At 40.8% G+C, this 110,650-nt stretch overlaps 2 protein-coding genes and 2 long non-coding RNA genes across 5 annotated transcripts in view; 2 read left to right on the top strand and 2 right to left on the bottom strand.

The window, feature by feature from the left end:
• Positions 1–236: 236 nt before the first annotated feature.
• On the bottom strand, positions 237–68,881 carry LOC138966242 (uncharacterized). Of its 2 annotated transcripts, XM_070338385.1 has the most exons (9): positions 68,328–68,881; positions 65,665–65,776; positions 62,011–62,172; positions 40,858–41,031; positions 29,395–29,468; positions 9,301–9,498; positions 6,090–6,317; positions 3,265–3,408; positions 237–1,923 (listed from the first exon to the last, which is right to left on the bottom strand). In XM_070338385.1, exons 1-9 carry the CDS (start codon positions 68,742–68,744, stop codon positions 1,798–1,800), a joined length of 1,635 nt encoding a protein of 544 aa, XP_070194486.1. In that variant the 5' UTR covers positions 68,745–68,881; the 3' UTR covers positions 237–1,797. The 2 variants fall into 2 exon arrangements, with proteins under 2 accessions (XP_070194486.1, XP_070194487.1); XM_070338386.1 differs by lacking the exon at positions 40,858–41,031.
• Positions 68,882–79,265: 10,384 nt separating this feature from the next.
• Positions 79,266–83,418, top strand: LOC138966235 (uncharacterized). Its single transcript, XR_011455646.1, has 3 exons — positions 79,266–79,894; positions 80,494–80,657; positions 83,279–83,418. It is a non-coding gene; the product is annotated as an uncharacterized lncRNA (long non-coding RNA).
• Positions 83,419–83,512: 94 nt separating this feature from the next.
• Positions 83,513–85,772, bottom strand: LOC138966234 (uncharacterized). The gene is made up of 3 exons (XR_011455645.1): positions 85,419–85,772; positions 84,100–84,274; positions 83,513–83,661 (listed from the first exon to the last, which is right to left on the bottom strand). It is a non-coding gene; the product is annotated as an uncharacterized lncRNA (long non-coding RNA).
• A 15,662-nt stretch (positions 85,773–101,434) lies between these two features.
• Positions 101,435–110,650, top strand: part of LOC138966233 (uncharacterized) — a 19,728-nt gene continuing 10,512 nt past the window's right edge. Inside the window, exon 1 of the mRNA XM_070338375.1 lies at positions 101,435–101,636. The gene's annotated coding sequence lies outside the window, so the exon portion shown is untranslated. The remainder of the gene's footprint in view (positions 101,637–110,650) is intronic.

The raw sequence follows: 110,650 nt of genomic DNA, 5'->3' as shown, positions 1-110,650 counted from the left end.
CTATGGGGCGGTCTCTTTGATGTCTTGAGAGGAAACTTGGCCAGGGTAGTACCTACTAGCTGAAACATGCATTATCACAAGTTGTTTGACTGGTACTCAGGCGGTCTCTTTGATTTTTTTCGTATTTCATGTCAAACTCGAGGAAAAAAGTCGCGCCTTATGACCCGGAAAGTACGGTACTGCTTTACACTGGACTTCTCTATTTACACATGCACCCACACACATTGAAGGAAACGTTATGGATAGTGCAATCCATTTTACTGTTCAAATGTAAAAGAAAAAATACTCATTATATAATAAATTATAAACATTAAATAACCAAAATATATCTATACATATATAATCGTATAAATTATATAAATGGAAAATACACCAATAGACAAACATACAAGAACAAAAAAAGCTCAATGGTCTCCCCTGCACTGTAGGAAGATACAGCCGCTTAGTGCACCAATATATGGCCTTGACAGGTGGAAATCTGAGCTATACCTTTGGGGGTTAATTATCACAGGCAATTACCTAGCAAAGTTGCAAAGCTCTAGTCTAATTTTTTTCTCAATAAAATGATATTGATTTTTCCCACAAACCTCACCTTTTTCATTTTGTGACCTAATGACTTTTTACAAGGATCAACCAAAACTTTCATCACATCTGGAGGTCATCAAAACCTTGATGCGTGTGACGCTTGAAAACTCTAACTTCAAAAACATTCAAGGAACTGATCATTGTCTTTTTTTTTACCCAAAATTGTCCCTGTTCTTGACCTTGAAATGTGACACTGATCAACCAGACTTTTACTGTGCCTGTAGGTAATTTAACCCTGCAATAGTTTTAAGTTTAACTCATTCGCGTTGTGTCGGAATTGGCAGTCCGACAGCTGTGCTTTGCGTTGCCGACACATTGGAAGTTACGAGACGGATATCACGAATTTTTAACGGTGTGAACGGCACCACTGACCAAGGGAAACAACCCCCGCAATAAACTTCTGCCTGTGGAACCATTCACTGTAAACAGTTCCTTCCCTTCAATTGTTGGGAATAATTTTTTTTTTTTTTTGACGGTGTGACCCACGTGTTTTGACTTTTCCAAGATGGCGGATCGTTCTGCTACAAGACGTATTAACTTGAAAAGAGTGCAAGAACTTGTTATTCGGGACGTTTCTGATCTTGACCTTTGTGATGATGATAGTGGAGATAATATTTTAGATTCTGGTGACGAGTTTGTGCCAATGGACGATGATATGGGTGATGATTCGGACAATGAAAGTGTCGATCATGACATTGTGTATGATGAACCCATGACATAGAAATTGTTTTTGTTTTTTTGCTTCAAAGAGGTAGTTTGACTGGATGTGAAGACAACAAAAGGTATGTTCTTTCAAATGTTTCATATATTTTCTAAAAGAGCAAGTTTCAAACTTTGCAAAAAAGTAAGGTATGTAAGGTTATTTTGTCTTGTTGATTTTTTTTGTTGATTTTGTTAAATGGGTCAAAATCGTGCGCCGGGAGGGAACACGAGGGACAATTTAGACGCGCCCCGAATGAGTTAAAGGTTCAAGTTTCAAGAACATTCAAGAAAATTATGATTTTCCTTTCTTTGATCCAAAATTGACCCCACCAAGATCTTGACATTTGATTAGTTTCAACCAGACTTTCATCATAATACCTCTTCAGGTCACAACATCCAAAAACTGTATGCAGTTTCAAAGCACTAGCTTTATAAACACATACAGCAAAAGTTTTTAAACAAACTTAGCAGCACTTCCCATCGCTGGAAAATGCAATAAGTTGTCTTATCTTACTTGGCATTGACAGACCAGTCATACTTCAAATATTTCACTTTGTACTTCTTTTTGTCAATCAACTGACGTAGCTTTTTTTTCTTTTCCCCATCCTCCAAGCGTTGAAACACCCAAAGGACTGTCTGTAAAAAAAACCAAAAAAACACATAAATTATTTATATCTATATCTCAAATGATTGTTGAATATCATAGCTTGAATTGATAGAGAAACAAGTTACAAGTAAGTTTGATCCACTTGCTAAATTTCAAAAAGACTCATATATCTAAAGCAAAACAGGACTAGTCATAGATCATGAAGCCTAGCTAGCTAGGCCAGTGATCGAGTCCATGGAAATGGGTCATATGAAGGAAACACACATCAATGTGAATCTCTCACTGCAGAACATGTATGTCAATCTGTACCTCATCCTTGTGTGTGTGCAGGTATGTATGTGTTGTTCTTTTGTGTTCAGAGTTGTACACTAGCCAAACCTCTACCACCATTCCAACATTGACATGACATTGCTGTCTCACCACAATTTTCACCAGCTGACCGGAATAGTGGACCTTGAATCCTTAATAATTCCGGCCAAAGCGGAATGGTAAACAGGTCTGGTTATCCAATCCTGAGAATATCCCACAGACACAAACTTGTCCAATCCCAAGTCATCACCATCACTAGCTTAATACTGAACACCCTCCAAATTTTGAAAAGTGAGAGAGAAGAAAAATACACAACCATAGCTGTGACTTTAAATTAAACAATGACATCATACTCAGAGTAATATTTTCTCCAGCAAACACGCAGCGGCCATGACATTTGACGAAAACAAGCCAAAATGATTGTCTTGTCTGCAGATCATCAAAACCTACAAATGTGTGAAATTTGGAGGCTCTGCTTCAAAACCTCAACGTTTAGTGTTTTTTTTTGTTTTTTGTTTTTTAACAAACATGACCCTGCTTTGACCTTGAAATTTGACGATGGTAAACCATATTGGGAGATCATCAAACCCTGAAAGTGTGCCAAGTTTTAACGTTCTAGCTTCTAAACACATTCCGGATAACCTTGACATTAAGCTGTTTAAGGAAGGCAAGCTGGCCGGCCTCCCATACGGAGGAACACGTTCATTACTAAGACTCAGGTGAGTCAAAAGCAGGAAGTACAATAAATTCAGCATGAGAGCATCCTTCCTTGGATGCATACCAAAATCATCTCCAGCCTCATTATTTTCTGTGCATAGTGAGATCGTTTTTGCTAATTTTTTTGTAACAGACACCTGACTTGACTAAATCTAAAAACAGGTGGGGATATCATTTGGAACAATTTATATGTAAAGTTTCATGAAGATCTATCCAGTATTGTTTTGAGAATCTCTCTACATACAGACACACACACACACCCTCGTCTCCACTCCCAGCCTATCTGAATGCATTTAGTCAATACATGACAAAATGTAAAACTACTAAAACAGGGTTGAATGTACCGCTTCATCATTGCCCCCAAAGTCCTCCTGGTACCACTTGAAGATCATAGACAGGAGGATTGTATTCTTGCCAACATCAATATCACAGCCATCTGGGCCATCCAGAAATGCTTCCGCTGCAAGTTTCAGCTGTTCAATCACTTCCTGAAAATACAAGACACTTCTAGGTTTTAGTATCCTGCACCATCAACAATAAATCAAAAATCCACAAACAAATAGACTGTCAACGTTCCAAAATTCAGAATAAAAAAAACAAGAAAGGTATGCAATCAGAATGTTATATTTATAACAGAACAAACATTTCATTCACTGAGCAAGCTTCTCGACAGTTTATTTTCTGTATTATAAGTTTCTCTGTCTGTCCAGGTGGGCCACTCAGTGCACTATGTTTTTTTTTATTTGAATGTTTTATTTTGTTTGAATGTTATTTTATGAAAGAAATGAATAAAACAATGACAAATAGTAGTCACTTTTTGTATTTTGGGTTGCTGGTTTTTGTTTTACGCGACAAAAACAGTCAAATACAGACAAACTGGGTGGCCGAGTGGTAACGCACTTGCGCTCGGAAGCGAGAGGTTGCGAGTTCGACCCTGGGTCAGGGCGTTAGCAATTTTCTCCCCCTTTCCTAACCTAGGTGGTGGGTTCAAGTGCTAGTCTTTCGGATGAGACGGAAAACTGAGGTCCCTTCGTGTACACTACATTGGGGTGTGCACGTTAAAGATCCCACGATTAACAAAAGGGTCTTTCCTGGCAAAATTGTATAGGCATAGATAAAAAAAATGTCCACCAAAATACCCGTGTGACTTGGAATAATAGGCCGTAAAAAATAGGATATGCGCCAAAATGGCTGCGATCTGCTGGCCGATGTGAATGCGTGATGTATTGTGTAAAAAAAAAATCCATCTCACACGGCATAAATAAATCCCTGCACCTTGAATATGTGCGCAATATAAATTGCATAAAATAAAAATAAAAATTAAAAAAAAAATAAATCCCTGCGCTTAGAACTGTACCCACGGAATACGCGCGATATAAGCCTCATATTGATTGATTGATTGAAACGTGGAGTACAGGGGGGATATGATATTTCAGCAGATATGATTGTCACACTTCTAATCATTATTATATTTTATCTTTCTGGGTATGCTCTAGGGCATTACGAAGCAGATTTTGATTATTATATTTATATTTGGAGTTGGGTAGGGACATTTCTTTGTTACAACTGTCAACCCTGCAAAATTATTTTTTGAAATAATCTGGTTATGACTGTAATACAATGACAACAAAATCCTTTCATAATCCATCAGAATGTTATATTCTGCACAAACTGCACAAAAAATTATTGTTCTAGCTGCATTACAGCCAGAGAAATCGTAACTGCCGCAAAAATGGCTGAAATGAGAAAAACGACGTTGAAGATAGAACTATTCAAATATTGTCTTCATTGACACATAAATATGACACTTTAGACAAAAACACAGACACACATGCATTTTAGGTATGTTATGGAACCATTATCTGCAAAAATATAAAAAAAAGTTTTTTGAACAATTTGATCAATTTTGCACTGGCCCACCTGCCCTTAAAAGACCGCTGGGTCAAAGATCAGTGAATGTAAAGTTTGGTTTTTATATAAACATAACGTTCCAATAACATACCTCTTGTTTTTAACAACGAATCAAAAGAAGAATTTGAAGTGCAAATGTTTGGTAAGGGCGCATGAAACCAATTAAACAGAATTAAGGCAATGTGAGGCACTAAAATTATCAAAATTAAACTTGGAGAATATATGGAATAACTTAGTTTTCTGGGTAGTAATTGAAGAGACTTATAAAAAGAAATGAAAAATGTGTGAATACTAAAGGACATAGACTGCCGTTGCTAAATGGAAACTGGCATAAACAGCGCCATATTGGATTTCTAGGAAACGGTTTTACAGCAACATCATACATCAGAAATGCATAATATTTGGAACAAAGATACACATGACTTATATCTACAATCATATAGAACGATATTTTGACAAAAGACTACAGTTGAATTTAAAGAATTTTTTTAAATAAGGATTAATGAATATGCGGTTAGAAATTCATTAATCCTTATTTCAAAATTTATTTTAAATTCAACTGTAGTCGTTAGTCAAAAAATCATTTAATATGCATGTAGATTGTAGATTGTAGAATCCATGTGCCAAATATTATGCATTTCTGATGTATGATGTTGCTGTAAAACCGTTTCCAAGAAATCCAATATGGTGGCTGTTTCCATAGCAACGGCAGTCTGTGTCCATTAGTAATTCACAATTTTTTAATCCATTTTTATAACTAAGTCTCTTTAATAACTACCAAGAAAACTAGGTTATTCCATGTATTCTCCAAGTTTCATTTTAGTGCCACAGTACATTGCAATAATTCTCACATAACTGAAACAATTATACCAACCCGGGTTACCTGATTATTTTTAAGGTTTGATTACACATGTCTGGACTCTCCAGACATGTTATAATGCTACAAAGTATGCCTCCTCAGCTGAGCAGAAGCAAGAAGCTTAAAAAATACTTGCCATGGACATACACATAAACAGGCCATGTGCGCAGCATGCGCGGACTGTTTCCATACACATTGCTAACCCTTATCAATCTTTAGTTACAGTCAGCACTCTCAGGGATCAAGATCTCATCTGCATACAGTCGTATGTTCGATTCATTACATTCAGAATCCCCATATAATAACCTTTACTCATTTAATCTGAATCATATGTTATCATTATTTTCTCATTAGACAGCTGCTCATTTTTTTCATATTTAGTTGAGAACTACAACTTACATCTGAAGTGTAGGTCTTGATTGGGGGGCAGCTCTTGGCACCACAGACCAGTCCAAAGTGAATGAGGGGCTCTGCGGTCTCCAAGGTAATGTTAAGACGAGGGTCATTCTTTGAGAAAGGCTTGGTCAGCATGCCAACCCCCTTCCTGTTGGCTCGTAGTACACCATTCTCTATGTCTTGGAGTGAATATTCATAGCCGCCAATGATGTACTTCATTGTGTTGAAAAACTGAAACAAAAGTCTTCCTCTGTTCAGAGTTCTGTGCGTGTTATGAAAAAGGTCAGAGCAAGAATAGAACTTCATACTAAAGAACACACTGTCTTTATCCAAGCAGTATTGCGCAAATGAGCTAGGTACGCTGGGGGGGGGGGGGGGGGGGGGGGGAATTCAATTCAAGGCAACTGTCCACTTTACAATTGGGCATACCGTATTTCCGGGACTATAAGGCGCAACTTCTTTCCTCAACTTTGACCCCTGCGCCCTATTGACCAGTATCGCCTTGTGTATGGCTAAAGAAGAATAAAGTTTTCAAAATGCTGTAAAATCTGAGCCAGAGGAGGTCAAAAAGAACATGAACACTGAAGCATGATTATATAACCATTCAGTCAATTGAATACACTAAAATACGTCTGCTTTCCTTTCACCTTCTGATTTTACACAAACACACACGCGCTGTCCACACACACACACACACACTGTCCACAAGCACATAACTAAAGAATAAGGACAGCACTTTTACTCAAACAAAAACAAAATAAATCTGAATCCATACAACTGTTTCAATAAGGCCAATGACACTTTCTCATATTCAGACATGGGATTCAGAAAAAGTGATAATTAAGGAAAAAGAAGGTGGGGGTCTGGGGGCCGCAGAAGGCCCCCAGTAGGGTCCAGGGGCAATGCCCCTGGTCGGGGTATAGGGGCGAAGCCCCCAGAAGCTGAAGGTTTTTAGTGTTTTAGACACACAAAAATGGCCCTGAAATGCATATTTCAGCTTAATCATAGCCCCCCCCCCCCCCCCCCCCCCCCCCCCCCCCCTTTCTCTTCCTTCCCATGTTTCTCAAATTAATTTTACGCTAAGACTCAAAATAAGGAGGAGAAAGAGAGAGAGAAAGAGAGAGAGAGAGAGAGAGAGGCGGGGGGTGGGGGGTGGGGGTGGCGTGTGACGGTGTGGTTTCAATGTTCTTACCTTGTCGGTGCCAAACGACCCCAGTGACTGATTACCCGACTGGGTTTTCAGGATAGTCGGGTGCTTGTTGCTTTTCAAGTGGCTTTTGAGGGCAGTCTTTCCATTGGAGCCGTAGTTGATAACATTAACATCGTTGCACAAAGTGCACTGAGCTTTTCCCGGCAAGTTGATTTTAGCAAAAGCATCGCCAACTTTCAGTTTCACGTCTTGTGTCTTTCTCGTATTTCCAGCTCAATGATACAACTTCATCGAGCCAGTCGAATCTCCAGAGATTTTTCTTGTACTTCTGCTGGTCAATTTCCCGGGCTAGAACGGTTTCGTCTCGCTTTAGCTTCCTCATCATTTGGTGGCTCGAAGCGATGTAAAAATGGCGCCGAATCATTCTCATACGGTATGCTTATAGTGAAGGCTGAATCCCCGATAGCTACGTTGAAACGGTGACTGTAGGAGACAAAGAGCGCGTTCCCATACGGATCGACCAGCAACAGTCTGACCGTTTTAGGAACCAACCGTTCAAGAATAGTGTGGAATGGAGCGTCGCGATCAGCGGACCGGCCGAAAAACTTAGGTCTATACCTACATATACCCCAAAATTTTCTCAGCGGATTTGCACGAATCTCAAGAATGATCCCTGGAGCCTAAAAATTTACGGAATTCCGTAAATTTACGGAAGAATCCCATGTCTGCATATTATTTCATATTATTCGTCTATTATCTTTATTATATTCATGCGCACTAAAACCTTTAAACATACAAATGAAGAGAAATTCATTACCAGGGGAGAGAGAGAAAGATCAAATCAAATCAAATCAAATCAAATTTTATTTTTCGAGGGTTGTGGCATAAGCAATACAACGAGCTTTTTTTCAACCAGCCCTCGCCCAGAGAGGGGACTAATCTTATCACATATTTACACGGATATTAACGTAGAAAAAAAGGTAGAGAAAAACAACAACATATGAATATTTACACATTACATATTATACACAAATATAAAGCGTCGTATATGTAACGTAGTGAAAACAATGCTGAATACACATGCATGAGTAAATGTGTTATTAAAGCTTTGAGTGTTTTTGTGTGGATATAATGAACACTGATGCTTTGGACAAATGAAAATATAACCAAACGAAGTCTTCCATCACTGTGATTTTTCGTAATTTAACATTAAATACAGTGAAAGGTGTTTTTTGAAAGTATTGAGACTCATTGGGAGAGAATGCCACAGGACGCTACCAGAATAGGCTAAGCTTGATTTGAAGAGATCTATCCTTGGAATTGGGACGTTAAACTTTCGGTTTGGTTTGACTTTAAAGTTTGCAACGAAAGTTCGTGGTGCACAGCCGGAAAGTAAGAGAGAGAGAGAGAGAGAGAGAGAGAGAGAGAGAGAGAGAGCTCTATCGGTTGCAGTTTGGTCTTGGTTATTCTGTGTTCATCAGTCATTCAAGACCATTTATTTTGAATCAAGGAAACCACTTTTTAAGAGTTCGTGCATTTTGTAAGAGCACCTTCAAAAATAGCTGTGTTCACACACACACACAACTGTATAAACAACCACACACACACATCATTCACTCTGCTAGAGAGAGAAGAAGAAGAACAAGGAGAAGAGAGAAAGAGAGAGTATAAGATAAAGAGAGAAAGACCTGGGATAGTTTTGAGAAGAAATAATAAGCTTGATGCTAAATTTTTACTGTGTTTGGGGGAATGAACGTCGCAAGGTGATGACTGATCATAATCTCTTGTCTTTCAATATGACGTCATGTTCCAGACTCGTAATGACGTTCTTTTATCTTGAACCGCTGAAAAAAGTGTAAAGCCAAGCTTGAAGCATCATTGCCTTTTAAGGAGTTTCTTCATTTAAAGTATTTTTTAAGTGATAAAGACCATAAAACTACATGGAAAGCGCCAATTGTGTGAATTTTTCTCATTTCAAAAGTGAGGGTTGCGCCTTTTACAACAAAGTGCCTTAATAGTCCTGAAAATACGCTACTTAAATTTTTCCCAATTAAAAATGCTAACCTTATATCGTTGCCAAAGATTGACAGGTGGTCCTCGCGCAACGTTTGCATGGATAACAAGAGCATTATAGATGTTGACGAAGAATGCAAGCTTCTCATTCCTGCTGCAGTCCTCAAGGTCGACTCTCTGCAGTTCTTGAGCAAGCCGAATATAGGCCTGAAACTCGCCACTGTTGGCAATTCCCTTGTAGTCTACTTTCTGCAAAAACCAACAAACAGCCAGGCTACAAAAAAATGTTAACATGTAGGAACAAAAAAGAAACAGAGAGTGGAAGAGAAAATGGCACTAGCAGTCCCATGTTGAGCAGAGGTTGAGTAGCTTTAGGCAGCATGCTGTCTTCACGCCTTTTCTTCGGTAAACCGTATCAGGACAATTTCCCCCCGGAGATACCATTTATTTCGAATCAAGGGAAACCACTTTTCAAGAGTTTGTGCATTTTGTAAGAGCACCTTCAAAAATAGCTTGACTTTTCCCCACAGACAATCCCCCCCCTGGACAACTCCCCCCTAGGACAACCCCCCCCCCCCCCCTAGTATAACTCCCCCCGGGTCAATTTCCCCCCTAGACAATACCCCCCTAGGACAACCCCCCCCCACACACACACACCTATACCCCCCCCCCCAAAAAAAAAAAATAAAATCAATTTCACAAGTGATTATTATCGTTAACTTTCTTCCCTTTCTGCAGATCATAGAAATCATCAGTGAGCATTCATCAGTATGTTAGAACTCAGATTGCTGCCCTGGGTTTTGTTCATCAGTGAGTATAAATCAGTATTTTAAAGCTCAGAGGTGTTATATAAAAGGGATTATTTTACTTTGACCTTGCTTCAGAATAGTACACAATGGAGTTTAGTTTGACAACAAGAGGTGCTCACTGCATTTTGTTTGAAAATCATGTCTATGTAAAACAAAAAGACTTGACTAAAGGCAAGGCATCGCACACAACGTGTTTTTCTGAACAACTTTTCTGAAAGCTGCACTGTCTGCATCTGCACAAAACACAATACGGACCAGAAGACAAAGAAACAGTCCTTATGTGTTCTGTATCAATCTATTCAACCCTAAGAATATTTCACATATATTCAAACCAACATATTTTCCACCACCATCACATCAACCAAACTATTTTTGATAAGAGATTTTTTTTGTTTTAACAAGAATCATAATGATTACTCATTTTCTTTCTCAAATTCAGTTTTGGCTAACCCAAGACTTTTATCCTTGATAGCTCAGTGGATATTTTCAGTGGTGAAAATCTTTTCCAGCAAACATTTTCATGCTGGGACCCTAAAATTTGATGAAAACAAGCCAAATGTTGGTCATGTCTGCTGATCATCAACATCTACAATTTCCTGAAATTTGGAGGCTTTTGCTCCCACAATAACCGAGACAACATCAATGTAAAAGCTTTTACAAAAATGACCCCGCTGTGACCCCAAAATGTGACAGGGGTCAACCAAACTAGGGTCACGTCGGTAGAATATCAAACCCATGAACTTGAAGTGTTCAAAGTTTCAAAGCTATAGGTTCAAAAATGCCAGAGATATCGTCAATGTTGAGTTATTATGAATCGCACATGACCCCCTGTGACCCCAAAACTTGACGAGGGTCAATCAAACTTAAGTCAAGTTGGTAGATTTTCAAACCCTAGATGTGTGCATAGTATCAAAGATCTAGCTTCAAAAACATCCGAGATAACCTCAACGTTGTTTTTATGAAACAAACATGACCCCGCTGTGACCCCCAAGTTTGACAAGGGTCAACCAAATTGGGGTCACTTTGTGAGATCATCAAATTCTAAGAGTGTGCAGAGTTTCAGAGGTCTAGCTTGAAAAACTTCCGAGATAACCTCAACGTTAAAGCACCAATATGTCTCAAATGGTTTAATTACCAAACGATTTAAATCTTCTAATGAAAAAAGCAGTTCTAACCTCACGACCTTTTGTGACAATAAACTTTCAAAACTTTGAATTGTACTGATCTTGTCTTGATGAAAAAAAGAAATCTTTTATGATTTAAGAATATTTGTGTTACAAGCTGTCAATTTATTATTTAGATTTTAAAAGTTAGTTCTAGCGCCAAAACGAGGCACCCGATTGTAGATCAGACGGTCCACGAAAATAAATTCTTTGAAAATGTCTCACTCTCGGCGGAAAGCAGCCAGGATGTTCCCGTTCGGTGAGCGTTCAAATGGAAGGGTGTTTGTATTGTGTGTAAAAGCCTGACAGTATCTGTGATGGTTTAATTACGGGAGGCTTACTGTGCCTTTAAGTTTTTTGTACGGGACGGACAGCCGGCCAGCCAGCCGGCCAGCCAACCGGCCACATATAAATCCTAATACTCACCAATTGCTCAGGTGAGTCAAAAACAGCATTAACAAGTTCATTGGAGTTCACCATTTGTTGCGGAAATTATCGCTGGCACGTAGTCATCGCTTACATGTTTTTATCGAGGTTACGTGTGTTTGGCTTGAGGTCACGTGTTTACGAAAACACACGTGCCTAGCGAACACTTCCAGTATTCAGCAAGCCATCGGTGGCGATTCCAAGCCACGATGTGAATATTTTCGAACGAAAATGGTATCATATTAAGCGCACGCTGCTTTGCATACACATCAGAGTTAGTTGTTCATCCTGATTGCAGGAGTGAAGCCGATCGGAAGCGTGGAACATGCTCTGGATTTTGTGAAAAGCTTGTCCGAGGTAAAGGGGCTCTTACGCTTCCATACTGCTGAAAATCCTGACAGAGTTATTTCCGGAAAACGTCTGTTACTAATACCTGACATCATGAATTATTGACTGATAGTATGTCTGGCAAGCAGTCTTGCGAAGAAACACGCATTCTTTTACAACACCTTAGATGTAACACACTTTTAGAAATTTGTTATTACTTTTGCATGTTTAATTTCAAGTTTGCATTTGTTTCATGCTTAAAATTTTGTTTTAAAATTGGACACAAAGTGTTTTTTCCCCTTTGTTGCATCATATCCAGGCTTCTAAATAGTCTGTACACATGTTTTTTTTGTTCTATCGCATGGGCAATGACGCGGTTTCTGGTGAAGCGTCATGGAGAATATGACGTAAAGGAGGGACGTGAATGGTCTGGAGAGAGGAGAAGAGCTAGGATTCGTTATGGAGACTCTGCGAAGAGTGAGCGGATCGGGATCGGGGTTGTGAAGACAACGTTTGGTGAACAACCAGGAATACAATGAACGTTAGGCTGTGCGCGTGACAGCAAACGTTAGGCTGGGGTTGGAGATAAACTTCATGCTGTGGTTGTAGGACAATACATTTCGTTGCTGTAGATGACAGCGGATTTCAGATGAATGAAGGACAGTGACCGTAATGGTCAGGATGAGTATGGCGAATGTCTAGATTCTTTTGAAGAAGAACTAATGAGGTGGACTGATCAGTAATAAGAGTGAACGAGTTTGATCAACAAGATCCGCGAGGGGCTCATCCGAGGATGTGAACACGGAAAGCGTTTCGCGAGAAGAAATCAGATCGACGGTTGGTCGGTGCACAGATGGTTAAATCATGCCGCCTACGAACAAAAACACTAGAAACAGCGTGAACCAAGGAAACGACAGCGCCGAAATGAATCTCAACGGGGAAATGAAATCTCTCATGAAGATTTGGAAAGAAGAGGGTGAACTTGCAGGTTGGACTGGAGAAACTCAGACTACATTCGTCATGAAGGAAAGTGAGAAATTTCAAGAAAGACAAGTTCAGATGCAGAGAGAAGAAGCAGAAAGACAGATGCAGAAAGAAGAAGCAGAAAGAGAGACGCAGAAAGAAGAAGCAGAAAGACAGACGCAGAGAGAAGAAGCAGAAAGACAGACGCAGAGAGAAGAAGCAGAAAGAGAGACGCAGAAAGAAGAAGCAGAAAGACAGACGCAGAGAGAAGAAGCAGAAAGACAGATGCAGAAAGAAGAAGCAGAAAGACAGATGCAGAGAGAAGAAGCAGAAAGACAGATGCAGAGAGAAGAAGCAGAAAGAGAGACGCAGAAAGAAGAAGCAGAAAGACAGACGCAGAGAGAAGAAGCAGAAAGACAGATGCAGAGAGAAGAAGCAGAAAGACAGACGCAGAAAGAAGAAGCAGAAAGACAGACGCAGAAAGAAGAAGCAGAAAGACAGATGCAGAGAGAAGAAGCAGAAAGACAGACGCAGAGAGAAGAAGCAGAAAGACAGACGCAGAAAGAAGAAGCAGAAAGACAGACGCAGAAAGAAGAAGCAGAAAGACAGATGCAGAGAGAAGAAGCAGAAAGACAGACGCAGAGAGAAGAAGCAGAAAGACAGACGCAGAAAGAAGAAGCAGAAAGACAGACGCAGAAAGAAGAAGCAGAAAGACAGATGCAGAATAGAAGAAGCAGAAAGAGCAGAGTTGCCAACTGATACGGATTTCCCGTATCGGATACGGATTTTTCGTGATTTTCGAGTGATACGGCGTATCACGGGGATTGATACGGAAAAACTTCATTGATACGGGAAATTTCAAAAATGACATTTGTAAAAAAAAAAGGGGGGAGAAATATTCCGATTGGACGAAAGCGTGAGATCGGTTTCCGATCACGGTTCCGTTCATGTTTTGCTGTTCTTGAATGAGCTTCAATATCCCCCCGGCCTCCGAGTCCATGTCCGATGCTGATATCTTCGCGGCACTTGGTGCAAAACGCGAAATGTATGCCGTGTCTTGTCGATTCGGAGATGAAGTCATACTCTTGTTTGTAACTCTTTTCAAATTTTACAAGAACTTTCGGGCGCTGGACCGTTGTTTTCTTCATTTTGTGGTCGTCTGCTGCTGCTTCTTCTTCTGCTTCTCATCCACATTCGACTGAAGCGCATGGGCTAGCCACAAATCTCGCCTATTCTCGTTTAGTTTCGATTTTGATCACAGCGTTTGTGTGACGAAGCCTCGCGCTAAACGAGATTTCAGAAGTGAAACTACGCTGAGTACAGGCGCTTGAAAATACACTCCAGTCATTATTAACTATACTCGAAAAATGTTTAATCGGGAAACTTTTGCACTATTCGGGAAAATCCGGGACTGGACATAAAATCAGGAATGTGAAGAATGGATTTTGCCTGTGTTCATTATAGTTTATAGATAAATCATGAAATGATAATAAGAAAGCATATTCAATACACATCACTTTTTCATACAATTCAAATCAATACTGATTTTAGTTCATTATCAGAACAGAAGCACTGAAATCAGTATTGATTGGCATTTTATGATGAAATTGATTGATCTTTATACCATGCACCTCACTACCATAAACACAACTTTCAAATTCTGCCTTACGCGGTAATACCGCGGTGCCGCGCGCTATGTACAGTTTTTTGGCCTGATGATACAGTTTTTTGGTAATGTAATACAGGAAAACATTGATAGGGGTTGACATGTATGAAAGAGAGACGCAGAGACAAGCAGAAAAACAGATGCAGAGAGAAGCAGAAAGACAGACGCAGAGAGAAGCAGAAAGACAGATGCAGAGAGAAGAAGCAGAAAGAGAGACGCAGAGAGAAGCAGAAAGACAGATGCAGAGAGACGCAGAAAGAAGAAGCAGAAAGACAGATGCAGAGAGAAGAAACAGAAAGACAGACGCAGAGAGAAGAAGCAGAAAGACAGATGCAGAGAGAAGAAGCAGAAAGACAGACGCAGAAAGAAGAAGCAGAAAGACAGATGCAGAGAGAAGAAGCAGAAAGACAGATGCAGAGAGAAGAAGCAGAAAGACAGACGCAGAAAGAAGAAGCAGAAAGACAGATGCAGAGAGAAGAAGCAGAAAGACAGACGCAGAGAGAAGAAGCAGAAAGAGAGACGCAGAGAGAAGAAGCAGAAAGACAGACGCAGAAAGAAGAAGCAGAAAGACAGACGCAGAAAGAAGAAGCAGAAAGACAAACGCAAAGAGAAGAAGCAGAAAGACGGATGCAGAGAGAAGCAGAAAGACAGACGCAGAGAGAAGAAGCAGAAAGACAGACGCAGAGAGAAGAAGCAGAAAGACAGACGCAGAGAGAAGAAGCAGAAAGAGAGACGCAGAGAGAAGAAGCAGAAAGACAGATGCAGAGAGAAGAAGCAGAAAGACAGACGCAGAAAGACAGACGCAGAGAGAAGAAGCAGAAAGACAGACGCAGAGAGAAGAAGCAGAAAGACAGACGCAGAAAGACAGACGCAGAGAGAAGAAGCAGAAAGACAGACGCAGAGAGAAGAAGCAGAAAGACAGACGCAGAGAGAAGAAGCAGAAAGAGAGACGCAGAGAGAAGAAGCAGAAAGACAGACGCAGAGAGAAGAAGCAGAAAGAGAGACGCAGAGAGAAGAAGCAGAAAGACAGACGCAGAGAGAAGCAGAAAGACAGACGCAGAAAGAAGAAGCAGAAAGACAGACGCAGAGAGAAGAAGCAGAAAGAGAAACGCAGAGAGAAGAAGCAGAAAGACAGACTCAGAGAGAAGAAGCAGAAAGACAGACGCAGAGAGAAGAAGCAGAAAGACAGACGCAGAGAGAAGAAGCAGAAAGACAGACGCAGAGAGAAGAAGCAGAAAGACAGACGCAGAGAGAAAAAGCAGAAAGACAGACGCAGAGAGAAGAAGCAGAAAGACAGACGCAGAAAAAAGAAGCAGAAAGACAAACGCAGAAAGAAGAAGCAGAAAGACAGATGCAGAGAGAAGAAAGAGATTTAGCCAAACTGAGAGAGTTAGAAATAAACACTCAGCGCGATTTTGAAATTGAAGCTTCAAAGTCGAGGTCTAGCGTCAAGGAAAACAGTCATCGGGGTGTGAAGATAAAGTTGCCTTATTTCGATAACGACGAAGACTTAGACTGCTACCTATGGCAGTTTGAAAGAGCGATGAGAGCGAAAGATGTACGGGAACAAGAATGAAGCATCAATCTCACATGCCTGTTGAAAGGGAAAGCATGTGAAGCTATCACGCAAATGCAGTATATCGACATGGATGATTATCAACAATTGAAGAAACAACTTTTGAAGAAAAAATCCAAAAACAAAGAGACTGCCAACGTTCCAAAATTCAGAATCAAAAAACAAGAAAGGTAAATTGTTGGAACGTTTGTTATTGACAAAAAAATACATTCACAGATATTTTGACCCAACAGTCTTTTAAGTGAACAGACAAACAAATATTCACACAAAACTTATCTTGATAGTTCTATCAGTTTACGTCCACTCGTCAGGAAGCCGAGCAAATGAATCAAGAAGAAGTTCCGACTCACATCTGAACTTTTGAAGAAGTTCCGACTCACATCTGAGGAATACAGAAATAAACTTGAGCAGATGCAAAAGGAGGATGACGAAACAGACAAGGAACTACTGAGCAGGATCCGTCAATGCACGAAAAGATGGATAGAATTGTCGGGAAAAGATAAAACATTCAACAACTTGGAAGAGCTGTTTATAGTCGATAATTATATTCCTCGACGGCTTACCGAGAGAACAATCCATCTTTGTGAGAGAAAGACGACCCACTACCATGGAAGAGGCGGCCGACGCCGCAGAAACGTACAACAGGTGTCTCGCGAGTTGTGGAACAACCCAGCCACACTCCGAGAGCGATCTGCAAGCCCGGAACGGTTCAGACCATGGAATAGTGTATTCCAAAAGAGACGAAGATGGGCCAAACCAAAAGAGCGTCCAATCAAGACGGAAGCGACGCACCAGAAGGACATATATCCTTTAAGATGGAATGTTTCAATTGTGGAGGACCTCACAAAGTATCCCCTTGTTTTCAGAGACAAATACAAGCGTGTTGCGCACAAATGGATGACGCAGGAATGCCAGGGACAACCGACAGTTGTATACATGCATGCAATCACTGCGACAACGGAACTGAACATGTCCTGAGAGTTGGACTACAGAAGAGGACAACAGTGGAAGTGCACCAGTGTCCCTACGCCTTTATGCGAAAAGTGCAAGAAAATCGACTATCAACTTTCATGCAAAGTACAGGTTGAAGGAATAGATCGAAGCATGCGCTTTGCGAGATACCGGAGCGAATATCATAATCAGCGTCGTAGACACTCGCTTGGTACCCAATGAGAAATACACGGGAGAGAAAAGGCCAGTTACGTTTGCAACTAGTGAGCAGGTGCCCGTAGCCAGAGTACACATGGACACACCTTTCTTCAAAGGTGAGGCAGATGTGCTAGTGATGACTGGACCAGTCATGCCAGTGTTGATAAGTAACAAAAGGTTTATAACCAGGGAGACCGACAACCAGATCTCAGTTTACCCAACCAGAGAACCACGTGCGGCGATGGAAACGCGCAATGCGATTAAGCGCAAGAAAAACAAAGAGTCGACAACAGCAATAACCAACATTGCTAACGTAGGCACCGAAGAACTCAGCGCTGAAAAAGGCTAGAGAGAAGGCGAATGAAGTTAAAAAGAAGGGTGAAAGAACGACACCACTCAGTAAAGCAAGGTACATGTGAAAGAATGGCATTTTGTGCCGAGAGTTCAGAAAACGGGACAATGTTGAACATCAGGTGGTGGTACCAAACAAATACCGAAACCAGGTGATGAAGCGGGCTCATGATACACCGATGGGAGGCCATCCTGGAGGAAAAAAAACCAAAGTCCGCATATGGGCAAATTTCTATTGGCCAGGCATCTGTGGAGATGTGAATAGGTATTGCACGTCATGCGATGCTCGTATGCCAATTAACAGACATCGACGAAAGGATCGAACGCTTGGAGACAGTTTGGGACATCCAAAAGCAGGAACCATAATTGGATGGACAGAGATTCACGCGGGAAACAGACCATCAACCACTGCATTATCTGCAGAAGTCCAAGATGGAGAATAGAAGACTGATGCATTGGGCACTACAACTACAACAACATGATTTTCATGTGAAAGTCATCAAGGGAGTGGACAACGTTAGAGCAGACTATTTGAGTCGCATGAATTGCGAAGTTATCTAAAACTAGAGTTTTAGCCTCAAAGAGGGGCCTGATGTCGCATCCAGGCTTCTAAATAGTCTGTATATACACGTGTTTTTGTTTGTTTTATCGCATGGGCAATGACGTGGTTTCTGGTAAAGCGTCATGGAGAATATGACGTAAAGGAAGGACGTGAATGGTCTGGAGAGAGGAGAAGAGGATTCGTTATGGAGACTCTGCGAAGAGTGAGCGGATCGGGATCGGGGTTGTGAAGACAACGTTTGGTGAACAACCAGGAATACAATGAACGTTAGGCTGTGCGCGTGACAGCGAACGTTAGGCTGGGGTTGGAGATAAACTTCATGCTGTGGTTGTAGGACAATACAGTCATTTCGTTGCTGTAGATGACAGCGGATTTCAGATGAATGAAGGACAGTGACTGTAACAGTCAGGATGTGTGAGGCGAATGTCTAGATTCTTTTGAAGAAGAACTAATGAGGTGGACTGATCAGTAATAAGGGTGAACGAGTTTGATCAACGAGATCCACGACACCCTTCCAATTAACACTTTCTACCCCACCTATGTTGACCAAGTTTATTTTAGCGGAGACCAGCTGTGCTGCAGCAGGTCACTCAGAATTGTAGTAACTGTGTAGTAACTGTGGATCAACACGCTGGAATGCAGGCGTTAGATGGACGTTACAGGAAGCGACTGAAGCTAACAGTCTGAGCGGATATATCCGGACCTGGTCAGATAGAGCAATATGAGTGGGTACGGATATATCCGTACCTGGGAGACAATGAGTTAAACAGTAGTCTCAGTAACTGTGTTTTTTGCTCTATATTCTATTCCTCTATCAGTCTTTTTCAGGTGTGATAATTTGCATGTTGATTTATTTACAGATCCATAGTAGAATGTTGTCTTTTTTTAATCGAAAATTTTAAAAATAAATTTTCATTTGATTAATATACTTACCCGAATCACATAAAGCATTGACGCAGTCTGAGATGCTAAGGTCTGAAAAGGCTACCCGTCTTAAACAATTTTAAAGAGAAGCAACCCCACCACAAAAAGTGTAAATGGAGCCTGGGTAATGACCACAGACCCGGTACCCGGGGAGTTACCTCCCATTGGTGTGTACTACGTCACTACCGCTCCTCAACACGTGGTCAAGATCATACGGCTTTAAAGAAACTAAAAAAAAATATAAGCGGGGTTGGTGGGAGGGCATAAACTATGTGATTCGGGTAAGTATATTACTTAAGGACTGGGTGGCCGAGTGGTAATGCACTTGCGCTCGGAAGCGAGAGGTTGCAAGTTCGACCCTGGGTCAGGGCGTTAGCAATTTTCTCCCCCCTTTCCTAACCTAGGTGGTGGGTTCAAGTGCTAGTCTTTCGGATGAGACGAAAAACCGAGGTCCCTTCGTGTACACTACATTGGGGTGTGCACGTTAAAGATCCCACGATTGACAAAAGGGTCTTTCCTGGCAAAATTGTATAGGCATAGATAAAAATGTCCCCCAAAATACCCGTGTGACTTGGAATAATAGGCCGTGAAAAGTAGGATATGCGCCGAAATGGCTGCGATCTGCTGGTCGATGTGAATGCGTGATGTATTGTGTAAACAATTCCATCTCATACGGCATAAATAGATCCCTGCGCCTTGAGTCCGAGTCTGGAGATACGCGCGCGATATAAGACTTCATATAACATATAATAATCAAATGAAAATTCATTTTTAAAATTTTCGATTAAATTACATATTCTTACTCCGAATCACATAAAGCAGATAGCTTCAACAAGGCGGTGGGAAAGAAAAATCTAACTCACTCTAAAAATCCTTGCCAGAAACTGGCCCGCTGCCAACAAGTCAGGAAGGGCCCGGTGGGAAAGAAAAATCTAACTCACTCTAAAACCCTTGCCAGGAACTGGCCCGCTGCCAACAAGTCAGGAAGGGACCCGAGAACCGTCCTGATTGACAGCCGCGATGTCTCTCAGGCAAAACTTGCTAAAGACAACTTCAGAGAGCCAGTAAGCTGTGCCCAGCACTTCGTCCAATCTCCCAGACCGTAAAACGGCCCAGGAAGAGACTCAAGCCCTGGATTTAATGAACCCGAGCCGAGTCGAGGGGAAAGACAAGCTGCCCCCCCCCCCCCTTTCTATTGGAAGGAAATGCCAATGCCCTGGAACGATCCGTGCATTTGTTTGTTTGTTTGCTTAACGCCCAGCCAACCACGAAGGGTGATATCAGGGCGGTGCTGCTTTGACATAATTATAACGTGCGCCACACACAAGACAGAAGTCGCAGCACAGGCTTCATGTCTCACGCAGTCACATTATTCTGACACCGGACCAACCAGTCCTAGCACTTAAACCCCATAATGCCAAACGCCAGGCGGAGCAGCCACTAGATTGCCAATTTTAAAGTCTTAGATATGACCCGGCCGGGGTTCGATCCCACGACCTTCCGATCACGGGGCGGACGCCTTATACTGCTAGGCCAACCGGATCCGTGCATAACGTTGTCCACGCAGTGCTGAGTAGGACGAACCCTCGAGGTGACCGTAAGACAATCATGCCAAAGTATGCAAACCTTGGGATGGAGTGAAGACCGAAAAGGCCTGTGAGATAGAAGTCAGCTCAAGAGAAGAGTGACCGATCTCCACACAATGAGCGAGAGAGACGCATGAGTACAAGATACCAGAGTCCAACTCGATGGGAAAAGCTCAAAAAAGAGGAAAAAAAACAACAAAAAAAAACTTCCTAAAATCCCAAGAACGTGAAGAAACGCTCACCCTCCAATGCACGCTGTACTGCTTCCCTGCGTTAGAGTCCAAGTCTAACCAAGACAAGAAACATAGCACTCCTGGGTAGTGACAGAAAAAAACCCAAAGAAAGAAACTGACTGCTATCTTTGACACCGTCACCCATAAAGCATGCTTGAGAAGGGTGCCGTAACCAGCAATCCAGCTGCCCTCAAAGAGATGGTCGCCAGTTATCCTCTACCAGTCCCTGCGAAAGCAGAGAGAGATTAAGTATGAGGAAGCAGCGACTTCCGTCGCGATATAACCTTGAACGGTTGAAAACGACGTTAAACACCAAATAAAGAAAGAAAGCAGCGACTTACGATTGTGCGTAAGAAACCGGAAGTGCGGAAGTCACAGTGGTCGAAGCCTGGTGTGACCGGTGACCATGAACAAAATGGCTAAAGCCTATAGTGTCCGCAGTTCAGCCTTCGCGGCCAAATCAAGAGCCTAATTCCTGAGTTTGGGCGAAAAACCAAAAACGCGCAAACGCCGTAGTCAAAGTTGCCTGTGGTAGAAGGGTGACTGTAAAAGGAAACCCGACCTAACGGAAGTCGTCCTGACTCACCCCATCTAGGATGACGGTGAAGAAAGAGTCGAAATCCGAAGTCACAGGCACCGAAAACGCCATAATTATTCAAACAGCGACAGACAGGAGACTATTGCACAGGCCAAGGCTGAGAGCCGTGATGCCCGTAGGACAGCCATTGTTCCGAAGTACCCACAGTACGCAGGTAAAAGTACGAAACGAAAGTTTTGGTTGCCAAATAAGATGCTGAGCCCACAGCAAAGAAACCGGAACATTAGCTAACCCTCTGCCCGAAGGAGAGGAATAGCCAAACCTGAGAGAGGTGGTAAGCCACAAAGGATGACTCCTCAAACATACATTGCCAAAGACAATGCCCCCTCGGGAAAATCTGTATGTTACCTCCGAGGCCAACTCAAGCGCACCTTAAGTTTGGACGAAACACCAGAACGCGTCCGCTCGCTAGAGAAAGACAGAGTCCGACTCGGCGAAAGACAAACAAGGACCATAGTCCAGTTGCTTGTGGCAAAAAGGGTGAACGGGGTAACGTGAAGACAGAAACCCCACCCAAACGGAAATCGTCCTGCCTCATCTCCTGCATAGGACGAGAAATAAGGAAAGAATTGTCGAAATCCGAAGCCACAAGAACAGAGGAAGCAACCACCATGACCGCCGACAGGTGGAATGGCTGTTGCACAGGCTGAGGCTAAAAGCCTAGATGCCCTTAGGTCAGCCGTTGTTCCAAAAACCCTGACGTACCTCCTTGACCGTCGGTGAGAGGAACAACCTCTCCGGTTAAAACCGGAAGTGCGACAGAAGAAGCAGCCCATGGCTGAAACGACTGTTACACTGACTGAGGACGGAAGCCATTATGCCCGAAGGCCAGCCCTAGATCCGACCAGAAGAGACCTCGGCGGGTGCTCGAGCTGATAGACCCTGTTTGCTGTGTTAAGATCGGACTGATGCATAAGAATGTGAAAATATGCATCCGTTAGATCGATTGAAGTCGCCCGACCTCATCACTCCCACCATCCATTGGCTGTGTACAGAGACCATCCAATGAGAAAGTGCAGGGAGGGGACCCCCACCATCACGAAAGTGGAGGGCGGAGGGGTGAGATCGGGAGCACTTCATTGGGGGTAAGGCTTGCTGCTAGAGCTGCCCCTCCCCCTGCCCGACACTAATCTTTACCTCGAAACTCGAGAACCAGTCAGAGACAGCCTAATGGCTGCTGGTTTAGCTTGGCCAGAGGCCTTTCTTTCTTTCTTTATTTGGTGTTTAACGTCGTTTTCAACCACGAAGGTTATATCGCGACGAGGGAAAGGGGGGAGATGGGATAGGGGAAAGGGGGGAGATGGGATAGAACCACTTGTTAAGTGTTTCTTGTTCACAAAAGCACCAATCAAAAAATTGCTCCAGGGGCCCGCAACGTAGTACAATATATGACCCCACCGGGAGAATGCAAGTTTCCAGTACCAAGGACCAAACACTTCCTACACACTGCTTGACCAAAATCTTTACAAACATTGACTATATTCTATACAAGAACCACTTAACAAGGGTAAAAAGTGAAGAATTTTATGGGTGAGAAAAGGAAAGTAAAAGGACTTTGGGGAGGCAGAAATAGAGAAGAAACAAGAAAAAGATCCTAATTAGGTTCACGGCATCGAGAGTGATGCGACCTTCTCTCAGAAGTTAGTAGAGAAGGCCCCCCCATCCACCACCCGGGGGACGTCGCGCCTCTACGCCAATTAGGGGGCGCGAGGCCAGAGGCCTGAGCCTGCTTCTCCTGAGGAGGCTAGCTCTGCTTCAACCCTTGCAGAGAGAAGTCGGAGAACTGCTGATCTCTGTTCAACTGGATCTCCTTCCTTCTGGTATCAAACACCAGATGTCCAAAAGAGATCCCTCTACCACGGGCAAAAGCTCTCAAGGTGTCTCTCTTAGTCTGCTCAGTAAACTGAGAATGCGAGAGAAACACGTCCCTCCGACACATGACTGTACTAGAGGAATACCCGGCTTCGCCGGGGTGAATCGCGAGACAGAGACAAACAGCGTGGCCAAATGTAACCGAGTGCCGAAACACCACAATCATATTTGAAGCCGAAGTCCACTCAAACGGGATTGAGAATAACTGTTATGGCTTCTGGAAGGAAGGCCTGATTATTCAGTCACACACCAATGCCGCCAGACCACATCACAAACAGAACTCTACAATCCACAGGTGTTGCCCACACACACACACAAACACAAACACACACAGAGAAGCCGTATATATATATGTATATCTATATCTATAAATATATAGAGATAGGTGACAGTGTATTTTTCGCGTGGCTATAAATTGATTCGACCTTTTCACTTTGACAGTAAGAACAACTTCCGGGTGCAAGGGAAGCGTTCTGGACAGCGCAGTGACATTCTAAAAATAGTAACGTAGTAACGAGAATATGGATTGACGCCACACGAAGGAAGGGAGATAAACGCTGAAAACACTGGAGAAGATAAAGAGAAAAACCCAAATCGGTTCAGCGCTGCGCGCTGAGAGCACGTGTTGAAATATCTCATGTCGAGTCCCATCGCTGTCGACGACGCCAAATGTAACCGAGTGCCGAAACACCACAATCATATGTGAAGCCGAAGTCCACTCAAACGGGATTGAGAATAACTGTTATGGCTTCTGGAAGGAAGGCCTGAACATATATAGACACACACCAATGCCGCCAGACCACATCACAAACAGAACTCTACAATCCACAGGTTTGTTTGTTTGTTTATTTGTTGCTTAACGTCCAGCCGACTACGTAGAGCCATATCAGGACGAGGAAGGGGGGGATGAAGGGGGCCACTTGTCAAGCGATTCCTGTTTACAAATGCACTAACCCATTACTTGTGTCCCAGCAGGCTTTAGTAAAACTAAATTAATACCTACTGGAAGATTACCAGTTTCCAGTATGTTAAAATAGGCTTAACCTATCTACTGCTGGACTTACATCAGAACACTAACAGATTAAACTATACATGAATCGCGAGACAAGCGGCAAGAGAAGAGATTTTTGGAAAAAATACAGGTGAATGAGCAAGAAGGCAGAAAAAAGAAAAGAATTCATGAAGAAAAAGAGAGCATGACAGGAAAGAGGAACCAAAAATCTACCTAACAGCAAACTAGAAAGCTCCTGCGGTTCCAAAAACAGGAGGGGCTTTTAATTTCATAACCGCAGTGCCCCACTGCGGGAAATCCACAGGTGTTGCCCACACACACACACACAAACACACACACACACAGAGAAGCCGTATATATATATGTATATCTATATCTATAAATATATAGAGATAGGTGACAGTGCATTTTTCGCGTGGCTATAAATTGATTCGACCTTTTCACTTTGACAGTAAGAACAACTTACGGGTGCAAGGGAAGCGTTCTGGACAGCGCAGTGGCATTCTAAAAATAGTAACGTAGTAACAGGAATATGGATTGAAGCCACACGAAGGAAGGGAGATAAACGCAAAACACTGGAGAAGATAAGGAAGAGTTACTGGGAATGGTGAAATGAACAGAAAAACAAAAAATCGGTTCAGCGCTGCGCGCTGAGAGCACATGTTGAAATATCTCAGTCGATGAGGTTGTGTCTGGGGTGTAGCTGAATACAGTGTCCAAATTTGAAAAAGATCCACCGAGAACTTTGGCATTGTGATGTGGTCTAGCGGCTTTGGTGTGTCGGTATGGGGGCCCGGGTAGCTCAGGTGGAACCAAAATCGGTTCAGCGCTGCGCGCTGAGAGCACGTGTTGAAATATCTCATCGATGAGGTTGTGTCCGGGGTCTCTCTGAATAAGCCCACCAAATTTGAAGCAGATCCATCGAGAACTTTGGCCGTGCATCGCGCACAGACAGACAGACACACAGACACTAGTCGTATATATATATAGATGAGCGTAATGAAGGGAGGACAGCCTCATTTGCTCTTCGTTCACCCTAGCAAGGGCTGACCAAAAGAGTAGAGATGTCATCAGCGTCCTGATCGACACTAAGTGTGAAAGGATTCAGTGACTCCGTGAGAGAGCGAGAGAGCGCTCTGACAATCATCTCCGAGAAAGAGGCAAGTTCCAAAAGATGACGTCCAAATTCCTCCGAAGCGACAAGGGTGTGGTCTGGGAACGCAACACCAAAGTCCCTCTAAAACCTGCTTCACCAGCAGAGGAAGAAGTTCCTGCGTTACCGGTAAAGGTGTACGCGGAAGAGCAAAGGACGACAACAAGTTCCGCCCGGCTTCGGCAAAGTGAACTTCTTATGACAAGAAGGAACAAAAGTCGAAGCCTGTGTAGCCGAAGCCAGCCAAAGCTGAGCGTGTTCCGGAACTGAACCATGAGAAACGAGCAGCAGAACCGGAACACTGGGGATACCACTTCCGGGAGGAGATGGTCTAGCCAAAACCTGCGAAAGGTGGTACACGCCGAAGGTGACTCTCGAACCGGAAGTAGGAATCCTCCTCCTTCGCGGAACGGAAGTCCGACATCGCCGACTGAGCAACCGAAGCGGAAGCCGCCGAAGCCGATGTACCCTCCGGGAAGTAACCTCCGTCGCAGCTTCGAGAGCAGCCAAGAGCTTCGACGGAAATCCAGAACATGTCTGATCGCTGGCTAAAGACTGTACATCAGAATAGCCAAGCGAACGGACACGGACCTAAGTCACAGTTGCCAGTGGAAGACTAATGAACGGGATGACCGGAAACCGGAAACCCGTCCACCCGGAAACCGTCCTGTCTCAACCCCTCCCGTAGGAGGGTAAGAGTAAGAGGAGGTAACATCCGAAGCCACCAGAACTGAATAGGCAGTAGCCGCAACACCCAACAGGTGAAGTGACGACTGTCCCGGCCGAGGCTGAAAGCCTGAATGCCCGTAGGCCAGCCGCTGTTCCTCACTCACTGACATCCGAGAGGAAGCGTCAGGAAGAGGAACAGTGTATCCGAACAGAACCGGAAACGCAACAGACAAAGCCGCACAATCCAAAATTTTATAAATAAATTTTCATTTCATTAATATACTTACCCAACTCACAAATAGCAATTAACTCTAGTTCAGTGCTGGTAACGCTGTACGCGTCCCCTTGGTAACAAGGGAGACCACTCTAAAAAAGAAAGTGATCAATCCCATAATGCCAGACTATTGCTAGTCTGACTTCCGTATGCGTGCACATATGCCGCCATCTTATCATTTTAAAACGAAGCCCAACTCACTCTTTTTTAGACCCCAGTACCAACCACAGCGGGGAGGTGGGAGGGAATAAACGTTGTGAGTTGGGTAAGTATATTAATTAAATGAAAATTTATTTATAAAATTTTGGATTAAATTACATATAGCAGACTCACAAATAGCAGATTGCTACTACAGTAGAACCCCCTGTTTACGACTTTGGAAAAACCTTGAAAATTAAGTCGTAAAAAGGGGGGGTCTTAAAAGGGGGGTTTGAGTTTTTGGCCGGTCGGTCATGAACTTGGTTGCAGTGTATGAACTGTCATGTTTACACACAAACACACAGTTGCAGTTTACTGTCATATCAAAACACACACACACACACACAAACACAAACACATTACAGCAGAACAACTTGAACTCAAATTTCAAAGAAAATTTACTCATGGCGTAATGCTCGCTCCCCGCTGAGTGAAGCACATTTGACATTGTGGCGCAACCAGTAAAATCCGAATGTCCTAACTCGATAGAAAGCATAACGACTTTTCTCCCGAATCATCTTTCCGCTCATATGAATGATTCGTCGCCTTGCATCGCTAAACTTGACCACGATCGTTGAGGTCTTCGTACAGGCTCCTCTCTTTGCGTACTTTCGCTTCGCTATCCTTCTCACTATCTAGATAACACCGAGTCCTTATTATCCTTGACGACACAGGATTTTCGTATTCCCGACTCCAAAGGAAGTCGCCGCGGATAGCCACTTCGCTCGATTCGTGATTACTTTATTAGCTCTCTACTCAAGAGTCGGCGCTTTTCTTTTTCTTTCGCGTATCTTCGTTTGTCAACAAGACAGTCGTCGTGACAAGATAGCGTGCAGAAGAAAACCGGATGTATCAGGATCTCGCGCGCGCGAGATGTCGTTTTTATTTATTTCTTCTCGCGATAGTTGGAGGAGCGAGAGCCGCCATGTTGTGTTTTCGTCTGCTCGAAATATGCGCAAAAGTCGTAAATCATCCCAAAAAGCTCGGTCGTAAGTCGCGTTTTGGGTCATTATCCTTGACGATACACAGGATTTGCGTCTTCCCGACTCCTAAGGAAAAGGAAGTCGCCGCGGATTCTATCGTGCGCGAGATTTAGTGTTTTTTTCGTCTCGCGATAGTTCGAGGAGCAAGAGCCACCATGTATTGTTTTCGTCTGCTCGACTACAAATGCGCGAAAGTCGTAATTCATCCCCAAAAGCTCGGTCGTAAGTCGCGTTTTGGGGTGAGTCGTTCACTGGGGGTTCATTATATAGTAGAATGCATCCGTGGTAGCAAAATCGGTCGTAAAAAGGGGGTGGTCGTAAACAGGGGGGGTCGCTAATGGGGAGTACTACTGTATAGGTGGCGGGTACTTACCGAAAATCAAAGAAGAAGGACTTGTCCTGCGGCTACCATAGCAGGTAGCGCAAAACTGCCGTCCTGTCTCAAGGAGGAGATGTCTCTGAGATAATAGTTTAAGAAGACATCCTCCGATTTCCAATAGGCTGCCTCCAATACATCAGCCAGACGGCCTGATCGGAGCACTGCCACAGAGGAGGCCCATGCCCTTGCCTCATGCGTTCTTGCTGAAGTCAGGGGAAGAACCGCCCTAACTTCTCCAGACTGAATATGCCACCAGGCATATGCTTGCCTGATCAATGTGGAGACCCACTTGGTTAAAGTCACTTTCGCAATGTCTTTACACCTTGCTGTATTGAGCGAAATGAAAAGCAATTTTTGACTTTCTGAACGAATGAACTGCGTTCGAGACAGGTACCTGCTGAGCGTTCTAACTGGACAGTTAACAATATCAGGGTCTCCCGGAGCAAGAATGTTGCTCAAGGCAGGAATGTTAATGACAGGTGAAAATTGGCCCGGTTTCTGATTTTTAGCTAAAAATTCTGGCCTGAATTTGAGAGATATAGAACCATCTTTTTCGGTTGAGATATCTTTAGCTAAACCGGATAAGGCATGAACCTCACTTCCTCTACGAGACGTAGCGAGCAAAGTTAGGAAAACTGCCTTGCGTGTCAAGTTAGCCAAACTAGTTGACTGTAGTGTATCGGTTCAAACTCGTTAGAAGCCAAATATCTCAAAACGAGCAACAAATCCCAGGCAGGGAGCGGAGACTTCTCGCGCGCGGCCTTAAGGGAGGCACCCTTAATAACGCTAGAAACAACCCTATCAAGAGTGATCTTATGACCTAATTGCCGTAGCGTTGAGGAAATAGCGGACCTTCTAACACGAAGGGAAGATGCTGACCCCCCAAGCTGGTCGCGAATGAGCTATTCGATTCATTGATTACTCAGGTGAGTCAAAAACATTCAATCAATTGAGAACTTTCCATTTTATAATCCGAACTTGACCCTTCTGTGATCCTAAAAATTTGATAAGGGTCAACCAGACTTGGGTCACGTCAGAGGCAATCTGCAAATTACCCTAGAAGTGTGTACAGTTTCAAAGCTCCAGTTTTAAAAACATTCAAGAAATTGATAATTTTCCATTTTATGACACGATCACGTCCCAGCTGTGTCACCCCTGAAACTTGATGACTTGGGTCATGTTGGGAAGTAAACAAACGCTAGAAGTATGCACTGCCTTTTACTTAGACTCTCGTGATTGCTTAGGTGTGTCAAAAACTGTTTTAAAACAAACCTTGCCATCCTTTGACAGAAATGCAGCATGAAGTTTAAGTATTAGCTTGCGCAAATCTTCTCCCACCTGAGTAGCTGCAAAAGTATTAAAAACAGTTGATTTGAAACAGATAATCCAATCAAACTACTGGCGATCACTGCAAACTTTATGGAATAATATTTCAATCTTTGAATAATAGTAACACACATGTGCAACAGAACTCAGCAAATGCAAAAAGCAAATGCTTAGTTATATGACTCACCTTTGTCATGTCCTAGCTAGGTAATCTTGAACTTTAGCGTGTTAAATTCATAGCTCAGAATCCAGTGACATTCTTTACTTATTTTTGATGCAAGTCCATGAAAGCACGCCATTAAGAACATTTGTCGTGAAATTAATTGACGGATTGAGCTCCAAACTTAAGCATAATTAATTAATTTGGTTGTTCAATCGACGAAAATGCACCGAAAAAGGAGTACGTTGTCAACCATGGGACATCATTTACACGAAAGAGTTGTCTCCCTTGTTCGCTCAAACGGATAATTCCTTCTTTGAGCCATGTAAACGAAATGCATTCGTACAGTTCATCGGAGTTCATTCCGTAACTTCAAAGGGATCTAAAATGACTTGTTATGATTACAAGTGCAGGTTCTACAAATTTGGAGACTTAAATGCCTCTGAATTATGAGCTATGAATTTAACACGCTAAAGTTCAAGATTACCCCTAGCTATTACAGCGTAACCCCCCTTTTATCCTTTTCACACGGTGTGAGGCTTGAATGCATGACCAGAGCCCTGTCGCGTGATGTTTTGAAGCATCAACGGCCCCGGGTTGTTGCCCTCTTTAAAAACACAACTGTGCAGTCTACAGCTACATTAATCTTGTGCAGGCATTTTTGGCTCACGTAAGTGTAGCCTATGCGATGCTAACTTTTGTCTTTGTGTGTATTGGTATCCTAACGATAGTTTATACAGAGAATAAGAAATTACAAAAGTTATTAAACCTAAATTGTTGAATGAAACAGTGCGAGTCATTTTCAGCAGAGAACAACACAAAATCAGTGGCTCATGCACGGCTAAAAATAGCCTGTACCAAGTGACTAGCTATGCAAATGGCGCTTTTCGGAAGGCGGCCGGTTGAAAGGGGTGAGGGAATGGTTTTTTCCCTTCATATAATTATATAATTATGTTGATTGCATCCAAAAGAGGAATAAATGAATTGATTTCCAAAAAAATTAAGTTGAATGATGCAGCGGTTGGTTTTAACAGAGTTATGGAAGAGTAAAAATACCGGCCGAATCACGGACCGCATGCGCATCATCCGATTTTACTTGAACAAAATACAAGAAAAGCAAATGCGTTCTAAGACTCCCCTTCAACATGTCCTATTACAGTGGAACATCCCCCCCCCCCCCCCCCCCAACCAGCTCAGCCAGCGTCTGCGAACGGCCAAGTTTGCTGGTGCCGGCTAATTATAGTCGACCTCTCCCCTTTCGCAGTCGGCGAAAGACGCTCTGAGTTAGGTCAGTCTGAAATGTGTCTGTGAAAATTCTGGTCTGTGAAAAATACGTGTTTCTTGGTGTGAAAAAGGGATCATTTCCATGACTTAATTGAGCCTTGGATTATGTTCATCTTGTCTATTTTGTTACTTTAATATACGGGCTTTGTGTTAGTGCAAACTAGAGTTTTGCATTAAGATTCTTTTTGTTTGATTTTGTGGTAATACTGATATCACCGACACTGACAGGTCGTTCTTTGTTCCTGTTGAAAGAAACAGAATGTGCGCTTGTGTATCATTTTCTAATCACGCTCAATATTGATAGCAGCCACCGACTGTGTTTTTAATTTGACGTCAGTAAGTACTTCGTATAAACTGTGTGCAGGGTCCCCACTGGTTTTTAGAAACAAAATTCCATGACTTTTTCATGACTTTCCATGAGCCTCAATAACATTTTCCATGACTAGATCCACACTAGGTCGCCATTTCCGAACACGCAAACTTTTTACGTCTTGTCACTGCCAGACCAGCCACTGTTTGTATTCATCTGCACTTTCGTAAATTCCGTTTCGTAACCGTCACTGTGACTTGACGAACTGTCATTTTTTTCACCGCGATACACAGTTCATTGCGAAGATCTTCCTTGGTAATTCGTTCCAATTCCGCATACTTTTTGTTGTCAAGAAACAACTCGAAAGAAAGTTTCAAACTCATCATCCTCCATCTTGCTTGTCGAAGCGCTAAAGTTCTTTATCGATGCAAAAACAAAAGCGGAAAACTTCGACGAAATTGACTCAAATGCAGCGCAGACGACACGACGAGATAACGGAAGGAAGTGAGCCTCGCTTTGGCTCAAGTGCCGTTAAAAATACCGTTATTCTCGTATGCAAATACGAACGAGAAGTTGGTCATACGAACAAGCCTTGTGCTGCTGCTGGCTGGCAAAGGGGGTGGGGGGAAATGGCTGGGCGACGAAAATAGCTGTTGGCGTGCTAAAGGTTAATTTTTTTTCTTTCTTATTTTTGTTAAATTCCATGACTTTCCATGACTTGAATTGAAATTCCATGACTTTCCAGGCCTGAAAAATTAAAAATCAAATTCCATGACTTTCCAGGTTTTCCATGACCTGTACGAACCCTGTGTGTGAGTGAGAACAAGTTTCGTGAGAGGTGTTTGTGTTTGATTTCTGGAGCAGTTTTGTGCCGTAATTTTTGTTAACCCATGCGCTGGTTCTCGAAACAGGCACTCACTACAACACACTTTTATATGCAGTACGACAATCACTGTTGCTGTTGACTGTAGTGCATTTCATCTTTTTACATTTAGTCAAGTTTTGACTAAATGTTTTAACGTAGAGGGGGGAATCGAGACGAGGGTCGTGGTGTATGTGCGTGTGTGGGTCTGTCTGTGTGTGTGTGTGTGTGTGTGTGTGTAGAGCGATTCAGGCTAAACTACTGGACCGATCTTTATGAAATTTGACATGAGAGTTCCTGGGTATGAAATCCCCGAACGTTTTTTTCATTTTTTTGATAAATGTCTTTGATGATGTCATATCCGGCTTTTCGTGAAAGTTGAGGCGGCACTGTCACGCCCTCATTTTTCAACCAAATTGGTTGAAATTTTGGTCAAGTAATCTTCGAGGAAGCCCGGACTTCGGTATTGCATTTCAGCTTGGTGGCTTAAAAATTAATTAATGACTTTGGTCATTAAAAATCTGAAAATTGTACAAAAAAATACAAATTTATAAAACGATCCAAATTTACGTTCATCTTATTCTCCATCATTTTCTGATTCCAAAAACATATAAATATGTTATATTTGGATTAAAAACAAGCTCTGAAAATTAAATATATAAAAATTATTATCAAAATTAAATTATCGAAATCAATTTAAAAACACTTTCATCTTATTCCTTGTCGGTTCCTGATTCCAAAAACATATAGATATGATATGTTTGGATTAAAAACACGCTCAGAAAGTTAAAACAAAGAGAGGTACAGAAAAGCGTGCTATCCTTCTTAGCGCAACTACTACCCCGCTCTTCTTGTCAATTTCACTGCCTTTGCCATGAGCGGTGGACTGACGATGCTACGAGTATACGGTCTTGCTGAAAAATGGCATTGCGTTCAGTTTCATTCTGTGAGTTCGACAGCTACTTGACTAAATGTTGTATTTTCGCCTTACGCGACTTGTTTGTTTTGTTATTGCTTGTTTTGTTTTGCGTTTTCCCCCTTCTTTTTTGTCCTTAAGCATATGACGTGTTTATTCTTAACTGAATGTTGTGACTGTAATTGTGCTTGAAGTTGACTGTCTGTGCCCCACATAATTTTTAAGTTTGAAACAGTTATCTTCCATAGTTCAGGGTCAAGGTCACTTCAAAATATGTATACAATCCAACTTTGAAGAGCTCCTGTGACCTTGAAGCAAGGTAAACCAAACTGGTATCAAAAGATGGGGCTTACTTTGCCCTATATATCATATATAGGTGAGGTATTGAATCTCAAAAACTTCAGAGAAAATGGGAAAAATGTGAAAAATAGCTGTTTTTTAGACAACATTTATGGCCCCTGCGACCTTGACCTTGAAGCAAGGTCAAGATGCTATGTATGTTTTTTGGGGCCTTGTCATCATACACCATCTTGCCAAATTTGGTACTAATAGACTGAATAGTGTCCAAGAAATATCCAACGTTAAAGTTTTCCGGACGGGGGGGACGGACGGACGGACGACTCGGGTGAGTACATACTCGGGTGAGTACATAGACTCACTTTTGCTTCGCATGTGAGTCAAAAAAGGTCAGTTCAAAAGGACTATATATAATTAAGCCAAGTTAGATGTTGATACATTTTTGTTTGAATTGAACAAAATTGATCTTTTGAACACAGTTTTAAATGCGTCCATTGACGAAGCTGCTGCCTTGTTTTCTGAACATTTATTCCGTGTTGCAAAAACATGTATGCCCGTAAAGATAATAACAGTACGTGAAGATGATGCCCCATGGATGACTGAACATATTTTACAATTAGGAAACGCAAAAAATTGTATACATCAAGTTGCTAAGCGCTTAAATACACCTGAGCAGTGGGCATGATTCCGCCTGACTAGAAATCAGTATATTTTTTTTTTTTCCCAATATTTTATTTTATAAACAGATCACACGCAACCAAATGCACACATCTCATCAATTTAAACAACATAAAGCGGTTTCATACACTATTTTCCCCAGAAAACTGAACTTCATACAGTAAAGTTAACGTTGGAACACGGGTGCAAAAGTTCGTCTGCTAGTCCCATTTGACGAAAGAACATTATCCTAAGCGATACTAAAACATAAACAGAACACACAATATCTTACCGCCACAGCAGAATAACAGCATATCTGTGTACTTTTATATTTTTTTTTCTTATTTATTTATTTTTTCTTATTTTTTTTTTTTGCTGTTGAAATATGTATTTAAAATGCATATCATTATAATCATACACACACAAAAAACACAGTATGACATCCACTATATACATCTTGGTGTAACTTTGGATCCGTATCTAGAATTGAGAAGAGAAAGAGAGAAAAAGAAAAGAAATAAGAATAGAAAAATCAAAATAAAAAAGAGGAATAAAAATCATAATTTTATATTTCTGATCTGCAATTGCTTTTCGAATAAAACAAAAAGAGGCATTGAAGCCTTTGTTTTTTTATAAATACTTATGCACATTTTAGCAACCAAAATTATACGGTTCAATTCTTTCAACAGAGTTGCTTGCATTTTTCGATTTTTAACACCAAACATAATTTCGAGCACTGTTAACTCTATTTGTTTATTTGTTTATCCAGATGTACCCAAATATAAAATTCTATCTGTTTCCAAAACTCAATCACCACTGGGCAAAAGAGAAAAAAGTGTTCTATATAATCAACGCTATTACTACAATATGAACAGACATTGTCCTCCACAACTTTCATTTTACATAACATAATGTTTGTGGGATAAATATTGTGAACTAATTTCCATTGTAATACACGCAACCTTGTTTCTTTAACCGATTCAAAACTAAGCAGCCAATCTTTCTTATCAATTTCATAATTAAATTTCCTCCTCCAAAAGCCAATTGCACACGGTTCAACAACTTTCATACTTACTAAATCTTTTCTAAACTGTTGTGCGCTGTGTACTTTCTTACCACGATATGAGGGGATATCTATCAAATCAATTTCTTTCTTTCCGTGCATCGTCTTTTGCATTACATTCAGAACAACAGCACGAACCATGTTATATTCCAAAATTCTCCGTAGGGATTTTCCTAAAACATCACAAATGAACTGATAGGAAAAAATTCGTTTCTGTATAAAACATCATGTACACTATTAAAGGCACAGTAAGCCTCCCGTAAACCATCACAGAGCTCCCCGAGCGTCTAAATACAGTACAAGCATACTTCCATTTGAACGCTCACCGAACGGGAACATCCTGGCTGCTTTCTGTCGAGCGTGAGACATTTTCAAAGAATTTATTTTCGTAGACTTGTTCGTTAACAACAACGGCGCCTCGTTTTTGCGCTAGACCAAACTTTTAAAATCTAAATAATAAATTGACAGCTTGTTACACAAACATTCTTTAATCATAAAAGAATTCGTTTTTCATCAAGACAAGATCAGAACAATTCGAAGTTGTGAAAGTTTAAAAAAAAGAAAAGCCCGGAAGCAGGGTCACGCAAGGGTCGTAGCAGACGAAGGTTTATCAGTGCAAATCGCCGTTCCTCTCAACAGTCAAAAGCCATCGCTGGAGTTCTTGTGAACCACAGCCGTTGTTTCGTGCATAAAAAACGTGCTATTGTAGATAAGCTCACATCGAGTCGCATTCATGACTAACTGACGACTGCATTGTGAACAAGAAGGGCAAAGCCCATACGACTCACATGCTTTACACATTTTTCCTACCAAAATACATGTGACCTTGACCCAAGGTCAAGGTCATCCAAGGTCATGCAACACAAAGCTGTTAATTCAAGACATAGGAAGTACAATGGTGCTTATTGGCTCTTTCTACCATGAGATATGGTCACTTTTAGTGGTTCACTACCTTATTTTGGTCACATTTCATAAGGGTCAAAGTGACCTTGACCTTGATCACATGTGACCAAATGTGTCTCATGATGAAAGCATAACATGTGCCCCACATAATTTTTAAGTTTGAAACAGTTATCTTCCATAGTTCAGGGTCAAGGTCACTTCAAAATATGTATACAATCCAACTTTGAAGAGCTCCTGTGACCTTGACCTTGAAGCAAGGTAAACCAAACTGGTATCAAAAGATGGGGCTTACTTTGCCCTATATATCATATATAGGTGAGGTATTGAATCTCAAAAACTTCAGAGAAAATGTGAAAAATGTGAAAAATAGCTGTTTTTTAGGCAACATTTATGGCCCCTGCGACCTTGACCTTGAAACAAGGTCAAGATGCTATGTATGTTTTTTGGGGCCTTGTCATCATACACCATCTTGCCAAATTTGGTACTGATAGACTGAATAGTGTCCAAGAAATATCCAACGTTAAAGTTTTCCGGACGGACGGACGGACGGACGGACGGACGGACGACTCGGGTGAGTACATAGACTCACTTTTGCTACGCATGTGAGTCAAAAAGGAAAACTGGATCACACGGGTTCACGATGGCTCAGGGGTAAGATAAACCACGCAAAAATAAATTCTTTGAAAATTGTTCGCTCTTTACGGAGGGCACCTATAGGATGTTCTCAATTGGTGAGTGTTTAAATGAAAGGGTGTTTGTACTGTGTGTAAAAGCCTGACCGTATCTGTGATGGTTTACGGGAGGCTTACTCTGCCTTTAAGACCATTTCTCGCCCAATCTTCAAAATACAGTACATTTCCGGCATAAGCAAAACATTGGTTATTCCATAAAAGCGGATTAAATAAATTATCATCAATACATAAGCCTACGTTGTTATCAAGCCAGGTTTTCAAAATTTGGATTTGACAAGTTCACTCCCCTTTAGTCTCCGAAAATGAACATTTGAATAAAACCATTCACAATTAGAGCCGTACATTGAAAACACTGACTTTGGAACACATTTCCACTTATAGAAATCTGTATACAGATGAAATTCGTAAAAGAAAAAGAGATTATTTTCTAGAACTTAATTGATGAGAGGATAAATTGTAAACAGAACTTCGGAAGCAAAAATTGGTGGCAACTTGTTAATTCCTTTTTGAAGAAAAAAGGTGTTGCAGGTAACGAAATTCCACCGCTAGAGGATAATGGAAAAATTATTGATAACATTTGTGAAAAAACGATTTTGTTTAATAATTATTTTGAAAGCCAGTCTAAAGTTGAAAATCCAGACGATCCCCTGCCTGAGGCAAATTGGTGTAATACATCTTTACCGACTTTTGAATTGACAGAAGCTGAAGTTGTCCAAGTGTTAAGGAATTTAAATTTATCCAAGGCCGTGGGCCCTGACGGAATACATAATAAATTGCTTGTAGTTGGATTACCTGTTATCGTTTCACCGCTTACAGTTCTCTTTAACACTGATCCCTGTCTGAGGGTGTTTTTCCAGTTGTCTGGAAAACTGCTCACATTACGCCCATTTTTAAAAAAGGCGATAGGAGTGCTTGTTCCAACTACCATCCAATCTCTTTGCTGAGTTGTATTGGGAAGGTGCTCGAAAAATGTATACAAATCCGTGTGTTTGCAGGTTATTTGCAAAATTATGATTTGATTACACACTGCCAATCTGGTTTTATTGCTGGTGATTCGACTGTTTATCAACTATTGAGTATATATGATGATTTATATGTTGCACTTGATAAAAACATTATGTCACAGGCAATATTTTTTGATGTATCAAAAGCTTTTGATAAAGTCTGGCATCGCGGTCTGCTCCACAAGCTTGAGGCGAAAGGTATAAGAGGTCCCTTGCTTGTTTGGTTTGAACATTACTTGAGCGATCGCAGGCAAGCAGTTACAGTACTGAAAGGAACCAAATCAAGTTATGCTACCCCTTCTGCTGGTGTCCCTCAGGGTTCTGTCTTAGGACCTCTTTTATTTCTCATTTATATGAACAATATTGGTGTTGGTCTTGAATCAGTGTTGAAACTCTTTGCAGACGATACGAGTATGTATTTAAGTTTAGATAACGATGATGTACGAGCAGAGATTTTGAATTCTGATTTGGATAAAATTCGCACATGGGCTTCTAAATGGAAAGTCACTTTTAATTGTCAAAAAACAGAATTGTTGGACATTTGTAGGCAACAAAATTTTTTACTTCCACCATTGTATTTCGAAGATGCACACTTAGTTGATGTTGAAAATCACAAGCACCTTAAATAATTGGCGTCATTCTACAAGGTAATTGTAAATGGGATTCCCACATAAAAAGTCTAATTGCTAAATGTAGAAAGTCAATTGCGTGTTTTGGTTTATTCAAGCATCGTTTAAACAGAAAATCACTTGAAGTTATATTTAAATCCTTTATGTTACCATTGTTTGATTACGCGGACGTTATTTGGGATAACTCAGTACACAGTGTTTGGCAGACGAGTTGGAGACATTGCATCTCGATGCAATCCGAATCATTGTAGGTGCAGTACGTGGCACAAGCCACCAAAAACTGTATAACGAATCGGGTTTTGTGCCCCTGAAAGAAAGGCGACGTCATCATAAACTTTTGCTGTATTATAAAATTGTAAATCGTTTAACCCCAGAATATTTATATTCCAAACTGCCGGTCCTGGTTTCCGATGTAAATCCTTACCACAGACGACGCCCTCTTGAACGTAAGGTTCCATTGTGCAGAAGTGAGTTATATAAATCTTCATTTTTTCCTTCAACGACAGCTTTGTGGAATAATCTTCCAGAAAATATACAACAAACGCAGTCAGTTAGTGAATTTAAAAGGTATTTGACTGATGGAGATGTTAATTGTTGTTCCAGTATTATTATTTTGGCAACCGCCAGGCACAGGTATTTCACAGCAGGTTGAGATTAAACATGAGCGATTTGCAACAAGACTTAGTTAACCGACACCTCTCTGATAATTTAGAATGTACGTGTGGAGCATGCCCGGAAGATTCTGAACATTTCTTGTTACACTGTCCAAAATTTAAAGAACATAGAACCATTTTATTCAATAGTCTGCCAACACACGTTCTAGACTGCAAAACACTCTTGTTTGGAAATACTGATTTAACTATATCTTTGAACACGAAAATATTCTCTGTTGTACAAGACTATGTTATGTTAACTAATCGCTTCGGCTGATATTATATTAACTGTGCAATTGATGCAGCTAGGCATTCTCTCTCTCCCTCTCTCTCTTTTCCTTTGTATTATATTGACATACATGTACATTTCAATGTTCTATCATGCATTATGTATTCGTAAGGTAATATTGTAATTAGTAATACTGTATGATTGCGATTGACAATTGTCCTTTTATTGTCTTTTTAAAAAAAAATGTTATGTCTTAGTTTAGCAGGGACAGATTGTAAGACTAGGCGTGAGCCTAAAATCTCCATCCTTGAGTAATAAAGTTCGTTCGTTCGTTCTCTTCATCTTATTTGTATAAAATATAATGAAACATTATCAAGATAAGTGTTGAAGCTATCACTTGTTCGCCATATTTTGCGTTAAGCTGCCGTTATGCGCCATACATGGCCCAGCTCATCCGACTTCGGCGTGTTTTTATATCGGAGTGGTCCTTCTCCTAGATTGGTGGCTTTACAGGGCTGTCGAGTCCAGTCTACCCGGCTATTTGGCCATAGCTGGCTGGTTTGTTTATTTGAGGTGACCTTCCCCAGGGCTAGAGCTTATAATGCGGCTCTTGATCGCATGGTGCTCCCGTAATTGGACACCTGGGGTATTTCTTGAGAGTAACAGTGCCACCTGTTACCCTGCCCCATCCTGCTGGAAGCACCGCCATTTGGTCCGCGACTGCTCATTCGTCCTGGCAAGCCTGGCTTATCTCGCAGCTAACCTCCATACCTGAAGGCCACCCCACTATCCGCCACCTGTGGACGCGCCTGTGGTTGGGGGTGGTCGCCCCTACTTTTCCAGGGGTGCTGCAATGATACCAGTCAAAAGTGGCGTGTGGCGTGTAGCGGTTGGACTAAGTCTGACAGGCAGCTCTGTGGCACTGTCACACCATCATTTTTGGTCATTAAAAATCTCAAAATTCGAATAAAAAATACAAAATTTGGTTATCAATCAAAAAAAGATTTCATCTAATTCTTTATCATTTACAAAATCTAAAAATATATAGATATGCCATGTCTCTGAGTCTTCGGGTTTAGGCTTAGCGAAGCCTAATTAGTACATGAAGTTTCGGTGTTGGCTGTTTTGTTTAGTGTTGATCTTTAGTTTCAGGTCAATAGATTGACTAAAATGTTTTTAAATCACTTCATGCGACTTGTTTTTCCATCCAAACTTAACCCCAATGTGACTTTGAAACTTCACAAGGGTCAACCAGACTTAGTTCATGTCTGGAAGTCATTGAATCCTGTTAGTGTATGAGATTTCAAAGTTCTAACTTTAAAACCTTTCAAGAAATTGATAATTATTCATACTTTGATCCGAACATGACTCGGCTGTCACCTTGAATTTGACAAGTCAACCAGACTTTGGTTTCATTGGGTGGTCATCCTTCACTTCAAATGTGTAATCATCATCAAACCAAAGAAGTGCATGTGCAAAGTTTCAAAGCTCCAGCTTCAAAAACATCTGACTCTTGAGATAACCATACAATCGGACACTGCATGCTCATAACTAAGACTCACTGATTACTCCGGTGAGTCAAAAACAATGTACATGTATACATTTTACCTTTCTGAAGTAAAATCTGTTGCTATGATCACATGATGTGAGAGTCCGACTTCAATATCTTGCATCAAAATTATAAGCTGTTTAAAATGTTGCATGAATGTCGGTTTTTATGTATCATTTTTTAACCAATAAATGTTGGTACCTTCTTTTGGCTCACACTGCGTAACAGAGCCACCATTTAGCGCTGATGAATCTGTATCTTCTAGAAGTCGATAGTAGGCATCATCAGCATCCTTGAAATCTTCATCTGCCTTCACATGATGGCCAAAGTGACTGTCTATCAAATCCTGGCCCAACTCCACAGCAGTTTCACGATCTGAACATAGTATTTTCAAGTGCATTTTTCTGTCAACAACAAAGAAGTTGCCGACCAAGTAAGCAACCATATACATGTACAGAAAAAGAACTGAACAGAACTGCAATTTCACAATACATATAATATGCACAGGGATGTCGTTAGGCGTCGGACATCAGACATAGACCGATTAAAAGGCTCAAATGTCCGATTCACATAGCCGCATGGCGGTCAGATGTCCTATCGTTTTCAACTGAGCGCGGTCATTGACTGATAAGCACTCCATTCCTTCGGACAACGCGTTATTTGATAATTTTCCTTTCATGATAGAAATCTTCAAAAAGCGGTATGAGCCGTTTGCGTACACCCTTCCACAGCACACTAAAGTTAGGAGTACGAATAAAAAATAACACCCAAACACCAAAATGAAATAAATATTTCGGAGTAAAAACTCCTTCTTCAGTAATGGAATCAAAACAAACGATGACGTAAAAACAGAAAGGAAATTACGTAAGAATACAAATGACGTCATTCTAAAAATAGATAAAACACGTGCAAATTTGCTATTGTTCTCTCTCTCTCTCTCTCTCTCTCTCTCTAAAGTAAGCAGTAAAGGTAAAACTTCATATGTTTGCAAGCACATACACTTGAGCACACTCACTCCCACATGCACACACACACATACTTCCAGGTGTTGAATGCGATCCAGGGAGCTAACATGTTACAAGGCTGATAAGTTTATAGCCATAGGACACTGTTTATCTTGTTGATAGCGTCAAAAGACGTTGTGTACTCTGCTGCGAACAACAAAGGGATAATTATAGAAAAATATCCAAACATTATATCCGCGAACAGCCTCGCAATAACAAATACAGAGGGCAGCAACAGTCAATTAGTCAAACACATTAAGTCCGTCAGGGAAATTGGTCTGCAGCTGATGTCTCCAGAACCTTTCTCTTCTTTTTCTCAAAGCAATGTCTTCTGCATGGATTTTTTCTATGGCTGTGCATTGCATGTCTGCTAGTGTATGTCCAGGGAGATTAAAATGTTTAGCGACCATTGTATCTTCTCGTGTATATTTTGATGTACTGTCCGTGTGTCCTGCATGATCTTTGTAGTGTTTGATGTTGTGCCTGTGGCCATAGAAACGTTTTTTAAGTGTCTGTCCAGTTTCGCCGACATACTGACATTTTTTGCATTTGCCACAGTCAATTAGGTAAACCAAGTTGGTTGTGTCACAGGACATGAAAGTTCTGATATTGTGTGTACCTCTATTAACAACACTGTGGAATGTCCTCGTCTCCTGCAAGTGCCCCCCGCACAGCACACACCTCCCCCCACTGCACCTATAGCACCCATTTTGCTGGTGAAAGGGCTTCTGGTGAACACCATTGTTGCTGCTAGTGCATTGTGAAGAGGCGCGCCCCACGCAAGGAGCACCCACATTAAAGACAAAAGTTAGGAGTACGGGAGACAACTCCAACTGACCAAGGCTCGCGTCTGCTTTAATTTGCTTTCGGTTAGAGATGAAGCGTACGGCACTAAATTATGCCACCGATACAAACTAAAGCCTGCCAAAGAACTGCAAAGGCTGAACACGTTTGGCGTTTCAACGGCATCGTGAGCTACATTAGGGCCAAGAACATGGGAAAACATGGCAAGCATCATTCTGAAAAATGACAGTGCCAATGACAGTGTCGCCGCTCAAAACCTCCACAATCACGGAAAGTAAAGTTTTGTCACAAAGTGTACAGGAGTCATTCTCAAAAACTGGTTAACAAAAGTGGGAATAAGGCCCAAAAATAAAACTCGACTAATTTGAGTTGAATTATTGATTCAAAGGTTCTTTGTTATCAGAATGACAGTTTGCAAGAAACGAAAAAGCAAGAAATACGTTTCCTTACAAAATACAGGTATCTGATACGGGGGTATACCGTCTCATTACGTGCGCATCATCGTGACACAAATTTGTTAATAATGCAGTCATATTGGATGCTTATATGTTGAACTAATTATAGCTTGACAAGCCTGTATAAGGAGTTGTTTAAAAAGAAAGAAATAAAAAAATATATAAAAAAATAATAATTTTTTAATAACTTTTTTTATACTTTTAAAAAAAAATTTTTTTTTTTTTTTTTTTTTTTTACAAATATACCTTGGCACGTACATACAAAATACATGTACACACATTTATATTGGTGACAGAAAAGGTTTGTGGACAGAAAAAGGGGAATAAGAGGGAGAGAGAGAGAAAGAGAGAGAGAGAGAGAGAGAGAGAGAGAGAGAGAGAGAGAGAGAGAGATCAAATCAAATCAAATTTTATTTTACGAGGGTTGTGGCATAAGCAATAAAAAACGAGCTTCTTTTCAACCAGCCCTCGCCCAGAGAGGGACTATTCTAATCTTAAATACATATATATATATATATATATATATATATATATATACACATACAAACGTAAAACAATTACAAAAGATAAGCATGACCAGTACAAAAAACAAAAAACAAAAAAAAAAAATTCGCGTAAGGCGAAATTACAACATTTAGTCAAGCTGTCGAACTAACAGAATGAAACTGAACTCACTGCATTTTTACAGCAAGAGCGTATACTCGTAGCATCGTCAGCCCACTGCTCGATGCACAGGCAGTGAAATTGACAAGAAGAGCGGGGACTAGTTGCGCTGAGAAGGATAGCACAATTTTCTTTATCTCTATTCTTTTCAACTTTCTGAGCGTGTTTTTAATCCAAACATATCACATCTATATGTTTTTGGAATCAGGACAGAAAGGAACCCACAATAAATAAGATGAAATTGTTTTTTAATCGATTTCGGAAATTTTATTTTAATAATAATTTTTATATTTTTAATTTTCAGAGCTTGTTTTTAATCCGAATATAACATATTTATATGTTTTTAGAATCAGAAAATGATGAAGAATAAGATAAACGTAAATTTGGATCGTTTTAAATTTTATTTTTTTTACAATTTTCAGATTTTTAATGACCAAAGTCATTAATTAATTTTTAAGCCACCAAGCTGAAATGCAATACCGAAGTCCGGCCTTCGTCGAAGATTGCTTGGCCAAAATTTCAATCAATTTGATTGAAAAATGAGGGTGTGACAGTGCCGTCTCAACTTTTACAAAAAGCCGGATATGACGTCATCAAAGGTAAATTTTATCGAAAAAAAGAAAAAAACGTCCGGGGATATCATTCCCAGGAACTCTCATGTCAAATTTCATAAAGATCGGTCCAGTAGTTTGGTCTGAATCGCTCTACACACACAGACAGACAGACAGACAGACAGACAAGACAGACAGACAGACACACACACACACATACACCACAACCCTCGTCTCGATTCCCCCCTCTACGTTAAAACATTTAGTCAAAACTTGACTAAATGTAAAAATAAAAAAATAAAAAATTTTTTTAAACAAGAAGAGCAAACGCTCGATCGAGTCACTTTCGCAGTTCTGAATATTATATGAGGCAATTTTTCCTTCAAGACATACCTGTGACCTTGAAAAAGGTCAAAGGTCACCAAAGCAGACGTCAAAGTGTAGAGGTCACTGGGAGTCACGTTCACATAAAATTTGAGCCCGGTCACTTTTATAGTTTCCGAGAAAAGCCCAACGTTAAGTTGTGTGTTGCCGAACAGAAAAGGCTAGTTATCTCCCTCGTTTTTCTGATAACGTTCGTAAAAGGCAGGCATGGGAATTGAAAATTGTAAAAAAGGCGAAAAATGTATAACTGAAGACGCGAAGCGTCAAGTCGACGGCGCAAAGCGCCTAGCCTTACTAGGGGGGTCCGGGGGCATGCCCCCCCGGAAAAAAAATTCTCCAAAGAACCCAGATGGTGCAATCTGGTGTCATCTGAGCTCCAAGTTTGCCATTAAATTCTGTTTTTAGAATCAGAGTTTTTAGTACCAATTTTTGCTTTTTTGAAGAAAAAAAATTATATACATATATATGTATTATACAGTGAAGTCCGGGTACAACGAATCTCAAGGGAGATAAATTTTAGTTCGTTATATCAGCAATTCGCTGTGGAGTTTTCAACCCTAAATGGTCTTAAGACAAGTTTTCCCACTCACCTTCAAATGATCGTCCCATCGATCTTTCCTTGGAGAGTACAATCTCTGCATGTTTTCAACAGCTTCATAATATAATCCATAGAGAGAGGCATAGTTCAAATGTTCACTTTACTGTCACAATTTTAGAAGTAAAATTTAAAAAGTCGTGTAAAAGCATGTACATGTACATTCTGATCAATCTCCGATCAATCTCCGATTTCATGGTGTCCACCAGTTCTGGTGCATGTACTACCCTGGCCAAGTTTCCTCTCAAGACATCAAAGAGACCGCCCCGGCCCATAGGTTAAACTCCCCATAGGTTAAACTCGGTCACTGACCCGGGTGCAGGAAGTGTTTCCTCTCTCATATGAAAGGGGAACCACCTCTCATAGCTAAAACTGAGTCAATGACCCCTAGAAAGAAGGTCAGTGTCTATAAACAAGGCCATCCAGCTATCACAATGGACCTGCCTTTGATCTCGCCTCACACACAGATCGTTGTAGCCTTGTGACTTTTAGAGACAAAGGTACACTACGAATCCTATAGCGTGCCCGCGAATCAACAGCGAGCTGTTTCACTCAAAGTTCAAGTAACTGAGGCGGGCGGTAGCAGTGCGTGAACAAAGTACGGACAGTTTTCGCGGGCTTTTGCGCAAAGGCAAAAGTAACCGGTGCTTTATTTGTTTGCCTCCCCCCTTTATTTTTTCGGCGGACACTTTTGCTTTTTCGGCGGAACAAAATAAAAATTCGGCGGAAATCCGCCGTTCGGCGGACAATTCCCATGCCTGAAAAGGCTACAGATGTAAATACTTTGATGTAAAGAATAATCCTACAAAGTTTCAATCACATCCGATGAACTTTGTCAAAGATATAAAATGTCTAATTTTTCCTTTGACGCTGACCTGTGACCTTGAAAAAGGTCAAAGGTCAACGAAACCATCGTTAAAGTGTAGAGGTCATTGGAGGTCACGACTAAACAAAATATGAGCCCGATCGCTTTGATAGTTTCCGAGAAAAGTCCAACGTTAAGGTGGTGTCTACGGACGGCCGGCCGGCCGGACGGCCGGCCAGCCGGCCGGACAGACTAACACTGACCGATTACATAGAGTCACTTTTTCTCAAGTGACTCAAAAAAGCAGAAAAACTATTTTCATGACTATATACACGTTGTAGGCTATACATACATTCTTGCGTTATGAAACACTGATGCTTTATGGACAGATGATCAATATGAAAATAATCAGAACGAAGAGAGAGAGGGAAGAAGAGATCCTGCGTAAATGTGAAAACGTTGTAACAACCTTGAATTTGACGAGGTGTTGAATACGTATTTGACAATCACACATAATAATAAAAAACAAGAAGAGCAAACGCTCGATCGAGTCACTTTCGCAGTTCTGAATATTATATGAGGCATCAGATGGACAGGAAGAAATTGCTATTCACAACACAATGAGTCACGTTCACATAAAATTTGAGCCCGGTCACTTTTATAGTTTCCGAGAAAAGCCCAACGTTAAGTTGTGTGTTGCCGAACAGAAAAGGCTAGTTATCTCCCTTGTTTTTCTGATAACGTTCGTAAAAGGCTACAGATGTAAATACTTTGATGTAAAGAATAATCCTACAAAGTTTAAATCACATCCGATGAACTTTGTCAAAGATATAAAATGTCTAATTTTTCCTTTGACGCTGACCTGTGACCTTGAAACTCAATTCAAACTTTTGATGAAGAAAAGTAAACTTTTGTCCGTTAAAAACAGGTAAGGTTTGATATTTTTCTTTGGTTTTGACGATGTTTGTTTGATAGGACCACAAACCCTGACTGAATTTAGATATACACCTTTTAACCTTTGCCGTGCTTCCTGGGTTCACCTGTACCCAGAGACACACTAAAATCATTGTAACTCTGGAACCATTAAAGGTATCGTTTTGAAATTTTAAGTATCTCTCACACACCTAATTTGCTCTCTGTCTGCAAATTTTTAGTGTGTACATGACAAAACATTAAAATTAATTGATTATGTTAATTAACATAAACACTACCGATTGCGCGGGTTCACGCAAACCCATACTTTTAAAGAGTAGTAGTGATTGTAACTATCCCTCTGCCGACGGCGCGGGTTCTGCTACACCCATAATTACCAAAGCGGCGGAACAGTGTCTGTCTGCCTGTTTGTCTCCCAAGAGACTGTCTGTCTCTCTGTCTGTCTGTCCGCATCTCTTTGTCTGTATGTCTGTTGTCAGTTGCTCTGTCTGTCTGTCTATCCGTCTATCTGTCTATCCGTCTATCTGACTGTCTATGTGACTGTCTGTCTCTCTCTCTGTCTCTCTCTCTGTCTCTCTCTCTCTCTCTGTCTCTCTCTCTCTCTCTGTCTCTCTCTCTCTCTCTCTGTCTCTCTCTGTCTCTCTCTCTCTCTCTCTCTCTCTCTGTCTCTCTCTCTGTCTCTCTCTCTCTCTTAGTCTCTCTCTCTGTCTCTCTCTCTTAGTCTCTCTCTCTGTCTCTCTTTCTTAGTCTCTCTCTCTCTTTCTTAGTCTCTCTCTCTCTCTCTTTCTTAGTCTCTCTCTCTTTCTTAGTCTCTCTCTCTCTCTCTTTCTTAGTCTCTCTCTCTCTTTCTTAGTCTCTCTCTCTTTCTTAGTCTCTCTCTCTCTCTCTTTCTTAGTCTCTCTCTCTCTCTCTCTTTCTTAGTATCTCTCTCTCTCTCTTTCTTAGTCTCTCTCTCTCTCTCTTTCTTAGTCTCTCTCTCTTTCTTAGTCTCTCTCTCTCTCTTTCTTAGTCTCTCTCTCTCTTTCTTAGTCTCTCGCTCTCTCTTTCTTAGTCTCTCTCTCTCTCTCTTTCTTAGTCTCTCTCTCTCTCTTTCTTAGTCTCTCTCTCTCTCTCTTTCTTAGTCTCTCTCTCTCTCTTTCTTAGTCTGCATCTCTTTCTTAGTCTCTCTCTCTCTCTTTCTTAGTCTCTCTCTCTCTTTCTTAGTCTCTCAGTCTCTCCCTCCCCCTCTCAGTCTCTCCCTCCCCCTTTCCCTCCCCTGCAAGAAGTCGGTGAAGGGAGAAACTCGATGCACCCACTGAAGTAGCGCTGTGGGTTTCCCTGAACCCACCCCGTCGTTAGAGAAATAAACGGTAAAAACCCTCTTTCAAATGTATGGGTTCAGACAAACCCGCATCGTCGGGCGTGTGTAGTCAAAAGCGGCATCTGGCAAAGGTTAAGAAGAAAAACAAACTTTTGTCAGTTAAAACCCGTTATATCTCATTTCTGCACCGATTGTGGTCATCAGACGTTGAGGTTAAGCAGACTGATATTTATAGCCTACTCCAACAGGATCCAGCCTGGTACAGGTTCACAGGCCAAATACCTGAGTGTACCGGCTGAATAACAGTGTACGGGCCAAACAGAAATATGTACGGATGACGTCACGACAAAATTACGTATTGTAATGACGTTCAGCGTTCCATTTCGTCATTTTGAAGAATAAATTGCATTGAATTTGCTTGTCAAAACCAGTAGCCATTTGGTGTGTACATCTATTTTGAGTTTTGAACAAAATTCAAACAAGCCCTGCAGCATTTCGATTATATATTTTTTTTATTGATTTTACTGAATTCTAAATCGATTTTGTCATTCAAAATTCACTGTTTGGAGAGTAACATGCTTGTGGTGTGTTCTCAGGAGTGTTTTTTCCAAAGTCAAATGTCTCTTGAATCTTTGGGGTATGGCAACATATAATGATTTCATAAGAGACATCCATAGTGTGATTCGACTTGCTATTCACAGCACAAAGAAGCCAGTGAAAATGTGAGTTCTTGAGACCATTTGTTATTGAATATGTTAGTGTATGTGCTTTGCTGGCCTTAGATGATTCTACTCTCATATTTTCTTGAAAAATGGATGTACGCGACCGACTTTTTACCGTGCCTGTTTAGGCGAAATGCCTTGTCATTTATCAACTTTGCTTAGCATCATTTAACTTTCATCCTTTGTGGTACTTTCAACACCTGTATCGCATTTGAAAACTGTGTAATTTTAAAAAACGAGCACTTCAAAGTTGCGTGTTGACCGATGTCACACATTTCGTCGCCATTTTGACTCGCTCATCGGATTACAAAAATATATTATAAATTCACAAGAACAGATTTTTGTAATATTGAGCGTTCATTTTATTAGTAAAATGCCTCAGAAGGCAAATGAATAACATTTGGTTCTGTCATATTTGCAGCAATGTGTCCAAACACATCCCCAAAGTTGTACACCTATCAATTTTTGGTCTGTGCTCAGTATCAGAGACGCCCACATATAAATATGTTATATTCGGATTAAAAACAAGCTCTGAAAATTACTGCATTACAGGTGCAGTTCACTGATGGTGCTGCCAGTCAGTTCAAGTCCAAAGAGCCTTTCGCCGACATTGCCAACTCTAAGGAGGAATTTGGTTTTTCTGTGGAACGCTCGTTTTTTTTATCTAGCCATGAAAAAGGTCCATGCGATGGAGTGGGTGGAATGGCCAAGTCTGCAACAAGAAGAGCAGTTCTGGCCAAAGAAGTGAGTCTTTCATGTTTATCCTAATGCTAAACAAACTTTATTCACATCCCACTCTGTTAGGATTAATTAATACTGTAAAGATTAGGCTCTTTCAATATCTCATTTCAAAAGATGGTTTTTTTGTCCTTTTTCCTGACAATCTGTCTGGAGTTTTAACAAGAAATGTTGGTACTTTAAGACAAACAATAGCCAAAACATCAATTCTGATGTTGCAGGCAGTGGAGAGGAACGCTCCAGAAATGTGGCAGTACCTTGACGACAACTATTCAGATGACCCAACCAATGACAGTCAATGTGTGCACCACCGCAGAGTCTTTGTTTTTGTGGACAACATCCCACAAAGTTCCAACAGACAACCAAAGAATCCTCTGCCACATACCCACCAGCAGCATTGCATCAAAAGAGGAGAACACCCACAGGAAGTAGTTGCCCGAAATCTGTCTTGTTACTGCGTGCCCTGTATTAACGGACAGGGCACGTGCAGCGAAGCGCTTGGACCTTTCAAACCATGGGTCAAACATCTCTTCAAGTTTCAGAAAGAGGTACGTATGTGAACGGTTATTTCTCGATGTCCATCTGTGCTTTTTCCATGTGAAACGACCCTTTACATGATGTTACAGTAGCATTGCTGACACAGTGCTAAAAGAAAATTGTTGTTTCAATTGTCCTGCCAATTTTTGTGCGTGAAAAATCATTGTAATTTGTTTTAATTGCATGCAGGCAACTCCAGCAAACATTAGTGCAAAGTCCTAGATGCTTCAAGTCCTGCAGTTTCCACAACATCTGCCTCTACAAGCAGTTCCTGTGAGTTGCCGAAAACCCAAGAACCAGAAGCCAAGACGACAATCAGGACCAGAAAGGAGAACACAAGCACCAGTCCATCAGCTGAACGGACACATTATTTTGAGGACTTGCAAGGTAAGCTTGTCAGATCTGGCACATTTGATGAGCTCCTCGGTGTTGCCAGAGAACACGAAGCGGCAATGAAAAATTACATTGCTGCACGGGATGATCTCTGTGCTGAAAGTTACGTTACGGACACTGAATCGTTGGCTCTGTATCCGGAGGATAGCCCACCACTGTTGCCCATAAAAATATATGGAGACGGAAACTGTCTCCCTCGCTCTGGCTCAGTCCTCGCTTTTGGCACTGAGCAAAACCACACAGAGCTGAGAGCAAGGATGACCTGCGAGCTCGCGCTGAATGCAGAGGTGTACCTTAAAGACAGTTTCCTGAGCACTGGCCACAGAGTCAACGATTGTAAGAAGCTATACGCTCAGTATAGTGAGGCATACGTCTTGAGATCCTTACAGAAAGTGCCATACAAAGGCTATACTTCAGTGAAGTCATGGACTTCAGGAAGCCTGGGAAAGAGGCGGGGCCATGGCACATTCATGCCTTGAGCAGTGTCTTGGCATAGCTGCCAACTTTTCCCAGATAAAAATAGGGAGGAATGAGCGTCTCGGCGCTTAAGCGCTGAGCCGACTGCACGAAGCACCTAGAATGCTAGGGGGGTCTGGGGGCATGCCCCCCCGTAACATTTTTAATACAAGAAGGGCAAAGCCCATACGACTCACATGCTTGACCTTGACCTTTACATGACCTTGACCTTCAGGGTCAAGGTCAAATAACTAAACCTAGCAATGACATCATACACTAAGAACTGCTTTACACATTTTTCCTACCAAAATACATGTGACCTTGACCCAAGGTCAAGGCCATCCAAGGTCATGCAACACAAAGCTGTTAATTCAAGACATAGGAAGTACAATGGTGCTTATTGGCTCTTTCTACCATGAGATATGGTCACTTTTAGTGGTTTACTACCTTATTTTGGTCACATTTCATAAGGGTCAAAGTGACCTTGACCTTGATCATATGTGACCAAATGTGTCTCATGATGAAAGCATAACATGTGCCCCACATAATTTTTAAGTTTGAAACAATTATCTTCCATAGTTCAGGGTCAAGGTCACTTCAAAATATGTATACAATCCAACTTTGAAGAGCTCCTGTGACCTTGACCTTGAAGCAAGGTAAACCAAACTGGTATCAAAAGATGGGGCTTACTTTGCCCTATATATCATATATAGGTGAGGTATTCAATCTCAAAAACTTCAGAGAAAATGGGAAAAATTTGAAAAATAGCTGTTTTTTAGACAACATTTATGGCCCCTGCGACCTTGACCTTGAAGCAAGGTCAAGATGCTATGTATGTTTTTTGGGGCCTTGTCATCATACACCATCTTGCCAAATTTGGTACTGATAGACTGAATAGTGTCCAAGAAATATCCAACGTTAAAGTTTTCCGGACGGCCGGCCGGCCGGCCGGACGGACGGACGGACGGACGACTCGGGTGAGTACATAGACTCACTTTTGCTTCGCATGTGAGTCAAAAAAGGATGCAAAATGGTGCAATCTGGTGCATTCTGAGGATTATAATTGCCAGTTTCTGGCAGCAAATTTTGTCACAAAAAAGGAAGAATGAGCTGGAGAGAGAGTAGATGTAGTGACTTACCAATGCACGTCAAGCTTCCTTCCACAGTATTTCATACCAAAATTGGAAATCCAAAGCATCATCATTATAATCATCCTCATCTCATTAATCATCCAAAAATATATGAATACAGTATTTCACATCTTCCAATTGTGTGTGGCCAGGGAAGATATCTTTTGCTATCACAGTTCACAACAGCACCAAAATCATAGTTCATGTCAGTTACTTCCTTGAGTTTATTTCACAATCCAAAAGTCACAACACACTACACATTCCAGGGGTATGAAGGCGGCGAGATTGCTGTTGCCATCACAGTTCACAACGGCATAACTGGCACGGATCAGCGTTCATAGTTCGAACATCGACGTCTGAAGCGAACAGTTGGGTAATCTTTCTCGTCTTCTCAACCGCTGTCCCCCCGGTTCCGTTCATGTTTTGCTGTTCTTGAATGAGCTTCAATATCCCCCCGGCCTCCGGCATGTCCGATGCACTTGGTGCAAAACGCGAAATGTATGCCGCGTCTTGTCGATTCGGAGATGAAGTCATACTCTTGTTTGTAACTCTTTTGAAATTTTACAAGAACTTTCGGGCAGACTTTCAGCCGCTGGACCGTTGTTTTCTTCATTTTGTGGTCGTCTGCTGCTGCTTCTTCTTCTACTTCTCATCCACATCAGTTAGACTGAAGCGCATGCGCTAGCCACAAATCTCGCCTATTCTCGTTTAGTTTCGATTTTGATCACAGCGTTTGTGTGACGAAGCCTCGCGCTGAACGAGAGTTCAGAAGTGAAACTACGCCGAGTACAGGCGCTTGAAAATACACTCCAGTCATTATATAACTTTTTATCCCCGAGTACGCTAGTACTAGGGCTCAGCAGACTTTAATTGTGTGTCTGTCTGTCTCCACTTAACAGCTTATTGCTGGGAAACTACTGGGCGCAGTTCGTTCAAAAGTTGATACACTAACTTGATAATAGGTCCGATTGATCGTATTAAAACTTCATAATGTTACCCGGGAGCTAAATGCGAAATAAACCACAAAAACGACTTGGCCGTAGGAGGAGTTCACACCGGCGGGGCAACACGCAGCCATTGACCTGATAGAACAGCCGAACGCGTCACACAAAAATACGTCATGACAAAGTTACACGCAAAGCGAAAGAGACTTTGACGTCATTTACTTTTGTTCGGAATTTTCCATCTGTTCCTAGCTTGTCAGTGAAGACCTGACGTGAGTAAGCTTACCCAAAACGTCTTTGTTCTCTATTCTCATTGCAGCTGTGAAATAATCAGTCTTGTGTCTCGGTCGTGTAGGTACAGAGTTTGCTTCTGCAATCATTGTGTTCGTGTTGATGACGGCTTCATAAGACAAAATAATAAGCGAATCTATCGCGAGGAAGACGTTTTTGTACAAATCACCGAACCCAACCCATTTTTTGGGGTGCGTATCGCTGGCACTGCATTTTTCTGAAGAATAAACTGCATGTGGTTAATTTCATCCGTTTAATGCTTGTCGAAACATATCTGATCACAGATGAGGTCGCAGTTTGTAGGTTGAATCTATGAATCGGCCAGAGATAGATCTGCATTTCTGGTCAGAAACCAACATTCACACCACAGACATTCCAAACATTTATATTTATTGAGCGAGCCAGTCTGAAGAGTACTCGGGTCCAGCGCGAGCGTTTTTTATAAAAATTTTAATCGGGAAACTTTTGCACTATTCGGGAAAATCCGGGACTGGACATAAAATCGGGAATTTCCCGGTTTTCTAGGGAGGGTTGGCAGCTATGTCTTGGGCACAAAAATCCAGGCCATCTATCCAACCTATGGAGGCTACAATGTTCGTCCACACCTGCACAGGCTGGTATTTCCGAGACAGCAGGCAGACGCTGTGCCAGCCTTTGTGCCAGTCATCATGTGGACACACACTCAGGGCAGAAGAGAGCCAGCGGCCACTTGGAGGCCGAACCACTTTGTTGTGTGCCTGCCTGACCCCGGAAAAGCCCAAGGCAATCACTCTTCAGGCCCACCTGTCACAGGTATCCTTTTGACACTGTTATTCCTAAATAATGTGATAAAGCATGCTCCTAAAACTAAAATTGAAGCTTCTCTACATCTGGCCATACCTGCGCCATTTTCTTATCAATCTGGTCAAAATCAGTGTGTCATTCTACTTAGGAGACATTTCACTCTAGCCGAGTTTTATATGATGTATTTATTAATGCATATATCTATTTATTCAGATCTTTGAACTTCTGTAAAGTTTCTGTGATGAAACTGTGCTGATATTGCAAATAGTATGTATGGATTACCTTTTCTCATTCTCTTCTGTAAGTTTTCTTTAATTCCGCAAAGATGAGCTGAAACCGGGAGACTTTATCAAAGTAGGCGTCCCAAAAGAGACTGGTGAATCTATGGAGTTCATTGCTAATGTAAGTGCGCATTGTTTTTCATACAATTTTGACTAACAGAAAGTTTGTGGGGGGGGGGGGGGGGGGGGGGGGCAGGCAGTGATGCCTCTAATTATGTGTATGTGTGTGTATGGAGGCATGGGAAGGAGAGAAAAATGCAAGGGATAGACAGTAAGGTAAAAAAATAAAATCCATGTGCCATGTCCCTGCCGCCCCGAATAAAAACAAGTCGCGTAAGGCGAAAATACAACATTTAGTCAAGTAGCTGTCGAACTCACAGAATGAAACTGAACGCAATGCAACGCAGCAAGACCGTATACTCGTAGCATCGTCAGTCCACCGCTCATGGCAAAGGCAGTGAAATTGACAAGAAGAGCGGGGTAGTAGTTGCGCTGAGAAGGAATATAGCACGCTTTTCTGTACCTCTCTTCGTTTTAACTTTCTGAGCGTGTTTTCAATCCAAACATATCATATCTATATGTTTTTGGAATCAGGAACCGACAAGGAATAAGATGAAAGTGTTTTTAAATTGATTTCGAAAATTTAATTTTGATCATATAATTTTTATATTTTTAATTTTCAGAGCTTGTTTTTAAAGGTGGTCGTCTACATTTTTGCTTTTTTTTCAATAATCTTATGGTTAGATCTTGCTAAAAAGTTATGTCAGATGATGAATGAACCATGGGGAAAAAAGTTATAGAAAAAAAATATATGTAAAAAAAATTTTAATTTTGGGTAGCGTGACTCACGCTTCCAATATTTTGTTTTCTGTTTGCTGAGAACATGTGCTTTGCCTAAAAATACTGACCAATCAAATTCATGTCACTATGCTTAAAGCCACGCCCAAACAAGTGCAGCAACAATTTGACACTGGAGCGCTGTCCACGCTTTTTTTTAAACGCACGAAATGCACGGGATTTGAGAGGAGTTTTGCGCTTGGCATTTTCCAAATAAGGATATCCTACTATGAGTACTACGCTGGAATACTACAATGAATTTTCAAACGGCTACACTGGCTTCGTCTTTCCTGATCGAAAGGGGGTGTATTGTTGATATTTGTAGATAATGGGCTCTGCATTTTAATGGTCAAATGGCGATTTCGGTATAAAAATGTAGACAAGGACCTTTAATCCAAATATAACATATTTATATGTTTTTGGAATCAGAAAATGATGGAGAATAAGATGAACGTAAATTTGGATCGTTTTATAAACAATTTTTTTTTTTTTACAATTTTCAGATTTTAATGACCAAAGTCATTAATTAATTTTTAAGCCACCAAGCTGAAATGCAATACCGAAGTCCGGGCTTCGTCGGAGATTACTTGACCAAAATTTCAACCAATTTGGTTGAAAAATGAGAGCGTGACAATGCCGCCTCAACTTTCACGAAAAGCCGGATATGACGTCATCAAAAACATTTATCAAAAAAATGAAAAAAACGTCTGAGGATATCATACCCAGGAACTCTCATGTCAAATTTCATAAAGATCGGTCCAGTAGTTTAGTCTGAATCGCTCTACACACACACACAGACAGACAGACAGACACACATACACCACGACCCTCGTCTCGATTCCCCCCTCTATGTTAAAACATTTAGTCAAAACTTGACTAAATGTAAAAACAGAACAAAATAAAATTAATAAAAAAAAATTATTAAAAAAAAGAGATTCTGATTCACAAAGTGTACATTAGCCTGATAATTTACCATATAATTATGGTAATAATATTGTTTAGGTTTTGTGTTCCTATGTTGAAGGTTACCCAGCAGCATGATGGACAGACTTTTGGCCGATACCTCAAACCATGGGGATCTGCCTGGAAGTTCTGTCATGACCTATGTGGAGGAGTACCAGATCCCTCCCCAGGACATCCTCATGAAAATGCAGGATGTCTTCCTCCATGATGATGGGAGGAACGTTTTTTACACATTTTAGTTGTAGCAGAATGTAAATGTAATACAGTGGAACCCACCTATTGAAACCCCCGCCCCCCCCCCTCCCCCCCCCTGCCCCCGATGTAAAACTCTTCCTTGTTAAGACTCCCTTTTCTCGAATGTTCTGTTCCTAAACTCTGTAAATTTACAGCACCGCCCCCCCCCCCCCCCCCCCCTCCCCCCCGCCCCCCCCATCCCTTTTATCCCTCTCTTGTAAGACCTGATTTTGTGTCATATAGACTTGGTTGTCTTTACAGGGTGCTTCACTGTACCTTGTCAGGGTTTCTCAAGGTGCACAGACACTCTACTTTTTTTGTGGCATGTTTCCTTGTGTGGTCATCAGTGCTATTAAGGTTTGTTCACTTTCCCCACTTGTGTGGTCATCAGTGCTATTAAGGGTTTGTTCACTTTCCCCACTTGTGTGGTCATCAGTGCTATTAAGGGTTTGTTCACTTTCCCCACTTGTGTGGTCATCAGTGCTATTAAGGGTTTGTTCACTTTCCCAACTTGTGTGGTCATCAGTGCTATTAAGGGTTTGTTCACTTTCCCCACTTGTGTGGTCATCAGTGCTATTAAGGGTTTGTTCACTTTCCCCACTTGTGTGGTCATCAGTGCTATTAAGGGTTTGTTCACTTTCCCCACTTGTGTGGTCATCAGTGCTATTAAGGGTTTGTTCACTTTCCCCACTTGTGTGGTCATCAGTGCTATTAAGGGTTTGTTCACTTTCCCAACTTGTGTGGTCATCAGTGCTATTAAGGGTTTGTTCACTTTCCCCACTTGTGTGCAGGTCATCAGTGCTATTAAGGGTTTGTTCACTTTCCCCACTTGTGTGGTCATCAGTGCTATTAAGGGTTTGTTCACTTTCCCCACTTGTGTGGTCATCAGTGCTATTAAGGGTTTGTTCACTTTCCCCACTTGTGTGGTCATCAGTGCTATTAAGGGTTTGTTCACTTTCCCCACTTGTGTGGTCATCAGTGCTATTAAGGGTTTGTTCACTTTCCCAACTTGTGTGGTCATCAGTGCTATTAAGGTTTGTTCACTTTCCCCACTTGTGTGGTCATCAGTGCTATTAAGGGTTTGTTCACTTTCCCAACTTGTGTGGTCATCAGTGCTATTAAGGGTTTGTTCACTTTCCCCACTTGTGTGGTCATCAGTGCTATTAAGGGTTTGTTCACTTTCCCAACTTGTGTGGTCATCAGTGCTATTAAGGGTTTGTTCACTTTCCCCACTTGTGTGGTCATCAGTGCTATTAAGGGTTTGTTCACTTTCCCCACTTGTGGGGTCATCAGTGCTATTAAGGGTTTGTTCACTTTCCCCACTTGTGTTTCTGAGCCACGTGCTATATTTCCTTATTTCTGTGTTCAGTAAACCTACTTTTTGATAAAGCAATCATATCTTTACACAACCGATAGGTGTTGGAGTTGTATTTGAGGCCTACAATTAAATTTGCTTAACTCATTCGCTGCGTGTCGGAACTGGAATTCCGACACCTGGTACTTGAGTTCCGACGGATATCACGAATTTTTAACGGTGTAAACGGTCCTGCTGACCAATGGAAACAACCCCTGCAATGAACTTCTATCTGTCTACAGTGGAACCATTCACTGTAAACAGTTCCTTCTCTTCAATTGTTGGGATTAATTTGATTTTGTTGACGGTGTGCGACCCACGTGTTTTGACTTTTCCAAGATGGCGGATCGTTCTGCTGACAAGACGTAGTAACTTGAAAAGAGTGCTAGAACTTGTTATTCAGTACGGTTCTGATCTTGACCTTAGTGATGATGATAGTGGAGATGATATTTTAGATTCTGGTGACGAGTTTGTGCCAATGGACGATCATTTGGGTGATGATTCGGGCAATGAAAGTGTCGATCATGACATTGTGTATGATGAACCCATGACGTAGAAAGTTGTTTGTCTTTTTGCTTCAAAGTTTGACTGGATGTGAAGACAACAAAAGGTATGTTCATTCAAATGTTTCATATATTTTGTAAAAGAGCAAGTTTCAAACTTTGCAAAAATGTAAGGTAGGTAAGGTTATTTTGTGTTGTTGATTTTTATTATCTTTTTAAAAATGGGTCAAAATCGTGCAATTTGAGGGAACACAGGGAAATTTAACAATTTAGACGCGCCTCGATTATGCTTGACACTCACCAGTTCAAGTCTATTTAACAGTAATTTTTGTTTCTGATTCACCAGCAACAACACTCTGATTTACCAGCAACACTCTTGACATTTGAAACAGTGCATATCAGCTTGATTTTGTGAGAAAAAGTACAGCAGTCCCTGCAATGTACGGCCCCCGGCGTGAGCGGACACCTGACATGTACGGACACATTTGCTCGGCACGGAGTGTTTTCCTTCTATATTTGCCCCCCCTTAAACGGACACCTGCAAAACGTGGACGCGGACACTCATTTTCGGTCCCAACAGCAGGTCATACCTCCAATGTACGGACAGACCATCGTCAAATTTTCACCACAACAAAATCGATAACAGAGCAGTCCGGCTCTTGGTACAAAGATCACAGCCGCAATGGCGTGACGACAGTCACTGGTAACTTGAGTGCACCTGTACCCATCAGGAGGGGGGTATAGTTTTGGTCAGGAGTGGAGTACATGCGAAGATGCCAACATGAAACTGCACTGTGCTCATTATTCTTGTCTGTTGGACGTAAACAACAGAAACCACATGTACAGTCGATGAAGGTCCTGAGCGAAAGAGAGTGAAAAACCGGCCACAGTTCTCAGCATCGTGTGTCTGTGTGTAACCCCTTTCATTGACAAGATACTCTTCTTTCCCCTCAGTGAGTCGGTTGCCTAATCTGTGAACCCTTCAGTTGTCTTGCTTTGTCAAAAGTTACGACACAGTCAACTGGTTTTGCTCTGAGTGAACAGTTGGAGCTGACCTCTCTGGCCACAGTCCCAAACAGTACATGGCTGGAGGGAGTGAGAGAGAGAGGGAGGGAGGGGGGGGTGGAGGGGTAGCTGGCTAAACTCGGTGGGGTGTCCGGTGTCACTGCATGTCAGCAGGAAGAGCATTGGAGAGAAATAGAGAGGTGTACTCTTCCACACAATTTCCAAGCATCAGTTGTCACGGCTTGGGGTAGGCATTTAGTGAGGGAGAGTGAGAGCTGTGTTATGTACAGTGTATTTCCGACTGAAGAGTGAAAAGTCACTGCCATGCCACATGATCGGCATGCAGTCAATAAAGCCAGACAAGATGAAAATAAATTACATGATTATGACATGCAGCTCTATCTGCTGCTATTTATTCAAACTGGTCTTCAAGCTTATTCTTGCAAGGCATCTGCACACGCTCCTCTGTGCTGTGTTTGTGTGGCTGCTTTCGTATGTCAGTGCATGGTGAGTGTGTTCACTGCCTTGAGGATTTATTTTATCTCTTCTTTTCAACACTTTTCATACAAATCATTTTTACAGAACGTTTAAAGAAGTATTAGGAGTTTATTGTTTAGCAGCCACAAGAAGTGATTAGCATAGACTCAATGCTGTTGTTTGTGTGTCTCTGTGTGTGTATGGGGGAGGGGTGGTGTGGTCACCCCTCCCGTGACCGGACACCTGCAATGTACGGACAGTTTTGCTATGGCCCAAGGGTGTCCGTTCATGAGAGGGACTGCTGTACTGCAACAATGAGTTACTGGTGTTTCACTCAAGAATTTTTTTTTGTGTGTGTGCTTCAAATTGGATATTTTGCCTGGATATGAAGACAACAAAAGGTTTGTACTTTCAAATGTTTCATATATTTTCTAAAAGAGTAAGCTCCAAACTTTGCAAAACCATAAAGGTATGTAAGGTTATCTTGTGTTGTTGATTTTTAATAATTTTTTCAAAATGGGTCTAAATCACGCACTGGCAGGGAACACAGGGGAAATTTAGACGCGCCTTGAATGAGTTAAAGCAAGCCATGCAAAAAAGACTGCAACTGTGAAAACGACAAAAATTGGTGTTGTGTAACAAACTCAGAGACACTTTCTTTGCTGAACATTGAATTTACCAGCATGCTGAATGTGTCAACAATAGTTTCAATAGTTGTGTAGCAGCAACCATGCATGGTGTCATTCTTACAATTAATTTCACAATTAACTGAATGCACTGAATAGGGACGTTTTGTTCATGTTATGACAGTGTTTTGTAACACACTCATTGGCGAATAAACAGCATTTTTCTTGATAACTTCAAAATCCGCCTTCAACCTGAAGATTTTTTGTTGGGTTTATCAAGTTTTTTTGTACAGTGTATTGTTTTCATTACCAAGTGGATGGATGCTTTACTAGATGATTACCCGCTTCGCCGGGTACCGGCTTTGCCGGGAAGAAGTAGAGCCGACCGGCTTTGCCGGGTGTACGCCGGCTTTGCCGGCGCATGAAGGAAGGGAGATCTAAAAATAGTAACGTGCAGTGACCTTCTTAAAATAGTAACGTAGTAACGGGAATATGGATTGACGCCACACGAAGGAAGGGAGATCTAAAAATAGTAACGTGCAGTGACCTTCCAAAAATAGTAACGTAGTAACGGGAATATGGATTGACGCCACACGAAGGAAGGGAGATAAACGCGCAAAACAAAACACTGGAGAAGATAAGGAAGAGTTACTGGGAATGGATATAGTGGATCTACAGAAAAACCAAAATCGGTTCAGCGCTGCGCGCTGAGAGCACGTGTTGAAATATCTCATCGATGAGGTTGTGTCCGGGGTGTAGCTGAATACGGTGTCCAAATTTGAAAAAGATCCACCGAGAACTTTGGTCGTGCATCGCGAACAGTCACAGACACTAGTCGTATATATATATATGTAGATACCTTACAAAATAATGTGAAGTAACACTTTTTTGGTGAAATGTAACACACTCAGTGTCAAAAGTGAGAAAATCTTCTCAATATTGTGAATTGGAGCATGGTAGAAGTCATGACATCATTGTTAGGTTGTTATGGTTTTGCTCTTTCATTTTTCATTCTTTTGCATGCAAACAGTGTCCTAAAGTTTGATTTTGTTTGTGAAATGTAACACACTCATTGGAAACTTTTAGGAATGACTTGACAGATAACTGATAATGGGAATAACTGGTCCGGTATCATTGATGCATTTCAACTCTTTACTATTATGTACTTGTTTCTCTTCCCATTACATGTATTTCGTTTGTGTGTAAAATAAATATAATTTATGTGAAGGAATGGTTGGCAAGAGTGGTGAACTGTTGAGGAATTCTCGTTTCGTAGCAATTCTGCTTGCTGGTTGGTGGCGTTTTACCGCCAGTGATGTAAAAAGAGGGGAAACTTGGTCCCCAGTGTGTAAAACAATTTCAATGATGGTGATGTAAATAATGTTGCATTAACACTATTGTGACTAGCATTGCCACGGCGTTAACGTCCCACAAATTCGACACCTTTTCTGAGCCATGACCATATACCCATGCATCAATCCAGTAAAGCATCCTGTAAACACTGAATGCAGCATTGAGTCTAAACCAGCAACTTTTAATTGTCTTCAATTCAATTAGAGGAAATAATGAGGAGAAAAAAATCATACCAAGGCCTTTTGTTTTGACAATCCAGTCCACAAATTCCTTGCCAGAGAATGACTTTTTGATGGTTGTGAGTCCTTTCTTGTGGTCCTTGATCAGTCCACTCTTCTTCAGTTCCATCACCATCTGGGAGTACTCATCTGGCTCACACACAAACTCACCTGGATCTGTCAAAGAAAAGAATGCTTTTTACATTTAGTCAAGTTTTGACTAAATGTTTTAACGTAGAGGGGGGAATCGAGACGAGGGTCGTGGTGTATGTGCGTGTGTGTGTGTGTCTGTGTGTGTGTGTGTAGAGCGATTCAGACTAAACTACTGGACCGATCTTTATGAAATTTGACATGAGAGTTCCTGGGTATGAAATCCCCGAACGTTTTTTTCATTTTTTTGATAAATGTCTTTGATGACGTCATATCCGGCTTTTCGTGAAAGTTGAGGCGGCACTGTCACGCCCTCATTTTTCAACCAAATTGGTTGAAATTTTGGTCGGGTAATGTTCGACGAAGCCCGGACTTTGGTATTGCATTTCAGCGTGGTGGCTTAAAAATTAATTAATGACTTTGGTCATTAAAAATCTGAAAATTGTAAAAAAAATATGTTTTTTATAAAACGATCCAAATTTACGTTTATCTTATTCTCCATCATTTGCTGATTCCAAAAACATATAAATATGTTATATTCGGATTAAAAACAAGCTCTGAAAATTAAATATATAAAATTATTATCAAAATTAAATTTTCCAAATCAATTTAAAAACACTTTCATCTTATTCCTTGTCGGTTCCTGATTCCAAAAACATATAGATATGATATGTTTGGATTAAAAACACGCTCAGAAAGTTAAAACGAAGAGAGGTACAGAAAAGCGTGCTATCCTTCCCAGCGCAACTACTACCCCGCTCTTCTTGTCAATTTCACTGCCTATGCCGTGAGCGGTGGACTGACGATGCTACAAGTATACGGTCTTGCTGCGTTGCATTGCGTTCAGTTTCATTCTGTGAGTTCGACAGCTACTTGACTAAATGTTGTATTTTCGCCTTACGCGACTTGTTTAACCCTCTTTTTTGATGGGCGTAGTGGTCTAGTGGATAAGACATCGGCCTAATCATAAGGTCGTGTAAAAACATGAGTGACTGTGGGAGTTTTAGCCCATGAACGAAGAAGAAGAGAAGATTAACCCTGTTTATTTGTTTTTGTCTTTCTTTTTAAATCGACGATGTTCGGAAATAACTCTTTGTCAGGTTTGTATTGGTTGTGAAAGAGTGAGCACCCCTGCTTTTCCGGGGACAAATAATGGACACGTAGTTCTTGTACACATGTTTGAGGCACAACCCTTGCTAGTGACTGGCCTATGTCACATGACGTTGTTAGTCCCAGAAAAAGCAAGGGTACTTATGTCTTTCACAACCCTTGCTAGTGACTGGCCTATGTCACATGACGTTGTTAGTCCCAGAAAAAGCAAGGGTACTTATGTCTTTCACAACCCTTGCTAGTGACTGGCCTATGTCACATGACGTTGTTAGTCCCAGAAAAAGCAAGGGTACTTATGTCTTTCACAACCCTTGCTAGTGACTGGCCTATGTCACATGACGTTGTTAGTCCCAGAAAAAGCAAGGGTACTTATGTCTTTCACAACCCTTGCTAGTGACTGGCCTATGTCACATGACGTTGTTAGTCCCAGAAAAAGCAAGGGTACTTATGTCTTTCACAACCCTTGCTAGTGACTGGCCTAGGTCACATGACGTTGTTAGTCCCAGAAAAAGCAAGGGTACTTATGTCTTTCACAACCCTTGCTAGTGACTGGCCTATGTCACATGACGTTGTTAGTCCCAGAAAAAGCAAGGGTACTAATATGTCTTTCACAACCCTTGCTAGTGACTGGCCTATGTCACATGACGTTGTTAGTCCCAGAAAAAGCAAGGGTACTTATGTCTTTCACAACCCATACAAACCCGACAGATTTATTTCCATAATTCCTCTATTTTCTTTCTTTTTATGAACAAGAAAGGCAAATGTATGAGTATGACTCACCTGTGTCAACTGTCATACAAAATATGAATCAGAAGCAAATTAACTGCTGCTCTAGCTTCATAATTAAATGTTTAATCAAATGATAACTTCCCACTTATCAACCCCACAGTGACCTTGAAATTTGACAAGGATCAGCCAGACTCTTGACCTGTCTGGAGGTCATCAAACCATGGAAGTGCGTTTGGTTTCAAACTGATCGCTTAAAAAATGTTAACAAAATATGTTTTAACTCAACCTCGTCCTGACCTTGAGGTTCAGTGAGGGTCCCCCAGACTTGGGGAATGTCTAGAGATCATCAAACCCTAGAAGTGTGTAATATATGTTTCAAAGCTCTGGTTTCGACAACATCTGAGAAAATGATACTTTTCCATTTTTGGAATACTTGATCAGCCCTGCCATGACCTTGAAAATTGAAAAGGATCAACCAGGCTTGGGGCATGTCTCGAGACTAGTAAACCATGGAAGTGTGCAAGGTTTCAAAGCCATAGCATTCAATAAAATGTCAATGCTAAGTTTGTCCTCAACGGACAGAAGGCTCTTCATTCTGGGATGTCATTAGGCGTCGGACATCCGTCATGCTGTGCTCAAGAGAGCTGACCCTTTTTTTATTCAGCAAAATGTGTACGTGTAAGCTATGACATCATGCGTTCTGTAAACATGGTCCAGATTCTCCACAACTATAACTGAACAATGCGAAGCAGATGATCTACTCGCAGACTGTCACTTTAATGAATTTAGAAAGCCCGTCCAAACTTATATCTGATACTTCTCACCGCTGTGGTTTCTGAATACGCAAGACACATGTGCCTTTAAAACTATGTAGAATTACTAGTATTTTGGAAAATTGCACGATTCCCTCTGACTGTGTGTCCGATGAAGAGCAAAATAATCCGAAAATTGTCCATGCCTCTTACAAACAATGTTTTGAAAATCGATCGACACAAAATTCATCCAAATTATGTCATCCAGTCCACATCATTTATTACGCAGGGAATAATTTATCAGCAAAAGGCAGAGGCTGGGTTCACAATTTGAAGCTCAAAAGGAATGTTTTGTGTGCTATTCTATGGCCGAAAGCTCCAGTGTCGTTTTCCGGCTAGAATCAAAATATCAAGGACCACTGGAATGTGCAAAACGCTTGACAGCGGACGAAAAACGGAAAACATTGAGGTGTGGTGTACTTTTGATTTCCTGACTTACCATTCTCTCAGCTTGATATGGTGTAGACACTGCGACCGTTCTTGACAAACTTCTCAAAAGTTGGTGAGTGGTGCATGGTTTTGAGTTTGTAACTTGAAGTGAAAGCTTAATCATTTTTGTGTGCGTCTGAGCCTCATACGTTCGGGAATGGGGTGGTAAAAACGATGTATATATAAAGCTTGAAACGGAGTGCAAGCTTCCATGGTTAGATTCCTTGTAGTAAATAACAGTAGTAATACTACAGTAAGGATAAAGGGGAATACTTTGATCAACCTGCGCTTTGATAATAATAATAATAATAAAGTGTATTTATATTGCGCCTATCCCTTACAAAAAAACAAGCTCCTGTGGTCATATAAGCTACACTTATAGGTTCCCGACTTGGCTATAGGTCGTGGATCTAGAACTCTGGACTAATTTAGTAATTACCTCCAGACTCAATGGCTGTCTTAGGGTCTGGTGGCTGTGGTGCATCCTTTGGAGGAGGGTTGCAGGCGAGTTCTGCGATAAGCTCGTCAAATCTGGCTTTGTTCTCCTTGACCTGAAAAAGTCCACTTGTCAACAAAATGCTGTGAAAAGTCATGTCATTACTAACTTCAGTGTGCGGCTGCTAACCGAACATCACAAACAGGAAGGGTTGGGAAAGGGGCCAGGAGACCCAGTACGTGTCTGTTTATGATAATATATATGTGTTCATGCAGGGATGTCGTTAGGTGTCGGACATCAGTCGTACTTGAGTACAGGAGACAACTCTAAAGTCTTGTGTTTCCTTTTTCTTTTCGATTCGAGATATTTTGACGAAGCGCATTGAATTATGGCACGGAAAAACCCCATCCATACAAAGCCTGCCAAAGATCAACAAAAGATTAACACGTTTGAAACTAAGTAAATAAAACAATTTATCCTACATACGTGAGAGAGACCACTCATTAGATAACAATATCGTTCAAACCACACATGTGTGTATCATGTAAATGAGGTCATGTCAAGTAAGTCTGGCAGGGATCTGTTTTTCCACTGCTTATGATGCCAAAGTCACCAAGACAAACGTCATTACGGAAATAAAATTGCGCTCGCTAAATCCCCTCGATGAATTTTTAGAACTAACACGTCACGCTACACTTTCCAGAGTGACGTTTCTTTGCTTTGACGTAAGAGATTGCACAAGGCTTTGGAAGAGATCGAGGTTCCAAAAGAAGCGTCTTCAATCTCGCCGCCTCGACTGCGGGACGTTTGGAGTAAAATACACGCAAGCACAGTGTGACTATGAAGGATAAACAGAATACTACATGGCTTGCTAGTGTGTCGTACCAGCTTTACACTCATTGCCTTTTCAAATAGTGAACAGCTCGCTTTCACTCGCAGTTCAATATTTAAAAAAAAAACTCGTGTAAATCTGGTACGACACAGCAAGCCATGTAGTATTCTCTAATATACGCACAAATGTTCTTTGTATATTGTTTGTTAAAGCATGTGTACATGAGGAGCCATTACATGAAATACAAAATTATGTCTTATTGAAATTTCTGAAAGCGGTCAAATGTCCTATAAATTATAATATTGATGCCGAAGAGCTTGATCAGTGGCCGAGGTCTTGTCGGTAGCGCAAATAAGTTAGGTTACGCATGGAGTTACGCACACGTAAAACCTACGTATTCCGTAGCTCCGCAAATGCGAAACTTAGTGGTCACGACGCTTGCTTAGTCGTTCGCGGAGTAACGAAATACGTAAGGAGCTAACGCTGTGCGCAAAATTGTAGTATTAATTATTAGTGAAGGGGTATACCCCGTGAAGTCGCGTCTAACTAGTGACGTCATTAAAAGCCTCAAGGAAGTCTATTAGTCTCGGCGATACGGAGAATTCTTTCTTTTTGTGTACATTACGTCAAGATGTTGTGTTTGATTACGTAATATAGTATTCGTTTTGTTCTTTATCACGTTGTTGAAGCTGGGGCTTCAAAGCACGCGGCAAAAGCATCCGAAAAAATAACCTGCCCGCCATTTTTTACATTTAGTCAAGTTTTGACTAAATGTTTTAACATAGAGGGGGGAATCGAGACGAGGGTCGTGGTGTATGACTTGTGTGTGTGTGTGTGTGTGTGTCTGTCTGTCTGTGTGTGTGTGTAGAGCGATTCAGACTAAACTACTGGACCGATCTTTATGAAATTTGACATGAGAGTTCCTGGGTATATCCTCAGACGTTTTTTTCATTTTTTTTATAAATGTCTTTGATGACGTCATATCCGGCTTTTCGTGAAAGTTGAGGCGGCACTGTCACGCTCTCATTTTTCAACCAAATTGGTTGAAATTTTGGTCAAGTAATCTCCGACAAAGCCCGGACTTCGGTATTGCATTTCAGCTTGGTGGCTTAAAAATTAATTAATGACTTTGGTCATTAAAAATCTGAAAATTGTAAAAAAATTATTTTTTTTATAAAACGATCCAAATTTACGTTCATCTTATTCTCCATCATTTCCTGATTCCAAAAACATATAAATATGTTATATTTGGATTAAAAACAAGCTCTGAAAATTAAAAATATAAAAATTATGATCAAAATTAAATTTTCCAAACACTTTCATCTTATTCCTTGTCGGTTCCTGATTCCAAAAACATATAGATATGATATGTTTGGATTGAAAACACGCTCAGAAAGTTAAAACGAAGAGAGGTACAGAAAAGCGTGCTATATCCTTCTCAGCGCAACTACTACCCCGCTCTTCTTGTCAATTTCACTGCCTTTGCCATGAGCGGTGGACTGACGATGCTACGAGTATACGGTCTTGCTGCGTTGCATTGCGTTCAGTTTCATTCTGTGAGTTCGACAGCTACTTGACTAAATGTTGTATTTTCGCCTTACGCGACTTGTTTTTGCTACACGCGTGCTGCGCAAAGGTTTACGACAGGGGGGGGGAGCTGTCGTAACTTTACGGTGAACGTAGCAGCGCAAGTTTACGTTTATATCTTACGATGTCCGTAGGCTCTGCGCATATCATATGCGTAAACCCGATATGTAGCCGACAAGACCTCGGTCACAGGTCATTTGTCCTATATGAATTTGTAGCAATAAGCAATGTCCCTGAGAAAGCTTACCAGCGTCTGCAAATCCTCGTTCCCGCCAATATGGTGCTCGTTGAAAAAAATCTGTGGCACAGATGACTTGCCTGTTTTTGCTTTCAGTTGCTCTCTGACTTCTTTCGGGAAGATATCGAGTCGGACATCAGTGTAGGGTAAATCAAAATCTTGAAGTGTATTCTTCGCTCGCATACAGTGTGGACATCCTAAAATAGAATATACTATGATCCTTCCTTTAAGCTCCATAGGTTTTGGCCGCCGAAAGTGCAATGATCTGACTTCAACAACACTGGAAGCAGACGACACAAACAAAGCACGCAGTGGAGTGGACAGGAACTGGAACGTAAAGTTGAACGGGCGTATCCCGAATCGCACGATCGGGACTAAGTTCTTAATAGTCACTGTCAGCAAATGACGTATTGCACTGAGTGCCATAACAACAACAACAACAATGATAAAACAATGATATTGTGTTTGAAAATCTAAAATCCAACATCAAACATCACATTCATATGATTCAGTCACCACAAACCGAAAGACGGCTGCAAAACTGCAAAGAAAACCGTTGTTACTCAGGGGACTGAACTCAAGCACACTATGTGTTGGGCGCAAAGTAAGAATCCGGGGCAGAGTTGGAATAATCGGGATTTCCCGAAACCTCATTTGATTTCCAACAAAGCGCCGCATTTCCAGAAACGAGCTGCCTCGTTCTAGAAATGGCAACCCTTCGACTGGCACAAAAAAGTATACCCTTTTCACAGGTCATGAATAAGGTATATGAAAAAGCAAGGTCTTATACCGGGCCGAAGTCTTGAATTGGACTGGGGGGAGGGTAGGCCCTACACTGTGTAACAATTCTCTCAGTGACACCCAGCGCATGCAGCTAGCTGGTTGCTGCTGTCTCGATCTATTTTGAACACAATGATTTTTTTTCTCAGATTAGAGTGTTAGTTTGTCAAAGTCTGTAAAGCTGTCTGACATAACCTCGTTTGTGGGGTTTATTGCATTGGCTGATGCTCTCAGTACGTATTGAGTGGCTCTAAGCTGTCTCTCCTCAGTTAGGGACAGCCAGCCGACCTCCTCGTATGTTTTTTTTGTTGTTTGCTGTTCTGGGGATATTTAACGCTGTTGTTACAGCCCGCCGAAGTTATCAAAACAGTGTTTTTGCTTTTTGTAATTCGGTTTGGTGCGTTATACTGACAATGCATCTGCTTTTTCAAGACTAAGCATTGATCACTTTAAAACACAAGGATCATCATAGGCCATCATGACTTGTATCATTTTACATCGCATTCTAAGAAAGAGCAGAATTCTCACTATGCGCGCGGTACATTTCTAGAATCGCGTAGCGCAAAGTAGGAATTCCTACCATGGCGGCCATTGTTGGAATTCCAACAAAGCGCAGGTCATTTCCGGAAAAACGCCGATGACGAGATGGGTCGCAACACTATGAGTTGGGATTCACGATAGTACATGTTGGACACAAAGTAAGAATCCGGGGCAGAGTTGGAATAATCGGGATTTCCCAAAACCTCCCTTGATTTCCAACAAAGTGCCGCGTTACCGGAAACGAGCTGCCTCGTTCTAGAAATGGTAACCCTTCGACTTGCACAAAAAAGTATACCCTTTTCACAGGTCATGCATGAGGTATATGAAAAAGCAAGGTCACTATACAGGGGAAGTCTTGAAATGGGGGGGGGGGGGGGGGGGGGGGGGGGGGGCGGTCAACCGTGTGTAACATATGACAACTTTCTCTGACGCAGCGCATGCAGCCAGCTACCAGCCAATCAGAGTCACACACCTGACGTGATGAATATTCACAGGTGAAATGCGTTTGACACACAACAATCTCACATGCGTTTCGATTGCTTCGGTTTTTCTTGTTGAACAGAGAGCGACAGAGAGCGACAGATTTATAACCGACTCCAAACGGATGGGAAATGACGTAAAGATGCATTTGACGTAAAGCAAGTGACGCAGTTTCACTTGATTTTTCGAACTTCGATAATTTAGATTTCAATGGAGGTGGTCGGCATTGCACACTCAGAGGGTGGGTGGTGCATTGCTGTTCTGTAAAGCACCAACCGACAAAACTCGCTTTTCGGTATTTTTTTTTTTTTTTAGATAAAGAGAGTATTATCTGACAGCAATTGAAGTGTCGAGTCATTCTTTAGAATAAATGACGCTGATATTGTTGATTTAAATTTTTACTTTGTCTTGTTTATTTTTAGTAGTTCAAGTTGTTACAACAAGGCTGAAATCATCTTTGATTTGAATCAACATTTTGCAACAATCAATCACATCAATATTTATTATTGGGCGGGGATGTAGCTCAGTCGGTAGCGCGCTGGATTGGTATCCAGTTGGCCGCTGTCAGCGTGAGTTCGTCCCCACGTTCGGCGAGAGATTTATTTCTCAGCGGAGTCAACCGCTTTGTGTCAAAGAAACTACAATGGGAATCCTTTTGTACAGTGTTTGTTTGTGTGCAGACTCTCCTCGCGGTGTCCGAACACCCCCGTGTGTACACGCAAGCACAAGACCAAGTGCGCACGAAAAAGATCCTGTAATCCATGTCAGAGTTCGGTGGGTTATAGAAACACGAAAATCATAACCCAGCATGCTTCCTCCGAAAGCGGCGTATGGCTGCCTAACTGTGGCGGGGTAAAAACGGTCATACACGTAAAAGCCGTGGGAGTTTCAGCCCATGAACGAACAAACAAACAAACAATCAATACTTATTACCAATGTAGTGCCCCGGGCCCATATGACTTTTTGACCAATCAGGACGGATTCTAGGCGACCCTGTAAATGTGATAACGTTCAGGCAGGGACCCTTTTTGTTTATCACGCTAATTGTCTAAGGCCACAGCCCCTTACAATAGTGGTTAAAATAACAGCAATAGTATCTGCACAGTTATAAATTATAGTCACGCATAAAATTCAACAAATACATTAAGACCCTGATGACATGTCACTGAACCTGATTTATAAGGGTTCGTCTCTTCTGTAACATGCACAAATCTGCTGAAGCGGTTCATCACATTATCCTCATTACTGCCACAGAAATACACAAGTTGTTGTTGCAGCGTCTTAGAGTTCGAGATTTTCAAATACTTTGCTCGAAGGTCTTGATAAAAAGGACATAAAAATGCAACATGGTGTTCATCTTCTTCATCAGCTGTACAGAGAGGACAGTTTCTTGTCGTTTGGTTTGGTGCGTACCGAAACTTGTGAGCGTTGATTTCGGATACCCCTGCGCGGAAACGAGTAAGAGCAACTCTGTACTTAATATCTTCGATTAATTCAATGTATTTCTCTTAATTTCCAAGCATGTTTTGTAACAATTATAAATGTCGAAACGTTCACTGCATTCTAAAAAGGAGAACCATTCTTGACAAAAACAATCTTGTAAACGTCTTTTAAACTCTTGTAAGAAACACTTCTCATTCCCAACCATTCCGTACATCCACACAGCAGCAAAACCATTGCAACATAAAAGACTCTGCACATGTGAGACCCAATTTGTGTGGCCCTTCGATGCCAAATTACATAAAGCTTTATATGCAATCTTGGAATATCTTGAATCAGGTTGCTTCAGCAGTGTAAACCAGTATTTCACACATCTGACTGCAGAGTTAATATAAAGCGGATGTCTTCCCAATTCACCATACACAATGTTGTTTGGAGTTCGAATTGTCACTTTCAGAAACTTTTTACACGCAAACAGGTGGACCCTTTCCACAGAGTCATACTTTCCATATCCCCATAGCTCTGAACCATACAAGAGCATAGGGGCGATCCGTGCGGACAGACAGAGAGAGAGAGAGATAGAAAGAGAGAAAGAGGGAGAGAGAGAGGGAGTGTGTGCGTGTGCGTGTGTGTGTGTCTTTCTGTGTGTGTGTGCGTGCGTGCGTGCGTGTGTGTGTGTTAGTGTGTGTGTATTTGTGTGTTGTAATGTCTTTATGTGTCTGTGTGTCTTTGTGTCTAGGTTTGTGTGTGTGAGTGCGTGTGTGTTTGTGTGTGTGTGTGTGTGTGTGTGTGTGTGTGTGTGTTCAGTTTGCAAATGCGTTAGGGTAGGTACAGGCTAGGTGCGGTACAGGAGAGTCCAGGTGCGACAACCGATTTCAACCAGTGTCATAATGTTTATCGTTTGGAAATGTTTTCTCTTGTTCCATTCATTATCTCTTTTTTCGCGCTCACGCGCATATGTCTGTATGTGCGTATGTGTGTGTGTGTGTCATTAAGTTATTGTGTGCTGCTATTAGGGTGAGCAGTAGTGATGCGCAAAAAAATAAGGCCTTATTTTTTTAAGGCCTTATTTTTTTAAGGGCTTAATTTTTTAAAGGCCTTATTTTCCTAATAGTCAAGTTTTGACTAAATGTTTTAACATCGAGGGGGAATCGAAACGAGGGTCGTGGTGTATGTGTGTGTGTGCGTGTGTGCGTGTGTGCGTGCGTGTGTGCGTGCGTGTAGAGCGATTCAGACCAAACTACTGGACCGATCTTTATGAAATTTGACATGAGAGTTCCTGGGTATGATATCCCCGAACGTTTTTTTCCTTTTTTTGATAAATGTCTTTGATGACGTCATATCCGGCTTTTCACGAGAATTCTTTTACTGACAGGCATAATCAGGTGATCGAGGGCGCCAAAGGGTTTAAAATCGTGATCGTGATTGGCGTTTTTTGACCTTTCTGTGACCGTGATTGCCGAAATTTCCATTTCTGTGATCGTGATGGGACTTTGCCCGTGATCCGTGATGACAAAAAAATCAAGTCTCGTGATCGTGATCGTCATTTGTTTTCGTGATCGTGATGGGCATTATTGCAAAGCTTTTTATTTTCAACGTACATTTTTCACAGCTGTATCACTCTATGATCCTCTATTCGTCAATGAGCCAATCCTGATTGAAGGGAAGCAACAACACATTCAGAAATATGATTTTGACAGCGATTGCTTCCCTTTAAGAGAACCAATCACACACAAAAAAAGATCCAATCAGAAGGCAAATTGCAAAAGTCTGCCAAACTTCATCCAATGGAAGGGATTCGTGCAAAAGTTTTGAGTGTATTCAGTCAAATTCGAATTCGAAGATCAAAAATGGCGTGCAGCGGTACTGTCATCGAACTTCTGTTATACTTTGTGGATTCAAGCCAGACCAAAGCAGGCGGCGAGAATGCCTTCCTTGGTGGAAAGGTCAGGCTACGGGTCGGTCTTTCTGAAGACGAAATATCAAGGTATGTTGATCTATGTTGCTCTATGACTGTTCTGAATGTAGGCAAAGATCTTGACATTTGTTCAAGATCTTTGAGTTTGAGTGAGATCATTGACATTGTCGACATTGCCACGTCCGGCTGTCACTCGCTCAGTGTGACATCGACTGGCTCGAGATCGAGTCTGCGTGTAGCCAAAACCGAAACTAGAAATGTGTTTTTCATCCCAGCAACGTGGACACGCTTGGCATAATTATATTCTAATTCTAGTAATTGTCGCTTCTTTGCAGCTTGGATTTATTTTAGCGCCTGTAAACCTTAATATCAACAATGGGTTAAATTCAGAAACAATGGCGGGGAGACGTGCCAGTTTGGGTCACTTGATCCTCATGAGTCATGTCAAAGACGATCAAAGTCATGTTCGTTGGGGATTTTGTCAGGCATGCTACTTTTGCGGTAATTGCCGGAAATCTGATAAAGCCGTTTTCAAAATCCGGTAAAGTCAAATTTATTCCGGTGAAGTTGAAAAATTTCCGCAAAAACGATCTGTGTGAATATCGCGTAACGCGACCGGGCGCCGGTCTCAATGAAGCCAGCGCACAGTAGTGTTGTTTTCACCAGTTTGGAGGTGTGTTGAATGGTGGTGGGGGAAGGCTAAAATGGGATTTTTAACAAGATCACAACACTATTACAGCCCTGAAAATGATGTCCAGAATGCACCGATTTAAACCGTTTTTTGAAAAAACTTCCGGGGGGGCATGCCCCCGGACCCCCCTAGTTGGCTCGCCTCCTTCGCAGGCTCAGGCTTGTGGCTTCGCCACTGCATGGCACTGCGCGCTTCTTTCAGGTAAAACCATTTTTGGCCAGTAGCATTCCTGTTTGTGTTTCAAGGCATTGAAACCAGGCGATGGTGTACCTCAAATTGAATGGCAAAGTTGAAAATAAAGAACCCATCACACATACATGTATGTACTTTAATTTCAATCCACGCAATAGTTTTTGAGAAAATGGGTTTACAAGATTTAGTTCTGGAAATGTGAAATTGTGCAAGTATATATTCATGTGTGTGAGTCAGGGTGTGGGAGTTGAATGTGTATGAGTGGAGAGAGAGAGAGAGAGAGAGAGAGAGAGAGAGAGAGAGAGAGAGAGAGAGAGAGAGAGAGAGAGAGAGAGAGAGAGAGAGAGAGAGAAAACAATGAAAACAACATTCTTGTTACTGATTACAAATCATGATATGTATTTCTATGTGTGTATGAAAGAGAATTGAAAATAATAATAATAAAAAAGTGCAACAGTTCTCACTTTGTGTTGAATAAACAATAGACCCAGAGGAGCGAATTACTGTGTGGTTGTGTTTGCTTTGACACGTGCTTTCTGTACATGCAACTTTTACCGTGACCGTGATTTGCCACTGGTGTTCGTGATCGTGAAAACAAAAATCAAGGTAACTGTGATCGTGAAAGCTAAAATTTCTCTTCCCGTGATCGTGATGATACCCCCCCTTTGGGGCCCTCTCAGGTGGAAGTTCACATTGCGGCTGTTCAGTCTAATTCGCCATAATCGGGTGGAAGTTCACATTGCGGCTGTTCAGTCTAATTCGCGGGGTCGCTTCAAAATTTCTTTTGGTCGAAATAAACGCTTATAAAACCGTTATTTCTAATATGCCGACTGTTAGCAAATGATAACAGACATATCTCACAAACGATGCTATCAGCATTCGCCTGAAGGCTCATGCTTGATATTTTTTTCTCGACATGTCTGTTATCATTTGCTAACAGTCAGCATATTATAAATAACTCATAATAGCGCACATACCTGCACATTATAATTCAAGAGCCTAGATTACCATGCAGTGATCGTCGACAAGAGCTCGAGCCGACTCAGTAAAGGGAAGTAATGTTGTCTCTGCAGCCCAGAGAGACTGTGTGAGTGTAATATATAATCAATTAAGACTGAGTAAAAATCATAACAATCGATAGTAACCAGTGAGAAGTTCTATCGAAACACTCTTGTTGTATTTTTGTTTGTGCAAAATGTAAGATCTGAAACGTTAACAAGTCGCGTAAGGCGAAAATACAATATTTAGTCAAGTAGCTGTCGAACTCACAGAATGAAACTGAACGCAACGCAACGCAGCAAGACCGTATACTCGTAGCATCGTCACTCCACCGCCCGTGGCAAAGGCAGTGCCCGTCGAATTGACAAGAAGAGCGGGGTATTCGTTGCGCTGAGAAGGATAGCACGCTTTTCTGTACCTCTCTTCGTTTTAACTTTCTGAGCGTGTTTTTAATCCAAACATATCATATCTATATGTTTTTGGAATCAGGAACCGACAAGGAATAAGATGAAAGTGTTTTTAAAACGATTTCGAAAAAAACATTTTGATAATAATTTTTATATATTTAATTTTCAGAGCTTGTTTTTAATCCGAATATAACATATTTATATGTTTTTGGAATCAGCAAATGATGGAGAATAAGATAAACGTAAATTTGGATCGTTTTATAAATTTTTAATTTTTTTTACAATTTTCCGATTTTTAATGACCAAAGTCATTAATTAATTTTTAAGCCACCAAGCTGAAATGCAATACCGAACCCCGGGCTTCGTCGAAGATTACTTGACCAAAATTTCAACCAATTTGGCTGAAAAATGAGGGCGTGACAGTGCCGCCTCAACTTTCACGAAAAGCCGGATATGACGTCATTAAAGACATTTATCAAAAAAATGAAAAAAACGTTCGGGGATTTCATACCCAGGAACTCTCATGTCAAATTTCATAAAGATCGGTCCAGTAGTTTAGTCAGGAACTCTCATGTCAAATTTCATAAAGATCGGTCCAGTAGTTTAGTCTGAATCGCTCTACACACACACACACACACACACACGCACACACATACACCATACCCTCGTTTCGATTCCCCCTCGATGTTAAAATATTTAGTCAAAACTTGACTAAATATAACAAGTCGCGTAAGGCGAAAATACAATATTTAGTCAAGTAGCTGTCGAACTCACAGAATGAAACTGAACGCAATGCAACGCAGCAAGACCGTATACTCGTGGTCCACCGCTCACGGCATAGGCAGTGAAATTGACAAGAAGAGCGCGCGAGCGGGGTAGTGGTTACGCTATGCTGCATAGCACGCTTTTCTGTACCTCTCTTCGTTTTAACTTTCTGAGCGTGTTTTTAATCCAAACATATCATATCTATATATTTTTGGAATCAGGAACCGACAAGGAATAAGATGAAAGTGTTTTTAAATTGATTTCGAAAAACAAATTTTGATAATAATTTTTATATATTTAATTTTCAGAGCTTGTTTTTAATCCGAATATAACATATTTATATGTTTTTGGAATCAGCAAATGATGGAGAATAAGATAAACGTAAATTTGGATCGTTTTATAAATTTTTATTTTTTTTTACAATTTTCCGATTTTTAATGACCAAAGTCATTAATTAATTTTTAAGCCACCAAGCTGAAATGCAATACCGAACCCCGGGCTTCGTCGAAGATTACTTGACTAAAATTTCAACCAATTTGGTTGAAAAATGAGGGCGTGACAGTGCCGCCTCAACTTTCACGAAAAGCCGGATATGACGTCATCAAAGACATTTATCAAAAACATGAAAAAAACGTATGGGGATATCAATCCCAGGAACTCTCATGTCAAATTTCATAAAGATCGGTCCAGTAGTTTGGTCTGAATCGCTCTACACGCACGCACACACACACATACACACACACATACACACACACACACACACATACACCACGACCCTCGTTTCGATTCCCCCTCGATGTTAAAATATTTAGTCAAAACTTGACTAAATATAAAAATGACGTCTACTTGGTACGTTTTGGTCGAGTTGATCTGTGTTGTGCCCGCCGACATTATCAAGTGATTTTGGCTCACGTAAGTGTAGCCTATGCGATCGTAACTTTGTCTGTCTGTGCGTGTGTGTGCGTGTGTGCGTGTGTATGTCTGTGGTAGAAACTTTAACATTTGACTAAACACCGAAATACTCATTTCACCTGGTTATTTTTCAAGCACCATCTTCAAAATATTGAAGCAATGATCAACATTGTGTCGGCATGTGTGTAGTTAAAGCGTGTATCCAAAGAAAACGGGTGGTGGGGGGTTTTGAAGGGGTACAAGCAGTTGACTGGTTTCTGTCGTGTGTGGCATGTAGACCAGGTCAGGTGTCAAGACCAGGTCAGGGGTCGCGCGAAGGATTGTGGTATAGATTCACTTCTCCAGTTCTCACTTCTGCATTCGCCGATTCGGGGAAGACGACTTCATGTTGTTCGGTTTCTAAGCTCCAGAAAAGTAAATAAAGAAGCTACCAAAGGGAGATTTCCTACAATTTGATCTGCACAGCGTTTTTTCCAATGTCCATGCGAGGAAGAGCTGTCGAAAGCGCAGTGTCGATCTGGCAGCCGTATCCCGGTAAGTACAGAGACAGATCTAGTGTCTCCCACTCTGATAACGTGTCACCTACTGTTTTAATTTCTTTTTATTTCAGCAGACACGGATGTCAAACACAGTGCTAGGCAGTCACCTCTAGTGAAATGAGTTGATCTAAAGTGCCTGTAATGTTTGGATGTCTTTATGTTCGTGGTTCGATTTATGTGAATTTCAAGACTTGCAGTAGAGTCTCAAGTTAAGTTTACTCTGCCCGAAAAAAACTGTCCATCATTTACTTGAACATGCAGATATAAGGAAACGGAATGAATCTGTTCTCAAAGTCAAAACAAGTCGCGTAAGGCGAAAATACAATATTTAGTCAAGTAGCTGTCGAACTCACAGAATGAAACTGAACGCAATGCAACGCAGCAAGACCGTATACTCGTGGTCCACCGCTCACGGCATAGGCAGTGAAATTGACAAGAAGAGCGGGGTAGTGGTTACGCTATGCTGCATAGCACGCTTTTCTGTACCTCTCTTCGTTTTAACTTTCTGAGCGTGTTTTTAATCCAAACATATCATATCTATATATTTTTGGAATCAGGAACCGACAAGGAATAAGATGAAAGTGTTTTTAAATTGATTTCGAAAAAAAAAATTGATAATAATTTTTATATATTTAATTTTCAGAGCTTGTTTTTAATCCGAATATAACATATTTATATGTTTTTGGAATCAGCAAATGATGGAGAATAAGATAAACGTAAATTTGGATCGTTTTATAAATTTTTATTTTTTGTTACAATTTTCCGATTTTTAATGACCAAAGTCATTAATTAATTTTTAAGCCACCAAGCTGAAATGCAATACCGAACCCCGGGCTTCGTCGAAGAGTACTTGACCAAAATTTCAACCAATTTGGTTGAAAAATGAGGGCGTGACAGTGCCGCCTCAACTTTCACGAAAAGCCGGATATGACGTCATCAAAGACATTTATCAAAAAAATGAAAAAAACGTTCGGGGATTTCATACCCAGGAACTCTCATGTCAAATTTCATAAAGATCGGTCCAGTAGTTTAGTCTGAATCGCTCTACACACACACACACACACACACACACACACAGACACACGCACATACACCACGACCCTCGTTTCGATTCCCCCTCGATGTTAAAATATTTAGTCAAAACTTGACTAAATATAATGATCACGATTTTTTCCTCAGATTCAAAACATGCACTGTCATGGTTTTGTCTGTACAATTTAGTAAGTCTTACCTTGCAACAACTTCCTTGAACTTGAAAGACAGTTTTTAAAGAAAAAATCCAAGGTTTTTAAGTATCTCCAAAAACTTGAAAATCGAATGCCAAATGTTACAAACATCTCTGGAAAAATATTTTAAAAATTGAAAAAAAATTGTTGTTGTTGTAGTTGAAGATTTAGTGTTGCGGGGCTAACCAAGACAAGTCGCCTGGGGTCAAGTAGTGGTCACGTGGTTTTCGGTGCACTGTGACGTCGGTGCACTGTGACGTCACAAGTTATTGTGTTGATTCTACCACTAGTACCAGCTTGATTTTCACACAGAAAAGTCACCACTGTATGCCCGAAAAGAATGCCTCGGTGGAGAGCAGCCGCAAACTGCAACAACTCGTCAATGTCTCCAGGCATTTCATAGCACACTAACTTTCCCTCATAAAACTCTGAGTCTCTTGTGGAAATGGAAGAGATGTGTGCAGCACAAGCGTGCAGATTTCAAAGTGTCGGGCACTTTCTGGACACAGATTTCGCCATTTTTCTGCAGCACAAAAGTTGGCGTTTCATCCCTGAAACAAATGTGTTGACCACTGGCAGTGTCTTCCCTTCATAAAAGTCCGGAGAGGGCAGTATTACGACAAGCCATCGAAACCCCGAGGCGACATACGAACAGCGGATTATCTCACAAGAAGGAATGCGTTGAAGGTCAGAGTACATGCTTTTATTTTCATGCATACGTAAACATTGTTTTGCTGCGCAGCGAATACGAATTGGTGCAGAACAGTGTGTCTGGGTCCGGCTGATATTCGCTGGAGTACAGATGCGCCACAGGCTAGATCTACAGAGTTACAGAACGGTCTGAGCTGAGCTAAGAGTAAGAGTAACAAAACTTGACTAAATGTAAAAAGTAGTCAGGGTTGTGGACACGTAAGACAATGCGTGTGTCACGTTATCTATTCCATTCAGTCACAAACTATCCCCTGATATCAATTCACGAAATTGGCAGCGTTTGCTGGAATCATGGTTTAATGCTATTTTTACCAGATCTAAACTTTTGGTGGATGTGCAACCGGTAAGGTAAACAGACACCTGCATGCTAGAGACAAGAAGATTACGAATTGTGCAGGGAATTAATCTTTCTGCATTGACTGAGAGACGCAAAACCAGTCTAATTGCTACAACATGGATACACATCCAGACGACTTCCAGAGGGTGTCTAAATGTTCAGTGTACTGTATAGATCAGAAGCATACTTTCGAATTGATTTATACTCACACTCATTTTCTCTCTTCTTTTACTTCCAGACCTTTCATCATCACTCACGGCCACTGGTCAGAACAGGTCACTAGACACAGACACCGTGACCATTCCAGATTTCCCGGTTCTCCGTGATCACAACGCAACTGTTGACCAGTCCTGTTCCTACCGTCCAGAATCACCACAGGAGAAAACCAACGTGCCATTCATCGTAAGATTTTTGTTTTGTTTTGAAAATGAGTGCCTTATTCTAGCTTTGCAAAAAACTAGAAAGTGTCTTTGACAGATACCATCCAAATAATACATTATGAAAACAAGTACAAGTTCATTTCTACTCATGTTAATCGTTTATGCTTTCTGTGCTGAGCGACATATGGATTGAATTTCTTTCGTAACTCACCTCCCGTCAACATGCAAAACTATATCTGTCGAAGTAGTTTCAAATAAAGTTAGTATGCTTCCGAATAAAAAATATAAACAAGAAGGGCAAAGCCCATACGACTCACATGCTTGACCTTGACCTTTACATGACCTTGACCTTTAGGGTCAAGGTCAAATAACTAAACCTAGCAATGACATCATACACTAAGAACTGCTTTACACATTTTTCCTACCAAAATACATGTGACCTTGACCCAAGGTCAAGGTCATCCAAGGTCATGCAACACAAAGCTGTTACTTCAAGACATAGGAAGTACAATGGTGCTTATTGGCTCTTTCTACCATGAGATATGGTCACTTTTAGTGGTTCACTACCTTATTTTGGTCACATTTCATAAGGGTCAAAGTGACCTTGACCTTGATCATATGTGACCAAATGTGTCTCATGATAAAAGCATAACATGTGCCCCACATAATTTTTAAGTTTGAAACAGTTATCTTCCATAGTTCAGGGTCAAGGTCACTTCAAAATATGTATACAATCCAACTTTGAAGAGCTCCTGTGACCTTGACGCAAGGTAAACCAAACTGGTATCAAAAGATGGGGCTTACTTTGCCCTATATATCATATATAGGTGAGGTATTCAATCTCAAAAACTTCAGAGAAAATGGGGAAAATGTGAAAAATAGCTGTTTTTTAGACAACATTTATGGCCCCTGCGACCTTGACCTTGAAGCAAGGTCAAGATGCTATGTATGTTTTTTGGGGCCTTGTCATCATACACCATCTTGCCAAATTTGGTACTGATAGACTGAATAGTGTCCAAGAAATATCCAACGTTAAAGTTTTCCGGACGGACGGACGGACGGACGGACGACTCGGGTGAGTACATAGACTCACTTTTGCTTCGCATGTGAGTCAAAAAGGGTATTTTCTGAAATTTTTAATTATAGACCATCACGAAACATTCACGAGTATGTAGTTGTTGACCTGATGGTCTTTATGGTAGACAGCAAGAGTTGCATGTTCAAGAAGTTTAACTTTAAGCAGTACATTTGAAAGAGCAAGGTAATTTAAGGTGGTATAATTTTAATGGTAGGTTCCACTGTAAGGCGACATGGAGGGTATCTTTGACGGACTCATTCAACATTCATACCCATGCACATCACCTCAAACACATAAGCTTTGTTCTTGAGTCAAATTTATTGGCTTCATAAATATTGTGAATTTTTGTCCGTTTGCAGATTGGCTTATCTATGAATTTTTTTCGAAAATATCTTGTGATCTACGTACGCATAATGTAGCACGTGAAGAAGAACATAAAAAGTTCGTCAAAAGGAATCTAATTTGCATTTCAACCCATTTGCCTTCCTTATTGTTAATTTTTTCTTCATAAAGACTACTTTAAATTTATAAACAAAATGTTTAACCATTTCAAGGCCTCTGAACACGTTTAAAAGAATGCAGGTCTTTGCTCACTATATCAGATCTGCCAAGGCTCAGTTTACACAGGAAAAATCATCTGTCGACTTGAACACATACCAATGATCAACAGCCTCACTGTTTCTTGGAGCTGGATTTTGTGTGTGGAATGAATTACACATGTGGCGTTTTAGAATATAATTCATAGAAGATGTACATTCGTGCAGAAAGGCTTTAATTTAATAATTAGGTCTTCGTGATGTTCTCTTAAAATAACTAACATGTGTTCCCTTTACCGGGCCTCTGAACCAGTTTTGTGAATATGCAGGTTAAACTCGTGCTTTTTCTGTGTTATCAGTGTATTTCTCATCCAGGCATGGATGCGTCCTCTTAAATGGACAGCCCTTCCCGTGTAAACGATTGGGTTCAAAATCTCAAATCTTACCAGGCTTTTACATGGGATATGGCCATCCTTCCGTTTTGAAAAATACCAGAACTGAACACTCTGTATGGGTACTCTCTTTGCGAATGTAGAATTTTATGAATTAATTTCTTTAACGCCACACGTGTAAAACATTCCCTAAGAAAATCCAGCTCCAAAAACCAGTCAGGATGTTTATTCCTGGTATATGTTCAAGTCAAGAGATTTTTTTTTCTATGTAAAAGTCTTCGCAGATCTGTGTAGTGAGCAATCCTGTTTTGAAAAAGGACGTGCCTTTAAGCCTGTATAGACGGTTTGATTGTTGAGATACCTGGTGGCAATGACCGCACGGGTGGCAAGAGGTAGTAATGCACAGATGACAACAAACCGACCTGCATTTAAAAAAAAAAGTTAGGAGGCCTTGATAGGGGAAACATTTTGTTAATTTCCAGAATCTTTATGAAGAAATAATGAACGAGAAGAAAGTCTGGCCTTGAAGTAAATGCAAATTAAACTATGTATACTTTTGACAAACTTTTTCTGTTATTATTCACATGTTAAAATGTGTGCAGAGATCGTTAGTTACTTCCAAACAACCATGTTTGAGGCAACAGGCAAACGGACAATACTGGACACAGGCTATGCTGACCGGCTCATGGACTGACTACCTGATGCAGGAGTAGACCAACAGTGAAAAAAGTCTGGAACAAAATGTTGCAGAATGTGAACCATGTACCGGACCACGTGACAACCCAGTATCATCTTCAAACCATGCAGGAATCTGTTCAACACAGTCACACGATTTGTAAAAGTATATTTCAGCCTTCTGTAGCTCAGGGAGTTTGAACCCCACTCTTCATCCGTTTGGGAAGGTATTTCTGATTGTTTTGACTGCACAGGTTGGTAATGGTACTCTGATGCTTCTGCTGAGAAACCCCACTCGCTAGCGCACCAGCTGCCTGTTATGGGTAAGCGACGTGCCTGTATTTCCTGCAAAGCAAGACAGAATAAAACAGCAGCTTAGTTTGAGCTTTTAAGACATTCGTACAAGAGAAAACGTGTACGTGTTTGTTTGGAGAGGGTGGATAGAATCATAAGACATGCTGTGTCTATGTGACGTAGAGCAGGTTTTCAAATTCATGCTGAAGCACTGTGTGATCGCTATTTTTGTTGGCATATCTTACCTTGATTTCAGATAGACTGGGAACCGAAATGAGGATGTTTACATGAATAAACTATGCTGATATGTATGTGTTTAGAAATAAAGAATAGTTTTAATGATATATTATATGATGGTGTTGTTGTTTTTTTTAACCCAATGTGATATTTTCGTATTTGAAAACAAATTGTACACTCTGTTGTCAATTTTACTTTCAGATAAATAAATCTATCATAATGGAAATCATCTGTTTGTGTTGTGTTACTTACCCATTTTGATCAAGGTTGAGTCGTCCATATTCCTGTGTGTACGCATAGTAAGCAGTTTGAAGGTAGTAGATGTCCGAGCAAACATAGGAATATGTGCTGTTAGGCTGTCTATCTCCTCATCCAGGTTTTCCAGATATTTGAATTTCGTTCCCTCTTGGAGTTTCTGCACTGACACCTGATAAGCAAAATACACGTATCACTCTGTGATCATGGCAACATGTATCATCTGTATGCCCCGTTCAAAAATTACCTTGAGATTCTAAGGTATACACAGAAATTGCACTGGATCACAAAAACAACACGAACAGTAGTACATGTAATGTATATTCAGTTTAAAAATTCATGCAATGAGAGTCTATAACCCGATTTAACCCCAGGTAGATTCAGGGTCCCACTGACTGAATCTCATATGGTTGTTTTTCGGCACACACCACACATTTTTAATGGGACTGTGAGGTTTTGTTAATACAGTAAAATAATATAGTAGCAACGTACTGTCTGTTCGTGACGTTTGAGAATACCGATCTATGCACTAACGCATTGTCTTTTTGTAGTGTGACTGTCCGATATTGCGTACTCCTAAAAATCAATGATCAAAAAGTTTGAACTGCTGTAATCGTGTTTCAGCATATGTCTGACAGTGCTTATTTGCTTCCAAAACGGCTTGCGATATCACTACTACTAGCCATCAGCGTTTCGCCACTGCTCAGAAAATCTTATGATTTCAGATCTAGTTTGAGATCGGAAATCACGTGTGCTCGTTTAACAAACGAAATTCATTTATTACTTCCCTTTGACCGTTTCGCAAGAAAAATGTCAGGATCACTATTAGTATTAGCACATGAAAGCAGCCCACTGCCATTTCAAAAAGTTTCACTGTTTAATGGTGTCGATGTCATGTAGTGTCTTACTGTCGCAAATAAAAATACCAGGATAATTGCAGTTTTGTCCGCAAGAAACAGGCTTTGCGCACTGTTAACTTGCTGTCTACATGTTTCGTTGTGTGACTGAAGAATTACTCAGAATTCCAAGAGAAAATAAGGATAGCTTAGTCGCGTGTGAACATCACTGTGGAAACATTTATTCTAAACTGGGCAGTTCAAGGACGAAATCCTTGATTAAAGATAGGAAAATAAACAACACCAGATGCCTGAAATAATAGCATAAATCAATTATCTTTACATGCTTACAGATCTGTGGAAGCACATCAACTGATCTGTGAAAAACACACCTGACTTCGATCTAGCATGCAAGAGGTAGCGACTACGGACTAGTAGTAGTAGTAGTGTGTCAACATCACAACAAAGAGAATCACATACCATTTCGTATTGCCGCTTATGCTGGCTCTGTTCCTTGTGGCCTCGCCAGCATTTTGACGACGAAGAGGCTCAAACGGGCACGCTAAAACCTCAGGCTGGCTGAAAACCGGTCCGTATTCCACTTGTCTTCCTCACTGCTTGAGCCGGCCATGTTTGTTGTTCAAGGCTCGTGACGTAGCACACGTATGTGCACAAGGTCATGAGCCAAGACTGCGCGCGCGATGGAACGATTCAGAACAACCAAAAACGAGTCAAAGTATACTTTTTGGATTTCTGTGTTCATTTTTACACACGCATTTGTGGTTGATGAATTAAGAGGGTCAACATATCAAAAGTGACCCTAAACCTTGGACTTTTCCTTTAAATGCTAGATCTGTATCGCGTTTCATTCCAGACTCGATTCTCTCTTTGATTGTAGGGCCTACTGTTTGCTGTTTACGCACTATCATGATTCGCTATGTAACGTTTGGTAAGCTTACCTTGCAACAGCTTTCTTGTCTTTGTTGGCATTTTCTTTCAAGGCAGTACAACGTAAGATTAGATTCTTTCGGACAGAAGGTAGAATGAGAATTTTGAGACAAAGCTTGCTGTGGCATTTGTTTGTAAATAATGGTACATGACATGTGTCACAGTGATTCTGTATTTTTCTGCGGTTGATGTGGTTTCTTTTTTCCTCTCTTGTTTTTTCCCTCCTGAGAGTTGATCGTTATCATTTAAACAAGACCCTCAGATAGTACCTCCGTTGTTCCTTAAAATGGAATGTGAATAGTGTGTTGGTTGTGTTGACCGTCAGAATTATTTTAAGAACCAGGCTGCTGCAGTCAGTTGACATGTTTCGCATATTGTAGGGTTACCATGCTGCATAGGTGAACAGCTCAGATCATGGGTCAATAAAGTGTTACACAGATGGTCAAAATTAAAGTACAAGATATTGCACTGGAAGTGGACAACTACACTGTTGCTTAGTGTCTGTATGAAGCTACAAGGTGAAAATAGAAAAAGAAAAACACGATTCTTGACTTTGATGGGCTTTTTCTGCTCGTAAGCACACATTCTTCTACTCATCACAGCATGCCCCATTATTGAGTTTAAAACACCAATTAAATTTGTTTTGAATAAAACTCACAATTTTACAATAAGAATTTAGAGACCTGAATCAATTAGGTATATCCTACTTAGTTTGACTTTTGCAAAACTAAGTAATTACACATTTAATTGAATCAGTCAGACAGACGGAGACACAGAGAGACAGACAGAGGGCAGACAGAGGGCAAACAGAAATCTGAGAAAGAAACCCCTTTAAAAATGTTACCATGTTTGAAATGAAACATCGCAAGGTGAAGCCATAATTCATCACCTTTCAGTATGACGTCATGAGCGTGTTCCACACTTGAAATGACGTGTTTTTATCATGTTGTCAGCTGCACGGAGCTTGGAAGTATAATTTCCATTCAACGATCCGAGTTTGTTAAGTTTTAGCCTATTTTCAACGTCAAACACCATGAAACTATATATATTTGGAATCAGAAAATGGTAAGGAATGGATAGAAGTTGTTTTTAAGTGTCTTTTTTCATAAATAAAGATAGTGGTTATTTATCGGTTTTCTTCATTTGTAAGCATAATTATCAATACAAAACAACAAAACTATATAGTGTTAGATACAGGACGCAATAGGGAATACACCAATATACATTTTTTGTTTGAAATATTAGTTTTTAAAAATTTGAAAAAATGACATATTTCGAACAAACATTTCAATAACAAAACTTTAAGTGACCAAACTGAAATGCAATCCCATAATCCGGCTTAGATCTGAGATTGTGTGATAAGAAATTCGATCAAATTGATGAAAAACTGTAACTGTGAAAGTGCTGCCTCGACCTTTTGGCAAACGGTAAAATATGACGTCATCAAACTGTCCTATCAATAAACGGAAAAACCTTCTATGAGAAAATCCAGTCAAAAATATCCATATCAAATTTCATAAAGATCCACTCCGTAGTTTTTGAGATATGATCTGCAGTGTGAAAAAACGCCCATAACGCCCAAAACGCAAACTCATTTGTCATGATTTGGTCGTGTGTTCTGCCGATACTATAATGTTTTTCTTTCCTAAAACACACGATATTAGTAGCCTTTCCCAATGTCTATGCTAAAACTGACTTGTCTGTGTTGTCAATGATTTTGCTACAGTGTGAGAACAAAAAGTCTAAACAATCTCACGCCCATAACGCTGTGACACGAAAACTCATTTGGTCGTGTTCTGCCGATACTGTAATGTTTTTCTTTCTTAAAACACACTATAATAGTAGCCCTTCCCAAATGCAATGCTAAAAATGACTGGTCTGTGTTGTCAATGATTTTCTGCGAGAATGCGATCTATCTGTTTGTCGCAAAGACCGTGTGACACGAAAGTTATGAGAGGAAGACAAATCTGCTGAGTGCAATTACGTTTCAGAAGATAGTTGGTTAAAACAGTTTATCACTCAGACACGCAAAGGAACACTATAACTTTATTATTCAGGCCATATTTGCTTTCCTTTGTCATGTATGAAAGTACTGGCCTTGGTTGAAGAAAGTGACCTGTCGCTGTGCAACAAATTTGTCGCCATTTTCTGCCGTGTTTTGTAAATAAAACGTGTTTACTACCCACACATACAAAACGATGCTGTTGGTTCTTTTTATTTTCTTATTGTTTGATTCATGCTTAGCAGTTTAGTATGCTTTGTTTTCTTCTCAATTCAATGGATGGCTATAAAATAAGCATTTAATAAATGTGAAGGTGTTAAAATTACCCATGATCTGAGCTGTTCACATAGGTAAAGTGGCTTGTATAACCTGACTATTCTGTTTCAAAACACTGTTTATATTTGTGTAGGTTGTAGTCATCATAACTAATCGCATTTTGCCATTTGTTTCAGAAAGGAGGTTAACCTACAAGATCGACGCTATGTCAGATATGCCTCAGCCACATGAAGACTTCCGAATTTAGATCCACTCGGCATGGTGACAAGTCTTGATGAAAAGTATGGGACTGAGGACAGCAGTGGAAAAAGTGGCCACATGGCAGGTACCTATTGCTTAGTGTCTGCAGTGCAAAAGACAGATAAGCTGATGGAAGATTTGCAAATGAACACAGTGCCTGTGTGTGTGTGGGTGTGTGTGTGTGTGAGGATTGCACAAGATCTCATTGAAGGACAACTGCACCAACAACAAATACACAGTCATTTTATCTGTTTGCCTTCTTTTGAAAATTATACATGGAGTTGATATGATGCGTTAGTTTTAACTGTGTGTGTGTGTGTGTGTGTGTGTGTGTGTGTGTGTGCGTGAGTGTGTGTGTGTGTGTGTGTGTGTGTGTGTGTGTGTGTGTGTGTGTGTGTGTGTGACGGATGAGTTTGTGTTACTGTTTGTTGATTTCTTACGGGAGCCTTGAAGGCTTCGCCTCTTGTTTGTTTTTGTAATTCGCCGTTGGTTTGGTGCGTTATACAATGCATCTGGTTTTTTTCAAGACTAAGCATTGATGCATTTTTAACACACAAGGATCATTATAGGCTAATATATGACTTGTATCATTTTACATCGCATTCTAAGAAAGAGCCGAATTCTCACTGTGCGCGCGGTACATTTCTAGAATCGCGTAGCGCAAAGTTGTTGTTTTTTTAAAAAAATTTTTTTAACACAACGCCTTTATTCACCTGTACACAAGTACACACGTACTTCTGAGGTCTCAGCCAAGCTACATGAAGTTTGACCGGAACTCATTTACATGATATACACACGTGCGAAGCGACAGTTATTTTTGACATGGGTGGTTCCTCTCAAGTATGTAGGATAATACACAATACCACACACATGAATCATATATTATGTTGCTACACACAGAAATGTATAGATTGGCTCGTAACACAAGCTGTACCTATACCCTGCAGTTCCTCATTACTCAAACAATGTTCCTACATTGGTCAAAATAAAACATAAGGTTCTTTGTCATTGTGTATTATGAGGGTGAATTATACACAATGGACACGGTATGACAAGAAATCCACAAACAACAACACAGCAAATAGATGGCCTGTTATGGGGAAAAAACACCGTACCAGCATTCCGAGTTGAAGACATGAGATGTTTCTAAAAATGTTACTATCGTTGTCAAGTGTTTAAGTACCTTGCTTGACCGTAATTGAGTCGAGTGTAATTGAGTCAGCCAACTAAGAGTTTACTTTTTCTTAATACGCAAGGACAACCTTGCCAAAACACTCCCAAATGCTACATTCATTGTCTCAAAAACTTCCTGTTTTGCAAATAGTTTGCTTTCTACTGGTCAACAAGATTTCTAGTCTTCTTCTTTTCGATCGCCGATCACACTTGGAGTCCAGATCTTGAGATATAATCAGTGGTCCTCTGCAGCGCAGCCACTGGCCCGTACAGCTTGTTGTGCAGGGACTCCAGCAATGGCCAGATTTCCTCTCTCAGCACCTGATGGTTCCTGCAGTCTCATAAGATTTCTAGTTACCACTGTTGAATATCATTCCATTCAAAAGGAAACATTTTCGATTCGAGTGTTTTCAAATATTTTACCTCCTCTTTCGTACTTAATTTAGAACACTAATAAATAGGACCTTCTTAATTAAAAATACATAACAATGTTGTCAGTGTTATGGTAATATTGTAACCTACAAGGAAAACTTATCTTTTTGGGAGTTTTAAATGTTTTGCCTTTGCTTTCATAAGGAAACTACAAAACTGAATACCTCCTTGTTAGCTAGAGAAGTAGTTATATTGCATACTGCAAATTGCTCTTTTGCTGCATTCCAAAATCACACACTTCTAGCCTACCTTCAGCGCGGAGGTATCATTTGTATCCCATGACAACAACACACATTTCTGTAGTGAACAATTAATAAAAACAAAGGGAAGTCTTTGTAATAGATGTATTCAGTGATTATTTTATCAAGAAGGTTTCAGATATTCGTTCTGAACTTGATCAGATGGGTGCACATTCTGCTTCCTCCAGTCATGTTGATGTTCCCACTGATTGTTCTTTTCCCTCATTTCAGCCAATCAGTGAAAAAGACCTTAGATCCATTATTCTAAAGTCCAAACCAACAACTTGTCCACTTGATGCCATACCCACACCACTGCTTTTTGAGAATCTTGATGTGTTGTTGCCAACTCTTACTCAAATTGTCAATGATAGCCTGTTATCTGGTATTTTTCCATCATTGTTCAAAACTGCACTTGTCAAACCACTTCTCAAAAAACCTTGTCTTGATGTCAATATTTTGAAGAACTATTGTCCTGTATCTAATTTATCATTCTTGTCCAAAGTTTTTGAAAAGGTAGTTTTGAAGCAGCTGTTGTCATATATATTTGAACACCCATGATTTGATATCGCACTCTCAGTCCGCTTATCGCCCTTCTCACTGTACTGAAACAGCCCTACTTAAAGTAATCAGTGACATTCTGTCTGCTTTGGATGGTGGTGATGTGTCAGTGCTTACCCTACTTGACCTTTCTGCAGCGTTCGACACGATTGACCATGTCACGCTTCTCCATATACTTCAGACTCTGTACGGCATCTCCGGTTCACCGCTAGCATGGCTTGAGTCCTATCTCATTGGCTGTGCTTGTCGATGGCCAGATGTCTGCTCCAGCCCCACTTTCTTTCGGTGTTCCTCAAGGTTCAGTACTCGGTCCCATCCTTTTCATCATGTACACTAAGCCCCTATCTACACTGATTCAAAACCATTCTGTTTTAAATCAGTTTTTTGCTGATGACACCCAGCTGTATAAACCCAGTCCCCCTGCAGAGACACATTCCGCCATCCAGACCATTCAGACATGCATCACTGATGTTAAATCTTGGATGGTCGATAACAAACTTAAGCTGAATGATGATAAGACTGAAGTCTTACTGTTCAAAAAGAAGAACACTACATTTCCATCTCCCCAACCTGTTTCTGTTCAAATAGGCAACACCGACATTCTTTTCTCACCATCAGCTAGAAACCTTGGATTCACCCTTTCATCTGACATGACCCTTAACAAACATATATCTTTAGTCTGTAGAGCAGCTTATTTTGAGCTTCGTAAGATCAGCACCATTCGCCACACACTCTCCTCTCAAACAACTAACACTCTTGTCTGTGCCTTTGTTCTTTCTAAACTTGACTACTGCAACTCTCTTCTCTCTGGCTGTCCTCTGTACCTCCTGCATAAACTACAAAAATCCAAAACTCGGCAGCACGCCTCATTCTGAAAGCACGAAAACGAGATCACGCAACACCACTTCTTCACACACTGCACTGGTTACCTATTCAAGCCCGCATTGACTACAAACTGTCCACCCTCTGCTTTAACTTCTTTTCTGGCTCGTCTCCTGCTTACTTCTCTGAACTCCTCACCGTCTATTCTCCAGCAAGACAACTCCGTGCCTCTTCTGACTGTCGCATCCTCACCATTCCACACACCAAAACCAAAACATACGGACAACGCACTTTTACTTTCTGCGCACCCACACAATGGAATTCTCTCCCCTTTCACATCCGCCACTCTCAGTCACCCCAAGCATTCAAACGAGCACTTAAAACGCACCTCTTCAAGAAATACAACCCCTGATTTTGTTTTCTCAGTCCATCAGTAGGCTACATGTAGTGTATTTGTTTTTTTTAGTGATAATGTGATAATGTATATAAACATCTAGGGCTGTTTTCAGTATTGTTGATAACATATGTTCTGTTTGAGTTAAGGGTATTCAGCTAGTATTTCCTTGTTTTCACTACCTATTTTATTCATGTTTTTATTACTTATTTAGTGGAAGAATCTTTTGTAATGTATGTTTGATGGTGTATGCTTTTAATTAAGCGTTGCTGACTATGAATGTAGATGTAAATGCTTGTATAACTGTGTTTTAATTTTAAATGTGTCAAGCGCAAAGAGCATAATTGTAAAGTTATGATGTTGCGCTATATAAATGCTCATTTATTATTATTATTATTATAATACATTTAGTTTTTAACAACATGGATGTTTAATCCTTGGGCAAGAATACGCACATATAGACAGTTGAAGAAGCTGTCCTGAGTCACGGCAAAAAAGACTACAAATGTAAGTGTGCGTGAGCTCTGCTGGTGTGAAAACACAAGAAATATTGTCACTGTAGATTTTCAGAGACAAAGAAGCATCTCATGGGATGTAAAGTATTACTGTCAAAAAAGCCTTTAAAGTGAATGTGATCTTAACACAAGATTATTCATAACGAGAAAAACATCCTTGCAACTTCCACAAGAAAGGATGAGTGTTGACATGTTACAACAGCTTCAAAGAGAACTTTAACATACATTTTACACTTGCAGTTTTTTTTTTTTGCCAAGCACATCATTGTGGGGCTTTTAATGAATAACATGCATCCGTCACTCACAATATATTTTCTTTCATCCTTAACATTTGCCACTCAAAAAGTCTATCGTATTAAAATCCATGAACCAAATGAAAGGCATCCACGGATGTATAGATACATAATTGACCACACTCATTTGGAATACATTCTGACAATACATTCTGACAATACATTCTGACAATCAAGTTCATTACAAAGACATCTTTCTGTACTGATAGAGAGACAGAGACAGAGAGAGGGGGAGAGAAAGAGAGAGAGAGAGAGGGAAAGAGAGAGGGAAAGAGAGAGAGTGAAAGGGAGGGGGGGGTGTCAGGGGGGTAATGACGGCGGAGGTAATATTTACAATTGTTTTTATTAAACAAAATTGTATTAAATATTTGTTTTGGAACTTTTTAATCAAAAATAGATATTTCTGATCTGCAATTGCCTTTCGAATATAACACTGCATTTTTTCACAATGACCGTAGTCCGCCGCTCGTGCAAAAGGCAGTGAAATTAACGAGCCTGTTTAGCGCGGTAGTGGTTGCACTGTGCTGCATAGCACGCTTTTCTGTACCTCTCTTCGTTTTAACTTTCTGAGCGTGTTTTTAATCCAAACATATCACATCTATATGTTTTTGGAATCAGGAACCGACAGGGAATAAGACGAAATTGTTTTTAAATCGATTCCGAAATGTTAATTATAATCATAATTGTTATATTTCTAATTTTCAGAGCTTGTTTTTAATCCGAATATAACATATTTATATGTTTTTGGAATCAGAAAATAATGAAGAATACGATGAACGTAATTTTGAATCGTTTCATAAAAAAATAATTTTAATTACAATTTTCAGATTTTTAAAGACGAAAGTCATCAATTAATTTTTAAGCCTCCAAGCTGAAATGCAATATCAAAGTCCGGCCTTCCTCGAAGATTGCTTTGCCAAAATTTCAATCAATTTGATTGAAAAATGAGGGTGTGACAGTGCCGCCTCAACTTTTACAAAAAGCCGGATATGACGTCATCAAAGACATTTATCAAAAAAATGAAAAAAAACATCTGGGGATATCATACCCAGGAACTCTCATGTAAAATTTCATGAAGATCGGTTTAGTAGTTTACTCTGAATCGCTCTACACACACACACGCACAGACACACATACACCACGACCCTCGTCTCGATTAAACTTGACTAAATGCAACAAGTCGCGTAAGGCGAAATTACTACATTTAGTCAAGCTGTGGAACTCACAGAATGAAACTAAACGCACTGCATTTTTTTCACAATGACCGTAGTCCGCCGCTTGTGCAAAACGGAGTGAAACTGACGAGCCTGTTCAGCGCGGTAGTGGTTTCGCTGTGCTGCATAGCACGCTTTTCTGTACCTCTCTTCGTTTTAACTTTCTGAGCGTGTTTTTAATCCAAACATATCATATCTATATGTTTTTGGAATCAGGAACCGTCAAGAAATAAGATGAAATTGTTTTTAAATCGATTTCGAAAATTTAATTTTGATCATAATTTTTATATTTTTAATTTTCAGAGCTTGTTTTTAATCCAAATATAACATATTTATATGTTTTTGGAATCAGGAAATGATGTAGAATAAGATGAACGTTTTATATAAAAAAAAAGTAATTACAATTTTCAGACTTTTAATGACCAAAGTCATTAATTAATTTTTAAGCCACCAAGCTGAAATGCAACACCGAAGTCCGGCCTTCGTCGAAGAGTTGCTTTACAAAAATTTCAATTAATTTGATTGAAAAATGAGGGTGTGACAGTGCCGCCTCAACTTTTACAAAAAGCCGGATATGACGTCATCAAAAGTATATATCAAAAAAAAGAAAAAAACGTCCGGGGATATCATTCCCAGGAACTCTCATGTCAAATTTCATAAAGATCGGTTCAGTAGTTTGGTCTGAATCGCTATACACACACACACACACGCACATACAGACACACACACACACACACACACACACACACACACACACACACACACACACACACACACACACACACACACACACACACACGCACATACACCACGATCCTCGTCTCGATTCCCCCTCTATGTTAAAACATTTAGTCAAAACTTGACTAATTGTAAAAAGAGGCATTGGAGCCTTGGTTTTCTTATTTATAAATACTTATGCACATTTTAGCAACCAAAATCATACAATTTAATTCTTTCAACAGAGTTGCATGCATTTTTCGATTTTTAACTCCAAACATGATTTCATGCACTGTTAACTTTATCTGTTTATCCAAATGTACCCAAATATAACATTCAATTTGTTTCCAAAACTCAAGCACCACTGGGCAAAAGAAAAAAAGTGTTCTATATAGTCAATGCTATTACCAGAGACATTGATAGAATGTATGTCTCTGCTATTACTATGTCCTCCACAACTTTCATTTTACATAACATGATATTTGTGGGGTAAATATTGTGAAGTAATTTCCATTGTAATACTCGTAGCCTTGTCTCTTTAACCGATTAAAAACTCATCAGCCAATCTTTCTTGTCAATTTCATAATTAAATTTTCTCCTCCAAAATCTATTGCACACGGTTCAATAAGTTTCATGCTTACTAATTCTTTTCTAAACAGTTGTGCGTTGTGTACTTTTTTACCACGATATGAGGGGATATCCATCAAATTAATTTCTTCCTTTCCGTGCATCATCTTATTAATAACATATACAACAACCGCGCGAACCATGTTATATTCCAAAATTCTCTGTGGGGATTTTCCTAAAACATCACAAATGAACTGATAGGAAACAAACTCTTTTCTATATAAAACATCATATACGCTAACAAGACTCTTTCTTGCCCAATCTTCAAAATACATTACATTTCCAGCATAAACAAAATATTGGTTATTCCATAAAAGCGGATTAAATAAATTATCATCAATACATACATTGTTATCAAGCCAGGTTTTCAAGACAGTTTTCCAAAATTTGGATTTGACAATTTCACTCCCTTTTAATCTTGGAAAACCAACATTTGAATAAAAACATTCACAATTTGAGCCGTACATTGAAAACACTGACTTTGGCACATATTTACACTTATCTGTGACTTCGCGGGATGTCAGTCTGACAGCCCATTGTAATAAAAAGGAAAACTGCATGTGTTTCAAATCAATCATATTTAAACCACCATTTTCTATATCACTACACAATATTTTCCTCCTAACCTTTTCAAATGCTTTTTACATTTAGTCAAGTTTTGACTAAATGTTTTAACGTAGAGGGGGAATCGAGACGAGGTTCGTGGTGTATGTGTGTGTGTGTGTGTGTGTGTGTGTGTCTGTGCGTGTGTGTGTGTAGAGCGATTCAGACTAAACTACTGGACCGATCTTTATGAAATTTTACATGAGAGTTCCTGGGAATGATATCCCCGGAATTTTTTTTCTTTTTTTCGATAAATGTCTTTGATGACGTCATATCCGGCTTTTTGTAAAAGTTGAGGCGGCACTGTCACACCCTCATTTTTCAATCAAATTGATTGAAACTTTGGCCAAGCATTTTTTGACGAAGGCCGGACTTCGGTATTGCATTTCAGCTTGGTGGCTTAACAATTAATTAATGACTTTGGTCATTAAAAATCTGAAAATTGTAAAAAAAAAAATTGTTTTATAAAACGATCCAAATTTACGTTCATCTTATTCTTCATCATTTCCTGATTCCAAAAACATATAAATATGTTATATTTGGATTAAAAACAAGCTCTGAAAATTAAAAATATAAAAATTATGATCAAAATTAAATTTTCGAAATCAATTTAAAAACACTTTCATCTTATTCCTTGTCGGTTCCTGATTCCAAAAACATATAGATATGATATGTTTGGATTAAAAAGACGCTCAGAAAGTTAAAAAGAGTAGAGATAAAGAAAAGCGTCGTATCCTTCTCAGCGCAACTACTACCCCGCTCTTCTTGTCAATTTCACTGCCTTTGCATCGAGCGGTGGACTGACGATGCTACGAGTATACGCTCTTGCTGTAAAAATGCAGTGAGTTCAGTTTCATTCTGTTAGTTCGACAGCTTGACAAAATGTTGTAATTTCGCCTTTTTACATTTAGTCAAGTTTTGGGGAATCGAGTGTATGTGTGAGTGTGTTTGTAGAGCGATTTAGAGAAAACTACTAGACCGATCTTCATGAAATTTTACATGGGAGTTCCTGGGTATGATATCCCCAGATATTGTTTTCATTTTTTTGATAAATGTCTTTGATGACGTCATATCCGGCTTTTCGTGAAAGTTGAGGCGGCACTGCCACGCTCTCATTTTTCAACCAAATTGGTTGACATTTTGGTCAAGTAGTCTTCGACGACGCCCGGACTTTGGTATTGCATTTCAGCTTGGAGGCTTACAAATTATTTAATGAGTTTGCTCATTAAAGTTGTCATTAAAATTGATTTTTCGCAAACAGATTTAAAATTGATTGCATCGTATTCTTCATCACATTCTGAATCTAAAAATATATACATTTGTCATGTTTACTCTTAAAATGTGAGAAATCGATCCAAAAATGATTTCATCTTATTCTTTATCGTTTCCTGATTCCAAAAACATATAGATATGATAGGTTGTATTCAAAACAAGCTCAGAAAGTTAACACGAATACAGAAAAGCGCGCTTTCCTGCTTAATAGCACAATACGCTACCGCACTATTCTGGCGTGTGCATATCACTGCGTTTTGCACGTGGGAGGTGAGCGATTTCCTTCTCGCGGGGATTGACAAAGCTGTACTGACTTGGTGAAAAAAAATACAGTGCGTTCAGTTTCATTCCGTGAGTTCGACAGCTTGACTAAATGTAGTAGCCTAATTTCGCCTTACGCGACTTGTTTATTCTTTTCTCTCTTTTTCCATAAAAATCTAAACAACGATCTATTTGTTTGTTTGTTTGCTTAACGCCCAGCCGACCACGAAGGGCCATATCAGGGCGGTTCTGCTTTGACATTTAACGTGCGCCACACACAAGACAGAAGTCGCAGCACAGGCTTCATGTCTCACCCAGTCACATTATTCTGACACCGGACCAACCAGTCCTAGCACTAACCCCATGATGCCAGACGCCAGGCGGAGCAGCCACTAGATTGCCAATTTTAAAGTCTTAGGTATGACCCGGCCGGGGTTCGAACCCACGACCTCCCGATCACGGGGCGGATGACGACGACCACGAAATTATGATCAAATTTAAATTTCCGAAATCGATTTAAAAACAATTTCATCTTATTCCTTGTCGGTTCCTGATTCCAAAAACATATAGATATGATATGTTTGGATTAAAAACACGCTCAGAAAGTTATAACGAAGAGACGTACGGAAAAGCGTGCTATGCAGCACAGCGAAACCACTACCGCGCTAAACAGGCTCGTCAGTTTCGCTGCATTTTGCACGAGCGGCGAACCACGGTCATTGTAAAAAAAAAAATGTAGTGCGTTCAGTTTCATTCTGTGAGTTCCACAGCTTGTCTAAATGTAGTAATTTCGCCTTACGCGACTTGTTTCGCATTCTATTTAACTTTCTGAGCTTGTTTTAATCCAAGCATAGCATATCTGTGTGTTTTTGGAATCAGAAAATAATAAAGAATGAGATGACATTACAAACAAAATAATTTTGATCCGAATTTTCATATTTTTAATGGCCAATGGGAACTAATTTTTAAGCTTCCAAGCTGAAATGAAATCCCAAAGTCCGGGCTTCGTCAAAGATTGCTTGACCAAAATTTCAATCAATTTGATCGAGATATGAGGGTGTGACAGTGCCGCCTCAACTTTCACAACAGCCGGATATGACGTCATCAAAGACATTTATAATTTTTATTTTTTGTTAAAGTATATGGGAATATCATTTGTAGGGACTCTCATGTAAAGTTTCATGAAGATCGGTCCAGTAGTTTTCTCTGAATCGCTCTACACACACACACACACACACACACACACATGCACACACACACACACACACACACACACACACACACACACAGAGACAAAAACACATACACCACCACCCTAGCTGGTCTCGATTCCCCGTCTAAACAAAAACATTTTGTCAAAACTTGACTAAATGTTGAACAAAAATCTAAACAAAATCAACTGCTACGTACCATGAGTGCTGTCCATGGAAAAGATGTGTTGTTTGTTTCAAACAGTCAACTACTACATGTACAGTAGATGTACTACACGTACTGTCAAGATTTGTTAGTTAGTTAACTGTTGCTTTTAGGGTCCAGCGGTCCGTTTAGGTCAAATCAGGACCCCGTCAAGATTTGTTGATGTGCCCCTGTGCGAAAAAGTGCTAGAAACAATGCTGTCCCCGACTGTTGTACATGGGAAGAGATACACGCCGGATGTTTTCCTGGGCCACCCACGCTATTTCATCCATATCAGGGAATGTGAAATGTTGCGGCATGGCTGCGCATGGACTTCACCAGCACCGGCTTTGTGTCCGATATACCTGCACTAAAAATGTCATAGCATCACTGTCTAATCACTGGACGAAAAAAATTGTTAACTTGTTATTTTAAATTTCTTAACTGTATGCTCTGCATGTCCGCCTAACACTCAATTGCAGTCAATAACATGATTATTTTTTATCATTGTTACATGTAGTTTTATACTTGTCACTGATGCGCACAACACGTGGTAACGGGAAACTGCACTCAGAAGCATCAGTTTCACATTTGCTGATGAGATAGCAAGTCTATGTAAAGATTGGGATATCTATTAGCATTCACCTAAGTTTTAAGAACACGTTTCTTTTAAAACGCAAGATATCGAAAATGTCGTTTCCACCGCTTCATGTGACATCAGGACTGACCATTGAAACTCGATCAGTGGAGCTGAACAACTTCATGGACTTTAAACATGCAATGATGAATAATTTCAATACAAGACAAGATATAGCTTCGTCAGTACCCCGAGGTAAAAAAAAATCGCTAAAACTCTCACGTGAAAAACTTAAGGAATTGACAAGCCAGTATAGTGCAGTAGCGCTAGCGTTTAACAGGAAAGCGCGCTTTTCTGTATTCGTTTTAACTGTCTGAGCTTGATTGTAATCCAAACATAGCATATTTATAATGTTTTTGGAATCACAAATGATAAAGATTAAGATGAAACGCATTTTTCTAGCAACCATAGATTAGTATGCCTGACTTAGAAACAGGCAGACACTGCATCCTTTCACACAAGCTAACGAGGCTTTAGCAGTGTCCACGATGACGTACTGATCTTGCTTAACGCGACTTGTTTATTATTATTTCTTTAACACAGTTTCACAATAATTAATCAACACATACTCAGCTGATTTCTTTCATTGTCTCATTATTAATTGTATATCCGTCCACTGCAAAGATATTTAGGTTGATATAATGTTGTGGGTGCGAGCGTGCGTGTGTGTGTGTGTGTGTGTGTGTGTGTGTGTATGTGTGTGTGTGTGTGCTTCTCGCGGGGCCCGGTAGCTCAGTTGGTAGAGCACTGGACTTGTGATCGAAAGGTCGCAGGTTCGAATTCGGGCCGGGACGGACACGGGTCAACTTTATGTGCAGACCCAGAGACGGAAGCCATGTCCCACCCCCGTGTCATCACAATGGCACGTAAAAGACCTTGGTCATTCTGCCATAAGTGCAGGTGGCTGAATACACCTAAACACGCAGACACCTGGGTAGCGCGACTCCGTTGCTGCTAGCTTTCCACTGGGAGAAAGCGACCCGAATTTCCCAGCGATGGGACAATAAAGTAATGAAAATGAAAAAAAAAAAAAAAAAAAAATAAGCAGCAACAGACACACAGTCATGTAAAGGAACTCAGGCTCATGGGCGTAGCTGTCCTTTGCTGTCTCACAAATAGACCGACAGTCACGATCTGCATGTAGACAGACAGCCACTCCCTCCCCCAACACACACATACGCACTCCCACATTAAACAAATCTGTGTTTCTTTTCTGAAATAAAAAACATTCAGATAATTTTTACCAAACTGAAACAGAGCACCGACCACCATTTTGATCGGCGAGGCATTTCTATCGATCGACAGAACCAGATCCAGGCAGACACTCACACACGCACACAGGCAGGCTGACGGCCGTTTCTTAACGCTCAAGGGCCTTTATGTTTTTGCAAGCGACCATTCGCGGCGAGAAAAGGCGAGAGTCTCTTTGGAGGTAGTCTCGATGAAACATCAAAGTGGCGGTCTGCACGCCTTACAGTCTTGTTGGCTATTCACTGATGACTATAGTTCAATGTCAATTGATCACATTCAACTCTAACAGTTATAACATGCCTTAGTGACTCGGCCATTAGGGCGTAAAACATCATTCTCATCATCATATTCAACTTTCACTCAGCTAAGAAACAACAACAACAACAACAACAACATGTACTACTACTACTACTATGTATTACATGTACTACAACAACAGTATCAACAACAAGAACAAGAACAAATACAGTAATAACTAAAAACAAAACAAAAAACTGTTTCAGATACGCTCTCGCCTAATTGCCCAGTTGGCGGCTAGCTCCCTAGCTTGGCTTGCGTGAGAGAAACGGAGGATTGTGCGACTGTTCCAGGTTCAGTGTGGTAGCGCTGGAAGTTGATGGCATTGAGACTTACAGCCATCAGCGGCGGCAGCACTGAACAACAATCACGACAGAAGCGGCGATGGCGGTAGCAGCCACCACTGAGAAGCAACGCACATAGATTTCATTCTCCTGCTGATTTGGGTGAAAATGCAGGGATGTGGATTCTGCGATGTTTCTTCGCTGGAGAGAAGCTGCCATTGTGTATAAGCTGTGATGATGTGTCAGAGGTGAGTTATTGGAATCTGTTTTTCAGTCATTTCAGTTATTGTTCCAATCAGTCAATGGGTAAAATGCTGTGTAGGGGCAAAGAGGAAAAGAGAAAAGGACCGTATGCTTGCATGTCGTGCGTGTGTGTGTGTATGTGTGTGTGTGTGTGTGTGTGTGTGTATGTGTGTGTGTGTTTGTGTGTGTGTGTGTGTGTGTGAGAGAGAGAGAGAGAGAGAGAGAAAACAAGAAATTTAAGAAAAAGAGAGATTTTGTGTAAAACAAAGAGAGAGAGAGAGAGACATGCAGCATTTGTATGTGTATGAGTGTATGTGTGTGTCTGTGTGTGTAAGAGAGAGAGAGAGAGACTGAGACTGAACTTTATTTTACAAGGATAAAGGTTGGGCCTTTTATTACATTCTGTCCATGGGATAATAAACATGGAGAGAGAGAGAGAGAGAGAGAGAGAGAGAGAGAGAGAGAGAGAGAGAGAGAGAGAGAGAGAGAGAGAGAGAGAGAGAGATCAATGTAAGGGAAAGATGTTTCCACATATTTACGGAGTATTTTCTGGTACAGTTGTGTTTTCATTTTGATGAAGTTTAATTTCAAATGCAGATCGCTTTTTGCTGGCCAACCAAATCAACTTAAGAGCCTCCGAAAGTTCCTGAAAAGCAAATCAGGACATTATGATTAGATTCCATGCAAAGGCACATAATTATCTCCCCATGAAATCGGTTCTGCTCACTATCTAGGCTCTGGTCGGGCTGTTACACGCGATAAAACACTTTGTCACATACCGAAAATCAAGAGTCTACCTAATGTAGGGGCTCACATCCACGAGAGGTGGCACATAGGACAAAATGTCCTGGACAATGCAAAAATGATAGGACATTTGTCCTAAACACAAAAAAATCAATAGGACATTTTTTTCTGGCACCAATTTTCGTGTTACTTTTTCGGAGAAAAAACCCGCGAAGGGAGCATTCACAGTAGAGACTCTTGGAAGCTCTTCTCTATAAAAAGGACATAAAGTCTCCCCAAGTTTCGTTTGCTTGGAGAGACACATCGCTTCGCAAAACATTGATAAAATACCAAAACAAACTACTGTAAATTGGACAGTACTGACAATGTCTGGATCAAATGAAAGCATAATCGGACAATGACCACTTTGTGACAAAAACAATAGGACATAATGTCCTCTTGCATAAAAAATGTATAGGACATTTGGAAAAAATATCCGTGTATGTCCGATGTCCGACGTGGATGTGAGCCCCTGCCTAATGTCTGTGCTGAGTGGGACGTTTTTAATGAATTAATTTCGCTGAATGCCACGAATGCCTGTAAAGAAATCAATTCATCACAACTGTACTCTCTGGACAGAAAACCCCTATTCATGGTTGGTATGTGTCAAAGTGAAGGAATGGTTTCATCCCATGTAAAAGCCAAGATGATCTTAAGACGTTGAGTTAAATTGCTGGTGTGTTTAATTGCACTGTGCCTTTAGATTTGAAGAACAAATTTGAACAACAGGCAGCAGGCAGTATTAAAGGAGTATTTTGAAGGGTGTTTTTCCACAGTCTGCCCACAACCTAAACGCGAACCAAAGAGCTCGCTCATAACAAGGGTAGGCCAAGGCACGTTGCAGCACCATTGGAGTTTTTGTTTAGGGAGTATTAACTCAGTATTTTAATTTTCGCAGCAGTTTATGTTTTACGGATAATTACTTTCAGACCGCTTGGAACTAAACTTGGCCAAAAAACTATTGCAACAATTTTTGCACGCTACGAAAAGCGTTAAAACGCAATCCATTTTAGTTCAACTTTATATGCTGGAAAAGGTCATTATGTCCACTGTTCATATCATTTGTTCGATCGGTGGTACTTTGTATAGGCATCCCGTGACAGCATGTCAAACAAGGTCACCCCTGACAATTTGCAAAAAATCAGAATGTGCACTTACCAAACACTTCTGACTCCCATTGGAAAGGCCATTCAATTTTTTGTTCAGATCATTTATTTGATGCACCTTACTTCTCTAGTCTTTGTGTAGCATTTTGCCAAAGGCGGTAGGTGTCAACCGTTTCAGAGGCAAAAAAAGGCACGTTTTGCGGCCATTTTTGAGGGGGTCCTCCACTGAAAGAGCCGTATCTGATCATGTTCTCAATGAATTGCTTTAAACATTTCAGAAGTTATGACCAATAGGCTGACCGGAATCTGTGTTGATTTTTGTGAACGTGTAAACTAAAAGCGTGTCGTATTACGTAACTTTTCCGAAAGACCTAAACAAATATTCTTATTAATTCAGGGTATAAGGACAAATAATCGTGAATTTGCATGATAAGAAAAAGACGGAGTAATCCCAGCCAGCCATTAGTGCGAACCGACATTTTGCAGCATTATAAAGTATTCAGTGAGTATTTGTTATTATATAAGGTTTTTTTTACATTTAGTCAAGTTTTGACTAAATGTTTTAACATAGACGGGGAATCGAGACGAGTGTGGTGGTGTATGTGTGTGTATATGTGTGCGTGTATAACGATTTCGAGAAAACTACTGGACCGATCTTCATGAAACTGCACATGTGAGTTCCTGGGTATGATATCCCCAGATGTTTTTTTCATTTTTTCGATAAATATCTTTGATGACGTCATATCCGGCTGTTAGTGAATGTTGAGGCCTGTTAACCCGTGATTTGTAAAAATGTAAAAATATTTTACAAATCACGTCGAACCTAAAACCGCGATTTGTAAAAATGTAAAAATGGAAAAATATCGCATTCCACAAAGTAATGCATGCCTTTTATTATCATTATTTTTCTTGTTTAGAGCCTCTACGCTGAGTGGTGGGGGTGGTTTTAGTTCCACATCCCATTTTGGTGCAATCCTATTTTGCCGCCGTCCCATTTTTTTCCCCATCCCATTTTCGCGACATTTCACAAGCCAAACGTCATTTTACAAACATGTCATAACAATAGCGCGACATCCCATTTTGACACCATATCCCATGTGGCCGCCATGCCGTTTCACCGCATTCCATTTCGCCCCCATCCCATTGTCGCGACATTTCACAAGCCAAGCGTCATTTTACTACCGTGTCATAACAATTGCGCGACATCCCATTTTGACACCATCCCATTTGGCCGCCATCCCATTTTTTATTTATTCTTCTTGCCAAGCCTCACTATACTACTATACTGCGTTATTCAACTAGGAAGACATTCCGTTTTCGCCAAATCCCAATTTTGCCACAATCCAAAATGTCGCGAAATAGGGATGGCGGCGAAATTGGATGACGGCAAAACGGCATGGCGACAAAATGGAATGTGGCGCTAATGGTATGACACGGTGGTAAAATGACACTTTGGCCTGTGAAATGTCGCGAAAATGGGATTGGGGCAAAATGGGATAACGGCGAAACGGGATTGCGCCAAAATGGGATGTGGAGCTAATGGTACATGACATGGTGGTAACATGACACTTGGCCTGAAAAATGTCGCGAAAATGGGATGGGGGCGAAATGGGCTAACGGCTAAACGGGATTGCACCAAAATGGGATGTGGAGCTAATGGTACATGATATGGTGGTAAAATGACACTTGGCCTGAGAAATGTCGCCAAAATGGGATGGGGGCGAATTGGGATAACGGCGAAACGGGACTAATAGATCCCTTGCCTTTGGGGTAGTGCGACTCTGTCACTGCTAGCTTTCCACTGGGAGGAAGCGACCGGAATTTCCCAACGATGGGACATCCTAGTAATGAACAAACAAAAAAAATCTTAAAATTAACAGAGTCGCGCTACCCCTAAAGTCAAGGGATTTCGTTTTTGTCCCTTGACGTTGGAGATGACAAGAAAATATCGGGCGCAAAAACGTGATTTGTAAAAATTTTTACAAATCACGGGGCGCGCCCCGCGATTTGTAAAAAATTGTTACAAATCGCGAGGCGCGCCCCGCGATTTGTAAAAATGTTTTCTACAAATCGCGGGGCGCGCCCCGTGATTTGTAACAATTTTTACATTTTTACAAATCACGGGTTAACAAGGCCGCATTGTCACGCCCTCGTTTTTCAACCAAATAGATTGAAATTTTGATCAAGCAATTTCTCGACAAAGTCTAGACTATGGGATTGCATTTCAGCTTGGAAGCTTAAAAATTAGTTAATTAGTTTGCTCATTAAAGTTGTCATTAAAATCGAATACATGAATGCTAGAAGGCAAAGAATTTTCAGGGAAAGATCTGTACTGGGACCTGACAAGCATGGATTCAGTTTTCGAGTCGTTTAGCTGTAGTTTGTTAGCCGTCATCCACGCCTTTACAGCAACAACACAGTCTTCCATTTCACTCACAGTGGTATCAATTTGATCAATCTCACTGTCTTTGTACAACTGGTTGTCGTCTGCAAAGGCGTGGTGATCGATAGGATACTGTTTGACGAGGTTAAAGAGGGGGTTCATGTACAAAACAAAAAGAACTGGACCCAACACGGATCCCTGAGGAACACCGAACTGAAGGACTGTGGATTCTGAACTGATGCCGTTTACCACGACTGTTTGAATCCTATCCGAGAGATAGGATTCAAACCAGGACAGTGCAGAACCTGTGATGCCAAAAGTTGCCTCAAGGCGGGCTGTCATAATTGAGTGGTCAATGGTGTCGAACGCAGCGGACAAATCGAGAAGCGTGAGAACAGACACTTTACCGTTATTGAGAGCCATCAGAAGGTCGTTCACAATTTTCAACAAAGCAGTTTCAGTGCTGTGGGCAGGTCTATAAGCCGATTGGAAGCTGCTGAGAAGATTGTTTGATGAGAGGTGGGCATTAAGTTGCAGCAAGACCAGTCTTTCCAAGATCTTTGAAAGAAACGACAAGTTCGAAACTGGTCTGTAGTTCTTTAAATCATTGCGGTCGAGGGATGATTTCTTTATCAGGGGTTTGACAAGAGCTTGTTTCATGACAGACGGGAAAGTGCCAGAGAGAATTGAACTATTCATGACGGAGGTAATGTGAGGTAACACTGTGTCCAAACATTCAATCAGCAAATGTGTTGGAAAAACATCAAGATCACAGGTTTTTGTACCAGACTTCAAAATCACTTTCTTGCGTTCTCATAAGAGTATAAGTGATTATATGACCTTGACATCACGTGAAATAACAATTCCTATCTAGATGTACATATTTATAACCACACTTAATATAAGCTTAGCTTGTTGTGTGGCCACAAATGTTTATATCGTATATACATGCCACCCTGTATTTCATTAATAAAATCTTGTTTAAACCAAACACCCTTTCGTTTAAACACTCACCGCTTGAGAACATCCTAGGTGCCCTACGTAAAGAGCGAGCAATTTTCAAAGAATAAATGTTGAGGATTGTCTGATCAGACAATCGGACGGTGCGTCTTGGCGCTAGACCTAACTTTTAAAATCTAAATAATAAATTGACAGCCTGTTACACAAACATTCTTAAATCATAAAATAATTCTTTTTTCATCAAGACGAGATCAGTAGTCTACAATTCGAAATTTTGAAAGTTTGAAAAAAGAAAAGCCCGGAAGCAGGGTCACGCAAGGTCGTGGTTCTCGTAGCAGACGACGGTTATGCCTATCGCCAGTTCCTCTGAACAGTCAAAGGCCATCGCTGGAGTTCGTGTGAATCGCAGCCGTTTGTTGCGTTTAGATTCAGAAGTACATAATAACGTGTTATTGCAGATAAGCTTACAGTGAGTCGCATTGAAATCACAAACTGACGACTACATTGTGAAAAAAGAAAACGGGACCACACGGGTTCACGATGGCTCAGGGGTAAGATAAACCACGCAAAAATAAACTCTTTGAAAATTGCTCGCTCTTTACGGAGGGCTCCTGGCATGTTCTCAAGCGGTGAGTGTTTAAATGAAAGGGTGTTTGAACTGCGTGTGTTGCCTGACAGTATCTGTGATGGTTTACGGGAGGCTTACTGTGCCTTTAAATCAAGCATTGTCAATCGTATTCAAGAGAATATTTTTCATGGGGAATGATTTACTTCGTCTAAAGCTCAAAAACATCAAAATCGCCAAGAATCGAGTTACGCTAAAATTCCATGATGTCATCGCTATGAAGCGTTTTCAGTATGCCTGTTTGTGCAGTGTCTTTGTCGATCCACTTGATCCACTAACACTGTCTATCGTTGTTCGGTCACTCGGTTTTCCTTATTTCACATTTCCAGTCGCGCTTCCTCTATTTATAGCACGCTGTTTGCTCGTTTGGTATTATTTGTAGGATGCAAAGTGGATCCAGTTTTATCGGGCCCTGGTAACTATGGCGACGTGTTTCTGCTGCAGACTTTATTGTGCTTTGAGGCTCTTTTGCCGCCATCTTTTGCTGCGCAGTTACCATTGGTGATCGTTGCAGTCGGAAAGGATTGCTTTGAAATATTTATACTTATGTATTTTTAGCTAATCTGTCAGCGTTTCTTGTGCGTTTATTCCTGCTTGATTTCTTATTTCTTTCTTTCATTTGCTGCTGTTATTTTGACTTGTGGAATGACGGTGAGGATCTCAATCAATCAATTAATATGAGGCTTATATCGCGCGTATTCCGTGGGTACAGTTCTAAGCGCAGGGATTTATTTATTTTTTTAATTTTTATTTTATGCAATTTATATCGCGCACATATTCAAGGCGCAGGGATTTATTTATGCCGTGTGAGATGGAATATTTTACACAATACATCACGCATTCACATCGGCCAGCAGATCGCAGCCATTTCGGCGCATATCCTACTTTTCACGGCCTATTATTCCAAGTCACACGGGTATTTTGGGGGACATTTTTATCTATGCCCATACAATTTTGCCAGGAAAGACCCTTTTGTCAATCGTGGGATCTTTAACGTGCACACCCCAATGTAGTGTACACGAAGGGACCTCGGTTTTTCGTCTCATCCGAAAGACTAGCACTTGAACCCACCACCTAGGTTAGGAAAGGGGGGAGAAAATTGCTAACGCCCTGACCCAGGGTCAAACTCGCAACCTCTCGCTTCCGAGCGCAAGTGCGTTACCACTCGGCCACCCAGTCTCTGTTTGGGCTGTAATTTTCATTTACATTCTCGTTTGTTGCTAAATGAAACTACCTTGATTTGTAGATGCACTGTCAAGCTGTTCAGGAATGCAGGGAGTGCATCGTTCTGTTTACATGCCTGAGTGCCGCGTTACGGTGTCTGTACACACTATATGGAACGAATGAATAAGGGAAGGAAGGAAAGAAGGAAGGAAGGAAATGAAAGTAGGTTCATCAGCTGATTAGTCAGTTTGTTCCTTGTTGTTTCTCCTGCCTTAGTGTGTTCACAAAGAGAGAGAGAGAGAGAGAGAGAGAGAGAGAGAGAGAGAGAGAGAGAGAGAGAGAGAGAGAGAGAGAGAGAGAGAGAGAGATGATGATGATGATGATGATGATGATGATGGAACTTTATTTTTCAAGGATAGAGGTTTAAGGCGACGCCTTTTCTTACAACCGGTCCTTACTTCTAATACAAATGTCTAATAAATGATAAACAAGTAAAGCAACATGACAAATAAACAAAGTAAACGAACGAACCAGCAAACAATCGACAAATAAGCAAACAAGCAAATAAACATAAACAACAAAATGACAAAGTAAGCAACATACAAATCGAAAGCGAAACATGCAACATGTTAAAGGCACAGTAAGCCTTCCGTAAACCATCACAGAGCTCCCCGAGCGTCTACATACAGTACAAGCATACTTCCATTTGAACGCTCACCGAACGGGAACATCCTGGCTGCTTTCAAAGAATTTATTTTCGTGGACTTGGTCCTCTACAACAACAGCGCCTCGTTTTGGTGCTGGACGGCTGTTATGAATATTCAATACCGGAAATCACGCCCGGACAGTAAGCCTCCCGTAAACCATCACAGATACTGTCAGGCTTTTACACACAGTACAAACACCCTTCCATTTGAACGCTCACCAAACGGGAACATCCTAGGTGCCCTACGTAAAGACCGAGCAATTTTTAAAGAATTAATTTTGCAGATTGTCTCGAACACTTTTTGGACCCATCCTGAACTCAGGTCAAAAATGAGTTACTTCCCTTCGGGTCTCATTCTATCGATGTAAACTGGCGATAGCCGTGGATCGATGATTATCAGAATGTTTTTGGACCGTGGTGCGTTTTTGCGCTAGACCTAACTTTAAAATCTAAATAATAAATTGACAGCTTGTTACACAAACATTCTTTAATCATAAAAGAATTCTTTTTTCATCAAGACAAGATCAGTACAATTCGAAGTGGTGAAAGTTTGAAAAAAGAAAAGCCCGGAAGCAGGGTCACGCAAGGGTCGTAGCAGACGACGGTTTATGCATATCGCCGTTCCTCTCAACAGTCAAAAGCCATCGCTAGAGTTCTTGTGAACCACAGCTGTTTGTTTCGTGCATAAAAACGTGCTATTGTAGATAAGCTCACATCGAGTCGCATTCAAATTACTAACTGACGACTACATTGTGAAAAAAGAAAACTGGATCACACGGGTTCACGATGGCTCAGGGGTAAGATAAACCACGCAAAAATAAATTCTTTGAAAATTGTTCGCTCTTTACGGAGGGCACCTAGGATGTTCTCAATCGGTGAGTGTTTAAATGAAAGGGTGTTTGTACTGTGTGTAAAAGCCTGACCGTATCTGTGATGGTTTACGGGAGGCTTACTGTGCCTTTAATTGAGGTTACACATGTAAAGTGATCGACGGTAAAATTCACACGATACCAACGTTTACACTTATGCTAATAATGATTATATGGTGTAAATGATGAAGATGTTGATGATGATGATGATGATGATGATCAAGTGATGATGATGATGATGATGATGATGATGATGATGATGATGATGATGGAAAATTGCAACATAAATTCCACATAATACATATAATAAAGAACATATTTGTGTAAAATTCATAAAGCTTTGCCAATTGTTGACAGCTACTTGCACATGTTAAGACTAGTATAGCCATCTAGGTAGACATAAAATGATTATGCAGAGCTTGT

This window comes from Littorina saxatilis, linkage group LG5 (assembly GCF_037325665.1).
Source record: "Littorina saxatilis isolate snail1 linkage group LG5, US_GU_Lsax_2.0, whole genome shotgun sequence".
Classification (NCBI taxonomy): Eukaryota; Metazoa; Mollusca; class Gastropoda; order Littorinimorpha; family Littorinidae; genus Littorina; species Littorina saxatilis.
The sequence above is the reverse complement of the archived record's forward strand: the minus strand, read 5'-3'. Positions and strand labels throughout refer to the sequence as shown.

What these genes read in the sequence shown, in the direction of transcription:
- LOC138966242 (XM_070338385.1), bottom strand. Translation starts at nt 68,744, where the DNA reads ATGGCACTCAGTGCAATACGTCATTTGCTGACAGTGACTATTAAGAAC. An exon ending in ACGAGGATTTGCAGACGCTG is followed by an intron (nt 65,777 to 68,327) that starts GTAAGCTTTCTC and finishes GGACTTTTTCAG; the next exon opens with GTCAAGGAGAACAAAGCCAG. An exon ending in TTGGGGGCAATGATGAAGCG is followed by an intron (nt 1,924 to 3,264) that starts GTACATTCAACC and finishes TTTTTTTTACAG; the next exon opens with ACAGTCCTTTGGGTGTTTCA.